This window comes from Coregonus clupeaformis, chromosome 17 (assembly GCF_020615455.1).
Source record: "Coregonus clupeaformis isolate EN_2021a chromosome 17, ASM2061545v1, whole genome shotgun sequence".
NCBI classification, from domain to species: domain Eukaryota; kingdom Metazoa; phylum Chordata; class Actinopteri; order Salmoniformes; family Salmonidae; genus Coregonus; species Coregonus clupeaformis.
In genome coordinates this window covers 32530493-32674671 of record NC_059208.1, presented here as the reverse complement: position 1 = coordinate 32674671, position 144179 = coordinate 32530493, and the positions used below count along the sequence as shown (strand labels likewise).

The following is a 144179-nucleotide window of genomic DNA, read 5'->3' as shown; positions in this document are numbered from 1 at the left end:
CCTTTAAGATGTTACTGTGCATTTTCCAGTAACTTAATGGCAGTTGGTCACTGGAAAGCTTGCTGCAAGTAGTTATTGTAAAATTCACAGTAACTTACTGTGGCTGATCTCTGTCATGCTCACTGACCTGATGGTGTGGCAGAAAGGTCAGTTTGCTGCCAACCAAGAGGTTGAGGCCAGGTGAGGCTGGGTCCCAAGTGTGCTCACTACAAAGAATGCTTAGTAGTTGTCAACTAATGTTATAAGCTTTCTTGTAATCAGAAAAGTTCAGTGAAGGTACAGTGAGCTTCTGGCAGCTATTTGCAAGTGCATTCTACAATAACTTACTGACATCTGGTTGCCAGTTAGGTTGTCAGTTGAGGTGGCAATTAACTGTAAGTTACTGGCAGTTAATTGCCAGTGAGTTACTAGCAGTTACTTAAGCAATAAGGCCTGAGAAAGGTGTGGTATTTGGCCACGGACAACTTTAGCATTTTAGCTAATTAGGAACTTTGAAACGATTTACTACTTTGCAACTACTTAGCATGTTAGCTAACCCTTCCCCTAACTCTAGCCACCTAGCTATCATTAGCCACAACAAATTGGAATTCGTAACATATCATACGTTTTGCAAATTCGTAACGTATTGTACAAATTACAATTCGTAACACATCATACGAATTATAATTTGTAACATATCATACGAAATGCATGATGGACATCCACAAATTAATACATACCATACGAAACATAACATATCATACTAATTGTAGTGTGCCAGATTTACATTTACTTTGTTACGCCAGAGTCCAGGTTGAGAAGCCTATTGCTGAGGCCAGATGCCAGGAATTCCTCTGCATTTCCTCAGATTGTGTATTACTTTGCGGCTATTTTTATTTGTTTAGATTGATTGAATCACAATGTCACCTAATTTATTATAAAATGTATTCACACCTTATTTATTGTGAGTTGCTGTAATTTGCTTTTCAAGAGCTTTGCATGTGAACAAGGTTTACAAATGCATACTTTTAGAGGTTCGCTAAACCAACATGAAATGGTCCCCCCCTTTAAGCCCTTTCTGTTAATAATTTGAAAGGCATGTACATCTTGACAGTGTACATACTGTAAGTAAACTGTAAGCGAAGGGGTCTTATCTTTGCTGAGCCAGGTAGTGACAGGAAATGCCCCAACCCCAAAGCATTGTCTTTGTGTGAGAGCGAGCCTCCCTGAGGCTCGGCAAATACCCGAATGTGCATAACTTTCACAATCGAAATTAATTGCGTCACTAAAGAGAAACCTCTGTCTGTCATGTGGGCAAAACAAATTGTGGTAAAAGACTACTCATTGCAAAGACACATTAAATGAAATGAAATGATGCTAAATGACTGTGTGATGATGGTCACAGGATGTCAGGTTTGATACTACTTGTTAGCAATATGCTAATGCAAAACAGCAATGGGTTTGCGCAAAAAAAAAAAAAAATGATTTAAACCATTTGAGGATGGTAATGTATATACAGTGAGGGAAAAAAGTATTTGATCCCCTGCTGATTTTGTATGTTTGCCCACTGACAAAGAAATGATCAGTCTATAATTTTAATTGTAGGTTTATTTGAACAGTGAGAGACAGAATAACAATGAAAAAATCCAGAATAAAGCATGTCAAAAATGTTATAAATTGATTTGCATTTTAATGAGGGAAATAAGTATTTGACCCCCTCTCAATCAGAAAGATTTCTGGCTCCCAGGTGTCTTTTATACAGGTAACGAGCTGAGATTAGGAGCACACTCTTAAAGGGAGTGCTCCTAATCTCAGTTTGTTACCTGTATAAAAGACACCTGTCCACAGAAGCAATCAATCAATCAATCAGATTCCAAACTCTCCATCATGGCCAAGACCAAAGAGTTCTCCAAGGATGTCAGGGACAAGATTGTAGACCTACACAAGGCTAGAATGGGCTACAAAACCATCACCAAGCAGCTTGGTGAGAAGGTGACAACAGTTGGTACGATTATTCGCAAATGGAAGAAACACAAATGAACTGTCAATCTCCCTCGGCCTGGGGCTCCATGCAAGATCTCACCTCGTGGAGTTGCAATGATCATGAGAACGGTGAGGAATCAGCCCAGAACTACACAGGAGGATCTTGTCAATGATCTCAAGGCAGCTGGGACCATAGTCACCAAGAAAACAATTGGTAACACACTACGCCGTGAAGGACTGAAATCCTGCAGCGCCCGCAAGGTCCCCCTGCTCAAGAAAGCACATATACAGGGCCGTCTGAAGTTTGCCAATGAACATCTGAATGATTCAGAGGAGAACTGGGTGAAAGTGTTGTGGTCAGATGAGACCAAAATCGAGCTCTTTGGCATCAACTCAACTCACCATGTTTGGAGGAGGAGGAATGCTGCCTATGACCCCAAGAACACCATCCCCACCGTCAAACATGGAGGTGGAAACATTATGCTTTGGGGGTGTTTTTCTGCTAAGGGGACAGGACAACTTCACCGCATCAAAGGGATGATGGACGGGGCCATGTACCGTCAAAGCTTGGGTGAGAACCTCCTTCCCTCAGCCAGGGAATTGAAAATGGGTCGTGGATGGGTATTCCAGCATGACAATGACCCAAAACACACGGCCAAGGCAACAAAGGAGTGGCTCAAGAAGAAGCACATTAAGGTCCTGGAGTGGCCTAGCCAGTCTCCAGACCTTAATGCCATAGAAAATCTGTGGAGGGAGCTGAAGGTTCGAGTTGCCAAACGTCAGTCTCAAAACCTTAATGACTTGGAGAAGATCAGCAAAGAGGAGTGGAACAAAATCCCTCCTGAGATGTGTGCAAACCTGGTGGCCAACTACAAGAAACGTCTGACCTCTGTGATTGCCAACAAGGGTTTTGGCACCAAGTACTAAGTCATGTTTTGCAGAGGGGTCAAATACTTATTTCCCTCATTAAAATGCAAATCAATTTAGGTGGTCCTCTGTAGCTCAGCTGGTAGAGCACGGCGCTTGTAACGCCAAGGTAGTGGGTTCGATCCCTGGGACCACCCATACACAAACAAAAAAAAATGTATGCACGCATGACTGTAAGTCGCTTTGGATAAAAGTGTCTGCTAAATGGCATATTATTATTATTATTAGAACATTTTTGACATGCCTTTTTCTGGATTTTTTTGTTGTCATTCTGTCTCTCACTGTTCAAATAAACCTATCATTAAAATTATAGACTGATCATGTCTTTGTCAGTGGGCAAACGTACAAAATCAGCAGGGGATCAAAAACTTTTTTCCCTCACTGTATATATACAGGTCCCCTGTAGCTCAGTTGGTAGAGCATGGCGCTTGCAACGCCAGGGTTGTGGGTTCGTTTCCCACAGGGGGCCAGTATGAAAATGTATGCATTCACTAACTGTAAGTCGCTCTGGATAAGAGCGTCTGCTAAATGACTAAAATTAAAAAAAATTAAAAGTAATTTAGTAGAAGACCAAACTTAACATTTCTTCACCTTAAATCATCAATGAAAATTGCAACAATGTTTATTGATGCTTAAAATAGCCTAAAATCAGAGATGGCACTGAGAATGATTTGGAAAACATTGTGTGGGAAAACTGGAACAATAATATTCCTTAAAAATTCACTGTCTTAACAAATCAAATGCAGGCCAATCAACATAAAGCAGACACTAGTCAGCAGAAACACCCCTGAGGTGATGAGTGTGTAGGTGGTGTATGTGGTTTGGATTAGGTCCTTGCCTTGGGGCTGTCAGGTGATGATACATTTACTGTACCTTTCATTGCTCATAGGCTCCCCAATAACTTTCCCAGTAACCTCAAGGTGCATGTTCACATGGTGCATCTGGCAAAATCTTTTGCAATAACGCAAAGCCAGCCCACTGGTTAGGCTTATCACTTAGCTGGAATGTTGGAATGAATGCTGGATGTTCTTTAGAAGTTGGGTGTGGACTAGGGATTTTTGGGGGAGGAGGTGATGGACCGCAAGAAACAAAAAGTGAAGGTTTCACTGGAAGAGCTTCCCACTTTCCAGTCACAGATGAACTCTAATGAAGATCACCGAGCTGAGAGATCACACCTTAGTGAGGCAGTCTCTCTGATCTGAGGTTAGGAACACTCAGAAAAGTCAAACAGACACGCTTTACACTGACACATCAGCTCCACTGGTGCACGGACATCGACGAGAATACCACAGATCTTAAAATATCTATGATTCAGCTCTGAGTCCGACGTAGCCACAAGTTGTGTTATTCTCTGACATCATAAACCTCAGCAGCTATTTGAAAGGGAAATTGTGTAATATTATAGAATGGAGGAAAAAGTTACCCCTGAAAATTATAGTGGTGTTTTATAGAAAGAAGCATGCGTAAAGCATGTTGTTGCACAACTATTAAAGACTCTTTAGATCCAAGTACAGTGAAAGATTATGGCTAACTTCCAAATGCTACAGTCTAACTCTAGCAACGATGTAGGAGAACGAGTTGAAACAGCTGTCATGGCACAAAGGGCACCATTCAATCCGTATCGCCTTACAGCGTGATTGAAATGTAAAGGCAATGTTTCTAGAGACTGCATTCATGGTAAACGCTGCATGTGTCGGCTCAGTCGGAAATGACCTTTACATTTATATTGCGCAATCTGTAACGCTTCTATAGCTAGGTTTCCATCCAATTGGTGACAGATTTTCATGTGAATATTCAAAAATCTGCATAAAGCAAATATGCCCATTTTCCCACCAGTTTTGTGTTTCCACCAAACTGACTTGTTGCAGATAAAAATCAGTGCGTGATGACTTTTTCGCTTAAGTTTTCATGTACCGAATAAAAATCTAAGAAAGAAGACCAGTAGGCGGCCAATACATTGCAATAAACTTTTGTGAACTATTAACAGTATACATTTACAAAAGAATGCATACAGTATAGTGATGGGAATTCTTCAGTGGACTATAGTTGGATCTTTTCAGACTCAGTAAACTATAGGGCTGTTATGGTTGTTTCTTCTTTTTCATCTGACCTGTCTTCGGGTCAAATTCCTCGCTCTTCCCTAATCCACGGCTGTCCTGCCTTATCAGTGACTGAAACCAGACTGTTGCCCTTTGCCTCCTCATAGTCCTGGAATGGAGCAAGGGTTGAACTGAGTTCAGACTAAACATGGTTGATCACAGCATGAGGGGTGTTTACACTGGGTGATACAGAGGGAGGAGGCTTGTATATGTTTGAGAGATTGATTATGGACCTGCCATGTTTTATGCCATGTTTAAGTATCGATTGATAGATTTGGGAATCAATTAGGGGGTCAGAACGGAGCCAGGAAAGGGCTCTGGTATTTTTGCATGACAGGGCTTGGTCCCACCACTATTGTTTCCAGACATGGAACTAGAAGGGAGGGAAGTCAGATACCGCCATTGAGGAAGTGGGCGGAGCGGTCAAGAGGTGAAAACTGGAGACAGTGGTGGAGGAACCAAAGAGGGAGGGATTAAGCTAATATGTATGTAAAATGACTATATAAACTGAGAGGTGGAAAGTTAGATGCTCTGCAGACCACCTCGGCTATATTGATTGTAATAAAGTCTATCTTAATTCTACAAAAACTCTGAAAATACTTTGTGTTTGACTGAGAACAAAGACAATTTTCTACAACATAATTGGCGACCACGAAGCGACTGGAAAAATAGACAATTGGGGTGCTGCGCCATCTGGAGGAGGCTGAACGAATCACACAAATAGTGGCCACTGTAAATAGAGGTAAGCAGCGTTCTTGCTTTTAGTATAGAAATTGTGTGGTTCGCTCGGCTGATTCTGGAATGTCAGGTACCGGGGGTCTCTCCAGTATTAAGGGCTACATTCAGGAAAAGTACAGAGTTTTTGTTGGAATGAGGAATAATGTTATTGATTGTTGTATATAAGCTATTCTGTGGCTACCGATTTAATACAGTATTGGTGGACTGAACGGGCAGAATAACTTCTGTGGCTACCGCTCTAATTACCGTACTGAAGGTCTGAACAGGCACAATATATAGGACCGTGGATACCGCTTTGGTGGAAGAACCAGAGGACTGAACGGACGGGGAATAATTAGGAAATATAATAGCCACAAGGGCTGCGCTACATAGAGAGATCGCTAGGTGGAGTAGTAGTTCTGCTCATCCTGTGTAGGTGATGCAATTATTAGAGAAGGCCGCTAGGTAGAGAAGCTCTGCTCATCCTGTGTAGGTGAACAGAAACTAAATAAAGAATCCTGCAGAAATAGCCGCAAGGGCTACAAATACATAGAAAGAGCATTAGGTAGAGTAGGGCTGCTCATCTGTGTGGGTGATCAGAAAATTTTAAAAAATCCTGCGAATAATAGCCTTTTCTGTGTTGAGGAGGTGAATCTGGAAAGGAACTAGATTTGAGGTCGCTTGAAGCTTATGTGTCTGGTGGGGAGAGGGCTTGCCCAATCTCGCATTAGGAGGAGAAGAATAAATGGTGCGTGAATGTTCATTGACGTACTGAGTGTGGGAAAATTCACGTTACCAGTAGGATTATGAGAAATCCTGTTAGAGGAACAGGTCGCTTGTACCGGTGTGTTTGTGTGAAGTCTAGACATTGTATTTTGGCCAGTCATTCAAGGTGGGGTCAGGCTATTATATCTTGGTGAGACCGATCCCTGCACGTTTCCCAAATTTGGAAACCTTAGAGGAGATTAAGGATTATGGTAAAATTGGTTTCCCAAATTTGGGAACCTTAGAGGAGATTAAGCATTATGGTAAAATTGGTTATAGTTAAATGTTAATGTGATAGATTTGACATTCCAAGTTTGGGCCCTTTTATAGAAGAAAATATTCCTGCAGGTTATACAAATGTTGATTAAGTACAGGTGAAGTCGGAAGTTTACATACACTTAGGTTGGAGTCATTAAAAGTCGTTTTTCAACCACTCCACAAATTTCTTGTTAACAAACTATAGTTTTGGCAAGTCGGTTAGGACATCTACTTTGTGCATGACACAAGTCATTTTTCCAACAATTGTTTACAGACAGATTATTTCACTTATAATTCACTGTATCACAATTCCAGTGGGTCAGAAGTTTACATCCACTACCTTGACTGTGCCTTTAAACAGCTTGGAAAATTTCATAAAATTATGTCATGGCTTTAGAAGCTTCTGATAGGCTAATTGGCATCATTTGAGTCAATTTGAGGTGTACCTGTGGATGTATTTCAAGGCCTACCTTCAAACTCAGTGCCTCTTTCCTTGACATCATGGGAAAATCAAAAGAAATCAGCCAAGACCTCAGAAAAAAAATTGTAGACCTCCACAAGTCTGGTTCATCCTTGGGAGCAATTTCCAAATGCCTGAAGGTACCACGTTCATCTGTACAAACAATAGTACGCAAGTATAAACACCATGGGACCACGCAGCCGTCATACAGCTCAGGAAGGAGACGCGTTCTGTCTCCTAGAGATGAATGTACTTTGGTGCGAAAAGTGCAAACTCAATCCCAGAACAACAGCAAAGGACCTTGTGAAGATGCTGGAGGAAACCGGTACAAAAGTGACTATATCCACAGTAAAACGAGTCCTATATCGACATAACCTGAAAGGCCGCTCAGCAAGGACAAGCAACACGACATTGCTTTCCAGAAAGTGAAAGACTTGGTCACGAGAGAACCAGGAGCAATCCTTGCCTTCTACGACCCCAACAAAGAGCTCAGACTCCAAGTGGATGCGTCGAAGTATGGACTAGGTGCAGTGCTACTGCAAGAAGGAAAACCCATCGGCTACGCTTCCAAATCTCTCACAGACAGTGACATCAACTACGCTCAAATCGAAAAGGAGCTGTACGCCACTCTGTTCGGATGTAAGCGTTTCCATCAGTACGTCTATTGATGACAAGTCATTGTGAAATCCGACCACAAGCCCCTCGAGTCAATCATGCCGAAGCCCCACCAAGGCTACAGAGAATGATCCTTCAACTACAAAAATACGACTTCACAATCACGCACCGTCCAGGCAAAGACATCCCTGTCGCAGACACACTCTCCAGGACAGCAGCCTCAGTGAAGGCATGGACATGCATGTGCACACTGTGTACAGCAACTTACCAGTTAGTGACACAAAACTGAAGGAGATCCGAGCAGAAACAGAAAAGGACACACAACTCACACAGCAGAGGAAAGTCATACAGGATGGATGGCCTGAGGAGAGGAGACAAATCCCAGACCGACCCTAACAGGTCGTGGCAACCGATTTGTTCACCTGGAACAACGAGGACTACATCATAACAGTGGACTACTACAGCAGATACTTCAAACTCGACAAGCTTCACAGCACCATATCTGCAGCTGTGATCCACAAGCTGAAAGCAGCCTTTGCCAGGCATGGCATCGTAGAGTCTTTAATATCTGACAATGGCCCTTGTTACAAATCAAAGGAGTTTGAATCCTTCACAAAAGCATGGGAGTTCACACGTCACCACAAGCCTACATTACCCTCAAAGTTAATGGCCTTGCTGAAAAATCTGTGCAGATTGCTAAATCACTCATGAACAAGCAAAATCAGACGAGAGACCCCCACGTCAGTCTCCTTGAGTACCGCAACACTTCAGTTGACAACTTCAAATCACCAGCCCAGCTTTTGATGAGCCGCAGACTTCGCACAATTCTTCCCAGCACCAACCAGCAGCTGCAACCTGAGGTTGTCAGCTACAAGGAAATGCATGCAAAACGTGCACAGAAACAACAACACAAAAAACGATACTATGACAGGTCAGCTAGACCACTGCCACCACTGAATGACGGAGAATCAGTTAGAATCCAGGAGCATGGCTACTGGAAGCCAGCAGTCTTCATACAGCCAGCTGACAGCGAACGTTCATATCATGGCCGCACCGCAGAAGGAGCGGTGTACCTCCACAATTGTCATCCCCTACTGAACACAAAAGAACAACAAACTGACGAGATGAACTGTTTCCCTGAAAGAGACCGTGATGGACTAAACACACACACAACACAACACAACACACACCATACTTACCTGCAACACCACAAGAGCTGTTGACTGACACAGAAGCATGCTCAGCTTCATACCACACAAAGTCAGGAAGCGAGGTCAAGCCTAGAGATGTCCTAGACTTGTGAAATGTCAAAGGGTGTAGGCGGATCGCTGCCCTAAAAGAGTTCCAGACTGTAAACTTCTTATTGAAAAGTTAACTTGAAATGCTTGGTATTGTATTTGTTTGAAATGTTGAGATGTCATTGCTACAGTGAAAAGCTGAGTTGCTAAGAAATCTTGGTTCTAAAAGTAACAGTACATTGATTAATTGCTTCAGAGTATGTTATGTTGATTCGGTATGCAGTTGGTGCAGTATGCATGGTTACTTACCTTGAGTTCCAACTAAAGAGCATGTATTCAAAAGAAACGCTTGAAAATATGTAGAACATTTTTCTTTTTTTAAAGAAGAGGGATTTAATATTCATGTGTCAACATACTGAATTGTAATTGGTTGCATTCTACCATCATATCATACTGCGCTATGATTGATTAAGACCATCCAGGTCGTGAGGTCATTTTCAGTTGATCATGGCCAGAGAAACATGAATGTGCCAGTTATACAGTGCCTTCGGAAAATATTCAGACCCCTTGACTTTTTCCACATTTTGTTACGTTATAGCCTTATTCTAAAAAGGATTTTTTTTTTAATAATCCTCAGCAATCTACACACAATACCCCATAATGACAAAGCGAAAACAGGTTTTTAGAAATGTTTGCAACTTTATTAAATATAAAAAACCGAAATACCTTATTTACATAAGTATTCAAACCCTTTGCCATGAGACTCGAAATTGAGCTCAGGTTCACCCTCTTTCCATTGATCATCCTTGAGATGTTTCTACAACTTGATTGGAGTCCACCTGTGGTAAATTACATTAATTGGACATGATTTGGAAAGGCACACACCTGTCTATATAAAGTCCCACAGTTGACAGTGCAGGTCAGAGCAAAAACAAAGCCATGAGGTCGAAGGAATTGACCGTAAAGCTCAGAGACAGGATTGTGTCGAGGCACAGATCTGGGGAAGAGTACCAAAACATTTATGCAGCATTGAAGGTCCCCAAGGACACAGTGACCTCCATCATTCTTAAATGGAAGAAGTTTGGAACCACCAAGACTCTTCCTAGATCTAGCCGCCCGGCCAAACTGAGCAATCGGGGGAGGAGGGCCTTGGTCAGGAAGGTGACCAAGAACACAATGGTCACTCTGACAGAGCTCTAGAGTTACTCTGTGGATATGGGAGAACCTTCCAGAAGGACAACTATCTCTGCAGCACTCCACCAATTACGCCTTTATGGTAGAGTGGCCAGACGGAAGCCACTCCTCAGTAAAAGGCACATGACAGCCTGCTTGGAGTTTGGCAAAAGGCTCCTAAAGACTCTCAGACCGTGAGAAACAAGATTCTCTGGTCTGATGAAATCAAGCTTGAACTCTTTGGCCTGAATGCCAAGCGTCACGTCTGGAGGAAACCTGGCACCATCCCTACGGTAAAGCATGGTGGTGTCAGCATCATGCTGTGGGGCTGTTTTTCAGCGGCATGGACTGGGAGACTAGTCAGGATCGAGGAAAAGATTAACGGAGCAAAGTACAGAGAGATCCTTGATGAAAACCTGCTCCAGAGCGCTCAGGACCTCAGACTGGGATGAAGGTTCACCTTCCAACAGGACAACAACCCTAAGCACACAGCCAAGACAACACAGGAGTGGCTTCGGGACAAATCTCAGAATGTCCTTGAGTGGCCTAGCCAAAGCCCGGACTTGAACCCAATCAAACATCGCTGGAGAAATCTGAAAATAGCTGTGCAGTGACGCTCCCCATTCAACCTGACAGAGCTTGAGAGGCTCTGCAGAGAAGAATGGGAGAAACTCCCCAAAGGACAACTATCTCTGCAGCACTCCACCAATCAGGTCTTTATGTTAGAGTGGCCAGAAGCCACTCCTCAGTAAAAAGCACATGACAGCCCGCTTGGAGTTTGCCAAAAGACATCTAAAGGACTCTCAGACCATGAGAAACAAGATTCTCTGGTCTGATGAAACCAAGATTGAACTATTTGGCCTGAATGACAAGCATAACGTCTGGAGGAAACCTGGCACGGTGATGCATGGTGGTGGTAGCATCATGCTGTGGAAATGTTTTTCAGCGGCAGGGACTGGGAGACTAGTCAGGATCGAGGGAAAGATGAACGGAGCAAAGTACAGAGAGATAATTGAAATATCACACTTACATAAGTATTCAGACCCTTTCCTCAGTACTTTGTTGAAGCACCTTTGGCAGCGATTACAAAGGACCTCAAACTGGGGCAAAGGTTCACCTTCCAACAGGACCACGACCCTAAGCACACAGCCAAGACAATGCAGGAGTGACATCGGGACAAGTCTCTGAATGTCTTTGAGTGGCCCAGCCAAAGCCCGGACTTGAACACGATCAAACATCTCTGGAGAGTCCTGAAAATAGCTGTGCAGCAACGCTCCCCATCCAACATGACAGAGCTTGAGAGGATCTGCAGAGAAGAATGTGAGAAACTGCCCAAATACAGGTGTGCCAAGATTGTAGCGTCATACCCAAGTAGACTCGAGGTTGTAATCGCTGCCAATGTTGCTTCAACAAAGTACTGAGGAAAGGGTCTAAATACTTATGTAAATGTTTATTTTCAGTTTTTTTATTGTAATACATTTGCTATAATTTCTAAAAACCAGTTTTTGCTTTATCATTATGGTGTATTGGGTGTAGATTGATGAGGAAAAGACAAGGGGTCTGAATACTTTCCAAATGCACTGTAGCTATGCACAATATTTGTCATCTGTCCTCTTGTTGCTGGCATCGGCTGTAGCTGAGCTTCTAACGTTAGCTAAATCCAACTCTTTGTTTTGAATCATTGCTATATTCCGGTTGAAACATGTTTGGTTGAATATCACCATGTACAGTGGGGAAAAAAAGTATTTAGTCAGCCACCAATTGTGCAAGTTCTCCCACTTAAAAATATGAGAGAGGCCTGTAATTTTCATCATAGGTACACGTCAACTATGACAGAGAAAATGAGGAAAAAAAATCCAGAAAATCACATTGTAGGATTTTTAATGAATTTATTTGCAAATTATGGTGGAAAATAAGTATTTGGTCAATAACAAAAGTTTCTTAATACTTTGTTATATACCCTTTGTTGGCAATGACACAGGTCAAACGTTTTCTGTAAGTCTTCACAAGGTTTTCACACACTGTTGCTGGTATTTTGGCCCATTCCTCCATGCAGATCTCCTCTAGAGCAGTGATGTTTTGGGGCTGTCGCTGGGCAATACGGACTTTCAACTCCCGCCAAAGATTTTCTATGGGGTTGAGATCTGGAGACTGGCTAGGCCACTCCAGGACCTTGAAATGCTTCTTACGAAGCCACTCCTTCGTTGCCCGGGCGGTGTGTTTGGGATCATTGTCATGCTGAAAGACCCAGCCACGTTTCATCTTCAATGCCCTTGCTGATGGAAGGAGGTTTTCACTCAAAATCTCACGATACATGGCCCCATTCATTCTTTCCTTTACACGGATCAGTCGTCCTGGTCCCTTTGTAGAAAAACAGCCCCAAAGCATGATGTTTCCACCCCCATGCTTCACAGTAGGTATGGTGTTCTTTGGATGCAACTCAGCATTCTTTGTCCTCCAAACACGACTGAGTTGAGTTTTTACCAAAAAGTTATATTTTGGTTTCATCTGACATTCTCCCAATCCTCTTCTGGATCATCCAAATGCACTCTAGCAAACTTCAGACAGGCCTGGACATGTACTGGCTTAAGCAGGGGACACGTCTGTACTGCAGGATTTGAGTCCCTGGCAGCGTAGTGTGTTACTGATGGTAGGCTTTGTTACTTTGGTCCCAGCTCTCTGCAGGTCATTCACTAGGTCCCCCGTGTGGTTCTGGGATTTTTGCTCACCGTTCTTGTGATCATTTTGACCCCACAGGGTGAGATCTTGCGTGGAGCCCCAGATCGAGGGAGATTATCAGTGGTCTTGTATGTCTTCCATTTCCTAATAATTGCTCCCACAGTTGATTTCTTCAAACCAAGCTGCTTACCTATTGCAGATTCAGTCTTCCCAGCCTGGTGCAGGTCTACAATTTTGTTTCTGGTGTCCTTTGACAGCTCTTTGGTCTTGGCCATAGTGGAGTTTGGAGTGTGACTGTTTGAGGTTGTGGACAGGTGTCTTTTATACTGATAACAAGTTCAAACAGGTGCCATTAATACAGGTAACGAGTGGAGGACAGAGGAGCCTCTTAAAGAAGAAGTTACAGGTCTGTGAGAGCCAGAAATCTTGCTTGTTTGTAGGTGACCAAATACTTATTTTCCACCATAATTTGGAAATAAATTCATTAAAAATCCTACAATGTGATTTTCTGGATTTTTTTTCCTCATTTTGTCTGTCATAGTTGACGTGTACCTATGATGAAAATTACAGGCCTCTCTCATCTTTTTAAGTGGGAGAACTTGCACAATTGGTGGCTGACTAAATACTTTTTTTCCCCACTGTAGCTAATAGATGCTCCATCGTGGAATTCATGTTGATGAGAGGAATCACTTGAAGCCATTGCGTCTTTCAGTTTTTCCCAAAGCATTTTTGTTAGTGTCTGCCTCCTTTTTAAAAAAGCCCGCCTTGGGGGAGGGACGGGGACCAGAGCACGAAGCACCGCCCAACAAAAGTTGTAGTCTTTCAGAGACTGAAAGAAATGTGTCTGCAATGAATCCGCCGATAGGAACATTGCTGAAAGATGTCCAATGGCTCTATGGAACAAGGACAACCATATCTACACCCACAAAAACATATAATGCGATCAGTATAACATAGAGCCTTCGCGAAATGCCACAAAGCAGGACCACATGTATTTTTAAAGCATAGAGGCCCTGAGGGATGACTGGTCTGAGATGATGTCGCAGCTGGACCCTTCTCAACTCGAGCACAGAATGTTTTCAGAGCCTCCCGAGCGGCCGCCTAGCACTTAACTTAGCAGCGCGCTGCGGATGGGCAGATTTCCTTATCATTCACTGACTCATAACTAAAGAAAAAATACAATTTAGCTACCTGTGTGTGATGTGACACAAACCCCTCATAGCAAACTTCTGTCAACTTGCTACTGAGACTGAAAGTGTTTTGTGTATAATCCGTTTTTTACTCAAGCCTCCGATCTATCCTGTTGCCAACTTAACATGAATAGCCATAACCTACAGATGATTGTCTTGTCCTCTATTTTAATAAAATAAAACCAATAAAAATGTTTGTCAGTGTTTGTGTATTCATTTGATAGTTCAATTCACTTGCTAGAAATACAGTAAGTAGAGCTTCAGAACTTCCCAGTTTATTCTCATTCAGCAGCCTGGGGCCACTATTCATGGGCCCATGTGGCACAGAACCCATCTTCTGATCTGAGGGGTGGAACCTTTGCTTACTTCACCACAGGCCCTGTGGTAAAGCAGGCAACGGCTCCACCTCTCAGTGATCACCTAGGGGTCTCAGTAATCCAGTCTCTGCGGCAAGGGGTCAAAGAGAAACCTACACCTTCAGAGAGTACCTCAGGATGAGACAAAACATTCCTACGAGATAAGTTTTAACTCCAAAGTTTTAATCTCCTTATACTGTTATACTGTTATAACAAAACAAAAATATATTCTGAAGTAATGGAAAGATAGAAGGGTGTATGGGTTAGTATCCACATCAATGACAACATAGAGCTCAAGTCAAGTTGTTCAGTTGTCTACTGTATACTTGTGAAGTTCAGGTATATTTCTGAGTGGCGCAGTGGTCTAAGGCACTGCATCGCAGTGCTAACTGTGCTACTAGAGATCCTGGTTCGAATCCAGGCTCTGTCGCAGCCGGCCGCGACCGGGAGACTCATGGGCGGCGCACAATTGGCCCAGCGTCGTCCAGGGTAGGGGAGGGAATGGCCGGCAGGGATGTAGCTCAGTTGATAGAGCATGGCGTTTGCAACGCCAGGGTTGTGGGTTCGTTTCCCATGGGGGGCCAGTATAAAAAAATAAATAAAAATGTATTCACTAACTGTAAGTCGCTCTGGATAAGAGCGTCTGCTAAATGACTAAAATGTAAAATGTAAATGTATATTTCCATAGATTAGTTGTTAAACAGGTTATGTATTCCCCAGGTTGTTAATATCAATGACAAAAATATACATTAATTTACCCTCTGTGCCAGCTCCACCCCAATTCGCTCTCTCAGACAAGGCACACACCTTGTGAAGGCCTCCCTTCACAGGGAGTAGGGAGGTGCAGGTTGTCAGGGTTAGTTTAGGTCCAGGGTGTAATTCATCCACCTCTGGCCTGCTGGACCCCCTACCTCTGCGGAAGCACAGTTCCCGCTCAGCCCAGTCAAAACTGTTCGCTGCTCTGGCACCCCAATGGTGGAACAAGCTCCCTCACGACGCCAGGACAGCGGAGTCACTCACCACCTTCCGGAGACACTTGAAACCCCACCTCTTTAAGGAATACCTGGGATAGGATAAAGTAATCCCCTTACCCCACCCCCCAAATAATATATATATATATATATTGTAAAGTGGTTATCCCACTGGCTATAAGGTGAATGCACCAATTTGTAAGTCGCTCTGGATAAGAGCGTCTGCTAAATGACGTAAATGTAAATGTAAATGTAATGCAGGTAGCTGGTTATTGCATGGGGTTGCTGCAGTGGAACATCACATTGTAATGTTTTCTTGTTTTGCAGGCAGACACCAATACCAGTATGGCGGAATTCATCAAGCAGATGGGGATGGACAATACCCCAGTGAAAGGAGATACAAAGGTTGAGGTCCATGTGATAAAAGAATAAACCAACATCACACAATTCCTAAAAAACCCACCTGGAGGACATAAACCATAGGCTTTCTGGTAGTTTCCGAAACACGCAATACACAAAAGAAACGAAAAGGTGAGCCTGAATGTGGTCAAATACAAGTTTGTTACAATTTTCTCAATTGGTTTGGCAAATTGTGGGAAATCACATGCACTCAAAACAGTTAACAAAACTACCAAAACATGGTCAGATGACTTTTCATAAAGTAAAGAAATCAAAGTATGTGAGAATAGGGTTTGCAGACAGAATAAGGGCTGCCTATATGTGGTGGTATTGTAGTTTAGCATCCTGATTGTGGCGGGGAAAGAGGAAGGCAGATCCAAAAGGAGGCAGTAACAGCCCTCAGCCATGGTCCTAAGGCCTCAGGCCCTCTGGCAGAAGAGACACAGAGAAAGAGAAAGGAGAAAGGAGGGGGTTAGTGGGAGCGTACCTATGACCACGCAGCACACCAGATAAAACAAACTAACCCTGTTGTGTTGTTTCCTGTGAAGTGTACTATTGAGCTATATTGGTTGCCATTTCTTTCTTTCCAGGGCTGGTAACTATTTCCTTTTCAAGTGTACAAGAGGGCATACTGAAACTGCCAAAAGTTGCAGAAGAGTGGGATGCAATGCCTATATCTCCTTCACTCTGCAGTCCAGGCCAGACTTCATGGTTGTTATAGAAAGGCTGTATGACATCCACAACAGTCATGATCCCTTAGATCCCCAAGACCAACACTGCAGCCACATCCATCCAACCTTGAGGGAGGAAATACACAACTGGCTGCGTATTGGGGTAACACTGTCAATGATTCTGGTACTTTCACAGAATTGGGCCAAGGCACAAGGGCAAAGTGAATAGAACAAGAGAGATTATTTTGTGACACCAGGGGACATACAAAACATCTGACAAACCATGATGCAGAGACAACAAATGGACAAAAATGATGCCATTAAAAAGCCCATATGCCACTGGTTGAGATAAATTCTCATTGTTTTTTGGGCAGAATTATGTGAGGCACTCGTCAATCTGCCGCCATATGCGGCTGCCTAATCCTGCCTAATGAGCAGGCTGGCCCTGAACCTAGCTACTGATACAGATTGAATATAAGTCCTGCTTTTCTATGACAAAGGACTAGGCAAATGCCCAGTTACTTGACTGACAAATCAACATCCCTAGAGGAAAAATGTTCACTGCTTGGAAAATTACCATAACTCATTTTACAGACGCTCTTATCCAGAGCGACTTACAGGAGCAATTAGGGTTAAGTGCCTTGCTCAAGGGCACATCGACAGATTTTTCACCTAGTTGGCTCGGGGACTAGAACCAGCGACCTTTCGGTTACTGGCACAATGCTCTTACCCACTAAGCTACCTGCCACCCCGTTAGGTACACACTAAGGTACAATACCAGCTCTTTAAGAATGCAAAACCTGATGCATGATACATGACACTCCTGGACCGTTGACTTAAACAATTCCAACACAAGCATATTGTTACCAAATGTGATCAGGCATGCTTTTATGCTGACAGATGACTGCTAACTGAACTTGATGCCCATGAAATTTGGACATCTAGTGGTGAATGGCACACATTGCAAATAGGTGAGTTCAATACAATAAATCGGATTATAGAATGTGGCTCTATACTGTACAGAAAGAGTAGTAAAACTGACATTACATAACAACCGCTGAACATTTACTAATCATTTGATATATCAAAGCAAAAATGTTTTGTTCTTATGACAACAGACAAATACATTTATTTAGGAATCTGTCAGCTGGCAGATGTGAGTTGCTATGTGGACAGTGTTGACTAATGCCACATTTATACCTGGTTCTAACATGCTTCCTTTGTCCTGCTCTTGTCCTAATTCTGATTGTGCCCACATTTTTAGACAGATGTAGACAATTAAAAGATGCACTGTGAACATATTTTTATCAGATCTTGTAAGTGTAAACAGACAAGATCAGGACAAGATCGGGACAAGATCAGGACGAAGGACGCATGTTAGCGGCAGGTATAAACAGGGCTTGAGTTGTGAAGACTTTTCCCTGTGCAAAGTCGTATTTTTCCAGTTTTGTGGAGCATCTGCAGGAAGTTGCTCTCTGTATTCCTACTGTGCTTTGCCAGATTCATGGTGCCCTGGATCTTCTCCCAGTAGTGTTTCCACCTTCCTTTACTGTCCTCACCATATTCTTTATTATATATATTTTTTTAACCTTTATTTAACCAGGTAAGCCAGTTGAGAACAAGTTCTCATTTACAACTGCGACCTGGCCAAGATAAAGCAAAGCAGTGCGATAAAAACAACAACACAGAGTTACATATGTGGTAAAACAAAACAAAGTCAAAAATACAACAGAAATAAATATATATACAGTGTGTGCAAATGTGGCAAGTTATGGAGGTAAGGCAATAAATAGGCTATAGTGCAAAATAATTACAATTAGTATTAACACTGGAATGATAGATGTGCAAGAGATGATGTGCAAATAGAGATACTGGGGTACAAATGAGCAAAATAAATAACAATATAGGGATGAGGTAGTTGGGCGGGCTAATTTCAGATGGGCTGTGTACAGGTGCAGTGATCGGTAAGGTGCTCTGACAACTGATGCTTAAAGTTAGTGAGGGAGATAAGTGTCTCCAGCTTCAGAGATTTTTGCAATTTGTTCCAGTCATTGGCAGCAGAGAACTGGAAGGAATGGCGGCCAAAGGAGGTGTTGGCTTTGGGGATGACCAGTGAGATATACCTGCTGGAGCGCATACTACGGGTGGGTGTTGCTATGGTGACCAATGAGCTAAGATAAGGCGGGGATTTGCCTAGCAGTGATTTATAGATGGCCTGGAGCCAGTGGGTTTGGCGACGAATATGTAGTGAGGACCAGCCAACAAGAGCGTACAGGTCACAGTGGTGGGTAGTGTAACACCCTGGCTCTGGGACTCTATATGTTGAGCCAGGGTGTGTTCTTTCATTGTGGTGTATTTCTATGTTGGGAGTTCTAGGTTGTTTATTTCTATGTTGGCCTGAGTGACTCCCAATCAGAGGCAACGAGTGTCAGCTGTGGCTGGTTGTCTCTGATTGGGAGCCATATTTAAACTGTCTGTTTTTCCCTTTGTGTTTGTGGGTTCTTGTTCCGTGTTGGTCTATGTTACCTAGGACGTTGCGAGTCGTTTGTTGTTTTTGTTTACTGTCCGTGTTTATCGCTAATGATAAATAAACATGTTCGTTCATCACGCTGCGCCTTGGTCCTCCTCTCTTAACGACGATCGTGACAGGTAGTATATGGGGCTTTGGAGACAAAACGGATGGCACTGTGATAGACTACATCCAATTTGCTGAGTAGAGTGTTGGAGGCTATTTTGTAAATGACATCGCCGAAGTCAAGGATCGGTAGGATAGTCAGTTTTACGAGGGCATGTTTGGCAGCATGAGTGAAGGAGGCTTTGTTGCGAAATAGGAAACCGATTCTAGATTTAACTTTGGATTGGAGATTCTTAATGTGAGTCTGGAAGGAGAGTTTACAGTCTAACCAGACACCTAGATATTTGTAGTTGTCCACATACTCTAGGTCAGACCCGTCGAGAGTAGTGATTCTAGTCGGGTGGGCGGGTGCAAGCAGCGTTCGGTTGAAGAGCATGCATTTGCAGGCAGCATATCCATAGACACTGACCTAAAGGATCAGAATAAAAAAACTAAACTCAAAAACATGACCACACATTAAATCCATCTATTGGTAATAACAGTTCTCCCATATGGTCTCAACAATAATCATATTCTTAAAAAGGTTGTCATCTTAGGTGTATTCAGTCACACACCTCATCACACACATGGACAGTGAACATGAGCACTAGCATGCCTGTGGAGGGGCACCTGGAGGTCTTGATCCTGTGTTTATTCACATACGTTAAGAAAACTGGATTGTAAAACAACACGTGAGGTATGAAGAAATACAATTATGTAAATCTGTCCATTTTTATAATGGTTAAACTATTCACTAGTATCATTACAACCTTTATTTACATAATGGCATGATACATATTACAATAGTTAATGTAAAACTGTAAAATGTACCTAATGATCCTGTTAAACTTAATCCTTGCAGGAACTTTTTTTGTAAATGCTTGATTAATTATTGGGTGAAACGGACCATAACCACCACCCAATGACCTAACAAGCCAGGCATTTTGTGGGTGCCATCATCCATGTTGAGCCTATGCTGTCAGAGAGATGAGGGGGGAGACATGTCAAACTTTCTGTCTTTACCAGATCAGTTCCAACTTCCACCTTACATTTTACGATTCTATCATCGGGTGTCTTTCACAGATATTTTTCTTATCTCTGACAACAAGTTATATCATGTTTCTGATTCTGAGCCATTTAGACATCCCTGAAATACTGTTTTTTCATAAGGAGATAATTCAGACATTTCAGCATCAGAGTTTTTTCAATCTAAGTACAAGCTAAACTGAGGATGGTTTTATATAATCACTAGTGGAATGTTTTAACAGCAGTTGCCAGTGATAAAGGTTGTGATTGATTGCCTGGCACAATGGAGAGAGAGTTCCATCCCACATTGGTGTGTGGGAGGGACAGGTGGAAACAGGTGTTCACTTGCGATGTGAGAACCTGTTCGTGACAACACTTATGAGCCACTCAATGTCTTTCATTTAGAAGGAAATTAGCACCAGGCTGGTGTCATTGCCTAGATGCATGGCACTCTCTGGGTACAGAAGTGGTGTGTTGTCCTGCTTTCTCATATCCATTCGTCTTGGCCTCATTCATTCTGACATAGACAGGGTTCACATCAAACATTTTAAAGTGTGAAACATACAGTGGGGAAAAAAAGTATTTAGTCAGCCACCAATTGTGCAAGTTCTCCCACTTAAAAAGATGAAAGAGGCCTGTAATTTTCATCATAGGTATACGTCAACTATGACAGACAAAATGAGGAAAAAATATCCAGAAATTCACATTGTATGATTTTTTATGAATTTATTTGCAAATTATGGTGGAAAATAAGTATTTGGTCAATAACAAAAGTTTCTCAATACTTTGTTATATACCCTTTGTTGGCAATGACACAGGTCAAACGTTTTCTGTAAGTCTTCACAAGGTTTTCACACACTGTTGCTGGTATTTTGGCCCATTCCTCCATGCAGATCTCCTCTAGAGCAGTGATGTTTTGGGGCTGTCGCTGGGCAACACAGACTTTCAACTCCCCTCCAAAGATTTTCTATGGCATTGAGATCTGGAGACTGGCTAAGCCACTCCAGGACCTTGAAATGCTTCTTACGAAGCCACTCCTTCGTTGCCCGGGCGGTGTGTTTGGGATCATTGTCATGCTGAAAGACCCAGCCATGTTTCATCTTCAATGCCCTTGCTGATGGAAGGAGGTTTTCACTCAAAATCTCACGATACATGGCCCCATTCATTCTTTCCTTTACACGGATCAGTCGTCCTGGTCCCTTTGCAGAAAACCAGCCCCAAAGCATGATGTTTCCACCCCCATGCTTCACAGTAGGTATGGTGTTCTTTGGATGCAACTAGGCATTCTTTGTCCTCCAAACACGACGAGTTGAGTTTTTACCAAAAAGTTATCTTTTGGTTTCATCTGACCATATGACATTCTCCCAATCCTCTTCTGGATCATCCAAATGCACTCTAGCAAACTTCAGACAGGGCCTGGACATGTACTGGCTTAAGCAGGGGGACACGTCTTGCACTGCAGGATTTGAGTCCCTGGCGGCGTAGTGTGTTACTGATGGTAGGCTTTGTTACTTTGGTCCCAGCTCTCTGCAGGTCATTCACTAGGTCCCCCCGTGTGGTTCTGGGATTTTTGCTCACTGTTCTTGTGATCATTTTGACCCCATGGGGTGAGATCTTGCGTGGAGCCCCAGATCGAGGGAGATTATCAGTGGTCTTGTATGTCTTCCATTTCCTAATAATTGCTCCCACAGTTGATTTCTTCAAACCAAGCTGCTTACCTATTGCAGATTCAGTCTTCCCAGCCTGGTGCAGGTCTACAATTTTGTTTCTGGTGTCCTTTGACAGCTCTTTGGTCTTGGCCATAGTGGAGTTTGGAGTGTGACTGTTTGAGGTTGTGGACAGGTGTCTTTTATACTGATAACAAGTTCAAACAGGTGCCATTAATACAGGTAACGAGTGGAGGACAGGGGAGCCTCTTAAAGAAGAAGTTACAGGTCTGTGAGAGCCAGAAATCTTGCTTGTTTGTAGGTGACCAAATACTTATTTTCCACCATAATTTGCAAATAAATTCATTAAAAATCCTACAATGTGATTGTCTGGAATTTTTTTTCTCAATTTGTCTGTCATAGTTGACGTGTACCTATGATGAAAATTACAGGCCTCTCTCATCTTTTTAAGTGGGAGAACTTGCACAATTGGTGGCTGACTAAATACTTTTTTTCCCCACTGTATGTGAAACACAGTTATACAATTCCATTAGGAGTTGAGTGATTGAGGTATACTTTATTCCAAAACATTACGTCAAACCTACCCTTTATCAATCCTATTGTCTGCAAAATATTTGAAATAGCTGAACCAACTGAACCAGCTTTGATTATACTGCTAATTATACCTTAGAGACTCTCTCTCACACCTCACTATGAAAAGTCACGTATGTGTGTCTTGTGTTTTTAGCTAAATGGTGTGTTATGCACTGTACATGTGAATCGAGCCATATATACACTGCTCAAAAAAATTAAGGGAACACTAAAATAACACATCCTAGATCTGAATGAATGAAATAATCTTATTAAATACTTATTTTTTTTACATAGTTGAATGTGCTGACAACAAAATCACACAAAAATTATCAATGGAAATCAAATGTATCAACCCATGGAGATCTGGATTTGGAGTCACCCTCAAAATTAAAGTGGAAAACTACACTACAGGCTGATCCAACTTTGATGTAATGTTCTTAAAACAAGTCAAAATGAGGCTCAGTAGTGTGTGTGGCCTCCACGTGCCTGTATGACCTCCCTACAACGCCTGGGCATGCTCCTGATGAGGTGGTGGATGGTCTCCTGAGGGATCTCCTCCCAGACCTGGACTAAAGCATCCGCCAACTCCTGGACAGTCTGTGGTGCAACGTGGCGTTGGTGGATGGAGCAAGACATGATGTCCCAGATGTGCTCAATTGGATTCAGGTCTGGGGAACGGGCGGGCCAGTCCATAGCATCAATGCCTTCCTCTTGCAGGAACTGCTGACACACTCCAGCCACATGAGGTCTAGCATTGTCTTGCATTAGGAGGAACCCAGGGCCAACCGCACCAGCATATGGTCTCACAAGGGGTCTGAGGATCTCATCTCGGTACCTAATGGCTGTCAGGCTACCTCTGGCGAGCACATGGAGGGCTGTGCGGCCCCCCAAAGAAATGCCACCCCACACCATGACTGACCCACCACCAAACCGGTCATGCTGGAGGATGTTGCAGGCAGCAGAACGTTCTCCACGGCGTCTCCAGACTCTGTCACGTCTGTCACGTGCTCAGTGTGAACCTGCTTTCATCTGTGAAGAGCACAGGGCGCCAGTGGCGAATTTGCCAATCTTGGTGTTCTCTGGCAAATGCCAAACGTCTTGCACGGTGTTGGGCTGTAAGCACAACCCCAACCTGTGGATGTCGGGCCCTCATACCACCCTCATGGAGTCTGTTTCTGACCGTTTGAGCAGACACATGCACATTCGTGGCCTGCTGGAGGTCATTTTGCAGGGCTCTGGCAGTGCTCCTCCTGCTCCTCCTTGCACAAAGGCGGAGGTAGCAGTCCTGCTGCTGGGTTGTTGCCCTCCTACGGCCTCCTCCACGTCTCCTGATGTACTGCCCTGTCTCCTGGTAGCGCCTCCATGCTCTGGACACTACGCTGACAGACACAGCAAACCTTCTTGCCACAGCTCGCATTGATGTGCCATCCTGGATGAGCTGCACTACCTGAGCCACTTGTGTGGGTTGTAGACTCCGTCTCATGCTACCACTACAGTGAAAGCACCGCCAGCATTCAAAAGTGACCAAAACATCAGCCAGGAAGCATAGGAACTGAGAAGTGGTCTGTGGTCACCACCTGCAAAACCAGTCCTTTATTGGGGGGTGTCTTGCTAATTGCCTATAATTTGCACCTGTTGTCTATTCCATTTGCACAACAGCATGTGAAATGTATTGTCAATCAGTGTTGCTTCCTAAATGGACAGTTTGATTTCACAGAAGTGTGATTGACTTGGAGTTACATTGTGTTGTTTAAGTGTTCCCTTAATTTTTTTGAGCAGTGTATTTTGAACACCTACTGTAGGCCTACTGTATTTCTCATTCCATTATGACTATGATGTCCATCATTTAGGTACATTCAATGTACATGTTGTAAGTGTAGTTTAGGTACACAATAACTATATAAGTATATATTAGTGTATAAGTGTATATTGATCAGGGGCGCAACTTTCACTGGGGACAGGGGGGGGACATGACCCCCCCCCCCCACACACACATTCTGAAATTGCATATTTGGTGGTCTCATCAGGGTCAAGCAGCCAGGGAACCAGTCTGTGACAGTGCAGAGGTGAACTTTTGCCGATATAACACTTTATTCTCTCAGTGCAGCAAGCACTGGGCAAGCAAGAAGCTTAAAAGATTGAAACTATTTTAAGGCAGTCTGACAAACCTCTAAAGTTCCAAACTGCATCAAGGGTTGATAGAGGCTTTTCCTGATGACACAAAACATGTAAAAACAAAAATATGAGGAAGACCTGGGAGACGCTACTGATGATGATGAATGGATACAGATATGTTAGAATGCCCAGTCATGTTCATATAATCTCAGACATAAAGCTACAGGGCCCCGTGTAGCTCAGTTGGTAGAGCATGGCGCTTGCAACGCCAGGGTTGTGGGTTCGTTTCCCACGGGGGGCCAGTATGAAAAATGTATGCACTCACTAACTGTAAGTCGCTCTGGATAAGAGCGTCTGCTAAATGACTAAAATGTAAATGTAAATAAATTACTGCAGTTTAAGACGATCCAGCCAGTGAAACTGAATATCATGCACTCAGAAATTTGGAAGAAATGTCATGTTATGTATCACTAGATTTGATTAATTACAAGATTAAGGGTATACTGTGCAACTTTCATAAGGTCTGGATGCCTTATATGGAATGCTGTATGACAAAAGGAGTCTGTATTGAAAACATGCCCACGTCAGGGGAGATGCCTATTTAGGCAATCCCTAGCTGCTGGGCTGCTCAAACCTGGCCCTGGGAGTCTGCTGTACTGTTGGTTGTCACTCTGGCCTTGGTCTAACACACCTGAAACCAATAATGAAAGTTTCACTAAGATCCTAAAGCTGAGTGGGGGTGTTGGGTTGAGGCGCTGCAAGGCCGTGGACCCCTAGGGGCAGGACGGGGTGACCCAGCTATGCAAGTAAAAAGAGCTCTATGGTACTATTAGGCCTATGATTTGAATTACAATTTTATTAATCACTTAAACATATTTAATAATGACCTCTTACCTAGCTTGATGACTGTGGGCATTTTTGCTTACTTTTTGTTGTTCTAAATAGAGACGGCTAGAAGGGCCATGGATCATATTCGATTGTGTAGAAATGCAGGAAATTAGCTTTAGATGCCCCCAAAAATGGGAGGACCCCCAGACCGCACTTCAAGTTATGTCCCCCCCACTTCTAAAACCAAAGTTGCGCCATTGATATTGATATTCCTGGTTAAATGTATATTTAATAGGCAACAGCCATTGACCTTCCACCACTTGAGGGTCTCAGCTGACAGGTAAACATTGCTCTCGGATAGCAACGGATGGATATAGTTGAAATATCAAACCATTCAGAGATGTTGGCTGGGTTATACAGTGTTTGCAGGCACAGTGTCTGGTAACAGATTCCCCTCTTGTAGTTCGACTGAGTATCTTCTCAACTCTGAGTCAATATGTTGCAAAAATCATACAGCAACAAACCAATAGGACAATGACCATGTCACGCCCTGGCTAGTTGGTTTGGTCAGGGTGGGAGTATCTATGTATGCGTATATCTATGTGTATGATCTAGTATGTGTAGATCGATGTTGGCCGGGTGTGGTTCCCAATCAGAGGCAGCTGTCGATCATTGTCTCTGATTGGGGATCATACTTAGGTAGCCATTTTGCCTACCTATGTTGTGGGATCTTGACTCTTGTTTGGCTTGTTTGTGTGTAGCCATTGTGAGCTTCACGTTACGTTGCTTTTGTTGTTTTGTCGTGTGTTAACTTCGTGAATAAACATGTATGCATTCCACGCTGCACCTTGGTCCAATCCTGTACTCAACGAACGTGACAGAAGATCCCACCACCAACGGACCAAGCAGCGTGCCCAGGAGGAGCAAACACCCTGGACACAAGTGGGGAAGATGTGGTCTTGGGAGGAGATATTTGCTTGGAAAGGACCCTGGGCGAAGGTAGAAGCCCAGGTAGGAGATGATCGACGGCGACCCCAAAAATGGGAAACGACGAAGGAGACCCGAGAGGCAACCCCAAGAAAAAATTTTGGGGGGCACACGGGGTGGTCGACGAAGCAGCAGGAGGCCAGGAAAGGGCTGACTGTGGAGGAGGAGGCCGCTATTGTAGAGGTCCTCCAAGACCTGCGGATCAGCAGTATGAGAGAGGAGGCCACCACATTACGAGGGCTGATAGCGAGGATAGAGCAGAAGAGCTCCCTTCAAAAGGAGGCGCTGCAGGAGGCCAAAAGGGAGAAGGAATTAGTGGATGCAGGGAGAGAGGAGCTGGCCAGGCAACAGAAGGAGCGTGTGTTCATTGAGGAACAAAGTTATGCGGAGATACGCACTGTGTTGCCAGTGCGCCTTCACGGTCCAGTATATCCTGTGCCAGTCCTACGCACTGTGTCGCCAGTGCGCGTTCACAGCCCAGTGCGTCCTGTGCCAGCGCCCCGCACGTGCCGTGCGAAAGTGGGCATCCAGCCAGGACAGGTTGTGCCAGCTTTACACTCCAGACCTCCAGTACGCCTCCACGGTCCAGTATATCCTGCTCCGGTTCTATGCACTGTGTCACCAGTGCGCCTCCCCAGCCTGGTACGTCCGTACCTGCTCCCCGCACCAAACCAGTGGTGCGTGTATCCAGTCCGGTATGGCCCGTACCTGCTCCCCGCACCAAACCAGTGGTGCGTGTCGCCAGCCCGGTACTCCCAGTACATGCTCCCCACACCAAACCAGTGGTGCGTGTATCCAGTCCAGTACGGCCCGTACCTGCTCCCGCACCAAACCAGTGGTGCGTGTATCCAGTCCGGTACGGCCCGTACCTACTCCCCGCACCAAGCCAGTGGTGCGTGTTGCTAGCCCGTTACGCCCCGTACCTGCTCCCCGCACCAAACCAGTGGTGCGTGTATCATGTCCGGTACGGCCCGTACCTGCTCCTCGCACCAAACCAGTGGTGCGTGTCTCCAGTCCGACACGGCCCGTGCCTGCTCCTCGCACCAGACCAGTGGTGCGTGTTCCCAGTCCGGCACAGCCCGTGCCTGCTCCTCGCACCAAACCAGTGGTGCGTGTTGCCAGCCCGGTACGCCCCGTACCTGCTCCCCGCACCAAACCAGTGGTGCGTGTCTCCAGTCCGGCACGGCCCGTGCCTGCACCTCGCACCAGACCAGTGGTGCGTGTTCCCAGTCCGGCACGGCCTGTACCTGCTCCTCCACCAAACCAGTGGTGCATGTCGCCAGCCCGGTACGCCCCGTACCTGCTCCCCGCACCAAACCAGTGGTGCGTGTCGCCAGCCCGGTACACCCCGTACCTACTCCCCGCACCAAACCAATGGTGCGTGTATCCAGTCCGGTCCGGCCCTTACCTGCTCCCGCACCAAGCCAGTGGTGCGTGTCGCTAGCCCGGTACGCCCCGTACCTGCTCCCCGCACCAAACCAGTGGTGTGTGTATCATGTCCGGTACGGCCCGTACCTGCTCCTCGCACTAAACCAGTGGTGCGTGTCGCCAGCCCAGTACGCCCCGTACCTGCTCCCCGCACCAAACCAGTGGTGCGTGTCTCCAGTCCGGCATGGCCCGTGCCTGCTCCTCGCACCAGACCAGTGGTGCGTGTTCCCAGTCCAGCACAGCCCGTGCCTGCTCCTCGCACCAAACCAGTGGTGTGTGTCTCCAGTCCGGCACGGCCCGTGCCTGCTCCTCTTACCAGACCAGTAGTGCGTGTTCCCAGTCCGGCACAGCCCGTGCATGCTCCTCGCACCAAACCAGTGGTGCGTGTCGCCATCCCGGTACGCCCCGTACCTGCTCCCCGCACCAAACCAGTGGTGCGTGTATCATGTCCGGTACGGCCCGTACCTGCTCCTCGCACCAAACCAGTGGTGCGTGTCGCCAGCCCAGTACGTCCCGTACCTGCTCCCCGCACCAAACCAGTGGTGCATGTCTCCAGTCCGGCACGGCCCGTGCCTGCTCCTCGCACCAGACCAGTGGTGCGTGTTCCCAGTCCGGCACAGCCCGTGCTTGCTCCTCGCACCAAACCAGTGGTGCGTGTCTCCAGTCCGGCACGGCCCGTGCCTGCTCCTCTTACCAGACCAGTGGTGCGTGTTCCCAGTCCGGCACAGCCCGTGCCTGCTCCTCGCACCAAACCAGTGGTGCGTGTCGCCAGCCCGGTACGCCCGTACCTGCTCCCCGCACCAAACCAGTGGTGCGTGTCTCCAGTCCGGCACGGCCCGTGCCTGCTCCTCGCACCAGACCAGTGGTGCGTATTCCCAGTCCGGTACGGCCCGCATCTGCTCCTCGCACCAGACCAGTGGTGCGTATTCCCAGTCCGGAACGGACCGTACCTGCTCCTCCACCAAACCAGTGGTGCGTGTCGCCAGCCCGGTACGCCCCGTACCTCCTCCCCGCACCAAACCAGTGGTGCATGTTCCCAGCCCGGTGCGGCCCATGCCTGCTCCTCGCACCAGACCAGTGGTGCGTGTTCCCAGTCCGGCACAGCCCGTGCTTGCTCCTCGCACCAAACCAGTGGTGCGTGTCTCCAGTCCGGCACGGCCCGTGCCTGCTCCTCTTACCAGACCAGTGGTGCGTGTTCCCAGTCCGGCACAGCCCGTGCCTGCTCCTCGCACCAAACCAGTGGTGCGTGTCGCCAGTCCGGCACGGCCCGTGCCTGCTCCTCTTACCAGACCAGTAGTGCGTGTTCCCAGTCCGGCACAGCCCGTGCCTGCTCCTCGCACCAAACCAGTGGTGCGTGTCGCCATCCCGGTACGCCCCGTACCTGCTCCCCGCACCAAACCAGTGGTGCGTGTATCATGTCCGGTACGGCCCGTACCTGCTCCTCGCACCAAACCAGTGGTGCGTGTCGCCAGCCCAGTACGCCCGTACCTGCTCCCGCACCAAACCAGTGGTGCATGTCTCCAGTCCGGCACGGCCCGTGCCTGCTCCTCGCACCAGACCAGTGGTGCGTGTTCCCAGTCCGGCACAGCCCGTGCTTGCTCCTCGCACCAAACCAGTGGTGCGTGTCTCCAGTCCGGCACGGCCCGTGCCTGCTCCTCTTACCAGACCAGTGGTGCGTGTTCCCAGTCCGGCACAGCCCGTGCCTGCTCCTCGCACCAAACCAGTGGTGCGTGTCGCCAGCCCGGTACGCCCGGTACCTGCTCCCCGCACCAAACCAGTGGTGCGTGTCTCCAGTCCGGCACGGCCCGTGCCTGCTCCTCGCACCAGACCAGTGGTGCGTATTCCCAGTCCGGCACGGCCCGCATCTGCTCCTCGCACCAGACCAGTGGTGCGTATTCCCAGTCCGGAACGGACCGTACCTGCTCCTCCACCAAACCAGTGGTGCGTGTCGCCAGCCCGGTACGCCCGTACCTGCTCCCCGCACCAAACCAGTGGTGCATGTTCCCAGCCCGGTGCGGCCCATGCCTGCTCCTCGCACCAGACCAGTGGTGCGTGTTCCCAGTCCGGCACAGCCCGTGCTTGCTCCTCGCACCAAACCAGTGGTGCGTGTCTCCAGTCCGGCACGGCCCGTGCCTGCTCCTCTTACCAGACCAGTGGTGCGTGTTCCCAGTCCGGCACAGCCCGTGCCTGCTCCTCGCACCAAACCAGTGGTGCGTGTCGCCAGCCCGGCACGCCCCGTACCTGCTCCCCGCACCAAACCAGTGGTGCGTGTCTCCAGTCCGGCACGGCCCGTGCCTGCTCCTCGCACCAGACCAGTGGTGCGTATTCCCAGTCCGGCACGGCCCGTATCTGCTCCTCGCACCAGACCAGTGGTGCGTATTCCCAGTCCGGCACGGACCGTACCTGCTCCTCCACCAAACCAGTGGTGCGTGTCGCCAGCCCGGTACGCCCCGTACCTGCTCCCCGCACCAAACCAGTGGTGCATGTTCCCAGCCCGGTGCGGCCCATGCCTGTTCCTCGCACCAGACCAGTGGTGCGTGTCCCCAACCCGGTACGGCTTGTGCCAGAGCAGTCCGCTCCACCGGTGCCAAATCCAGCTCCCGGCAGCGGCTCCACTCCAGAACCAGACGTCAACCCCTCTCCAGGGTCGGGGCCTCCCACACCAGGGTCCAGACAGGGCTTGGTGCATCGTGGGAGGACTGAGAGGGGAAGCATTGCGCCGAGGTCCAGACCAGACCAGGGGTGCAACGGGGAGGCAGAAAGGGAGAGGACGTCACGCCCGGAGCCGGAGCCACCACCGAGGCTGAATGCCCACCCGGACCCTCCCCTAATGAGTCAGGTTGGTGCGGCCAGAGTACACACCTTTGGGGGGTACTGTCACGCCCTGACATAGAGTTCGCTAGTTGGTTTGGTCAGGGTGTGCGTATCTATGTATGTGTATATCTATGTGTATGATCTAGTATGTGTAGATCTATGTTGGCCGGGTGTGGTTCCCAATCAGAGGCAGCTGTCGATCATTGTCTCTGATTGGGGATCATACTTAGGTAGCCATTTTGCCTACCTATGTTGTGGGATCTTGACTCTTGTTTGTGTGTAGCCATTGTGAGCTTCACGTTACGTTGCTTTTGTTGTTTTATCGTGTGTTAACTTCGTGAATAAACATGTATGCATTCCACACTGCACCTTGGACCAATCCTGTACTCAACGAACGTGACAGGCCAAAAGGTATTTCACTATAGCCCTTTTTCTCAATATGAGCTGCATTGCTAGACCTCAAGCAGTTAATGAGTGTTATGGGGGGAAAAACTTTGGGGAAATGTTGAGTCTTATGATTCTAGGGAACATGTACAACTAAATGAATAGTTGACATTTCAATGTAAAAAATAATAACTGTGATATGTATTTCCTGATGGACAGAGATGATACCTATAGCTCCCTATAAACAAGAAATTGTGAAAAGCAAATATTAGACATTTTGAATTTAGGTAGACAATTCCCTCATTACTTTTTATCCAGACTAATTCCATGTGTCTGGTGCATGATTCTCTATACAAAACAGTGTTGACACAGCATCTGCAAGAAGAGCTGTTGTAATTATAAGCATGATAACCATCTGAGCCAATATTTTCTGCTTTCAACTTTCAGTTAGCATACTACAGGAATGGACTGGGACCAGAAATTGGCCCATGCCTATTTTTTCCCAGAGGACACCATTATTAGCCAAATAATGATATCTACGCAAAAACAAATTTAGACAAGCCCACTGGGCTACAGCTGGACCATCAATGCAGAGTTTAAAAGAGTAACACAAGAGGAATAAAATAAAAATACACAAGAATGGAACTACAGTATATACAGGAAGTACCAGTACCATATCAATATGCATACTATAGGAATGGAGGTATTCGAGTTAGACATGTACATGAAGGCAGGGTAATGTGACCATGCATCAGGACAGATAATAACAAGAGTAAAATAAAGAACATAGTAGCAGCATAAATTATGTGTAAAAATATGTATGTATGTGTGTTTGTGTTGTCAGTATGCGTGTGTGTGTTATGTGTGTGTGTGTGTGTGCGTATGTATGTAGTATATGTGAATGTGTGTGGGTTTTGTGTGGGAGTGTCAATGTAGTGTGTGTGAGTGAGTGTGTATATGGTGTGCATTTACAGTCTAGTGCAGTGGTTCTCAACTGGTTTTGCTTGGGGACCAACATTTGACAATGACAATTGAGTCGCAACCCAGTATTATGGACTGTTGAGGATTACATTTTGTAATGTTGTATTGCAGCTGCCTTCTTGGGCAGGCTTCACTTGCAAAATAGACTCTGTCTCAATGGGCTACTATTATGGTATTAAAGAAAGTCATTACAAAGCCATATTAACTGAGAACATTTATTATCAATTCAAGAGAATAAGCCATTTACAGTGGGGAAAAAAAGTATTTAGTCAGCCACCAATTGTGCAAGTTCTCCCACTTAAAAAGATGAGAGGCCTGTAATTTTCATCATAGGTACACGTCAACTATGACAGACAAAATGAGAAAAAAAAATCCAGAAAATCACATTGTAGGATTTTTCATGAATTTATTTGCAAATTATGGTGGAAAATAAGTATTTGGTCAATAACAAAAGTTTCTCAATACTTTGTTATATACCCTTTGTTGGCAATGACACAGGTCAAACGTTTTCTGTAAGTCTTCACAAGGTTTTCACACACTGTTGCTGGTATTTTGGCCCATTCCTCCATGCAGATCTCCTCTAGAGCAGTGATGTTTTGGGGCTGTTGCTGGGCAACACAGACTTTCAACTCCCTCCAAAGATTTTCTATGGGGTTGAGATCTGGAGACTGGCTAGGCCACTCCAGGACCTTGAAATGCTTCTTACGAAGCCACTCCTTTGTTGCCCGGGCTGTGTGTTTGGGATCATTGTCATGCTGAAAGACCCAGCCATGTTTCATCTTCAATGCCCTTGCTGATGGAAGGAGGTTTTCACTCAAAATCTCACGATACATGGCCCCATTCATTCTTTCCTTTACACAGATCAGTCGTCCTGGTCCCTTTGCAGAAAAACAGCCCCAAAGCATGATGTTTCCACCCCCATGCTTCACAGTAGGTATGGTGTTCTTTGGACGCAACTCAGCATTCTTTGTCCTCCAAACACAAAAAGTTCTATTTTGGTTTCATCTGACCATATGACATTCTCCCAATCCTCTTCTGGATCATCCAAATGCACTCTAGCAAACTTCAGACGGGCCTGGACATGTACTGGCTTAAGCAGGGGGACACGTCTGGCACTGCAGGATTTGAGTCCCTGGCGGCGTAGTGTGTTACTGATGGTAGGCTTTGTTACTTTGGTCCCAGCTCTCTGCAGGTCATTCACTAGGTCCCCCCGTGTGGTTCTGGGATTTTTGCTCACCGTTCTTGTGATCATTTTGACCCCACGGGGTGAGATCTTGCGTGGAGCCCCAGATCGAGGGAGATTATCGGTGGTCTTGTATGTCTTCCATTTCCTAATAATTGCTCCCACAGTTGATTTCTTCAAACCAAGCTGCTTACCTATTGCAGATTCAGTCTTCCCAGCCTGGTGCAGGTCTACAATTTTGTTTCTGGTGTCCTTTGACAGCTCTTTGGTCTTAGCCATAGTGGAGTTTGGAGTGTGACTGTTTGAGGTTGTGGACAGGTGTCTTTTATACTGATAACAAGTTCAAACAGGTGCCATTAATACAGGTAACGATTTGAGGACAGAGGAGCCTCTTAAAGAAGAAGTTACAGGTCTGTGAGAGCCAGAAATCTTGCTTGTTTGTAGGTGACCAAATACTTATTTTCCACCATAATTTGCAAATAAATTCATGAAAAATCCTACAATGTGATTTTCTGAAAAAATAAATCTCAATTTGTCTGTCATAGTTGACGTGTACCTATGATGAAAATTACAGGCCTCTCTCATCTTTTTAAGTGGGAGAACTTGCACAATTGGTGGCTGACTAAATACTTTTTTCCCCCACTGTAATTAGGCGACCAGTTCAAGAGTGCGATGTAATAAATTATCAGACTCAGAACATGACATTAAAACCAGTCCAATAATGTTAATGAACAGTAACACATACCAGTGTTTAAAATAGAAAAAACAACAATCATTAGGAATTTTTTATCATCAATTACCATGTGAATAGTTTCACAACCTTGTTTTTTTCATTCATTTTTAACCAGTTCAATAAAATGTAATATGAATGTCAGAATTAATTAACAATAATAATTAACATAGTGAACAATAACTCATTAACCTGTTTATTTAGTGTGTGTGTGGGAAAGCTGGGGGTGTTTCTTCAGTTTGATAAGTTTATTGAATTCTGGGGTGATGGTTGACAGGTCAACTCGGAGGTCATGCTGGCTGTCCAGTTTGTTTCTGCTTTTAGTTTTCAGCACGGCCATAGCAGAGAAGCCACTTTCACACAGATAGGTAGCGCTGAACGGTAGCATGATTCTGATTGCATGACAGGCGAGCGCAGGATACTCTCCCACTACGCTGCACCAGAACTGTGGCAGTGCCATTTCCAGGTAGCGCATGCTCAGTCCGTGATCAAATGACAGCTCCACCAGCTGATCCTCTTCATTGCTTGGCAAAGTGACGCTTCCCATCTCCCCTCGAAAGGTGTTTTGTCTCCTGTTCTCATCCGGGAAGTAGTGGCAAAACTTTCCATGCAGCTTGACAAGATTCTGTTTAACGTTTTTTTTTCAGTGTGTCGCCGTGAGCTATGTTGATCAGATTCTGAATATCAAAATCAGCATTGGGAAACATGTCAATCCTCCTGTTAGAAACATGATTTGCCCAAACGGTAAGCTTCATCTTGAAAGCATCCACTTTGTCCCTCTGTTCAAATCGATTGTGCCCCCTCCCTTGCATTGACACATTGAGCGAATTTAGATTATCAAAAATATCCGCCAGGTAGGCAACCTGCGCAAGCCATTTCACACACTCGAAATGTTCGGCCAGAGGTAACTTGTTTTACCGTCCCTCCACCACACAACCCCTGAAACCGCTACAATACCTTCTGGAAACAAAGCTCGTATTATAAGGAGGATGGGATCCACCCAAATTATTTGGGTTCCTGGATCCTTTCACAGCATTATAAGGCTGCGTCGAGACAATGACTTATCAATGACCCAAGTGCAGCTAATTTAATCCCTACCATTGTGTCGCTGAGTTGTCATAATGCTTCAGCAAATGTACATTATCCTAGGGGCGTTGGAAGACACAATATAAATAACCTAATTTATGTCCCCCTTACTGCCTGAAATGCCTCTGCTGATCCTACAGCTATTGTATGCAGTAATCATATGCCTATGAACCAGAGTATCACGTTTCAGGAGAAGACCCAATGTCAAAGTAACAAAAGTTTATCACAAAAACAGGGGGCAGGCAAACGACAGGTCAAGGGCAGGCAGAGGTCAATAATCCAGATCAGAGTCCAAAAGGTACAGAACGGCAGGCAGTCTCAGGGTCAGGGAAGGCAGAGGTCAATAATCCAGGGTGGTGTGACAAGGTACAGAACGGCAGGCAGGCTCAGGGTCAGGGCAGGCAGAGTGGTCAAAACCAGGAAAACTAGAAAACATTAACTTGACAAAACAAAACGAACTGGCAACAGACAAACAGAGAACACAGGTATAAATACACTGGGGATAATGGGGAAGATGGGTGACACCTGGAGGGCGGTGGAGACAATCACAAAGACAGATGAAACAGATCAGGGTGTGACAGTACCCTCCCCCTCTAGGGGTGCAAATGACAGTCCCACTAAGACCAAACCAGATGCGATGGCGTATCACTGCAGAATGCTGTGGTAGCCATGCTGGTTAAGTGTGCCTTGAATTCTAAATACATCACAGACCGTGTCACCAGCAAAGCACCACACCATAACACTTCCTCCTCCATGCTTTATGGTGGGAACTACACATGCGGAGATCATCCGTTCACCCACACCGCGTCTCACAAACACACGGCGGTTAGAACCAAAAATCTCCAATTTAGACTCCAGATCTGATATGAAGAGTGTTTGATCCAATATTATAAAGATTGTAACTTGTATGAGAGAGCGAGGAAAGCCATGTGTTCGTAGTATCACAAGTGAGTACTAGAAGGTCAGTGTGCCAAGATAGATAGGGGGACCACTGGTGCTAGTCTTAGGAATGGTGCGTGATGAAATGTCATGACTAGTGTGCCACACGAAACCAAGGAAAGGAATGATATGGGCGTAGTTGAGTGACAACTCAATTATGGTTAGAAACTGGTTAAGACAAAAGTAGACTGGAAGAGCACTATATAGGCTGAGAGAGAGTCTATGTAATTCAGTCACATTATAAGAGGCAAAGCACGTTAATCTTATTATGTGATCCAGTACTGAATAAATGTAGAGTCAAACTTCCATCTGAGTGTCTGCTGCTTTCTCTTTCATCCTGCACTTCTTCATACCAGAAACTGTTACTTGAATTATTAATCAAACTATTCTGTGTCTCTGTGCGTTGCCCAAAAGGTTGTAAGTCATTTGGGATTTAAGTAACGGACAGAGTCCCAATCTGCATAGTCAGAGATCTTTATTTATTGAGAATTCTGCCATCACAATTTCAGAGTCCATCTTTTATACTCATACGTCATACAAAAAAATCCCTCCCCTCTGTAGGCGGGCTGTAGTTTTCCAATCTAAAACTGCTCTCCTGACCATCAGTTCACACACACACACACACATATACACACATACATACACACACTCATACATACACACTTTCTTATCATAGCCTACTCCCTGCATTCCTCAGTTATCGCCGTTCTCACAATATTCTGCACCATGTTTTCATACTCATTAAAAAGCCTAACAGTTTCTCTCCTCCCTAAATTCCTCAGTTATCAGTTGCCTGTAGACAGTTCTCCTTGACCTTTGTTGTCTGGCCTAACTCTTACTCACATTGCTAAATGTGGCTCAATGCCATAGTCTTTACTGGTCCTACACTCACACATTTCTAACACATTATACACAGTTTCAGGGTGTAATAATTAGTCACTACTAAGAAAGTACTAATCATACTTAAAACAAGAACATTTCACAACTATATTTAAGGGTGGAACATTTAGTCATTACTTTTAACCTGTATATAGAATTAATTTCTATATCAGAAACTTTCCAACGGTCTAATGTCCATTGCTCGTGTTTCTTGGCCCAAGCAGGTCTCTTCTTCTTATTGGTGTCCTTTAGTAGTGGTTTCTTTGCAGCAATTCGACCATGAAGGCCTGATTCACACAGTCCCCTCTGAACAGTTGATGTTGAGATGTGACTGTTACTTGAACTCTGTTAAGCATTTATTTGGGCTGCAATTTCTGTGGCTGGTAACTCTAATTAACTTATCCTCTGCAGCAGAGGTAACTCTGGGTCTTCCATTCCTGTGGCGGTCCTCATGAGAGCCATTTACATCATAGCGTTTGATGGTTTTTGCGACTGCACTTTCAAAGTTCTTGAAATGTTCTGGATTGACTGACCTTCATATCTTAAAGTAATGATGGATTGTCGTTTCTCTTTGCTCTTTGCTCAGTCTGCGCTCCAGAGGGTATATCTCACTGGTCATCCCCAAAGCCAACACCTCCTTTGGCCGCAATTCCTTCCAGTTCTCTGCTGCCAATGACTGGAACAAATTGCAAAAATCTCTGAAGCTGGAGACACTTATCTCCCTCACTAACTTTAAGCATCAGTTGTCAGAGCACCTTACCGATCACTGCACCTGTACACAGCCCATCTGAAATTAGCCCGCCCAACTACCTCATCCCTATATTGTTATTTATTTTGCTCATCTGTACCCCAGTATCTCTATTTGCACATCATCTCTTGCACATCATTCCAGTGTTAATACTAAATTGTAATTATTTTGCACTATAGCCTATTTTATTGCCTTACCTCCATAACTTGCTAAATTTGCACACTGTATATTAATTGTATTTCTGTTGTATTTTTTTTGATTTTTGTTTTGTTTTACCCCATATGTAACTCTGTGTTGTTGTTTTTATCGCACTGCTTTGCTTTATCTTGGCCAGGTCGCAGTTGTAAATGAGAACTTGTTCTCAACTGGTTTACCTGGTTAAATAAAGGTGAAATAAAAAAATAAAAAAAAATTGAGGTGTTCTTGCCATAATACGGACTTGGTTTTTTACCAAATATGGCTATCCTCTGTATACCACCCCTACCTTGTCACAACACAACTGATTGGCTCAAACACATTAAGAAGGAAATAAGAGCAAGAGTAACTGAGTTACTAGCATGTATAGTGTTTTGTGAGTACAATAAATTACTGGAGGTGAATGAACTGTGTAAAAGAAATTCATTCAAACCTTAAAGCTGCAATATAATCATTGTACCACCTAAACCGCTGTGGAATATATTTACTAGCTGAAGCTGGTGTACAAAACCAAAAGTAAAAGATGCAAAAACTAAACTTAAGCACTGGAAGCATAGAAATAGGGCACATAGAACAGATCTACCGCTTCTTAGACTTACTTTAAATGAGAATGACAGATCTACAACTCACATTTCTATGTGAATTTGGTCAGGGCGTCCAAAAAGTTACATGTTTAAGTTCAGTTTTTGATTATTTTACTTTCGGTTTTGGACACCAGCTTCAAATAGCTGAAAATACAATATTGTTGGTTATGGAAAGATATTTTACAGCGGTTTAGATGGTCCAATGGTTCTCTACACTATACTTGCTTGTTTTGTCACATAAACTGAAATTAGGTGAATTATTAGAATTTTAGCAACCAAGAAATGGTGGAGTGATTTATGCATAGTGCACCTTTAAAATATTTCCTATTACACCTTCTTCCATAAACCCCTTATTTATGTGTTGAATTCCACTGAATTAAATAAGGATTTGTTTGGAGTGTAATTATCTACATGCGAAGATATTTGCATTAGGAAAAAAAATTAATTACTCAAAAGACATTGCATGGACTTTTGTGTTGATGCCTCATAAGTTTATTTACATTCTGTAAGGTGTTACATTAAAATACAATGTCACCCTTTCAAAATGCCATTTTAAGCATGCCTGATAACCCAACTTTAAAGTACATCCTTCAAACCATTTTAAAAGGCTTCACAACCAAAAAAGACATTCTCAAATGGATACAACTATTTATATTGCATCTTTTCAACCAAGTTAAATGTCCCGCTTTAAATGACGTGCAGCTTGTAAAGGCTTCATAAAGCCTTCATAAACACTACATAAATGTGTTATCATCTACAAGCGTATATCATGCTTTATAAAGGGTTCATAAATGTGGCATAACCGTGTGACACAACCACCAATCTCAAATGTGACTTAACCCACTATGTCATATATGACAAACCTGTGCTTTATAAAGGGTGGCATAAGCACCGCTTAATAAAGGCCTTATAAATCAGGTTTCTCAAAGCATTTATAACCCTGTCATGCATGTTGGTAGAGCATTGCAATATAGAACAGTCAACAAATAATCTGGGTTAGTGGGTTCGATTCCCAAGACCACCCATACGGAAAAATATATTCACATATGACTGTAAGTCGCTGTTGATAAAAGCGTCTGCTAAATTTGATATATTATATTATTTTAAAACATTTCTAGGATGGCCCAACTTCTTTCCCTCTTGGGTGCATAGTCAATATTTGACCTGACCTCAACTTTCCCCAAAATACTATGACGCAGGTTGACACACACTCTAAAGTGCAGTCATGCACAGCAAAAAAACGTTTCAAAATCTGTTTGGATTTTTGGCCTACTGCTGTTTTCTTTTCCCAAATTACATTTTCACAGTTGAGTTTTTCCAGGTTTCAGATTTCCACAATTTGTTCAGTTTTTCTCCTTTTTCTTTTTTTTTACACATTTTTAATAGAAAACTACAACATTTGATTTTCTGTGTTCACAACCATGCTTAAACCGCATCAGGGGATGACTTTTGAGGTATGTGAAAAATCTAAGAAACTTATATTTTGAGTGTAGTTGCCCTTTAATTTAGTGCACATGCCCTGCACTGTTGTTTGGTTAGAGGGTTTTCTGTTGCGCAACAATTGCACATGATGATTATGTATTCCATATACAGTGATTCGCATTGTGACCGCCAATGGAATGGGTGGAGTAAAAGGCCAGCAACACTCCGTACCATTCAGAGCCCCATGAAATGACACCATATATACATTCTACAGACTCTACAGACTCTACTTTTTTAGTGTTGCTGACAAGATACTGATCATGTGATGAGTTCGCAAATCAAAATGCCCAATTGTGGTGCCACTGGACAGCGAAAAACAAGTTAACCTTTATTTATTGTAATTTAAATTAGTATTTAAGTGTTGAGTTAGATTACATACCGTTGCTACCGCAGTTGTTATTTCAAATAATTTTGGTGACTTCAAAACAATTGCTAGCTAGCCAAAGTTGTGCTAGCTAGCAGGCTCAGCTAAATAAAACTCCCCTTAAATACATCCACGTCTCATAGTCACGTCATCAGATTTGTAAATGAAAGAGGAATATTATAAAACAAATCAAATGGAGTTTCCCATCTCTCCATTTAGAGTTTCTGGCACAGCACAGAAGAACAGACCTGCTGTTACTTTTAAGGTTGGAACCAACATGCAGTACCTCCAGCAGGCAGAGCAGCAAGAACAATTCATTCGCTAGCTCAGGGACAAGCTACACTATTCACAGTCCTGTGTAATGTTCAATGTAATTGCATTGCTGGACTTTTTAGCTGTTAGTGATAATTCCTTAAGTGTTAATACATTTGTGTTTACATCATTAAGATTTATGTTTGTGTTATAAATCACCAAAGGGGTCTGACTTTAAATTAAGTACAGCATCATGTGATATAGTCTTTATGGATGTGGTATAAATGACAAAAGGTGTCTCACTTCAAACTAAGTATTACAGGACACGTGTCAATAAATAGGTTATTAATGTTCTACTGAATTATGAAGGTTCTCTCATGATCCAAAGGTTACTGTAGGGTGTGAGAGGTATTTAAATGAGTTGATGGACCTGCAAAGCTTGTGTGTGTGTGTCAGAGCCAAGATGATTTGGAGTAGTCCAACCCGAGACCACCAAACCAGGTATTCCTCTTCTGTTCCCATGCTGGAGACCAGGGCTTGAGAACAACCTGTTACAATGGTGGCAACATTTTGTGGCTGATCTTTCAGCGGGGGAGTGGGTGAATGTGTCAAAGACCTGATGGTCCCAAAACCACCATAGAATTCTATAGGAGTGACCTTACTGAGTAAAGTACTTGTCATTGTCACTACTTAACACAGTAAAAAAGTCATAATTATGGCTAAACCCTGCCACAATTGATCTTCTTAAAATTAACTAATGAAGTCCAAGTTTAATGTGTTGGTCCACCAGACCTTCCGCACATTTGGGAGGAAGTGTCTGGGAACGAGATTAGGTGTAATGTGACTAACATGACTTCACTTTAGAGCGTATTCCAATCCCTCTACCCAACATGTCTCCCTTTATAAAGCACATGTTTATCATATTCGACATAGAGGGTTATGTCACATTTGACATTGGTGATTATGTCACACAGTTATGCCACATTTATTAACCCTTTATAAAGCATGGCATACAGTTATAGATAATTTGCAACACATTTATGTAGTGCTTATGAAGGCTTTATGAAGCCTTTATAAGCTGAACGTCATTTAAAGTGGGACCAAACATGCAAAGCAAAAATAAAATATATATGATTTACAAAGGAAAGTACTTTTAAGGAAGAACAAAACAAACAATTGTGGTGGAAAATATGAACACTGGTTTAGGAGGCAATAAGTGACAAAGCTTAAAGATATTTTTCAAATATACATTGAGTGTACAAAACATTAGGAACACCTGCTCTTTCCATGATAGACTGACCAGGTGAATCCAGGTGAAAGCTATGACCCCTTATTGTTAAATCCACTTAAATTGAGACATGGATTTTGTGTGCCATTCAGTGGGTAAATGGGCAAGACAAAATATGTAAGTGCCTTTGAACGGGGTATGGTAGTAGGTGCCAGGCGCACTGGTTTGAGTGTATCAAGAACTGCAACGCTGCTGGGTTTTTCACGCTCAACAGTTTCCCGTGTGTATCAAGAATGGTCCACCACCCAAAAGACATCCAGCTGACTTGACACCACTTTGGGAAGCATTAGAGTGAACACGGGCCAGCATCCCTGTGGAACGCTTTCAACACCTTGTAGTCCTTGCCCCGACGAAATGAGGCTGTTCTGAGGGCAAAAGGGGGTGCAACTCAATATTAGGAAGGTTTTCCTAATGTTTTGTACATTCAGTGTATAATACATTGTATAGTACATAGCTTGTCAGTACATTTCAAATGTTACAATTATTTTTGTGATAAACATTTTTTTTATATTAGCCCTGTACAAATGCTCTTAGTTTTATACTATTTAAATAAAAGGGTGTTGATGTGGTATGAATACTGTATGATGCATAAATTGTGTCATGAACTTGGGAATTACCTGATAATAACTATATCATTTGAACTATGGAAAGTGTGTGTCCGTTTTTTCTCCAGTTGCGAATCACTCAATTTACAGTACAATTCACACCTTGTAATCTATGCAACCCTTTGATGCATTGAATATGGAGGCACTTACAAAAACATTTCAATACAGCAATTGTGATTCATGTGGCATTGGTTAAGACTGTTACTGTTTGAGATCAGGTGTAGGTGAGCTGGTGTTGGGTCAAAGGTAGAAGCAAGGTTGAAGACGGTCAAAGCAGTACAGTGATTAATTCTATTTTGCTTAGTAAACATCAACATCATCCTTTTCAGAGTTAATTTTTAATAAATGGCTGAAAAATAAAAAGTCTAAAACGAATTATGGAAATGTTTGTCGATGCAGTCTTGAGTGTGAACGTTGCCGGTGATCTCAAGGTAAGTTCTTCTTTTTGACTCGAGGGTCTCAGGAAATCGGAAGACATCAAAGCATCAGGACACAGAGGAGGAGTGGAGATGGCTAAGGGAGTAAAATACAGACAAAACTTAGGTTTCAACAAAATGAAGACAAAATTACTTGAAGATACAGCATTTATTTAAGATTCCTGTCTATCAAAAAATATAAAATCAAAGAAAAGATTTAGTCACTTACCTTTCAAAACTGTCCAGAGAAGCAATGGTTCTGCTGAAAAATTATTTCAGCTTGAGATGAGACCAGGGTGTTTCATGGTGATTTGGGGCATATTTCACTTCAAGTGAGTTTGTCCAGGTTTTTTTATGTTGGGATTGCCAACCTTGGAATGCTCTCTCCATAAGGGTGCTTGACTGTATAACAACTGCATAGTTCTAACTGATTGGTAGTCCATTGTATATCACAAGAAGGGGATAGGTAGAATCCAGTAATTAGAAGAGTATTAGCGGCACTGTAGCCGAGATGAGAAAAGATCTTGAAGCTTGGTTTTCTTGAAGCATTTCTTCCTGTGTTTTAATAATTCATTGTCATGTGACACCTTATTCTGCTCTGCAGATTGGATGCTTTCCTTTCTATATCTATTTATTTTAAATGACAGACATCAGTTTAACAGCTTTTACATCTAATTTGTTTTGCCACAAAAATGTATACTTTATAACTGTACTTTTTTTGATGGAATTTAACAGAAAAATATAATTAAAATCAAAATATTATTTTAACTCAAAAGTCTGAAAATGTAACTATAGAAGAATAATTAATTAAAATTAATAACAAGCTGGCTTAAAAATATACAAATATGTCAATATGTCTAACATTGAAAACTTTATTAGCAATATCATTGTAGTTGCTAAAAATGAAAAGATAATAGGTTGAATACTGCTCTTCTGTATGTAAGCATATAAATAATGGCAACATTGCGGTTAAATTCTACAAAAATTTGACTTCTCAGACTACACAAAACAAAAGAGAGCAACTGAAAATTTACTTTAAAAAAATAAAACTGAATAAACTATGGACAAAATTAACTTAAAGCCAGCAGAAATAATTATAATATACTGCTGAAAAGCCCCATTATAACAACATGCAGAGCAGAATAAAGGTAGTCTATTTTTCTAATAAGAATTAGGCAACTGGTGAGTAATTGGGTTGTATTGTGGTGAAAATTCTCTCTTTAGAACTGCAGTTCCTGCCCATTGCTAATGATGTCAGGGCCTGTGCTAGCTCATCCATGCTAAGTCCGCTGTGTGATCCTGCATCATATCTGCGCCCATAGCTCGTCGATGTGAAGGAGGAGGAGGAAAAGTTAGTGGAGAAACCAGAGCCTGTGGCATCAAAGCTCCCTCGTCTGGAGCCTGACCTGGAGCCAGTTCTTGAGTCGGGCCGGGAACCGGATGCTGACCCAGAACCGCTAACACTGTAGGGACTGTAAAGGCCTTTACTTGATTGAGAAGAGGCTTCCAACAGACGCAGACCAGAACCCTCCTCAATCATGCTTCTATCCATGGCATCCTTGTATGAGATCTTAAGCTTTGTCTTGGGGCAGGTGAGGTATTTGGAGTATCCACTGACATCTCGTAGCTTTTGTGCAGTACGTGCATCTAGGGTGCCCTTGTTGACAGCAACATCTAGTGGAACTCTGCCAGTGACCTCTGGTTCGATCAAACCACCAGTTAGATATTGTACTTCCAGGAATCTCTGACCAGCCTCATAGTACAACCACCCTTTTTTTAATGCTTGTGCAGCAGACATTTTTGTTTTGGTTCTGGGATCCTCAAATCCATTGAAGGCCTTCTGTGCCAGGTTGATTCGGTCAACCATGATCTTATCCACAAGTCCCATGTTCATTGCATCTGCAACTGAGAACTTCTCTCCAGTGTTTGGATCAATGATGCCACCAGCGCAAGCCTGAGCCTCCAGCAGTCTTTGACCTGTGATATTATCCACAAGATTTCTGTGCATGGCTTCTGTGACGGACACTTTCTCTAATGTGTCAGTATCCAGTATTCCAGCCACAGGGCCGGTTTCTTCTGTTGGGTCATTCCATATCGTTGCTGGGGGTTTGATAGAGGGGACGGGGCTACTGGAGTAAGATGACGTGGACCCAAAGGAGGATGACCTGGATCTGGTGCCACTTATGTTTCCGGACAGCATGTCTGCAAACTCTGTGATGGACAGAGTGCCAGCACGGTACTGATCCAGAGCAGACTGGTCAATGAGGCCCTTTATGATTGCATCATCAATGTCATACTGTCGGCCAGACCTTCTATCAATGATCATGGACTTCACAACACCATCAGATGAGGAGATAGTAATCTCCTCCCACTCACACTCTTGCTCTGCAAGCTCAATGTAGGTCTGGTGATCAATAAGTCCTTTGCGATATGCCTCATACACAGACATCTCTTTGCCTGTCTCTGGGTCAACAATGACTACTCTGCGTTTACGCACAGACGATTTAGAGGATGTCTTCCTCTCACGTTTCTTTTCTTTCAACAGCAAAAGTGCTAGTCCAGTTTCTGGGTCAATCATGCATCGCTCCATCAGCTGCAGGTAAGTGAGGTTCTCCTCAGTGTTAGGGTCAAAGAAGCCTTTAGTGTCATCAGATGGGTCTGTAAGAATGCCATTCATCTCCTCATCAAACAGGCCACGTGTGTAGGCCATCTCGACTGGCAAGCGGTGACTCTCTTCTGGATCAATGATCCCACCAGTGGCAATTTGGGCTTCCAATAGGCGAATGCCGTGGTCTTTCAGAATGAGACCCTTTTTCATGGCCTGGAATAGAGAGATGGTCTTGCCAGAGTATGGATCCCTGTAGCCTGTAACAGCACGCTCAGCAGAGATGAGCTTGTCTTTGAACTCTGGACCAACGACTCCCATTTTAACAGCTTCACCGACATTCAGCTTCAGGTTCTTTATTGGGTCAATTATATATCCTGTTGCAGCTTGAGCTTCAAGAAGTTCAAAGGCTGTCCCGGGTCTTATCATGTTCTTCTTCATTGCTTGGTAGATGGACAGACGGTCTTTGCTGGATTCTACATATACTCCGGCAATGCAGCTTGTGCCCTCAAGGTACTTCTTCACTTCTTTGCTGACCTCTTCTACTGAGATAAGGCCTTCAATGAGATCATTGTATGTCTTTTGGTCAATAATCTGCGAACGAAGCAGCTCATCTAAGGTGATTTGCTTTCTGAGACCCTTGAAAAGCAGCCTTCTGTCTGCCAGTGAAAGTAATCGCAGACCACTCTCTTTATCAACTTTGCATCTCTTCAGCAGGTGGGCATAGGTCTGTCTCTCCTCTGTGGTTGGATCAACATAACCTTGTACATCACTGTTTGGATCCGTGATCCTGTCATGTGTTTCCTTATTGATGTATCCGCGTTGCATGGCAACATCTGTGGGAAGGTGGAAGTAGTATTCTGGATCCATAAGGCCCCCAGTGGAAGCCTGGGCTTCAAGAAGCCTCAAGGCATAGTCCTCAGGAACAAGGTATTTTTTCATCGCTTGGAAGAGAGAGATTACTTTTCCACTGTAAGGATCCTTGTAGCCAGTGACTGCCCTCTCGGCAGAGAGAAGTTTGTCATGGATTTCAGGGCCGACTAGCCCTTTGCGCACAGCTTCGTCAACTGTTAACAATTCTTCTTTCACAGGGTCAATGATGAATCCTGTTGCCGCTTGGGCCTCCAGGAGACTAAGAGCAAAATCAGGCTTAATGAGACCTCTCTTCATGGCCTGGTAAATACTGACCTTAGAGGGGGAGTCTGAGAAGATTCCAGCAATACTACCAGTGCCAAACAAATACTGCTTTACAGACGGCATTTCCATTACCTCACGGATAGTCTTCTTCTCTTGCTTCAACATGTTGTATGTTTGAAGGTCGATAATGCGAGAACTGTAGAGCTCCTCAATAGTGACTCTTCGTCTGATCACATCACAGGACATGCTCTGCTCTCCTTTCAGTATCTCCCTTTGTTCAATGATTTCAATGACGATGATGATCATTCTCTCCTTTGTGATTTTCCCACAGCGATACTGTTCCAGGAGCCTTAGCTTTTCTTCCTCAGGGAGCAGGTTTGACCCCATGACATCCCATAGGGTCATTAGCTTCCCTGCATAGCTTTGATGAGGGATATCCACTTGAGTGTTAGTCAAGTCTATCTGTGCCTGTTCTTCTGTGTATATGTAAGACTTTTCCACTGGAATTTGAGCTTCAGCCTTTGATAGCGGCAGGAAGCACAGACCGGTCTCTGGATCTCTTATGCATTTCTCTTGCAGTTGTTTGTAGGTGGAACTTTCATTATTGTTGGGATCAACGAAAGCTTTGACATCCCCTGAGGGGTCAGTGAAGTTATTAGCCATCTGCTTATTGAAATAGCCACGTTGGAAAGCCACATCATTTGGAACACAGTGGCTGCTGACTGGATCAATAATCCCTCCTGTGGCCACCTGAGCTTCCAACAGGGGAATAGCATGTTCTCGTAGCACAAGCTCCTTCTTCATGGCTTGGAAGAGGGAAATCGTGTTGCCTGTGTATGGATCTCTGTAACCAGTCACTGCTTTCTCAGCTGACAGAAGTTTCTCATGAACCTCAGGACCAACAACTCCTGCTTTCACAGCATCATCCACAGTGTACCTCTGGTTTTTGACAGGATCGATAATGAAACCGGTTGCTGCTTGTGCCTTGAGCAACGCAAGACCTGTATTTTGTCTCAATATGTTCTTCTTCATTGCTTGATAAATGCTAACCTTTTCCTTTGAGTCACCCATATAGATGCCTGCAATCTGTCCATCTGTTCCTTGCAAGTACTTCCTGACTGAGTCGATGTCACTGATTTCTTTGGCTTTCTTTTTACCCTGTTGGAGTTGATCATATGTAGCTTTATCAATTATTTTGGATTCAAACAATGAGCTGGCAGTGACAGGTGACCTAAGCCCTTCAAAGCTGGCCTGTTCCTTTTCCTGTTTCTTGGTCTCCTTTTCATCAACCATTGTGACAATGATTGTAATCATTCTTTCAATAGTCACTGTTCCAGTTCTGTACTGTCGAATCAACTCAATTCTTTGTTCCTCTGTAATATATTCAGAGTTTATGATCTCCCAAATAGTGACTTTCCTTCCTTTGAAAGGTCCATACGGCAGCTCCATAGTTGCCTGGTTCAGGGCATCTTTGATCTGGACCTTAGTGTATTGATGTTCCTCTTTTGACTTTTGCTTCTCTTTTGACTTTTGAATTGCTTTCTCTGAGAGCGGAAGAAATGGAAAACCAGTCTCTTTGTCAGTGACACATTTTTTCATGAGTTGTACATAAGATGCATTCTCCCACATGTTAGGATCAAAGAAGACTTTAGTTTCATCAGTGTTGTTGCTCAAGGTCTTGTTTGTTTCATCGTCAAAATATCCACGTTTGCAGGCAACATCATGTGGGATGTGATAACTTTTGACTGGATCAATTATGCCTCCAGTTGCAAGCTGAGCCTCTAGCAGACGGATACCATGGTCATTCTTAATAAGGTCTTTCAACATTGCCTCAAATAGGGATATATTCTTTCCAGTGTAGGGATCTTTGTACCCATTAACAGCTCTCTCTGCAGACAGAAGTTTTTCATGCATCTCTGGGCCAACAAGACCTGATCTAACAGCTTCATCCACAGTGAGCTTCTGATTTTTGACAGGGTCAATTACAAATCCAGTCCCAGCTTGAGCCTCAAGAAGAGTCAATGCAGTCTCGGGAGAGAGCATCTGTTTCTTTACAGCTTGATAGAATGGTATTTTCTCCTTTGTTGACTCAATGATCACTCCAGCAATGCTATGTGTTCCTCTTAAGGCTTTCTTAACAGGCTCCATCTCAGAGATTTCTTTGACAGTTGTTTTGCCATTATGCAATTTGTTGAACAGGTCTTTATTGAGGATCTTAGATTCTAGAAGTTCAGCTGCAGTGACAGGAATCCTCAGACCGTCAAACACAATTTCATTCCTCTTCTCTTTGTCTTCCACGACACTAATTACAATTTTGATAATTTTTTCCACAGTAATTTTTCCGGTCTTGTACTGACGAATCAGATCCTTCCTCTGTGCCTCTGTGAAATACTCTGAGTTAATGATTTCCCAAATGGTCACAGTCTTTCCTTGGAATCTTCCAAATGGTACAGAGATATTTGCTTTAGTGAGTACATCTTTAGTTTCTTCCGTTGTATAGGTCTTGTCACTTTGTGTAGCTTTCTCTGTGATTGGTAACATAAGTAGGCCTGTCTCTGCATCTGGGGTGCATTTCTCCAATAGTTGCTGATAAGTGAGGCTCTCCTGGGTGCTTGGGTCAATGAATAACTTTGAGTCATCAGTAGGGTTTGATAGAGTTTTTTTCATCTCAGCATCCAATTGGCCCTGCTTATAGGCTGTATGGAGAGGTACACGGTGACTATTGACAGGGTCAATTATTCCACCAGTTGCAATCTGAGCATCCAGAAGTCTAACGGCCTGGTCTTGTTCAACCAGACCTTTTTTCATGGCCTCAAAGAGTGAGATTTTGTCTCCAGTATAAGGATCTTTGTAACCAGTAGCTGCTTTTTCTGCAGAAAGCATTTTGTTATGGAGTTCTGGACCTATTAATTCCTCCTTTACAGCTTCATCCACAGTGAGCATTCTGTTTTTCACTGGATCGATGATGTACCCAGATGCTGCCTGAGCTTCAAGAAGCATTGTGGCAGCACCAGGAGAAAGTTTATTCTCTTTCATGGCCTGATACACACTCATTTTTTGCTTGGCTGGAGTCAAGACTCCGCCAACACTATTCTTGCCTTTGAGACATGTTTTTACTTTCTCAGTCTTGCTCAGGTCTTTCACTGTGGTTTTGCCTTTTTTCAGCTTATCAAAGTCCTTCTTGTTCAGTATACCAATGTCATGGAGCCTGCTGGCAGGAACCTTCTCCCTAATCCCATCAAAAGCAAATAGTGATTCTTCGTTTTTCTTCTCACCATCTACTACTGCAGACCCATCAAATACTTTATTTGTAGTTCCCACCATTGTCATTGCAATTAGCTGATCTTCAGGGACCTCATCAGTTTGCATCTCCATTTCTTTAGTGTGGGATGTTGCAGATTTTCTTAGTGTAGAAAGTTGCTGCAGCTTCTCTCGAAGCTTTTCATTCTCCTCACCCAACAATTTCTCTTGTTCAAGCCTTTTCTTTTCAAGATCCTGCATCTCTTTCTGCTTGTTGCACATCTCCTCCTCAGCATCCTTCTGCTTTTTCACAGCGGCATCCATGGTAGCGTGGAGTTTCTTCTTCTCCTGTTCCATCTGCTTCCTTTGACGATCCTGCTCATCTTTGAGGTCTTTGGCCTTCTTAACCTCATCCTCAAACTGTTTCTCAAGCTTATTTTTCTCTTCCTCAATGAGCTTTTCTTTTTTCAACAACATTTGTTTTTCTGTCAGGAAAGTCTGCTCAAGAACAGTCTTTTCCTTTTTAATTTGTTCCTGTTGGGCATTGGCCATCTAATTAGGAAAGAAATTAAGAGAAAATTAATACAACTCCAAACAAACTTTTTGCACATGGTCTATTACATTGATTATAACTGCTAAATAATATAATACATATATTTATATATAAATGGTATCGTATATACAGCATATAATTGTATTCTGTATTCTATGAATGGAAATGTATTCGAAATCGGTTTCATTTTGAAATGCTAGAAAACATAATTGAATTTACGAAATGCAGCAACATTTGGTCATTCATGAGAAATTGCTGGACACTTAGTATTGTTGACAGTCTCTGCAATTCACATGAATAGTACATTTGGACCTCCTTTATGTGTTAGTGTTTTTGAGAAGGTTATGGATATTTGCAAAAGGGTTTTCACTTATTATTTCACAAGATTATTTCACATTCCACAATACCTCTTTAGACTTATTCTGTAAATCTGCAGCCTCTTTTTGTAATTTCTCCTTTTCTTTCTCAAGGTCAGCTATGGCTTTGCGTAGGTCATCAGACTCTTTGCTGCTCTGTAATCTCTGCACCTCCAGTTTCTCTATAAGGACTTTTTCTGAAGCGTGTTTCTCTTTCTCTTGGAGACGAACCCTGATCTCATCTGCTTGTTTCTTGAATTTCTTGGCCTCTTCCTCTGCTTTAGACTGAGCATCACTGAGCTGTGTCACCCTTAGCTTCAATTTCTCTGCCTCCGCCGTAGCTTCATGCTGCCTCTTGCGCTCAGCCTCTAGGGATTTTTGGAAGCCCTCTGTCTCCTCCTCAAAACGCTGCTGCATCTGCTGCTTGTCCTCCAGCAGTTTTTGGGCCTGCTCCTGAGCCTTGTCCTTTTGTTTCTGGAGATTCTCTGCCTCAGCTTTCAGTTTAGTTGCTTCTTGGATAGCTTGCATTTTCTCCTTCAGCATTTTGTCAGCAAGAGCCCTCTGTTCTGCAAGCTCGGACTCTGTAATCTGTCTCTCTCGGGCAGCCTCCTTAGCTTCTAAGCTTAGCCTGGCAGCATCCTCCGCCAACTTCTTCAAGTTCTCAGCTTCCTCTTCCAGGAATGTCTGAGTATTATCTTTATCTTTACTCATGAGACGCTGGTTCTCATTCTCAATTCTAAGCTTAAGTTTGACCAGCTCCTCCATCTGGACCTTGACCTTAAATAGCTCATCCTCCACTTGAGCTTTCTGCTTGACAGCATTGCTAACTTCATCCTTCTGGCGCTGAAGCTCTTCATCCAAAACAGATTTTTGCTTATCGGTCTCATCCAGTCGCAGTTTCACCTTTGTCAGCTCCTGCTCAACTTGTGTCTTCTGCTTCACTGTTTGTTCAGCTAGCTTTTTGTGCTTGGCCATCTCTGCGTCAGCCTGCTGTTTCTGTTTCAGAGCAGCAGCCTCAGCTTCTGCTCGCTTTGCAGCCTCCTGCTCTGCTTCCATCCTCAGTCTCTCAGCATCCCCCTGAGCCTTGGCCTGTTTGGCAGCCTCAGATTCAGCTGCTTTCTTCTGCTTCTCAGCATCCTCTGCTTTTTGACGGAGTAAAGCAGCCTCTTTCTCAGCTTTCTCCTTGGCCTTCTCAGCTTCTTGTACAAGTTTCTTAGCCTTGTCAAACTCCTCTTTGAGCTTGCCCTGGAAAAGATTGTCCTCTTTCTGCTTGACCAGAACAGCCTGTGCTCTCTTTTCTGCAGCACTACATTTCTGTGCAGCCTCTTTGGCTAGACTAATCTGTTTCTCTGTTTCTTTGTCAGCATCCTCCTTTTGCTTGTTAGCATCGGCAGCAATCTCTTTGAGGCGCTCAACTTCTTTCTGAGCTGCCTGGCATTGTCGCGCTGCCTCTTCCTCTGCAGCAGTGATCTTTTTAACTTTCTCTTCAGCTTGCTTCCTTTTGTTCTCCTCCTCTAAAGCAAGCTTTCTGAGTTTCTCTGCTTCTTCCTCAGCCTTGACTTTGTTCTTATGTGTCTCATCTGCAATGCCTTTAAGCTTGTTCAACTCCAACTCAAGATCCAACTTGCCTGTTGATGCCTCCTCAAAGTTTAGTTTTAGTATGCGAATCTCCTCTTCAACCACCCTCCTCTGCTTAAGAGTTTCCTCTACAATCTTCTTCTGCCTCTCCAATTCAGAATCAGAAGTATTCTTAAGCTGGGTGATCTTTTCATCAATGTCTTGCTTGTGCTGTTTTGCTTGGTCTTCTAGGACCTTTCTCTGATAAGCCTCATCTTCGGCTTTTCTCCTAAGTCGCTCATTTTCTGCCTCTTTATCCTTCAGGGCAATCTCAGCTTCAGTTTTCAGGCAGGTTGCTTCATTAATGGCTGCCAGTTTTTCCTTGAGTATCAACTCAGCCTCTCCTCTTTGCCGAGCCGCCTCATCCTCTGCTACCTGCCTCTGCTTCTTTGCGTCTTCAGCAATTGATCTCAGCTTAGTCGCCTCTTCAGCTAGTTGCCTCATTTTCGATGCCTCAGACTCAAGGAGATTTCTGCTTTTCTCTGTTGTAGACATGGTCTCTTTCTCAGCTTTGGACTTCATCTGAAGAAGAACTTCCATTTCACATCTCACTTTGGCCAGTTCATCTTCTAGCTGTTTCCTTTGTTTTACTGCAGCATTCACCTCATTTTTCAGGCGCTGGAGCTCTTCATCCAATAGAGACCTCTGTTGCTTACCATGGTCAAAGTCAGCCCTTAGGCGAATTAGCTCTTGCTCTGCAGAGAGTTTCTGCTGGGCTGTTCCCTCTGCCAATTTCCTCTGTTTCTCCAGCTCCTTCTCTGCCATTTCCTTTTGCTTAAGAGCAGCCTCTTCAGCCTTAGCCCTTTTCTTTGCCTCTCGCTCAGCTTTCTCTTTCTGTTTCTCTGCTTCCTCCTGAGCCTGGCTCTTCTTGTGGGCTTCTTCCTCAGCCTGGAGTCTCAAACGGAGTGCCTCGTTGGCTTTCTGCCTCCACTTCTCAAGCTCCTTCTCTGCTTCCTCCCTGGCTTTGTTGGCTTCCTCTTGTTGCTTCTTGAGGCGCTCTGCCTGTTCCTGCAACTGAATAACAGTGTCCTGTTCTTGTTTCAGTGATTCCTCAAGCTTTACTGCCTTCTCGTTAAATGACATGCGTTTGGTTTGCAGCTCGGTGGCGGCACTCTTCTGTGCCACCTCCTCTGCAACCATGACCTGCCGCTGCTTCTCCTCCTCTGCCTGTTTCATGCGCCTCTCTGCCTCTTCAGCTTGCATCTTGAACTTCTGCAACTCATCCAGGGCCTTCTGCTTTTGCTTGGCAGCCTCTTGTTCTGCCTCTGCTTTGTGTTTCAGCTCCTCCTCTGCGTTGCGCTTTTTCTGAGTCTCTTCATTCACCTGCTTGCGAAGCTTCTCTGCCTCCTCCTGAGCAACTTTCCTCAGTCTCTCAGCCTCGACAGCCATGTCCCTGAGCTGCTGAAGTTGGGCCTCAGCTGTGGCCTTCTGCTTTATGGTAGTCTCTAATTGGATTCTGATGATGTGGATCTCCTCTTCTATCTTGGTGCGACTATACAGTGCCTCCTCAACCTGCTGGCTCTTGGTTTGGATCTCTTGCTCTGACAGGTTCTTGAGTTCGTGCAGCTCCTGCTGTATGTTGTGCTTCTGTTTCTCAGAATCCACTTTCACAACTTCCCTCCTGCTGACCTCTTCTTTCATTTTCACCTTCAGCTCTTGGGCTTCTTGTTCCGCTTTAGCGATAGCTTTTGTGTGTGCCTCAGCTAACTGTCTTTGTTTGTCTAATTCAGCCTGCATCTCAGACAACTTTTTTCTCTCCTCCTTCTTTAGTATTTCAGTAGCTTTCTGTATTAGTGGAAGCAAACAGTAAAGGGAAAAACAATGTTAAGTATTACAGTGTTAGAATATAAATGTTTGAGTTGATTGAAGTACTCAAACAAAGTAAAACGTTTAAGTACATGTAGGTACACATACAGTAGGGTCTGAAATTATTGACACCCTTGATAAAGATGAGCAAAACTGACTTATAATAAATAATTCAAATACTGACCTATATTGTATGCTAAAAAAGTTCCAATGTTTTTGAACATACAATATAAATCAGTACTTGAATTACGTATTTTATACAGTCATTTCTGCTCATCTTTATCAAGGGTGTCAATAATTTCGGACCCCACTGTAGATGTAAATACATGAACAAAACGTTACTTCAAATGAATAAATATTTGTTATCTAGGGAGAGAAATGTTTGTTATTTGCTTTGGGAAAATAATCACGAATGTCTTGTCACATTTACTTAATGTATGGCACACATAATGAGACATTACTTCACAACACAACACTATGGGAACTTGAATGGTATCATGCCAACGAGGTATTTTTCCTTGGGTCTTTTGAAGTAACCATTTCATCTTTCATTACTAAGATCAAATAAGAATCAATCAAATAACACTTTTCAATGTACTGACTTGGTTACTACTCTTCAACTTTACCTTGGACTAAGATTGTATTACGTTTTACCTTTTACAAATTAAATCCATCATGTTTTAAAATTGGAAATAAACTTGAAAGGACAGAAGCAGAAAAATAATAATTTGCAAAGAGCATGCAAAATGTATTACCCATAGAGGGTATGCTTAGATTGAGTTGATCAGAACTTTTCTATTTTTAGGCAAAATTCTGAGCACCTACAGTATACAGCCATGTACAGAAGTTCGTAAAATGTCAAAGCTCTACTGTATGTAAGCAAGTCAATCCCAATTACTGTACCTTAGAGATAATAGCTTAGTGATGCAGCAAATAAAGCATGGGACTCACAAAACAAAAGGCACCACAAAATGACTATGTAATCAAGGCTATGAGACAAAATAATTGAAGTGCAGAATCTAATCCTTATTTTATGCAAGATAATGTGGAACTTTACACTTAGACAAGGTCCAAAAATGTGGTTGTATCTTTGAATGTTAATGTCATGTTGGTTCACTGGTGTGAATGAAACACAGATGCCTAATGATAACAGGGATAAATTGTAGAAGACTAATGATATAAGAGGAGTGATATGTGGAGAGGGGATTTATTCAAATACCTGGTGCTTTGTGGATTATTCACATCTTAAGCGCCCAAACATGATTAATATTCATCATGACAAAGCACTGGCAAGGTTAGAAAAGAAAGGGGGAAACAAAACTGGTCATTTGAAAGAATAATTCTGAGGTGGTATTAGTCAGACTGCAGCGACCTAATCACCAGATCAGAGAAAAAGGAGTGTGCAGAAATATTTTGTTTCAAGGGTGAAATAACAAATTAAATTGCAGAAGAAAAGGCTATTCTAAAAAAAGACTGGGGTTGAATTGAATGGGGAGCCTGATGTTTGTTTCAGACTTGAGGGGATACTGTAGCAAAACTAACTTGCAAGTGTAATTTAGAGACTGATTACACATCCATGCACCACAGTATAGGGGGAATGAGAGACAGATACTATTAGTGAATGGGATGTGCCGCAGCACCAGCATTTGAAATTACTCAACACTTTCCATACTGCGCTGACCTATACAAAAACTAATTAATTTCCTCATAGCCCCATCAGCTAAAAATATTTTGAACCCTTTCCAAAAAGTCCCAGACTCTTTTAAAAATGCCAACATTCTGAAACCATATATACTGACATAAGGACATACAGTACCAGTCAAAAGTTTGGACACACCTACTCATTCAAGTGTTTTTCTTTATTTTTACTATTTTCTACATTGTAGAATAATAGTGAAGACATCAAAACTATGAAATAACACATATGGAATCATATAGTAACCAAAAAAGTGTTAAACAAATCCAAATACATTTTAGATTCTTCAAAGTAGCCACCCTTTGCCTTGATGACAGATTTGCACACTCTTGGCATTCTCTCAACCAGCTTCATGAGGAATGCTTTTCCAACAGTCTTGAAGGAGTTCCCACATATGCTGAGCACTTGTTGGCTGCTTTTCCTTCACTCTGCGGTCCAACTCATCCCAAACCATCTCAATTGGGTTGAGGTCTGGTGATTGTGGAGGCCAGGTCATCTGATGCAGCACTCCATCACACTCCTTCTTGGTCAAATAGCCCTTACACAGCCTGGAGGTGTGTTGGGTCATTGTCCTGTTGAAAAACAAATGATAGTCCCACTAAGCACAAACCAGATGGGATGGCGTATCGCTGCAGAATGCTGTGGTAGCCATGCTGGTTAAGTGTGCCTTGAATTCTAAATAAATCACCAACAGTGTCACCAGCAAAGCACCCCCACACCATCACACCTCCTCCTCCATGCTTCACGGTGGGAACCACACATGCAGAGATAATCCATTCACCTACTCTGCGTCTCACAAAGACACAGCGGTTGGCACCTAAAATCTCACATTTGGACTCATCAGACCGAAGGACACCTTTCCACCGGTCTAATGTCCATTGCTCGTGTTTCTTGGCCCAAGCAAGTCTCTTCTTATTATTGGTGTCCTTTATTAGTGGTTTCTTTGCAGCAATTCAACCATGAAGGCCTGATTCACGCAGTCTCCTCTGAACAGTTGATGTTGAGATGTGTCTGTTACTTGAACTCTGTGAAGCATTTATTTGGGCTGCAATCTGAGGCTGGTAACTCTAATGAATTTATCCTCTGCAGCAGAGGTAACTCTGGGTCTTCCTTTCCTGTGGCGGTCCTCATGAGAGCCAGTTTCATCATAGCGCTTGATGGTTTTTGCGACTGCACTTGAAGAACATGTTCAATATTGACTGACCTTCATGTCTTAAAGTAATGATGGACTGTCATTTCTCTTTGCTTATTTGTGCTGTTCTTGCCATAATATGGACTTGGTATTTTACCAAATAGGGCTATCTTCCGTATACCACCCCTAACTTGTCACAACACAACTGATTGGCTCAAACACATTAAGGAAAGAAATTCTACAAATTAACTTTTAACAAGGCACACCTGTTCATTGAAATGCAATCCAGGTGACTAACTTATGAAGCTGGTTGAGAGAATGCCAAGAGTGTGCAAAGCTGTCATCAAGGCAAAGGGTGGCTACTTTGAAGAATCTAAAATCTCAAATATATTTTGATTTGTTTAACACTTTTTTGGTTACTACATGATTCCATATGTGTTATTTCATAGTGTTGATGTCTTCACTAGTATTCTACAATGTAGAAAATAGTAAAAAATTAAGAAAAACCCTGGAATGAGTAGTTGTGTCCAAACTTTTGACTGGTACTGTATATTATTTTCCATACATTAATCCCTAAAGAGAGAGTTTTATAGTAACTGTTGTTATAGCCTGGGTATACAAGTCTGTTTCTGCCATCATGCCACTCCTTGACATGCCAAACAAGATGTTTGGCATGGAAAAGAGTTGACATGTGCGCACAAAGAGATCTTGCACCAGGCTATTGTTATTATGGTTAGTGGGTTTAATTAAAGTTGTCGGGAGCAGGGAGCTGCTGCCTGTCTTCAATGTGTCCCTCAATTACCTCCTCGTCCTCAAGGCGGCTCTGTGTCTCCGTGATAAACTTGATGTATTGGCTGGTCAGAGTCATCAGCTCACTGTAGCGGGTTCTCAGAGTCACATACTGAAAGACAATTCCAGATGTTTAGTAATCCCATATAATTGTTAACAACTTTAAAGCTACTGTAGCTGTTCCTCATCTAAATTCCTCATCATGTCTAAATTCCTCATCATGTCTATATGACCTACCTCTTGGATTATATTGTCAGATGCACACTCCATTTTGGTTTTCTTAAGGGGCGAAGCCAGGGGCTCCACCAGAGCTTTGTACGTCACCACCTGAAGCTCATAGTCCTGGGGAAAACACATGGACATAATATGTCATAGACATAATACAATAATTTTACTAACGCAACAAATCTCCATATGCATCATCTTATTTAAGTGACATCTGATTTGCATACGCACCTTGACTGCATCAATATATGCCCTTGCATGTTTTTGACACTCCTCAACCTTATCTTTGTTCTTCTCGATCTCTTCTAGGAGTTTCTGCAATGATAAAAGATTGTAACACTGACTGTCTTGATAACGTGTAGCTCAGTTGGTAGAGCATGGCGCTTGCAACGCCAGGGTTGTGGGTTCGATTCCCACAGGGGGCCAGTATGAAAAAAAAAATATGAAAAATGTATGCACTCACTAACTGTAAGTCGCTCTGGATAAGAGCGTCTTCTAAATGATGTAAATAACGTAACATTATAGTCCATCATCGAGCTAAGAAGCTTCATCTCCCCTATTTGTAATGGAAGCCTCTTGCTACCTTGTCCTGGGTGCCTCACATTGGTGGTAGATGAGGTGAGTTTCCCCTTACTATGTAAAGCACTTTGAGCATCTAGGTAGAAAAGCGCTATATAAATCCAATCGATAATTATTATTATTAGTTGTACAGTACCTTCTCCTGTGCCAACTGTTGCTTAAGGGCCTTGCTGTCGCCGATGGGCACGGCCTGGATCTTTTCCTGCCTCTCCTTGGCATCACCAAGCCATCTGATGAGCCAGTCATAGCTCTCGTGGTAGGCGCGCATCTGCCTCCCCAGCAAATCCAGCTCCTGTTGGCGTAGGTCTATCTGGGCAAACATGGCCTGCCAGCGCTCCTCTAGCCCGGACACTAGTTGGCGATAGTGTTCCAGCTCGGTGTCGTGCTCGCTGTGGACCCGTGTAATCCGCTCATTCACGGCCACCACCTTCTTCAGTTCCTCCTGGAGATTGTCGAACGTCTTCTGGTCATCCTCTGCCTCACCACGCATTGTCTACCAGAGAGAAAGAGGGAGAGAAAGAGAGAGAGAAAAAGAGAGTGAGCGAGAAAGAGAACGAGAGATAGAGAAAGAGCAATAGAGACAGAAGGAGAGAGAGAGAGAGAGAACGAGAGAGATAGAGAGACAGCAAGAAAGAGAGGGAGAGAGGAAGATCACTACAAATGCATAGAAATCACTAAATTACTGTCTGATAACCAGTCCATATAAAAGCATTGTCTACACACCAACGGATACAATGCAGTTAATTCTAACAGAGATACTGTACCTTTAGCTGGGTGCGGTAGTTCTCCACCGCTTTTTCGTCTGTTGGCATCTTGTTGACGTCTCGTAAATGGGCTTCATACTTTTTGAGGGTGTCCTCTGCTCCCTTTGTGCTGCGGATCACTATGTCGATGGTCTTCAGTCTAAACAAGGAGTGGTGTATAGTGTTAGCTGTGTGTGTAACATGATTCAGATCTACTATTTAGATTGAAGATGTTACTTATTGGTCCTATGGTTTTGATATGCATGTCGTAACAATCAGAGTTAGCCAGGAACTCACTTGTCCAGGTACACGGAGGACAGGGTGTAGATGTGCTCCATCTTCTTCAGCGTAACATCCAGCTCAGAGCGCAGTACGGTGGCGGAGCTGGACTGCTGAGGCGATGCCAGCACCTCCTCTGTCTTCTCAGCCACATTGGTCAGGTCTTTCTTCAAGCCCTCCAACTCTGACTGGACATTCTATGGGCAGAAAAGGGAATAATGAACCATAACTGGCTATTCCACCTGTGCATCCAAGCAGTCTTTTTTTCATGGAGTTGCTAACAAGCCAGCCAGCAACATACTGTAAAGTGAAATAGGGATACAAAGGTCTTCTGAAACTTCTCACGATGAGAAACGAGCAGATGGAGCATACTAAACAGCATGTCTGATCTAAAAATTTTAGTTTGTCCCTTCTACTGTATAACTTAATTTACTTGACTCAAGGGAACTTTAAATCGTTTCCTAAACAATAACCCCATGTTGAATTTGGCCTGGCTCTGTTTCAAATAGGCATGTTATCTAATTTGGGCTCACAATTCATTACAGATCTACCATTAACTCTGTTTACTTTGGGATTGGATGTGTGATTTACGGTAACCATTTACCAGTGGCCTGGCCACCGCTGAGTCTAAATTACATACATACTGATTTTTTCTGTCTTGGTTGAGAAACAGCTAAAACAGCAAATATCTCTTCCTCTATTGCCGTTAGACCCATAGTGAAGTGCCCTAAAACTCCCAAGGTGCCCCTATAATTTAATGTAGTATTGTCTTTGTGTTGTTCTTGTCTGTAACGTATGTACTTTGTCATGTATTTTGTATTTTGTGTGGACCCCAGGAAGACTAGCTGCAGCATGTGCAACAGCTAATGGGGATCCTAATAAACTAAACTAAACAATGTCACTGAGGGGTGATGTCACTGCAGTACCTTCTGCTCAGCGGTCCTCTGGGCACAAGCCTTGAGCGGCTCCTTGTCCATGGGCTGTCGCAGACGTGCGACGGTGCGAGTCTCACAGCCCTCCAGCTTCAGACACAGGTCCTTGATCTTGGTCAGGTAGCTCCGGCACTCAGATTCGTCTTGCTCACCTGAACAGAATGGAGCAACCATTATAGGGCTGTGGTCAAAAGTAGTGCACTATGTAGGAAGCAGGGTGCCATTTGGGATGCAACCACAGTAATGGTAGAATAGCAAAGTCAAAATCAAATCAAATCACATTTTATTGGTCGCATACACATGTTTAGCAGATGTTATTGCTGGTGTAGCGAAATGCTTGTGTTCCAACTCCAACAGTGCAGTAATATTTAATGATCCACAACAATACACAAATCTAAAAGTAAAAGAATGGAATTAAGAAATATAGAACTATTTGGACGAGCAATGTCAGAGTCCAGAGTATAAATATATATATATATATATATATATATATATATATATATATACAGTGGGGAAAAAAAGTATTTAGTCAGCCACCAATTGTGCAAGTTCTCCCACTTAAAAAGATGAGAGAGTCCTGTAATTTTCATCATAGGTACACGGCAACTATGACAGACAAAATGAGAATTTTTTTTCCAGAAAATCACATTGTAGGATTTTAATGAATTTATTTGCAAATTATGGTGGAAAATAAGTATTTGGTCAATAACAAAAGTTTCTCAATACTTTGTTATATACGCTTTGTTGGCAATGACACAGGTCAAACGTTTTCTGTAAGTCTTCACAAGGTTTTCACACACTGTTGCTGGTATTTTGGCTCATTCCTCCATGCAGATCTCCTCTAGAGCAGTGATGTTTTGGGGCTGTCGCTGGGCAACACGGACTTTCAACTCCCTCCAAAGATTTTCTATGGTGTTGAGATCTGGAGACTGGCTAGGCCACTCCAGGACCTTGAAATGCTTCTTACGAAGCCACTCCTTCGTTGCCCGGGCAGTGTGTTTGGGATCATTGTCATGCTGAAAGACCCAGCCACGTTTCATCTTCAATGCCCTTGCTGATGGAAGGAGGTTTTCACTCAAAATCTCACGATACATGGCCCCATTCATTCTTTCCTTTACATGGATCAGTCGTCCTGGTCCCTTTGCAGAAAAACAGCCCCAAAGCGTGATGTTTCCACCCCCATGCTTCACAGTAGGTATGGTGATCTTTGGATGCAACTGAGCATTCTTTGTCCTCCAAACACGACGAGTTGAGCTTTTACCAAAAAGTTATATTTTGGTTTCATCTGACCATATGACATTCTCCCAATCCTCTTCTGGATCATCCAAATGCACTCTAGCAAACTTCAGACGGGCCTGGACATCTACTGGCTTAAGCAGGGGGACACGTCTTGCACTGCAGGATTTGAGTCCCTGGCGGCGTAGTGTGTTACTGATGGTAGGCTTTGTTACTTTGGTCCCAGCTCTCTGCAGGTCATTCACTAGGTCCACCCGTGTGGTTCTGGGATTTTTGCTCACCGTTTTTGTGATCATTTTGACCCCACGGGGTGAGATCTTGCGTGGAGCCCCAGATCGAGGGAGATTATCAGTGGTCTTGTATGTCTTCCATTTCCTAATAATTGCTCCCACAGTTGATTTCTTCAAACCAAGCTGCTTACCTATTGCAGATTCAGTCTTCCCAGCCTGGTGCAGGTCTACAATTTTGTTTCTGGTGTCCTTTGACAGCTCTTTGGTCTTGGCCATAGTGGAGTTTGGAGTGTGACTGTTTGAGGTTGTGGACAGGTGTCTTTTATACTGATAACAAGTTCAAACAGGTGCCATTAATACAGGTAACGAGTGGAGGACAGAGGAGCCTCTTAAAGAAGAAGTTACAGGTCTGTGAGAGCCAGAAATCTTGCTTGTTTGTAGGTGACCAAATACTTATTTTCCACCATAATTTGCAAATAAATTCATTAAAAATCCTACAATGTGATTTTCTGGATTTTTTTCCGTAATTTGTCTGTCATAGTTGACGTGTACCTATGATGAAAATTACAGGCCTCTCTCATCTTTTTAAGTGGGAGAACTTGCACAATTGGTGGCTGACTAAATACTTTTTTTCCCCACTGTATATATATATATATATATATATATATATATATATATACTATATAGCTGAAGAATATGTGGATAGAATAGTATAGGTACAGCAATAGTTGAATAGGATGGACTTGACTAGAATACAGTAAATACATATGAAATGGGTAAAACAGTATGTAAACATTATTAAAGTGACCAGTGTTCCATTATTAAAGTGACCAGTGTTACATGTCTATGTACATAGGGCAGCAGCCTCTAAGGTGCAGGATGAGTAACCGGGTGGTAGCCGGCTAGTGCCAGTGACTAAGTACAGGGCACGGTAATGGGTGGAAGCCGGCTAGTGATGGCTATTTAACAGTCTGATGGCCTTGAGATCTATTTAGTTCTTGGTAACTTCGATCATGAATTCATTATTTATGCCCACACAATTAATGTAATTTTCTGGAACTATATGTCTCATGAAATCCATAAAATCACTCAAGCTTTTGCTTAACAACGCATAGTTTCAAAATCAAACTCAATCCACTACCAGCTTCATGCAGGATAGAAATTCAGAATTATTACACATGATTAAGCAACACAATGCATCAACACACGCAAACTCATGCGATTGGACAAGGTGGCTAATGCAATGAACAACGAAGTTAGAGAAAATCTTGGATGGTGATCAATGGTTGAGTGAAGTTGATGGAGTGAAATGAATCATAACTATCAGTGCAGAAATAAAGCTTGGTCAGTAAAACATTTGCTAAATCTGACACTGCAACCAGGATACCTTACCTCCAGTGTAATGTGAATTCAACAGTTAACCACTATTTCTAGACGGATGGGCCTGTGATGAATTTCAACATTTCCAACAACGAATATTGAAATCATGATGTTCATGAACGGAAAATGCAACGACAACTCATAAGGTGTGCAGTGCAACGAAGTTTGCAAAACAAGTGTGCATAACAAAGTGCAACACTGATAAAAAATAACATGGTTGGATGCTACTTCTTGTACTATACAGACCCTCTATCTGCCCAGATGTCCAACACTCACCTTTCTCCACAGAGTGCAGCAGTCCTTCGTAGTGCTGGCTGGCCTTGTTGTAGCCACTCTGCACCTGCATGCGGTCGTCTGCACCAAACAGCTGGGAGTCCTGGCTGTCTCTTAAGAAGTCTTGGTAGTGGAGTTCCAGGTTCCTCAAAGCTAGCCTGTACTCCTCCACCCTCAGGGTCTTAAACTGTAGTGAAAGAAGAACGATCGGGAGGGTGAGCGTGGTTAGGAAGAGTGTTATACTCTCTTTGCCTGAATTCCATTCGAACCCCCCATTCCAGTACCTTTGGAATTGTATAGCTAAGAATAAATCATTCTGTGGGCGTAATTCAATTCTACAACCAAGAGACACCATTTACATTACATTTTAGTCATTTAGCAGACACTCTTATCCAGAGCGACTTACATGAGCAATTAGGGTTAAGTGCCTTGCTTATGGGCACATCAACAGATTTTTCACCTAGTCGGCTCAGGGATTAGAACCAGCAACCTTTCGGTTACTGGCACAACGCTCTTACCCACTAAGCTACCTGCCGCCCCACCCATCTAATAACTAAAACATGTCCTTTATTCTCTGATCTACTGTCTCCAAAAAGTCTATGGGTACATCCCAAATGACACCCTATTCCCTATGTAGTGCACTACCTTTGACCAAGGTGCACTACATAGGGAATAAGGTTCCATTTGAGACACAGCCTGTGTGAAACTATGAGCTCACCATGGTGATGTTCCATGAGGTGATGAGGTGGATGTCTCTCATCAGGTACTGCCAGGACATGAGGCTCTTCATGTCCACGTACAGCATCTGCCACAGGACCAGCAGGTTCTGGTGACTAGCGTCCAGACTGTGGGGGTAGGTTAAAGGTTAGTGAACCATACAGGTGCTGGGGTCAAACGTCTTTACGAGGCATCAAAGGTCTGTCAAAGGTTAAATCAAAGGGCTAAATCAAAGGTTTTAGCCATGCTATTTTAGTCTGGTAGCCAGTCTGTTTCTGCTCTCTTGCCAACTCCTTATGGAATTGTCATGCCAAACATGTTTGGAATGATAATGACAATGGAGTGGGCAAGAGCACAAAAAGATCTGGTACCAGGCTAATGTTGTTAATGGTAAGGCTAAATCAAAGGTTTTTGCCATGTTGTTTTATGGCAAGGAGATGATTGGTCGCCTCACCCTGAGACGCCGCTCACTGCGTCCTTATTGGTGGGAGGAACCAGGAAACAGATGGAGGGCACGGTGGCCTTGCTGCCTTTGGGGTTCTGCACTTTCCACTTGTACGGCTGAGAGTTGTCCAGCAATGCACACTCCTCCCCTCTGTGGACTGTGAGCTGGAAAGAGGTACAAAATGGACGTCCACGTTGTACTGTATCTGACCAGTTCTAATGACAAGCCTTCAAGCTTGACTAATAGATAAATAGATAAATAAAATCAACAGATACTACTGATTTTCTACTTCTAAGTGTCACTCATCTACACTGAGTGTACAAAACATTAGGAACACCCTTTTGCCCTCAGAACAGCCTCAATTTGTCGGGGCATGGACTCTACAAGGTGTCGAACCGGTGCGCCTGGCACCAATTACCACACCCTGTTCAAAGCCACTTAAATATTCTGTCTTGCCCATTCACCCTCTGAATGGCACACATACACAATCCATGTCTCAATGCAAAAAAATTATTCTTTAACCTGTCTCCTCCCCTTCATCTACACTGATTGAAGTGCATTTAACAGGTAACATCAAAAAGAGATCATCGCTTTCACCAGTCACCTGGTCAGTCTGTGTCATGGAAAGAGCAGGTGTTCATAATGTTTTGTACACTCAGTGTATGCTTTGAATAAACACTACATTTCCACTGATTCTGATAGAATGCGCTTATACACTATAAAAACGGATAAGTCCTGGCTGCTCAAAAATTGAGGAAACCGATTACCTCAAAAAAATTAAGTCAAGAAACTTAAATAGCTGAAGTGAGCAGTATTACCTTCATATGAGTAATACAAATGCAGTTTTTTGAATAAGGTATACTTAAATTTAACACCCCCACTAAGCCACGCCTCCAATCATTTCCCGTGTGCCTTGGCTCTTCAATTGAATTGTAGAGTTACCACCCATGACTGTAATTGTTAGTGACAGAGACATGGTTGTTGAATTCGTTCATTTTCAGTCCTGTGGCCTTCACCAAGTGAGTTCCTAGACAAATATTATCATTATAATAAAACCATTACAAATACATAAGGCCTTATACAGTGGCCTGAAACTCATAGTTTACCGGTCACATCAGGCCTGCAAGTAGGGTTGCAAAATTCCACAAACTTTCCCAAAACTTCTAGTAATATTCCAACCAGGATTTCTGGAAAACCTCAGAATTTTACCAGAATTTTACAACCCTAATTGTAAATTACATTATGCTGGCTTGCAAAGTGATGTGTAACTCCAATTGGAATCTAGCCAGAGTTAGGCTACCCAACAGTTGAAATCTGTATTCACCCGCAACCTGTATTCATAATGACTGCTAGGGTTAAGAACAGTGGGAGGAGACGACCTAAGCCATTTAAACTGGAACAACCATTTCAGTAACAGGTACAAAAATGCAATGATTGGATTAGTTTAGTTAAATGTTATTTATCTTTGTGTAGCATAACATTTAATCAATCAATCACTCAATATACATGCAAAAACACAGATCTTTATAAATAATTTTTTTTATCAACCTGCATTAGAGCATGCTGGGAAAAAGTTCATTTGTTATCATATCTTTAAAAAACAGAGTTAGTGTGACTTCTCATTTAGTTTTGAGTCAGTACAACAAACATTTTAAGTAATAATTACTTTTCATTGACTTTGAGTACAACTTACTAGAAGTATTTGAGTTAAAACTGCCTTGGGGTTTACAGTGTACTAAGTAGTAGCCTAAGAGTGTTTGCTCCTCCACTGGAAAGCTGGTCACATGAACATTAATATCTCCTCACCTCCATCTGTTTGAAGTCGCAGACGGCCTGGACAGGCACTTTGCCCTTGACTGGTGTAGCAGGGTTACGTGGCTTCAGCTGGACAATGGTCTTGGCCCTCCGATTCATCCCATCCAAGTGGGTCTTAAACTCTTTCAGTTGCTCCTTCTCATCCTATATAGAAAACACCACATTGTATTGAATAAAACAGACAATGACAGGTGCTGTTGCTTTAGTAATGTCACTGAAGTAGAGTTGCTGAATTTCCTCTTCACTTCTTCAAGTAGAGTAAGTCAACCTACAACTGCGTCCTGTAACAAGTCCTCGAGTCGTGTTACAGTAATGTTACGGTCGCACGTGTATTTCTTCTTCATTGTCTTCTGCATCTTTTTCATCTTCTCCTCTGCCTCTTTCACGTCAGAGAAAAACTACAACGGGTAGAAAAGGAGGAGCACAAACCGTTTTAAAGATAGGATGATGTATTTTAAGAAGTGTTTTTATGCTCATTGGACTATCTGAGGGGGATATATGAGTTGGCATACTTGGAAGTAGGCAGTGTTCTCTTTCAGGTGGGACTCGATGCAACAGCAAAGCTGCAGGATCCAGCTCCACTGGGTCTGCAGGGCTGCAGTGAAGGCCTTTAGTGGAGAGAGAGAGATGGGTGTGAGACAACAATTGGCCTCTTAAAAAAAGAGCTTTAACAAACCACCTATTCTCATGTCCTCTGCTCTAAGACATAAAAGACAAAGTGTTAAATACATACTGTAATACAGGGGTAGGCCACTAGATTTAGCCGCGGGATGATTTTTGTCTGAGCGGATGGTCAAGGGGCCGGAACATAATTATAATAATTTAACCACCGTAAATTGAACACAAGTAATCCCAAAAAGAGATTGTTTTTGAAGATAACATGATAATTTCATACCTTGATTACATTGAGACACAATCACAAATCTTTATTTTTATTCATTGATGAAATACTTGGGAACATATTTCCTCAATTTAAATCATTTTTAGCTGAATTCCTGGTGATATTAAGTATTTTTTCTCACCTCTACAGTCGTCTTGGCAGGGTGTCCCTCCTTCAGCAGTTTATCTCCTTGGACCTGGACACTGTTGACCCTCTTCTCCCTGTGCTCCAGCTCTTTCATCAACCCCTGAAATAAACCAAAGAAAACACTCAGAGTTATGGCAAGAGGGGGGATATTACTAGATATGCAAGTGCATCCCTAATCATAATAAATTAATTACTTTAATGATTTTTTCATTGGCAAGATTAGCCAATTTAGGCATGACATGCCAGCAACAAATGCTGACACTACACATCCAAGTATAACTGATCAAATTATGAAAGACAAGTATTGTAATTTTTAATTCCGTAATTGAGTGTGAAAGAGGTGAAAAACGTATTGTTGTCTATCAACAATGACAAGCCACCGGCGTCTGACAACTTGGATAGAAAATGATTGAGGATAATAGCGGACGATATTGCTACTCCTATTTGCCATATCTTCAATCTAAGCCTACTAGAAAGTGTGTGCCCTCAGGCCTGGAGGGAAGGAAAAGTCATTCTGCTACCCAAGAACAGCAAAGCCCCCTTTACTGGCTCAAATAGCTGACCAATCCGCCTGTTACCAACCCTTAATAAACTTTTGGAAAAAATTGTGTTTGACCATTTACAATGCTATTTTACAGTAAATAAATTGACAACAGACTTTCAGCATGCTTATATGGATGGACATTCAACAATCACGGCACTTACATAAATGACTGATGATTGGCTGAGAGAAATTGATGATCAAAATATTGTGGGAGCTGTTTTGTAAGACTTCAGCGTGGCTTTTGACATTATTGATCATAGCTCTTGCTAGAAAACATATGTGTATGGCTTTACACCCCCTGCTATATTGTAGATAAAGAGTTATCTGTCTTACAGAACACAGAGGGTGTTCTTTAATGGAAGCCTCTCCAAAATAATCCAGGTAGAATCAGGAATTCCCCAGGGCAACTGTCTAGGCCCCTTACTTTTTTCCATTTTTACTAATGACATGCCATTGGCTTTGAGTGAAGCCAGTGTGTCTATGTATGCGGATGACTCAACACTATACACGTCCGCTACTACAGTGAGTGAAATCACTGTAACACTTAACAAAGATCTGCAGTTAGTTTCAGAATGGGTGTCAAGGAATAAGTTAGTCCTAAATATTTCATAAACTAAAAGCATTGTATTTGGGACAAATCATTCACCTCAACTAAATCTTGTAATAAATAATGTGGAAATTCAATAAGTTGAGGGGACTAAACTGCTTGGAGTAACCCTGGATTGTAAACTGTCATAGTCAAAACATGTTGATACAACAGTAGCTAAGCTGGGGAGAAGCCTGTCCATAATAAAGTGCTGCTTTACCTTCTTAACAACACTATCAACAAGGCAGGTCCTACAGGCCCTAGTTTTGTTGCACCTGGACTACTGTTCAATCGTGTGGTCAGGTGCCACAAAGAGGCCCTTAAATGTACACAGAGAGCTAACGTGGCTCAAAGTGGAGGAGAGATTGACTTCATCACTACTTGTTTTTGTAAGAAGTGTTGACATGCTGAATGCACTAAGGTGTCTGTTTAAACTACTAGCACACAGCTCGGACACCCATGCATACCCCACAAGACATGCCTCCAGAGGTCTCTTCACAATCCCCAAGTCAAGAACAGACTATGGGAGGCGCACAGTACTATATAGAGCCATGACTACATGGAATTCTATTCCACATCAGGTAACTGATGCAAGCAGTATAATTAGATTTAAAAAACTGATAAAAATACACCTTATTGAACAGCGGGGACTGTGAAGAGATACACACAAACAGGAACAGACACACGCATATGCACACACACGCTAGCGCACGCATTCTACACACACTTACATTGTAATATTGTTGTATGGTGGTATTATAAATGTTTGTATTGTAGATATGTAGTGTAATAATGTTATATGATGTACTGTTTTATCTTTTGTTTTATGTGTGATGTAATTGCCTTAATGTGTTTGGACCCCAGGAAGAGTAGCTGCTGCCTTGGATGCAGCTAATGGGGATACTTAATAAATACAAATACAAAAAATTATAATTAAACAGAATCTGATCACAAGCTAATTAAAGATGGCAGTACTACTGTTCTGTACAGTGCAATAACTTTTTACTTTACCCTACAAGATACCGTCCTATGCCTAACTCTCTTCGTATTTAACTGAGGTTGAACTTTCCAGCTATGGTGAGGATGAGAACAGCCATACCGAGTAGTTGTCTTTCTTGGTGGTCATGTTGGTGTTCCGTTCACTCCAGTCATAGTTAACTTCCTCCTCTTCCTTTTCATTCAGCCACATCAACTCCTTGGTGGCTGCAGTGACAAAGGCATGAAGCCCGTCCAGGCTGCGCAGACGAGCCTTGGAAGAACTCTGAGGAGAAAATAATATAAATGAGATTGGAGAAGACCCATTTGATAAATGGCAGATAGTTGAAAAGTTGTTGTTGTACGTTAATATCTTGAGTCTAGAACATACCAGAAGCTTGCCATAATGCAACTCCAGCTTGGATAAGTTGTCTCTGTAGGCACCTTTGCTGACAGGGGAGAGCTGACTCTGAAGGGGAATAGAAAAAGAGACTAAAGATTAGAGAAGAAGCAGGGTTAAATAAAGAAGCAGTCAGACTACATTTTGGCATTAACCAAAGAGGATCAATGATGGTATGACTGAATCAGTCCAATTCCAATCCCATCCCAGGTAGGTTTTCCCAATGTACCTCGTCTGCTTTTGCCCTGCCGATCTTAGCATGGAACTCCTCCACTGACTGGTGCAGGCCACGGTGGCTGCCCAGCTGGGACTCCACGGAGGGCAGGTCCGAGCCCCATTCCCCCCGGTCCACCCGCCTCTGGTTCTCCTCCACCCAGGCCAGCAGGTCCTGGATGTAGCGCAGGGTCACCTCGTCCAGCTCGGGACGCACCCTCATGGGGGCCTGCTGGAGGGTCTGCATCTGGGACATGGGTATCTGGGTGGTGGTTACCCCGGACTTCAGGCGCAGATTGTACTCACTGCGCAGGTTCACCAGCCGCTCGTGGAGACGGTACACTCTAGAGGTAAAACAGCAGGAACAATGATGACTCGTTCAATAACAACAAAACAGGTATTTCAATCAATTGGATTGAACAAGTTGTCATAAATATGTAAAGACATAGTAATAATATAATAGTTACAATACAGTAAGGGCTAAGGTGTCATCCCGTGTCGCAAAAGGCCTCACAATAATACAGTAATGCTCTGAGTGAATGACAGTAATGCAGTGGTTGTTCTGACCTGCGGTACATCTGTTCAGCTTGTAGGTGGCGTCCATCCTTCAGCAACTGCACGTCATTGAAGAGGTACCGGATCATGCCCTCGGCCTTGTCCAGGTCTGTCTCTACCTCTGCTGTGTGCATAGCAGGCTTTCCTGAGCTCAGCAAACGGACATCCTAGAAGATAGATACAGTCTAAACACCATGACACCATGTGTTCCATCTTGAATACAGCATCAGTAGACATCAGTCCATCAGACATCAGGCCTGAGAATGCTTTTGAACATCAGAACACATCCAGTCTCGCATAACTGAGGGGTATTAATTCACTGTATCATTGACTAGACTCAGTCTAGCATGGGTTTGTAGTGACAAATCTGTTGGGCCACAGACTGTACATTATACAGTCTATATTGGCTAGTGACTGTCTGCCCCGACAGGGTGTGAGACTCACCGTCTGTAGCAGGCCCTCAACCTGGTTGAGCTGCTCCTCACACACCCCAGACTCCATCTGGACCTTACTGACAATCCTCTGCAGCCGCTCCAGCCTGAGGGTCAAAGGTCAACACATCAGTTGAGACATGTTCCACAGTCTATCATAACTCAGCTCTTAGGCTGAGGTATCGTCTAATGAGGTAACGAGATAACTCAATGATGGTACTGTAAATCATGACTGGCAATACTCTCCTCAAAGACAACACTGGCCCCTTGGCCAGATCCCTTGTGAAATAAGTATTTTGACATCAATGGGACAACCTTGTTGAATAAAGATACAATAATACATTTTTCAAACCCGGCCAAAGAGTAACCCTCGCTTAATGGCGCATGTATGTCTCCATCTCAGAAACGTTATGCAGGCACGGTAAAACACTCACTCCTTCTCGATCTTCTTGCGAAGTAAATACTCTAAACCATAGCTCTGACTGGCAAAGGCAATGATGGATTCACAGACAGCTTGTCCTCCCCAGTAGCTATGATGACTGTCCACAGGATGTTGTAATGTGATAAGGTCTTGAGTGGTTAGCTGTGCCGTGACTCACAGCCCACAGTAGCTTCCCCGGCCGCTGCCCTGACTGCTTACGTTAAGACTGGAAGTCTTGTGATGAGAGACCAACTCTTACCAGAAACGACATACACCCTGCTTGTGATTTGGAAAGGATTGTCCGATAATAACTTGCAAGGAGACAACTAATCACATTATTGAAAGGTTTTGAACTCTTTGCCATGGAAACGGCAGTGTCTGGATCTTTCAATGATTCATTGTGGGGTTGTCCAGCTATCTTTATCTCACAATGTCTTCTCACATCCACCAAACTGGTTATAATCCACATAGTTACAGCTGTCACGTCTCCTCCCGTTGCTCCCCTCCGGTGCTCTGATTCGCCGGTCTACTGAGCCACCGGTCTGAGCGCACCACCTCGGCAATACCGGAATGGAAACCCAGCGCACCCTAATCACCTCCAGCGCACCTGCACCTCATCATCTCATCACCACCCCTATATAGCCCTGGACTGTTCAGTGTTGTGTTGTCGTCGTGTACTCGCTCTTTGTTGTTCTCTTGCTCAGTGTTAAGTAAACCTTTACATACAGTGGGGGAAAAAAGTATTTAGTCAGCCACCAATTGTGCAAGTTCTCCCACTTAAAAAGATGAGAGAGGCCTGTAATTTTCATCATAGGTACACGTCAACTATGGCAGACAAATTGAGGAAAAAAAATCCAGAAAATCACATTGTAGGATTTTTAATGAATTTATTTGCAAATTATGGTGGAAAATAAGTATTTGGTCACCTACAAACAAGCAAGATTTCTGGCTCTCACAGACCTGTAACTTCTTCTTTAAGAGGCTCCCCTGTCCTCCACTCGTTACCTGTATTAATGGCACCTGTTTGAACTTGTTATCAGTATAAAAGACACCTGTCCACAACCTCAAACAGTCACACTCCAAACTCCACTATGGCCAAGACCAAAGAGCTGTCAAAGGACACCAGAAACAAAATTTTAGACCTGCACCAGGCTGGGAAGACTGAATCTGCAATAGGTAAGCAGCTTAGTTTGAAGAAATCAACTGTGGGAGCAATTATTAGGAAATGGAAGACATACAAGACCACTGATAATCTCCCTCGATCTGGGGCTCCACGCAAGAGCTCACCCCGTGGGGTCAAAATTATCACAAGAACGGTGAGCAAAAATCCCAGAACCACACGGGGGGACCTAGTGAATGACCTGCAGAGAGCTGGGACCAAAGTAACAAAGCCTACCATCAGTAACACACTACGCCGCCAGGGACTCAAATCCTGTAGTGCCAGACGTGTCCCCCTGCTTAAGCCAGTACATGTCCTGGCCCGTCTGAAGTTTGCTAGAGTGCATTTGGATGATCCAGAAGAGGATTGGGAGAATGTCATATGGTCAGATGAAACCACAATAGAACTTTTTGGTAAAAACTCAACTCGTCGTGTTTGGAGGACAAAGAATGCTGAGTTGCATCCAAAGAACACCATACCTACTGTGAAGCATGGAGGTGGAAACATCATGCTTTGGGACTGTTTTTCTGCAAAGGGACCAGGACGACTGATCCGTGTAAAGGAAAGAATGAATGGGGCCATGTATCGTGAGATTTTGAGTGAAAATTACCTTTAATCAGCAAGGGCATTGAAGATGAAATGTGGCTGGGTCTTTCAGCATGACAATGATCCCAAACACACCGCCCGGGCAACGAAGGAGTGGCTTCGTAAGAAGCATTTCAAGGTCCTGGAGTGGCCTAGCCAGTCTCCAGATCTCAACCCCATAGAAAATCTTTGGAGGGAGTTGAAAGTCCGTGTTGCCCAGCGACAGCCCCAAAACATCACTGCTCTAGAGGAGATCTGCATTGAGGAATGGGCCAAAATACCAGCAACAGTGTGTGAAAACCTTGTGAAGACTTACAGAAAACGTTTGACCTGTGTCATTGCCAACAAAGGGTATATAACAAAGTATTGAGAAACTTCTGTTATTGACCAAATACTTATTTTCCACCATAATTTGCAAATAAATTCATAAAAAATCCTACAATGTGATTTTCTGGATTTTTTCCCCTCATTTTGTCTTTCATAGTTGACGTGTACCTATGATAAAAATTACAGGCCTCTCTCATCTTTTTAAGTGGGAGAACTTGCACAATTGGTGGCTGACTAAATACTTTTTTTCCCCACTGTAGTTGATTCCTGCGTCTGTGTCCTGCCTCTTCGTATCCTCAGTACTCGTCACAGAATCACACACCAATCACGAAGATGGATGCAGCAGGTAATCCTCCTGAAGTTTCCCAGCGCCTCTACCAGCACCAGCAGCAGATTGCCCAGCTGAACGCCGCCATTCAGGAGGTGCTCCAAACGCTGCATAAACTGACCATCGCTCCGGTTCTACCTCAGGGAGCGGCGAGTGCACCCAGTCCACCTCCTCCCCTGCTATCACCGACGTCTGAAGGACCCATCGCCCTGCCGGAGTGCTATGACGGGAAAACAACGAAATGTAGAGGCTTCCTGCTACAGGTTTCACTGTATCTGGCGAGTCAGGATAGCGCTGGTGATTTCGCTACTGAAGGGAAAGGCGCTGGATTGGGCCACGGCAGTCTGGGAAGGAGGTGAGGCCACGGCGCTTCCCTACTCCACCTTTTTCACTCGGTTCAGGGTGGTGTTCAATCATCCCACGGAGAGAAAGGACGGGGGTGAGCGTCTCCTCTGGCTACAACAGGGAGAGGGGGCCGCGTTTGAGTAAGCCCTAAGCTTTCGCACGGTGGCGGCATCTTCCGGCTGGAATGAGCGTGCTCTGCGCATGGCCTTCAGGAGAGGCTTACGGGAGGACATCACGATGGAACTCGCATGTTGGGACGATGAGATGGACCTTGATACCCTCATCGCCACGTCCACTTGTCTTGACGACATGTTGAGAGACCGACAGCATTCCCAACACCTCCTGGAGCCTCGACGCTACCCCATCGGAGCTATGGAAGCCACCCTGCTTCCGAGTCCTCACCCATGGAGGTGGGCAGCACCCCCTACACCACCACGGACCACAGATCTCCTGGTGGTTCGCTATCTAGGCGGTATGACTCCCGTCGCCGCTCCGTGAGTGTTCTGTCATCAACTGTCACCAAACCATTGTTTTTAGTTCCCCTAACTGTGAATGGTTCTTCCTTCTCTTCGCTTTCCACGGCAATTATAGTTTCCGGATCAGCAGGGAACCTTATAGATGGGGATCTGGTCTCTGAATGGGGGTTGTCCATCATGCCACTGCCTTCTCCGCTACACATCACCTCGCTGGCCAATAAACCACTTGGATCAGGCACCATTACGCACGTCACTCTCCCCAACACATCACCATTCCCACACTACCGGAGCACCACGAGGAGCTGTCCTTCCACATCGTCACGTCACCCCTTCACCGGATTGTCTTGGGATTGCCCTGGCTCAGACTACACAACCCCACCATCAATTGGATCACCAAGAGGATCACAGCCTGGTCCCCCTAATGCCGGAGGACCTGCCTGCCGGTGGTTTGTTGTTCCACGTCAGTGGAGAGTCCGGAGTCCGCCCTCCAGCCCAACATTCTATGTGAGTACGCAGATCTCTCCGATGTCTTCTCTGCCTCCAAGGCTAAGTGTCTCCCTCCTCACAGGCCCTGGGACTGCGCCATTGACCTGCTGGAGGGACAACACCCCCTGAAGAGTCGCGTTTACTCCCTCTCCAAAGCGGAGACTGAGGCCATGGAGAAGTATGTGGTGGAGACCCTGAAACAGGGGTTCATCAGACGCTCTACCTCTCCTGCCTCCGCCAGCTTCTTCTTCGTGGCCAAAAAAGATGGAGGACTGAGGCCGTGCATTGACTACTGGGGGCTGAACGCAGTCACCACCAAGTACAGCTACCCCTCCCTCTGGTTCCGTCTGCCATCTAGCAGCTGCGAGGGGCCCGGTACTTTACCATGTTAGACCTGAGGAGTGCCTACAACCTGATCCGAATCCAGGAAGGAGACGAGTGGAAGACTGCATTCAGCACTACCTCAGGCCACTATGAATACTGCGTCATGCCCTACGGCCTCGCCAACGCACCTTCTGTGTTCCAGTCCTTCGTCTATGACGTGTTTCGAAACATGCTGAGTAGACAGGTGGTGGTGTACATTGACGATATCCTGATCTACTCGGCTACGTTCGAGGAGCACGTCAGAGCGGTTCTACTCCGCCTTCGGGAACACATCCTGTTGGTGAAGAGGGAGAAATGTGAATTCCACCAACAGGCCATCTCCTTCCTGGGATACAGGATCAGTCCTCAGGGGGTGTTCATGGAAAAAGCGAAGACAGACACCGTCAGGTCAGGGCCAGTCCCCATCACCATCAAGGGCCTACAGAGCTTCCTGGGCTTCGCACATTTCTACCAGCGTTTCATCAGGTCATTCAGCTCCATAGCCGCCCTGCTCACCTCTCTCTTTAAGGGTGGGCCTCAGAAGCCAGCCTGGAACCCTGAGGCTGACGCTGCCTTCAAGAGGCTGAAGGAGAGGTTCACCACAGTGCCCCTCCTAAAACACCCAGATCCAGCTCATCCTTCATCCTGGAGGTGGACGCATCTGAGGAGGGCGTGGGTGGGGCCCTCTCCCAGTGGCAAGGTATGCCAGAGAAAATGTATCCCTGTGCCTTTTTCTCAAAAAAGCTTAACCCCGCAGAGAGGAACTATGGAGTTGGAGACAGGGAGCTGTTGGCGGTGGTCCTCGCTCTGGAGGAATGGAGACACTGGCTGGATGGGTCCATTCCGGATTCTCACTGACCACCGGAATTTGGAGCACATACATGCAGCGAAACTGATGAACTCTTGTCACGTCAATTGGGCCCAATTTTCTTACTCGATTTCAGTTTATTCTGTCCTACCGCCCAGGATCCGGATGAATGTGAAAGCCGATGCACTCTCCAGGATGCACCATTCCGGAGAAAGGAAGGATCTGGGGGGTCCTATACTGCCTCCGTCTCTCATCGTGGCACCTGTCGTTTGGGATATGGACGAAGACATCCGCCTGTCGGCTCAGGAGGACCCAGCACCTGCCAACGCCCCTCCGGTGCGCGTGAATGTACCCACCAGGGTCCGTGACCGCCTGCTGATCTGGGCGCACACCACCCTTTCGGCAGGGCACTCCGGTATGACGCGCACCCTACATTCTCTCTCACAACAATACTGGTGGCCCACCTTGGCTGCTGATGTCTCCCGCTATGTCAACTCCTGTTCCGAATGTGCCCAAACGAAGACACCTCGGAATGCCCCGGCAGGCAAACTAGTTCCTCTCCCAGTGCCTCAGCGACCTTGGTCACACCTGTCCATAGACTTTGTCACCGACCTCCCATGTTCTGACGGCTTCACCACAGTCCTGGTGGTCGTAGACAGGTTCTCCAAATCATGCTGTTTTTTGCCACTAACTGGTCTTCCTTCTGCTCTCCAGGTCGCTGAGGTCCTGTTCCAACAGGTCTACCGGCATTATGGACTTCCGGAGGACATTGTCTTGGACCATGGCCCCCAATTCACCTCCCGAGTGTGGAAGGCTTTTCTGGAGAAGATTGGGGCCACGGCCAGCCTCACTTCTGGGTATAGGCATCAGTCGAATGGGCAGGTGGAGCGCATAAACCAGGAGCTGAAGAGGTTTCTTCGTTGCCACTGTCAGGACTGGCAGGGTGAGTGGGCGAGGTTTCTTCCCTGGGCAGAATATGCCCAGAACTCCCTCGTTCACTCCTCCACAGGGCTCACTCCCTTCCAGTGCGTCCTGGGGTACCAGCCGGCCCTGGCCCCTTGGACACCCAGCCAGACCGATGCCCCCGCTGTCGACGAGTGGTTCCGCAGGGCTGGATAGGTCTGGGACGCCGCCTATGTCCATCTCCAGAGGGCCATTCGTCGGCAGAAGGACCAAGCCGACCGCCACCGCAGTGAGGCCCCTGTATTCCAGCCTGGTGATCGTGTCTGGCTGTCTACTAAAAACCTCCCTCTCCGCCTGCACTGCAAGAAACTGAGCCCCCGGTTTGTGGGGCCGTTTAAGGTCCTCCGGCGGCTAAATGAGGTATCGTACCGGCTGCTCCTTCCCCCTCACTACCGTATCTCATCCACTTTTCATGTGTCTCTCCTCAGGCCAGTGGTTCCTGAGGATATGCGGTGAGGGACCTGCTGGACTCCAGGTTCCGTGGAGGACGGCTCCGTTACCTGGTGGACTGGGAGGGGTATGGTCCTGAGGAGAGGAGCTGGGTTCCGGCTGGGGACGTTCTGGACCCCAACCTAATTCGGGACTTCCACCGTCGCGGCCCTGACCGGCCCGCTCCTCGGGGTCATCCTCCTGGCTGGTGACGTCCTGCTGCGGTAGCCTCGTGACCGGGGGGTACTGTCACGTCTCCTCCCGTTGCTCCCCTCCGGCGCTCTGATTCACCGGTCCACTGAGCCACCGGTCTGAGCGCACCTCCTCGGCAACAACGGAATGGAAACCCAACGCACCCTAATCACCTCCAGCACACCTGCACATCATCATCTCATCATCTCATCATCTCATCACCACCCCTATACAGCCCTGGACTGTTCAGTGTTGTGTTGTGTGTGATTGTTAGTGTCTTGTCGTGTACTCGCTCTTTGTTGTTCTCTTGCTCAGTGTTAAGTAAACCTTTACATTGTTGATTCCTGTGTCTGAATCATGCCTCTTCGTAGCCTCAGTACTCGTCACAACAGCAGTCACATAGTTACAGAAGCCTTTGGGGTTTAAATGCAATTTTTTAACAATGTTTTATGTCTTGTTTCATTTATTACTTCTAATAAAAACTGAGGTTGCTTTAACAACTGAAACACAACAGAAACACCATGTGACAGAGTCCCTAAATCGAGAATTTCTCCTCAAAACTCCATCTAACAAAAACACTTGTAACAGATTTCAGCATCATCTCACAGATGAAGGTATAATCTCAAACACCACAGTTTTGTACGTCTGTATAATGGCTGACCCACCTCTCAAATTCTGTCCTTAGAAGACGCTCTCTCTCCAGTATGGCTACATGCAGATGACCCCACTCCTTCTCCACATCGATAGGGTGGATCCCTGGGGGCACCTTGACATGACCGACCTGAACTGCACCCTGCAAGGACAGACACATACAGGCAAGTCAGGAAGACTTTCAAAAAAAGGGCCAGCATTTATTTGATACAGTTAGTTGATGTAACTATTCTTTAGTTAAAAAAAATTCACTCTGGGTGTTTCGGCTTGCACCTTCTTCTCTTTTTAGAGGTTTATTTACTAACCTCAAATGACTTGTAGATGTGTTTGGATCGATTCTTGTCAGCTTCCTTTGCAGGCAGCTCTGTCTCCTTGAACTTCAGAAACTGGCGCCAAAGAACCTGTGGATTTAAAATGTTGCTGAATTAATTCAACATGACAACTGAACATAGATTTTGTTTCATCACATCCCTCAGACAATTCTCAGAAATCAGAGACAAACAGTTAGAGTATTTCCTTATCAAGCAAGACATAAGGCCTATAACTGTAACTTCTATAACTGCTACCCCACAGTGGCCCCAATATGAAAGAAACAAATCAAATCAAATGTTATTGGCCACATGCGCCGAATACAACAGGTGCAGACATTACAGTGAAATGCTTACTTACAGCCCTTAACCAACAGTGCATTTATTTTTAATAAAAAAGTAAAATAAAACAACAACAAAAAAGTGTTGAGAAAAGAAAGAGCAGAAGTAAAATAAAATAACAGTAGGGAGGCTATATATACAGGGGGGTACCGGTGCAGAGTCAATGTGCGGGGGCACCGGCTAGTTGAGGTAGTTGAAGTAATATGTACATGTGGGTAGAGTTAAAGTGAATATGCATAAATAATTAACAGAGTAGCAGCAGCGTAAAAGATGGGGTGGGGGGCAGTGCAAATAGTCCGGGTAGCCATGATTAGCTGTTCAGGAGTCTTATGGCTTGGGGGTAGAAGCTGTTGAGAAGTCTTTTGGACCTAGACTTGGCACTCCGGTACCGCTTGCCGTGCGGTAGCAGAGAGAACAGTCTATGACTAGGGTGGCTGGAGTCTTTGACAATTTTGAGGGCCTTCCTCTGACACCGCCTGGTATAGAGGTCCTGGATGGCAAAAAGCTTGGCCCCAGTGATGTACTGGGCCGTACGCACTACCCTCTGTAGTGCCTTGCGGTCGGAGGCCAAGCAGTTGCCATACCAGGCAGTGATGCAACCAGTCAGGATGCTCTCGATGGTGCAGCTGTATAATTTTTTGAGGATCTGAGGACCCATGCCGTATCTTTTCAGTCTCCTGAGGGGGAATAGGCTTTGTTGTGCCCTCTTCACGACTGTCTTGGTGTGTTTGGACCATGATAGTTTGTTGGTGATGTGGACACCAAGGAACTTGAAGCTCTCAACCTGTTCCACTACAGCCCCGTCGATGAGAATGGGGGCGTGCTCAGTCCTCTTTTTTTTCCTGTAGTCCACAATCATCTCCTTTGTCTTGGTCACGTTGAGGGAGAGGTTGTTATCCTGGCACCACACGGCCAGGTCTCTGACCTCCTCCCTATAGGCTGTATCATCGTTGTCTGTGATCAGGCCTACCACTGTTGTGTTGTCGGCAAACTTAATGATGGTGTTGGAGTCGTGCCTGGCCATGCAGTCATGGGTGAACAGGGAGTACAGGAGAGGACTGAGCACGCACCCCTGAGGGGCCCCCGTGTTGAGGATCAGTGTGGCAGATGTGTTGTTACCTACCCTTACCACCTGGGGGTGGCCCGTCAGGAAGTCCAGGATCCAGTTGCAGAGGGAGGTGTTTAGTCCCAGGATCCTTAGCTTAGTGATGAGCTTTGAGGGCACTATGGTGTTGAATGCTGAGCTGTAGTAAATGAATAGCATTCTCACGTAGGTGTTCCTCTTGTCCAGTTGGGAAAGGGCAGTGTGGAGTGCAATAGAGATTGCATCATCTGTGGATCTGTTGGGGCGGTATGCAAATTGGAGTGGGTCTAGGGTTTCTGGGATAATGGTGTTGATGTGAGCCATGACCAGCCTTTCAAAGCACTTCATGGCTACAAACGTCAGTGCTACGGGTCGGTAGTCATTTAGGCAGGTTATCTTAGTGTCCTTGGGCTAGGGACTATGGTGGTCTGCTTGAAACATGTTGGTATTACAGACTCAGTCAGGGACATGTTGAAAATGTCAGTGAAGACACTTGCCAGTTGGTCAGCACATGCTCGGAGTACACGTCCTGGTAATCCGTCTGGCCCTGCGGCCTTGTGAATGTTGACCTGCTTAAAAGTCTTACTCACATCGGCTACGGAGAGTGTGACCACATAGTCATCCGGAACAGCTGGTGCTCTCATGCATGCTTCAGTGTTGCTTGCCTCGAAGCGAGCATAGAAGTGGTTTAGCTCGTCTGGTAGGCTTGTGTCACTGGGAAGCTCGCGGCTGTGCTTCCCTTTGTAGTCTGTAATAGTTTTCAAGCCCTGCCACATCCGACGAGCATCAGAGCCGGTGTAGTACGATTCAATCTTAGTCCTGTATTGACTCTTTGCCTGTTTGATGGTTCTTCGGAGGGCATAGCGGGATTTCTTATAAGCGTCCGGGTTAGAGTCCCACTCCCTTGAAGCAAGCGCAGCTCTACCCTTTAGCTCAGTGCGGATGTTTCCTGTAATCAATGGCTTCTGGTTGGGGTATGTACGTACGGTCACTGTGGGGACGACATCATCGATGCACTTATTGATGAAGCCAGTGACTGATGTGGTGTACTCCTCAATGCTATCTGAAGAATCCCGGAACATGTTCCAGTCTGTGCTAGCAAAACAGTCCTGTAGCTTAGCATCTGCGTCATCTGACCACTTTTTTATTAACCGAGTCACTGGTGCTTCCTGCTTTAGTTTTTGCTTATAAGCAGGAATCAGGAGGATAGAGTTATGGTCAGATTTGCCAAATGGAGGTCGAGGGAGAGCTTTGTATGCGTCTCTGGGTATGGAGTAAAGGTGGTCTAGAGTTTTTTTTTTTTCCTCTGGTTGCACATTTAACATGCTGGTAGAAATTAGGTAGAACGGATTTAAGTTTCCCTGCATTAAAGTCCCCGGCCACTAGGAGCGCTGCCTCTGGATGACCGTTTTCCTGTTGACTTATGGCCTTATACAGCTCATTCAGTGCAATCTTAATGCTAGCATTGGTTTGTGGTGTTAAATAGACGGCTATGAAAAATATAGATGAAAACTCTCTTGTTAAATAGTGTGGTCTACAGCTTATCATAAGATAATCTACCTCAGGCGAGCAAAACCTCGAGACTTCCTTAGTATTTGATTTTGTGCACCAGCTGTTGTTTACAAATATACACAGACCGCCACCCCTTGTCTTACCGGAGTCAGCCGTTCTATCCTGCCGATGTAGCGTATAGCCCGCTAGCTGTATGTTATCCATGTCGTCGTTCAGCCACGACTTGGTGAAACATAAGATATTACAGTTTTTAATGTCCCGTTGGTAGGATAACCGTAATCTTAGGTCATCCAATTTATTTTCCAATGATTGAAGATTGGTTAATAGGATTGATGGAAGAGGCAGTTTACTCGCTCGCCGTCGGATCCTTACAAGGCACCCCGACCTACGTCCACGATATCTCCGTCTCTTCCTCATGCGAATGACAGGGATTTGGGCCTTGTCGGGTGTCTGTAGGATATCCTTCGCGGCCGCCTCGTTGAAGAAAAATTATTCGTCCAATACGAGGTGAGTAATCGCTGTCCTGATATCCAGAAGCTCTTTTTGGTTATTAGAGACGATGGCAGAAACATTATGTACAAAATAAATTACAAATAACGCGGAAAAACACACATAATAGTACAATTGGTTAGAGGGCTGTAAAACGGCAGCCATCTTCTCCGGCGCCATTCTAGATTCTCCCTAACACTAATTCACTGTTAAAACTGAACACAGCTTTTGTCATATACAGTATCAAGTCTCTAAGACAATTATTATAAATCAGAAACAGACAATTAAAATATTCACTTACATGTATCAAGCAAAATATTTCCCCAATAGGTGAGGAGACTTACCTCAATCTCCTCATAGCTGGTAGGGAACTTTCTCTCCTCAAACACGATGATGTGGTGTCTGATCCACTGCAGCAGCAGGGTCACTAGCTCATAGTACTCCTGCCAGCGCAGCTCCAGCTCCTGGTGGACACACAGGAGACAGGAGAAGGTTCATTAGAGAAAAGTTTAATGAAAATATATTGAACAAAAATATAAACGCAACATGTAAAGTGTTGGTCCCATTTTTCATGAGCTGAAATAAAAGATCCCAGAAGTTTTCCATATGCACAAAAAGCTTATTTCTCTCAAATGTTGTGCACAAATTTGTTTACATCCCTGTTACTGAGCATTTCTCCTTTGCCAAGATAATCCATCCACCTGACAGGTGTGGCATATCAAGAAGCTGATTAAACAGCATGATCATTACACAGGTACACCTTGTGCTGGGACAATAAAAGGCCACTCTAAAATGTGCAGTTTTGTCATACAGCACAATGCCAGAGATGTCTCAAGTTTTGAGGGAGCGTGCAATTGGCATGCTGACTGCAGGAATGTCCAACAGAGCTGTTGCCAGTGAATTGAATGTTCATTTCTCAACCATAAGCAGCCTCCACCCATGGTTGCGCCCCTCCCCAGTCATGTGAAATCCAAAGATTAGGGCTTAATTAATTTCCTTCTATGAACTGTAACTCAGTAAAATCGTTGAAATTGTTACATGTTGCGTTTATATTTTTGTTCAGTATAAATCAATTACGGTAGTCTCCATATGACTGCATTAAACATCACACCACTGGTCAAACATGGTGTAGGGTGAAGTTCCCTCTAGATGCTAATCTTGGGACAGTTTTGCATTTCCCACACTATTGGTTAATGTTAGGATTGGGGGAGGGGAAGCTGATCCTATACCTGTCCCCAAGGAAAAATTCACTCCGGAGCATCAAAGACATCTTAAAGTTTGGGAAGATGTGACCTCATAGGTGAGACCAGGAGGAAGCCCCTTAGTGGTGATGACCTATACGGTTCCAAGAAGACGACACTCACATTGGCTTTCACCCCATCCTGGACGTCAGGTACCCGGGGCATGACGTCATACAGGGAGGACACGTATGTGATTATGGACTTCTCGTCTGGGTGTGGCACATCCACATCTTAATAGAGGGGAGACAATGAACATAAGTTAAAAACAGATTTTTTAAAAAGCTAAATGCAGGTATTCATACAAATACACTCACAGATATCCGCTAATAGTATTGACAGTAATTGAGAATACAATACAAGCAAGTTCCCTTACCTTCTGGGTCGAGCAGCCGAGTGACTCCCAGGTCTCTCTCTGCCACACTGAAGGCCTGCTCCAGGTTCTCTACATGGGTCTGTCGGTACACCTTACTCATGTCAATCAGAGTAGGCCTGGGGACAGAACATAGAGAAGGCTGTTAAAACTATGAAATTGCATCTCAGAATCTGTATTTTCTTATAGAATATAGTGCAAATGGATGTATTATATTAATCTTTGCAACCGCAAAACATTCAGGTAAAACATTAAATAGAGTTTATTTTCGAAAAACCTTTTTCTTTTTGCAGATGGTCGGGGGACCGGAACATAATTACAAATAATTTGTAGATTGCAAATTGACCGCAAGAAGCCCAAACAGATATAATATTTGACTAAAACATAATCATTTCAAACGTTGCTTACATTTGTCTCTCTATTATGCGTGGGAATACTTGGGAACAGATTTCCAAAATTTAAATCACTTGATTTCCTGGTGTTTTTACAGTCTTTTATGTCCAACAATGAAGAAGAAAAAAAACAAGTTGGGGAACCCTGCTGCAGGCAGTTTAATCATGATGGACTGCCTACATTAGATCCTGATCGACATGCCTCTCTCAGAGGAATGTGAATACAGACAGGAGCAGGGCAGGAAAAAACAAGAGCTCCTACCAACCAGTAAGTTAGAAATTCCATGTACAAATAAAACATGCAAGTAATTCCATGTACACTGCCAATAAAGGTAATTGCAGTCAAATAACATGCAGATACAAGCTTTGACTGCTTGGAATGAGCACAGGGCATCTCATATTTGCCCAGGGATTTAGCCTGGCATGGTTAAACAAAATACAGGGGTTTTGTAAACAAATTACAAAAAGGTGAAATATGCATAAATTGTTATATTCCCTATTAGAAAATAACTAATGTCTAGAAGTAGCAACAAAAAGGAAACGGCTATCAAAGTTAATTCCAACCACCATCTTAATGAAAAAATCTCAAACCCTCCGTACACTTGCACAACTCTCTGCACATAGTAGTCTCCATGGCCACTGGGCTGATGCTCCATATCAGAGTAGAGGGCCTGTCTGTAGGAGTGTCTGTCCCTGCTCAGGTGCACTATGAGTGGTTCTGACCCTGACCCTGACCCAGACCCTGCCTCCTGCTCCCCGTTCTGGGAGCCTCGGCTGGAAGAGGACTTCCCCGGGCTCTGGGACCCCTGACCGGAGTCAAAGGAGCTGCTCTCAGCTGGGATGTCCTCACACAGCATGACTACCCGGTCCTCCAGGTCACTGACGGAGCCCTGGGTGCTGCTGGAGGTGCTGTTCAACCGTCTCTTGGAGGAGCGGAACTTCTTCTTCAGACTGTGCATCATGGTGAGGGTGTGTGTGGGTGTCCTCAACTGCAACAGTGTCCAAACAGTGTTCAAACTCTCGTCTTGCAGTTTTTTCCTTTCAGTCTTCCAAATCCATCCCCGTATGAGACTGTGACTGATGTTTTTCAGATTTTACAAGGTTCATGTTGCATTCTCACACTCCAGATACGAGAAAATAGACGTTCATACTGTAGCGGCAGTCACTCCCCCAAAACACAACTATCGTTCAAGCTTTCCAGTCCATTTTCAGTTCAGTGTCTCATATATCCGCATTGCCTTTGATTTAGTATCCCCTTTCCACAGCTAGATAATGTGCAAGCCTTGAGCGTTGACCGTCATAGAATTGAGAGATGACTTTCTCATGCATTTCCCTCATTCAATAAGTTGTGTGTGAGCCCAGACTGCTTTGTTGATTTGTCGTTCTGCAGTCTGTTTCTGTCTTGCTCTTGGTCTGTGTGGAGTTTGTATAGCAGACACACCTGAGACACCTGGGCATACCTGAGCTGTGCAGCTACTTGCTGAGACTTAAAAGCACAACCCCTGTGGGCATCTTATTTTCAAATTCATGGGACACAACCCCTCAGTCACAATCCTCTCTCTTTTCATGCAACTAAATACTACCTCAAAGCTGGCTCGCCTCGCCACCTCCTGTGCCTTTCTCCTGAGTCGTGTGTGTGTAGTGTGTGAGCCTACAGGGTGTGTGTTTATACAGTATGTGCAAACATGAAAAGTCCATGCTGACCCATTATGTTGTTGTTGGTCGTTGTTATGCCTATTCTTTTTACACAGGCATTTAGCCAACGTTTAGCCAGCGTTGACTGAATGTTACTGATATGTGACCTGTTGGACTTGCACCTGCCTCTGTGGATGACTGTGGACGATCCTTCACCCAGAACTGTCAACAGGCTCACTGAAATGTTTGGTTTTGTTGTTTTAAGAGAGTCTATGAGATTCTTGCCGTAATGAAAAGCGCTATACAAATTCAATCTATTATTATTATTATTATAATAAACACTGAGTGTACAAAACATTAAGAACACGTTCCTAATATTGAGTTGCACCCCTTTTGCCCTCAGAACAGCCTCAATTAATCAGGGCATGGACTCTACAAGGTGTTTAAAGCATTTCACAGGGATGCTGGCCCATGTTGACTCTAATGCTTCCCACAGTTGTGTCAAGTTGGCTGGATGTCCTTTGGGTGGTGGACCATTCTTGAGTCACACGGCAAACTGTTGAGCGTGAAAAACCCAACAGCATTGCAGTTCTTGACACAAACTGGTGCGCCTGGCACCTACTACCATAACCCGTTCAAAGGCACTTAAATATTCTGTCTTGCCCATTCACCCTCTGAATGGCACACATAAACAATCCATGTCTCAATTGTCTCAAGGCTCAAAAATCTTTCTTTAACCTGTCTCCTCTCCTTCATCTACACTGATTGAAATGGATTTAACAAGTGACATCAATAAGGGATCATAGCTTTCACCTGGATTCACCTGGTCAGTCTATGTCATGGAAAGAGCAGGTGTTCATAACGTTTTGTACACTCAGTGAATTATTGCTATGTGCTTGAATGCATACCTAGACATGCGTGATTGCTACATCAAATAAAATGTTTTCATCAATGAAACCGCTTCCAAATGAAATAATCAGAAGTACTTGTAATGTTTGACTGAATTTGATTGACGACTGATTGCATAACTATCTGAAGAGGTCAGCCTTTCTGCAGTGTGACAGTAATAAATGTAAAATGTAACGTAGGTGGAGCCTTGCAAGGAGCACAGGGGTTCACTATGTCCCAAGGACGTACAGTTGAAGTCAGAAGTTTACATACACCTTAGCCAAATACATTTAAACTCAGTTTTTCACAATTCCTGACATTTAATCCTAGTAGAAATTCCCTGTCTTAGGTCAGTTAGGATCACCACTTTATTTTAAGAATGTGAAATGTCAGAATAATAGTAGAGAGAATTATTTATTTCAACTTTTATTTCTTTCATCACATTCCCAGTGGGTCAGAAGTTTACATACACTCAATTAGTATTTGGTAGCATTGCCTTTAAATTGTTTAACTTGGGTCAAACGTTTCGGGTAGCCTTCCACAAGCTTCCCACAATAAGTTGGGTGAATTTTGTCCCATTCCTCCTGACAGAACTGGTGTAACTGAGTCAGGTTTGTAGGCCTCCTTGCTCACACACGCTTTTTCAGTTCTGCCCACACATTTTCTATAGGATTGAGGTCAGGGCTTTGTGATGGCCACTCCAATACCTTGACTTTGTTGTCCTTAAGCCATTTTGCCACAACTTTGGAAGTATGCTTGGGGTCATTGTCCATTTGGAAGACCCATTTGTGACCAAGCTTTAACTTCCTGACTGATGTTTTGAGATGTTGCTTGAATATATCCACATAATTTTCCTTCCTCATGATGGCATCTATTTTGTGAAGTGCACCAGTCCCTCCTGCAGCAAAGCACCCCCACAGCATGATGCTGCCACCCCAGTGCTTCACGGTTGGAATGGTGTTCTTCGGCTTGCAAGTAGCCCCCTTTTTCCTCCAAACATAACGATGGTCATTATGGCCAAACAGTTATAGTTTTGTTTCATCAGACCAGAGGACATTTCTCCAAAAAGTACGATCTTTGTCCCCATGTGCAGTTGCAAACCGTAGTATGGCTTTTTATGGCGGTTTTGGAACAGTGGCTTCTTCCTTGCTGAGCGGCCTTTCAGGTTATGTCGATATAGGACTTGTTTTACTGTGGATATAGATACTTTTGTACCTGTTTCCTCCAGCATCTTCACAAGGTCCTTTGCTGTTGTTCTGGGATTGATTTGCACTTTTCGCACCAAAGTATGTTCATCTCTAGGAGACAGAACGCGTCTCCTTCCTGAGCGATATGATGGCTGCGTGGTCCCATGGTGTTTATACTTGCGTACTATTGTTTGTACAGATGAACGTGGTACCTTCAGGCGTTTGGAAATTGCTCCCAAGGATGAACCAGACTTGTGGAGGTCTACAATGTTTTTTCTGAGTTCTTGGCTGATTTCTTTTCATTTTCCCATGATGTCAAGCAAAGAGGCACTGAGTTTAAAGGTAGGCCTTGAAATACATCCACAGGTACACCTCCAATTGACTCAAATGATGTCAATTAGCCTATCAGAAGCTTCTAAAGCCATGACATCATTTTCTGGAATTTTCCAAGCTGTTTTTTAGACAGTCAACTTAGTGTATGTAAACGTCTGACCCACTGGAATTGTGATTCATTGAATTATAAGTGAAATAATCTGTCTGTAAACAATTGTTGGAAAAATTACTTGCAAAGTAGATGTTCTAACCGACTTGCCAAAACTATAGTTTGTTAACAAGAAATTTGTGGAGTGGTTGAAAAACAAGTTTTAATGACTCCAACCTAAGTGTATGTAAACTTCCGACTTCAACTGTATATTATAGCAGGTCCAAGCAATCGCATGTAATCACAAAGTGGTTAGGCATAGCTTAAAAAATGTGTTCTTGCATGTCCATTTATCCCTCTGGCACAACTTTCACCCGTGACACCCACAATTTCCTCAAGCCCCAGTCAGATCACCTCAATACTACTCCTTCAAGGATGCATCTCACCTGTGTTTGTGTATGACAGCATTGAAGAGCTTGCCGTCCCTCCAGCTGGTGGTGAAGTTGTCGCAGCGCATCCCGTGGTATCCCTCCACCATGCGCTGGGACCACAGAAGCAGCTTCTCCTTGGCCGTCATGTCGTCTGACTGGCCATTCACCTGGATGTCAGAGATCTGGGGGAGGGGGGTATTGGTAAGCATTTGTATTGGTAAGGCAGGCTATAAAGTATACTTTAATCATGGTCCTGAGGATCCATAGGGTATACAGGCTTTTGTTCAATTCTAGTAGTACTAACAAATCTGATTCAACTAGTTTGATGATTAGTTATTTATTTGAATCAGGTGTGTTAGAACTGGGCTTGAACAAAAGCTAACACACCTTGTAGGTCCCCAGGACTGAATAACACTGTTATAGATGGTTCAAGGTGTGGTGGGTTGGGTTGGCAAAAAGGCTGGCAAAAAGGGTTATGGGCTGTGGATAAAGGGCACATAATGGAAGAGAACTGTGCGTGCTTTGGTATAATCACTATGCATTGATTTCAAGTTCAAAGGCAGGGAAACCTTTTTCCAATAAGTAAATTGACTTGATCCAGGCTTAAGATGACTCACATGTTCAACCTCAATAACCAACAGTCAGATGTAAAATGCACATGAAATCCATTGCAGTTTGCTGCTGTGAAAACACTCCAAACAGCTTTTGTTCCCGGTTGCAGAATCCAACTTGTGAGAGTAAAAACATCCATGGGGCACATAATTTAATAAGGTGCAGTGAATTCCTGCAGCGAATTCCTGCTTAAACAAAGCTGGAAGATAAAGCTATGAGTCATAGGTACAGCCTCGAGAATCTCTCAGCAGTCTATTTCCCTCTGGTGAGAGAGATGATAACTATTGCATCTACAGGAAGCTTCAACAATACTGAGGTAACTTAAGGTAAATGGTGGAGCTGTGTTTACTTTAGTGTTTCATTGCTGTTGCTCAATGCTCAATACTACGTCTGCATTGCATACTGTGTTCAATGCATTGTTAAATAATGAATGTTTGCCTTGCTAGAAATACAATGCATAACCCAAACCCCTCTCAACCACCAAAAATAAAACAATAATCAAAGAAAAAACGGATGATCCATGGAGTAATGGTTTATTTTAGTCATAACAATACATTTTATAGAGGCTTATTGGAACAAGAAAGTTTGCTTTATGACCAATGTGACATTTTCAATGTTTAGCCGGTGGTGGCACACTGTCAGTGGTTCTAATACCACTTTCAGGCTTTTTTGAAGGAAAGGGTGGAGAGAGGAAACATTTTACCATCCCTCAAAGCCTTACCATCCCTCTCTCTTCTTCTCTGTAGTGGGGGAACCCCACTTCTATGTAGGTACTCATTATGTGTGTGCAAAGCTGTCATCAAGGCAAAGGGTGGCTATTTGAAGAATCTCAAATATAAAATATATTTTGATTTGTTTAAAACATTTTTGGTTACTACATGATTCCATATGTGTTATTTCATAGTTTTGATGTCTTCACTATTATTCTACAATGTAGAAAATAGTACAAATTAAGAAAAACCCTTGAATGAGTAGGTGTTCTAAAACTTTGGACCGGTAGTGTACACCACACGGAAACATCAATTTGCCTTTATGAGAATCTAGAGAGATTCCCACTTCCTTCTACTTCATCAAGGAATCAAACCGTAAACAAAAGGATAATCATGTTGTCCCTATGGGCCTAAGTAGTGCATTACATAGGGAATAGGGTGCCATTTGGGATGAATTCAGATTCCTCTCATCAAAAAATAAGTATAGCCAACGGTGGGACTCGTTGAAATGTTTAGACCTGCTACCTACCCATCTCTCTTTTCTGCCTCCCCACAGGAAACACTGAGTCACCCTGGAGTGGACGGAATCCCACATGCTGGTATAACCCAGTACACCAGTATCCCAGTATAACCAGTATATCCATTATAGAAACAAAGAATCTCCTTGTGCCCTAATTTTTCCATTTTTCAATATACTCTCAACTGCTAAACAAATAACCAAATACTCCCGGCATCTCCCATTTGAGGAGAAATAATTTCCATCCTTTATTGAGTTATATTGAGGATGAAAACCTCACATGGTATTCAAATGAGTGTTTCAATATGTTTAAAAAAAATGTTTAGTCTGAAATCCCTCAGACATATAGGAATCATGAGTAGTAGAGTTGTGTATAGACAGCGGGTGCCAAACGCTAAAAGAGGCCGATTTGTAATAATTGAATTGGACTCATATCTGCTCTGTCAACAGAAGCGGTGGGCTTGGAGTTGATTAGTTGGCCCAGAGAAGTCATAGCGTACTACTGTAGCTTTCCCTACTACTGCAGGCAAGGATCAGAAATTATCCTTCCAGGTGAAACATACACTACATGGCCAAAAGTATGTGGACACCCATTCAAATTAGTGGATTCAGCTATTTAAGCCACACCCGTTGCTGACAGGTGTATAAAATCCAGCACACCGCCATGCAATCTCCATAGACAAACATTGGCAGTAGAATGGCCCATACTGAAGAGCTCAGTGACTTTCAATGTGACACTGTAATAGGATGCCACCTTTCCAACAAGTCAGTTTGTAAAATGTATGCCCTGCTAGAGCTGCCCCGGTCAACTGTAAGTGCTGTTATTGTGAAGTGGAAACGTCTAGGCGCAACAAAGGCTCAGCTGCAAAGTGGTAGGCCACACAAGCTCACAGAACGGGACTGCCGAGTGCTAAAGCGCGTAACGTGCAAACATCGTCTGTCATCGGTTGCAACACTCACTACCGAGTTCCAAACTGCCTCGGGAAGCAAAGTCAGCAAAATAACTGTTCGTCGGGAGCTTCATGAAATAGGTTTCCATGGCCGAGCAGCCGCACACAAGCCTAAGATCACCATGCACAATGCCAAATGTTGGCTAGAGTGGTGTAAAGCTTGCCGCCATTGGAGCAGTGGAAACGCGTTCTCTGGAGTGATGAATCACGCTTCACCATCTGGCAGTCCGACGGACCAATCTGGGTTTGGCGGATGCCAGGAGAACGCTACCTGCCCGATTGCATAGTGCCAAATGTAAAGTTTGGTGGAGGAGGAATAATGGTCTGGGGCTGTTTTTCATGGTTCGGGCTAGGCCTCTTAGTTCCATTGAAGGGAAACACTACAGTTGACAGTGCATTCGGAAAGTATTCAGACCCCTTGACTTTTTCCACATTTTGTTACGTTACAGCCTTATTCTAAAATTGATTAAATTGTTTATTTACCCTCATCAATCTACACCCAATACCCCATAATGACAAAGCAAAAACAGGTTTTTATACATTTTTGCAAATTTATTAAAAATACAAAGCAGAAATACCTTATTTACATAAGTATTCAGAGGACTCTGAATACTTTCCGAATGCACAGTACAATGACATTCTAGACGATTCTGTGCTTCCAACTTTGTGGCAATAGTTTGGGGAAGTCCCTTTCCTGTTTCAGCATGACAATGCACAAAGCAAGGTTCATACAGAAATGGTTTGCCGAGATTGGTGTGGAAGAACTTGACTGGCCTGCACAGAGCCCTGAACTCAGCTCCAGCCAGGCCTAATCGCCCAACATCAGTACCCGACCTCACTAATACTCTTGTGGCTGAATGGAAGCCACAGCAACAATCCAACATCTAGTGGAAAGCCTTCCCAGAAGAGTGGAGGCTGTTACAGCAGCAAAAGGGGGGCCGACTCCATATTAATGCCCATGATTTTGGAATGAGATGTTCGACAAGCAGGTGTCCACATATTTTGGCAATGTAGTGTAACAAACAGGTTATAGGATGTTTTACCTGGATCCCATCACCCTGGCCTAGGCCTATCATTTGAATAATAATAAACATATTGGTTCGTGTTATGTTATGAGTGAAGCATGACATACCTGGAAGTGAAGGATGATGGTCCATATCAGGCCCAGGGTCAGCTTGGGGTTTCCATCAGCGATGTCATCATTCCTGATGTTGACAAGTTTAACCTGTCACAAATGGGACACAAGTATGTACAACCATCTTATAGAAAATTGGCCCTCTAGATTAATTTATATCTAAATGGTTAGCTAATGGATTATAAGGTATTGGGACTATTAGCTTATATTATAAGAATCAGTTCAATTGAGAAATGACATTTTACTTAAAAAACATAGATATATTGATGTATTTAATCATCACACTGTACCTGTCTGTGTTTGAGGAAGTCCAGTGCGATCTGTACATTCTGCAGTTTGTGGAAGCGCATGCGCCCCTTCTCCCTGGGCTGTAAGATGTGAGAAGAGATTGAACTTTAGAGAGAGAGGAGAACACACATACAGTACCAGTAGGACAGGGAAGAGCAGGCCCCATGACTGGAGACAAGGTATTTCTGACCGAGAACACATTTTATATGGATTTCAATCAGCAGTCTTGGTCCTATATAATCAACCACATTGAATGGACATTGAATTTGAGATTTGACTCCAAATTTGGTTGAGTTGTGGTCAGAGCTAAACATAGTATCTCATGACTGTCCAGTCACCCCTTAATTATACATCAGGCTTTACATGGCCCTATTGAAAAGCATTGGAACGAGATCCAGAGGCATGAACATTCTAAGGAGAATGGGTGAAGATGAGAATGTTAAACCTGGACCTCTAGCTACTGGATTCCTCCAATCATCAATCACTTCCATTGCTTGCTCCAAGAGACTAACTTCATCCATGTTCAATGAGTTGGACCCTGAGACAAACTAGCATTTTTTTTGCAGATAAATTATACCTAAATGACATTATCACACTTTGATCTACAACACAATCCATTCTTACCAAGCAGATACCTGGAGCCAAGCAGCAGTGATTAGAGTCTTTATGCTTCTCAATCTCTAGATAATAGTCAAGTGTGCAGGAGACCTGCATATCCGGCCACCATTACATGCATAGGTGCAGCAAGTCACAAGCTCTCAGCCAATCACAAGCTCATCTACCGTACAGGTCAATCTCTTATTGGCTTGCAGTGATGTCACGCTGGCCTCGGTTTACAGTAAGTTGGGTCAAATGACCGGATGCCTGTATCTCTTTCTGAGACCTCGTACTAATATGCTAAGACTTGGATGGAACTAGCAGACACAGATGGAACTAGCAGACTGAACATGAAATGATCTAGTGCTGAAACTAAAGGAAATATCCCAGTGTTTCTAATAAGTAACTAAAGATGGCTAAATACCTTCCAAGGCACCTACTCCACTCACATAGCTTATCAAAGCACAACGACTAGGCACTACCAGTAATTTACCACACAATATCCCCAAATCCATTGGGAAAACACAAAAAAATATAATCTTACATCTGCATTCCCTACTCAATGACCCTGAGTGCAAGCTTATTTTGTCTTGGAGAGCATCACAAATGGCACCCTATTCCCTATATAGTGTTCTATGTTTGACCAGGGCCCATAGGGTTCTGGTTAAAAATTGTGCATTATGTAGGGAATAGGGTGCAATTTGGTACAAAGCCCTAGTCTCTGCAAGCTCTTCGACAGATGGAAGAGGACAATGACGTTGCGGACACAGAGACAAGGAAGTGACATCAACATGCACAACCCGGCAGCCACCTGGGGGAGTGACAGATGCCACGCCCGAGGAGGCGCTACACAGTCCAGACCCACTCACCAACCGCGAGTTCCTGACAACGTCACGCTCCCTCAGCTACCACAGCAAGAGCATGGCAAGAGAAGAGGCAGAGGCAAAGGGGGCAAAGGTCAGGGCAAGACAGGAATTAGAAAAGGAAAAACAGGGGTCAAACAAGTGCAAAAAGGTTAGAGAAGCAAATTATGAAATTAGTGTTAAATTAATGCTACGAGATATTACTTAAAATGTGCATTATTACCAAAAACAACTTCAAATCAGTGCTATGGATAGGTTAAGTCAAATTGTGAGGCATTCTTAAGCATGTACTGTATCGTTTGTGGACCACATACTGTATCTCCGCAAGTTTCAACACATGCAAGAAGGTGGTGAAAACAAAACCTACCAGCCCAGGTTGTGTATTACATGTGACGTCAAGTATAGGAAAGATGTAATGACTAATTAAAAGATTATAGTATAATGGACTGAAAAGCAACTGATGTGAGTAGGATGGGGAAAAGGGACAGAAGGAAATGAGAGGTTGGGAAGGAAGGTTGGATAGGTTGTAGCAGAGACAGAGGTCCTTCTCCTTCCAGTTAGAGGGCAAAGGTCACAGGGACTCACCAGTGTCTCTCCAGAGAGCACCTCCAGCAGAGAGATTAGGTTGTGTCCATCTCGAAGGTCCTCGTACAGGTCAGTGATATGTCGCTGGGCCTGGGGAGGGGAGAGGTCAAGAGAAACAGTTAGAGACGAGTCACAGAGAGACACAATGGATTCATTATGGTTCAATGCACTTGAAGTTAAAGGGTTTCTCTGTTATCTATAAGCTGATCAGCTGTGAGGAATGAATGCTGCTTACGTACTGTAAATACTCATGATCTAACAAGACCGGTGCTCAGAAAAGCTCTGTTCGTGAAGGAACAACACTGTTCTTGACAATATAATCTGGGATTAGGGATCAAACATAGAGCCCTGTAATTTTCCATAATAACTAATAACCAAGACTTTTGCTATTTCAGTCATTCAGGCTAAAACACTCTTGCAATCACTACTTTGGCAGACTGGAGTCACCATTGTATTTGAAACTAAAGAAACCTCCAGTAATGCAACAGTATCCCTGTCGGTATCAGTCAGTAACAGTCAGTATCTCTTGATTGTATTCATACTATACTACTCACACACAGCAAAATCATCACACCAAAAAATCTAACATCAACAAGTGTTTGTCTGAGAAGCTGAAGATGCATTGCTTAGATCAGTGGTTCCCAACTTTTTTAGGTTACTGTACCACCAACTGAATTTTGCTCTGCCTGTAGTACCCTCTCATGTGCATTTTACATGTTCTATGTTCTCATGAGGCTTCTCAAGTACCCCCTGTGGATAGGCCAAGTACCCCTAGGGGTCCTACTACCCCTGGTTGGGAACCACTGGCTTAGATGAGTGACCTGAATAGTTTCCATTAAACATTTTGATTTACAGATTGATAAAACTACTTGTTGATCTTCTTATCCTAATTTGATTTAGCTAATAGCGATGCAATTTATAGAAAGGGTCACACAACCTCCTGCTGTAGCAATTACAGTGACTTTGTCCAAAGTCAAACATTTCAATGCCTCTTGAGAGTTAATTTGATAATAGGGTATCTTTCATATGCCACCTAATAAAATAGCACTTAGTCCTAAGCAATTGCCAGATTGGTTTGATGGGACATGCTTTGGTCGGCCACTTTGTTCTGCAGGCAGGCTGAAGCAGCGATTACATTAGGAAGATAAGAGAGGAGGGAAAGAGACACAGATAGGACAGAGGTTAGAGATTTAGGTGCCCGGCTAGAACGCCTGAGGAGAGGAGCCGCAAAAGAACCCATGCAGAAAATAATGCGTGTCCACTCAGCACTCTGAACAGGCCTGCTCACAGACAATCTGCACCTACCTCTGCTCTCCAGTGCTGATGGAAGGATGGAAAGACAGGATGAGAAATGGAGGAGAGGAAAGAAGAATGAGCAAAAAGGTGGACGTTCATTTGACTGACAGAGAGAGATGTTAAAAACAGTGTGAGATTGTTTGGGTAAAATATACAGTACTGTCTTGCGTTGCTCAATGCCTTTGTTTTCGTATTATGCCAATCATATGTAAAATGTATGCACTGAACTTAAATCTATATTTCACCATAGTGAAAAAGACCATAGGAAGAGTGAGATGTCCCACTTGATTTTGCCTGAACAACAGCCCTCAGGAATGAGAGGTGTCTGACTGGCAAGGATCCACAACTAGACCTGTGTACCTCCCTCCCTGTTAATCCCATGGTCCTATTCTGAACAAGGCCCAAACAGCCCTGGGGTAGCCAAAGCCCTGACCCACACAGGTCCACTAGATCCACATGAGAGGGATTTCCTTTACAATGGAGAACCAACTCAGGACAAAACCTGCTGGCTCTGAGTCACCAACCGTCCCCGTGCCAGAGGATATCTACGCCCCTCTCGCATGAATCACACAGACATTTCACACAGAGTTTGACACACTTGAGTTCACCGGTGAAAAACAAAAAGAAGAGGGAAATAGAGACTCCTCACTTTGACTTCTCTGATTCAGCAATGAGATATAGTACAGCAGACTGCTAGGGCGCTTTAGTTAGTTGGTTGATTCCACATTGTTTCAAATAAGTGAAATCCCTCATTTTCTGTTCACTGACACTTACACAGTCCATATATACAGTATATTCCACCCTCTTCTGAGGAGGGTGGGATAGCAGGAGCAACTGTACATCCATACTGTAAGAGGCCCCTAGACACCCTTGCTAGGGGCCTCAGCATATACTGAGAGTAACAGAAACATCTCTTCAAGAGAAACTAATTGAAAACTCTGTAATGTGTCCCACTAGCCAGAAACCCTCACGGGTCCATCACCTCCACCCTGGTGCTCTCTCTCTCAGTCTGCCCACTCCAGGGCTATGTCCCAAATGGCACCCTATTCTCTATTTTGTGCACTACTTTTGACCTGTGCCCTATGGGGAACAGGGTGCCATTTGGGATGCACATTAGAGCCCCAGAGGCCAGACTGTCTGTGGGCCAGATGTGTGTGGAACATGACCCATGCCCAAAACTCCAGCCCACCTCGCTCTCCTTCATAGAGCTAAAGCGAGACCAGATGCTTGTGACTCACTCTCACACATAGCACAGAAATAGCATGTGTATACGTACTGCCATTGTGCTGAGAACAAAATCAAAACTGGTATGAAAATATGTTTTCAGCACAAGTAGGGTGTTTATTTTCCAAGTAGCTCCAAATCTTATTAGGAAAACTATGTGAATCATAATGGAACTGTATGGTACAAATCCATGTTTTCCAGTAAAAGTACAGTGGTTTTCCAAGTCTTTTTATGCAAACCAAGCTTCCGTTTGAGGAATGTCGGATGATTCATTCTATTAATGCAGCACCAGATGCCTGTGTTTTCCTCTTCTTACCATAGACACTTGGACTTCAACAACAGGCAACCAAAAATATGTTTTTGTGACTGTCACTGTAGAAATATGACAGTGGCCTGTATGGGAACCATTGTACAGGCTCTCTAAGACATCTCAGGCCCTTTCACTTATCTACCATTATCGTTAAGCAGACCCTGAATAGTCTGCACTTAACAAACTGCTCAAGCAGTGATAATTGTAGTAACTTGTATGTTTTATGACCAGCTGGCTGGATAAACTACCAGAGAAATGGATGCAGTAATTTGGCCATTGGCATCGTTATACAGTATAATTATGTACCGTCTACGTCAAAAGTACATTCAGAGACGGACGGTTGGACAGAACATCAAATATTTGACCAAATTTGCTTCTAATCAACCTAATGGTCAACATTTGTTTTTTCCTATCTTGCAGTTTTCAAAGTCGCTATCATGTGAACAGCTGTGGATTGAGTGAACCAAGATGAGTCAAGAAATATGCTGTAATTGCAGCAATTAAATAATAAAAAACGATTTACTGCTCATATGATCAATTGAAGCCTTTTTAAAAGCTTTTGGTCAACAGTTTGCCAAGAGGCAGAGAGCATGAAGCTTTGCACCGTGTGCTCTTCAGTCAGTCAGAGTATAGTGACTCATAACAGAAACATTCATCTGCTGCCACTGACAGAAAACAAGACCCTCTGGCTACGTCCCAAATGGCACCCTATTCCCTATATAGTGCACTACTTTTGACCAGGGCCCTATTCCAATGTGCATTCGGAAAGCGTTCAGACCCCTTGATGTTTTCAACATTTTGTTACGTTACAGCCTTATTCTAAAATCGATTAAATTATGTATTTTTCTCATCAATCTACACACAATACCCCATAATGACAAAGTGATAACAGGTTTTTAGATATTTTTGCAAATGTATAAAAAAACCAAAAAACAGAAATTTAGACCCTTTGCTATGAGACTCGAAATTGAGCTCAGGTGTATCCTGTTTCCATTGATCATCCTTGAGATGTTTCTACAACTTGATTGGAGTACACCTGTGGTAAATTCAATTGATTGGACATGATTTGGAAAGGCACACACCTGGTTATATAAGGTCACACAGTTAACAGCGCATGTCAGAGCAAAAACCAAGCCATTAGGTCGAAAGAATTGTCCGTAGAGCTCCGAGACAGGATTGTGTCGGGGCACAGATCTGAGGAAGGGTACCAAAAAATGTGTGCAGCATTGAAGGTCCCCAAGAACACAGTGGTCTCCATCATTCTTAAATGGAAGAAGTTTGAAACCCTCAAGACTCCTCCTAGAGCTGGCAGCCCGGCCAAACTGAGCAATCGGGGGAGAAGGCCTTGGTCAGGGATGTGACCAAGAACCCGATGGTCACTCTGACAGAGCTTCAGAGTTCCTCTGTGGAGATGGGAGAACCTTCCAGAAGGACAACCATCTCTGCAGCACTCCATCAATCAGGCCTTTATGGTAGAGTGGCCAGACGGAAGCCACTCCTCAGTAAAAGGCACATGACAGCCCACTTGGAGTTTGCCAAAAGGCACCTAAAGGACAGACCATGATAAACAAATTTCTCTGGACTGATGAAACCAAGATTGAAATCTGGCACCATCCCTATGGTGAAGCATGGTGGTGGCAGCATCATGCTGTGGTGATGTTTTTCAGCGGCAGAGACTGGGAGACTAGTCAGGATTGAGGGAAAGATAAACTGAGAAAAGTACAGAGAGATCCTTGATGACAACCTGCTCCAAAGCGCTCAGGACCTCAGACTTGGGCGAAGGTTCACCTTCCAACAGGACAACATCCCTAAGCACACAGCCAATATAACGCAGGAGTAGCTTCGGGATAAGTCTCTGATATGTCCTTGAGTGACCCAGCCAGAGCCCGGACTTGAACCCGATCTAACATTTCTGGAGAGACCTGAAAATAGCTGTGCAGCGACGTTCCCCATCCAACCTGACAGAGCTTGAGAGGAGCTGCAGAGAAGAATGGAAGAAACTCCCCAAATACAGGTACAGTGGGGGGAAAAAGTATTTAGTCAGCCACCAATTGTGCATGTTCTCCCACTTAAAAAGATGAGAGAGGCCTGTAATTTTCATCATAGGTACACGTCAACTATGACAGACAAATTGAGAATTTTTTTTCCAGAAAATCACATTGTAGGAGGTTTAATGGATTTATTTGCAAATTATGGTGGAAAATAAGTATTTGGTCACCTACAAACAAGCAAGTTTTCTGGCTCTCACAGACCTGTAACTTCTTCTTTAAGAGGCTCCTCTGTCCTCCACTTGTTACCTGTATTAATGGCACCTGTTTGAACGTGTTATCAGTATAAAAAACACCTGTCCACAACCTCAAACAGTCACACTCCAAACTCCACTATGGCCAAGACCAAAGAGCTGTCAAAGGACACCAGAAACAAAATTGTAGACCTGCACCAGGCTGGGAAGACTGAATCTGCAATAGGTAAGCAGCTTGGTTTGAAGAAATCAACTGTGGGAGCAATTATTAGGAAATGGAAGACATACAAGACCACTGATAATCTCCCTCAATCTGGGGCTCCACGCAACATCTCACCCCGTGGGGTCAAAATGATCACAAGAACGGTGAGCAAAAATCCCAGAACCACACGGGGGGACCTAGTGAATGACCTGCAGAGAGCTGGGACCAAAGTAACAAAGCCTACCATCAGTAACACACTACGCCGCCAGGGACTCAAATTCTGCAGTGCCAGACGTGTCCCCCTGCTTAAGCCAGTACATGTCCAGGCCCATCTGAAGTTTGCTAGAGTGCATTTGGATGATCCAGAAGAGGATTGGGAGAATGTCATATGGTCAGATGAAACCATAATATAACTTTTTGGTAAAAACTCAACTCGTCGTGTTTGGAGGACAAAGAATGCTGAGTTGCATCCAAAGAACACCATACCTACTGTGAAGCATGGGGGTGGAAACATCATGCTTTGGGGCTGTTTTTCTGCAAAGGGACCAGGACGACTGATCCGTGTAAAGGAAAGAATGAATGGGGCCATGTATCGTGAGATTTTGAGTGAAAACCTCCTTCCATCAGCAAGGGCATTGAAGATGAAACGTGGCTGGGTCTTTCAGCATGACAATGATTCCAAACACAATGCCCGGGCAACGAAGGAGTGGCTTCGTAAGAAGCATTTCAAGGTCCTGGAGTGGCCTAGCCAGTCTCAAGATCTCAACCCCATAGAAAATCTTTGGAGGGAGTTGAAAGTCCGTGTTGCCCAGCGACAGTCCCAAAACATCACTGCTCTAGAGGAGATCTGCATGGAGGAATGGGCCAAAATACCAGCAACAGTGTGTGAAAACCTTGTGAAGACTTACAGAAAACATTTGACCTGTGTCATTGCCAACAAAGGGTATATAACAAAGTATTGAGAAACTTTTGTTATTGACCAAATACTTTTTTTCCACCATCATTTGCAAATAAATTCATAAAAAATCCTACAATGTGATTTTCTGGACTCATTTTGTCTGTCATAGCTGACGTGTACCTATGATGAAAATTACAGGCCTCTCTCATCTTTTTAAGTGGGAGAACTTGCACAATTGGTGGCTGACTAAATACTTTTTTCCCCCACTGTATGCCAAGCTTGTAGCGTCATACCCAAGAAGACATGAGGCTGCAATCGCTCCCAAAGGTGTTTCAACAAAGTACTGAGTAAAGGGTCTGAATACTTATGTAAATGTAATATCCATTTTTTCTTTTTATTAGTAGCAAAAAAATTATACAAATCTGCTTTTGCTTTGTCAATATGGGGTATTGTGTGTAGATTGATGAGGGGAAAAAACTATTCAATACATTTTAGAATAAGGCTGTAACGTAACAAAATGTGGAAAAAGTCAAGGGGTCTGAATACTTTCTGAATGCACTGTATAGGGAATAGGGTGCCATTTGGGATGCACACACTATCTTTACCATGCAATGAGTAAACCTTCTTTAATATTTTAGCAGTATATCCCATTCCAGTTGAGAATGTAATGTATCTATCCAAATCAGAGCCACAGAGCACAGATAATGGCTTAGTTACAAGTGATTTCTTCAATGAGACTCTAAGCTGGTATGTTGTCCTGTGTATCACATAGATATGTACAGTTGAAGTCGGAAGTTTACATACACTTAGGTTGGAGTAATTAAAACTCGTTTTTCAACCATTCCACAAATTTCTTGTTAACAAACTATAGTTTTGGCAAGTCGGTTAGGACCTCTACTGTGTGCATGACACAAGTAATTTTTCCAACAATTGTTTACAGACAGATTATTTCACTTATAATTCACTGTATCACAATTCCAGTGGGTCAGAAGTTGACTGTGCTTTTAAACAGCTTGGAAAATTCCAGAAAATGATGTCATGGCTTTAGAAGCTTCTGATAGGCTAATTGACATGATTTGAGTCAATTGGAGGTGTACCTGTGGATGTATTTCAAGGCCTAGCTTGACATCATGGGAAAATGAAAAGAAATCAGCCAAGACCTCAGAAAAAAAATGGTAGACCTCCACAAGTCTGGTTCATCCTTGGGAGCAATTTCCAAACGCCTGAAGGTATCACGTTCATCTGTACAAACAATAGTATGCAAGTATAAACACCATGGGACCACGCAGCCGTCATACCGCTCAGGAAGGAGACACGTTCTGTCTCCTAGAGATGAACGTACTTTGGTGCGAAAAGTGCAAATCAATCCCAGAACAAATCAAATCAAATCTTCTTGGCCACATGCGCCGAATACAACAGGTGCAGACATTACAGTGAAATGCTTACTTACAGCCCTTAACCAACAGTGCATTTATTTTAAACAAAAAAGTAAAAATAAAACAACAACAAAAAACAGCAAAGGACCTTGTGAAGATGCTGGAGGAAACAGGTACAAAAGTATCTATATCCACAGTAAAAACGAGTTCTATATCGACATAACCTGAAAGGCCGCTCAGCAAGGAAGAAGCCACTGCTCCAAAACCGCCATAAAAAAGCCAGACTACGGTTTGCAACTGCACATGGGGGACAAAGATCGTACTTTTTGGAGAAATGTCCTCTGGTCTGATGAAACAAAAATAGAACTGTTTGGCCATAATGACCACCGTTATGTTTGGAGGAAAAAGGGGGATCTTGCAAGCCGAAGAACACCATCCCAACCATGAAGCACGGGGGTGGCAGCATCATGCTGTGGGGGTGCTTTGCTGCAGGAGGGACTGGTGCACTTCACAAAATAGATGGCATCATGAGGAAGGAAAATTATATGGATATATTGAAGCAACATCTCAAGACATCAGTCAGGAAGTTCAAGCTTGGTCGCAAATGGGTCTTCCAAATGGACAATGACCCCAAGCATACTTCCAAAGTTGTGGCAAAATGGCTTAAGGACAACAAAGTCAAGGTATTGGAGTGGCCATCACAAAGCCCTAACCTCAATCCTATGGAACATTTGTGGGCAGAAATGAAAAAGCGTGTGCGAGCAAGGAGGCCTTCAAACCTGACTCAGTTACACCAGCTCTGTCAGGAGGAATGGGCCAAAATTCACCCAACTTATTGTGGGAAGCTTGTGGAAGGATACCCAAAACGTTTGACCAAAGTTAAACAATTTAAAGGCAATACTACCAAACACTAATGGAGTGTATGTAAACTTCTGACCCACTGGGAATGTGATGAAATAAATCATTCTCTCTACTATTATTTTGACATTTCACATTCTTAAAATAAAGTTGTGATCCTAACTGACCTAAGACAGGGAATTTTTACTAGGATTAAATGTCAGGAATTGTGAAAAACTGAGTTTAAATGTATTTGGCTAAGGTGTATGTAAACTTCCGACTTCAACTGTATGTGCACTGCAATGTTTTAACTCCCTTGCAGCTGCTTTCCTCTAAAATTGCTGAATGAATTATGGACCCCTATAAAATACATGGATGAGATGATCACATTGAATTGCAATGAGCTGAATCTAGTTGTGCATGTTTTTTGGGAACACCCCATTACAGCTTTGGTTATTGTAAAGTTTAGAGTAGATGAGGGATGAGCTCAAGAGTGAGGTGTTATATGTCCTCATCTTACCTTCATCAAGTGCTTGTTGACCCATTTCGTGAAGGTCTTTTTCTGTACCCGGTCCCGTTCATCTATAGGAGAGAGAGAAAGTGATGGTCAATATCAACAGCATGCAGACACTCAACTTCAACTAAGAGACCAAGAGTTATACAGATATAGAATTCTGTAGTCTTTGAGGTAATGTCTATGGGGATCACAAAAAGTGTGGATAGTTCATACAGTTAAGTGGGGTGGTATGCTCACATCCATAACACATTTGTCCCAAGTACTGGATCAGAGAGGACAATAATGTAGAACAAACAAATACAAAATATATACTCTCAAAGTTTCATTGGACAGTCCTTACAATGCCTTGGCAACATATGAGGGGTGAGATGGAGTACCTTACAGTGTTACTATTTGTTGCTCAACTGGGGAAGAGCATCCTCCCTAAGTAAACATGTTCCACCTTGTAATACTGTTCTCAGGTCTGTTTTTGATTCCACCGTGTGATTATTAACTCTAGGGGACTGTCAACACATGTCTGATTATGGGGAAGAGTGAAAACTGTCCTGCTATCCCACCACATCTACCAGCAGCAGGCGTGAGTAGTACAATGTTTTCCACACAGCCTAACAAGGCACCTGATCCAAGCCTGGCAAGTCCAATGCCAAGGCAACCTAACTCTCACTTCCCTATTCAGTCTCATTCTGTACAGTAGTTTAACACAGCATTAACGTAATACAGTAGCCGGCTATATGTTCTTATCTATGCTTGAAATATAGAGACGGCTTGAGAAAGTAAACATTGACTACAACTCAATTGTATCAAAGCACAGCCTAGCATGGGAATTTAAGCTATTATTCCTTCATAAGCCATCTGTGACTTGAGAAACAGAGTTTGACTTCATCCTCAGGATAAGCTCTTAGATCAAAGCAGATCTCATGTGACAATGAGAAAGAATAGAACAATGTCAGCGCCTGGGGAGTCATAGGGCAGGGCAAAAGAGGAGAGGATGTGCCCCACCAATGCCAAATCCCTTTACTGGTACTGCCTGTGAATCACACATGCATGGTGGCTTGGAAAAACTACACCAACACAGAAGTGGCAACTTGAGGCGCCACACAAAACATTTCCTGTCGTGCCAACGCAGCATCCCCATGGCAGCCAAGTCAAATCCCCCTCAGATATGTTTTTAACAGTAAGGCTACATCCAAATGGCACTCTATTTCCTATATAGTGCACTACTTTTGACCAGGACCCATAGGACTCTGGTCAAAAGTAGTGCACTATACAGGGAATAGGGTGTCATTTGCGATACATCCTAAGAGTCCCCCTGCCGTGACACTGACTATGATCTACAGAAGCAAAGGTCAAGGTGTAACTGAAAAAAAAAAACACTTAACATTCCAAGCCCAAAGACGTTGCAGTTCAAAACATCATAATGGGAATTGAAATCCATTTATCCTGATTGTGTGTTTTTGGTTGTAAAGCTCATTTACAGTCTGGAACACTTTCCTCCGAGCCATGGCTATAGCCTTTCATAGTCTGAGATACTGAAACAAGGGTTAGAGTTAAGGGTTAGCCTTTCATAGTCTGAGATACTGAGACAGAGGTTAGAGATTAATTGGGAAGGTATCCGATCTCCTACAAAAACCTTCAGTCTACTGCCATAGTAATATATAGTGCTCTCAAAAACAGCAAGACTATTTTTATTGGTCTATTCTCTCAGCAAACATGTATTTAGTTATGGTCCACAACCGTATGTTTTAATTGGCTGTCCTAAAGTAATCTGCTAAAGTAAACTTGAGTGATACTTTAATAAAACAATAAGGCTGGACAAAACCAGTGACACATGAAGGGGTGTGGCCCTTTGATAGCCATAACATGGCAGTGCTGTGACAGTAATGGACAATGTCTCCGTTTGTACATTTTACTTACATGAAACATAAACTAACTTGGCCTAGTGGTTCATAATTACATAGACATAAACTGTCATATCCACCGACAGTTGGGTAATCGCAGGTAATCGTTTGCAATACAAACTAACAAGCGAAAGCTAAATATTTCAACACAGATACATGAGTCACATGATTTTAGAGGAAATCATAACTAGGGAAAAAAACATCAGTTACTCAATCAAATAAAAGCTCAATAAAAGTGAAGTATTTCTACCAGATTAAACCAAGCAAAGATCTGTCTTTCTTTTTGAGAACAATTAAAACTCCAACTAGACTAGCCAAAACCATAAGACACTATGATAATTCTACCTTTCCTTCCATCGGTGGCCTTGAGCATCCCCTGGTAGTAGTATCCCTCCTCAGTGAAGACCCTGTCACTTCCCACACTATCAGTGGAGTAGGTTCTGTAAACCGGCTGCATTGACATCCCGCTGTCAGTTAGGCGCGGTTAACTCAGAGTAATAACAGTAACAAATACAGTTTGTAAGGTTACTCTGCCTAGTCTCTGAAACTTCTGCTTCTCTTTATTGCTCAAAACGCTGCTTCATGAAGAGCGCAGAGAGAGCATGTAGTCAAGTGGGTGTGTTGTAGCTCAAGCCTGTGATTCCGTCCCTGCTCTCCCCTATTTCCCTCTCGCTTTCCCTTTTTTTCTCTTGCCTTTGCAAAATGCCTGCCTGCAGGCTACAATGTCAGGGCCCGTCATTCCCTGCTCTGTGTTGTGTGCACTGAAAGGGAACATCCCATATCCTTCCAGCCCAGCCCACCCAAGCCCACCCTGGCCAAACCTCAGCCTAGCCCAGCACCTCCCTGAGGGGGAGAGATGGTGGAACACATAAGGAGGCTGATAGCTAGACAGGTTTACTAGGGAAAAATACAGAACCACCATATGATTTGTATGGATACGAAACCTTCACAATTATTTCTATGGGCATTTTTTACAAAAACATTTATTCCAAAGAAATATAAATGTTTTTGTTAAAAGCGCCCATAGAAATAATTGTGAAGGTTTCGTATCCATACAAATTTTTCATGAAAATACTGATGCGCTTCACCTGCAAGACAGTGTATTCTGCTTAATCCTATTCCAACGACTTGACAAACTTTCATAGGACAGCCAAAAGGGCATTTGATTTTCTAAGTTTGCAAACAGGAGCAGAAAAACAGCAAACAGTCAACGGAAGAAAAACAATCCTAGATGAGTGGACATCCCCTAATCTTACTCATGTAGGAACGGTTTAGCCATACAACCATATAGTAACGGTCCACTAGAATCTGCTGTAGCCACTTAGGGCTCCACGTGTTCTGGCCAGTGGTAAGTGTGTGGTGAGAGAGGAAGACTGTACATGCAACTAAAACCACCACAGCCCACACTGAATGAAAGGTCTGTATTATAGCAGACCAGACCAGACCAGGGGGTATAGTACAAGGCAATGGAAATGAGTCATCATCCATTCCATCAAATGGCACAATCACAAGGCAACCCTTCATTATGAACCGTCTGTTTCCATCAGTACAGAATAAGAGGGAAACCTCCATCAAGAAGTGTTTTCATCAAGGAGCCAGTACACCGTGGAGGGTTGACTTGGAGCAGACTCCAAGGCTGTGTCCCAAATAGCACCCTATTCCCTATATAGTGCTTTTGACCAGAGCTTAGGGAATATGGAGCCATTTGGGATGCAGCCCAAGACAGGAGAGAATGAATCAGTTGTAGACAGAAACAAAGTGCTGATCAGTTTCCATGTTTGACTAGAAGGGTTAATGTTATTAAGCATTTGGTTTTGATATGTTTTTTTTCTCCAAACTGATTGTAAATCTAGTACATTAGAAGAGCTTTGTTCGGTATTGCAGAGCCTGGTCTACGAAAGTAGGAAGAAAATAAATAAATAATTTAGAAGTTGGCTCCCACCCAGGCTTGCCAAACTAACCACACTGTTCATGACAAGGAAGCCAGTGTCTGGATTTAATGGGGGACATCAAAACAAGACTGACTTAGTGCTGTGAGTGTGCCTATCTTGATAAAAACATTCCATATGTCCATAACTAATGCAACAAAAAATAAATGTATCTGGTGAAAGTTTAAACTGGACATGCACTTCACTCAGAAGACAGTTATGAACTGTGTGATTTGTAAGGGTCAAGGTCATAGCACAAGTCCAGACAGACATACTAGCGGGCGGCAGCAAGCCCCCTTCTCCCTTCACAGGTCTCCACAGGTGTGTTCCATAGCACCCAAATACCTCTTACACCTTTAACCCTCGAGATCATACATCTTTCTCTTTCAAAGGGGACATTCATGATCATGAAGAAGAGCAGAGAGAATACTTTGGATGCCTGCTTAAGGCGCTGGCTTGTTTGGGCTTGAGCAGTGGGAGGTGTTGACACTGCTCTTCCGTCAGGCCCTGTATCTCTGCAAGGCAGATAAACTTAGAAAGCATGAAAAGGCCATATATTGTATATATATGAGAATTCAAAGATGAAATGTAACCTTATGCAGAACAGACAGAGAAACCTATGCCTGGAGGCGCCAAGTCAATGAACAACCACTGTCAATCATTAACAAATATGATTAAAATTGTGAAGCACCCATCCCTCATGCAGATACAATGCCAAGACATGAGAGATGTGATAGAAGTTTTATTATGACAGCTTTGGCAGGAGGAGATGCCTATCACTCTATAGTACATTCCTGCATTCCTGCTCAGGGTGTAGGTGTGCGGTACCCACCCTCCCTACAGACGGGGAACCTCTTTCCCATGATAACACACCAATGGCTACACCTCAACTCCACCGACCCACCAAATCTCTTTGCGTGTGAGAGCATGTGATGGCCATCCATAAACAAGATAGGAATTTTAACAAAACACAAGAGATAATATGGCTCACACACGTACACAGCAGGTTCTGATTTATGATGTAGATGTAGGAATGCTATGAATCTTGGGGAGCTCCCTAAAGCAAGGCCAAGGTATTGAAGCCTGTGGGCATCGGAGGACAGATTCAAACTGACAAAGAACAGGCCATGATGAAAATACTAGCTAGTAAAATTCACTATTGTCATCGTTATTGCTGCAGCACAGTCTCTTGGCTTGGCAATATTTGAGTTGGAATTGATTCTTCGACCATATATGTGCCCCTGGTTTTTAATGAGAAAGAAAAAAAAACTCCAGGCCCAAACTATATTCTCATCTCATATATTATACATGTGTTATTGCATCCAAATCTACCACACAATCCTGTGACTCAAAAAAGCCACATGTGACATTGACCAGCCCAGAAACAAAAAAACATTGTTAAAAAAAAACATGCTTGTAAGTCATTGATGATGCATGCTGTGGTAAAACAATTTCCAAAGTTGGGATTGATAAAGTAATACTCTCTCTCTCTCTACTCTCGCATACACTACCGGTCAAAGGTTTTAGAACACCTACTCATTCAAGGGTTTTTCTTTATTTTTACTATTTTCTACATTGTAGAATAATAGGGAAGACATCAAAACTATGAAATAACACATATGGAATCATATAGTAACCAAAAAAGTGTTAAACAAATCAAAATATATTTTATATAGCCACCCTTGACAGCTTTGCACACTCTTGGCATTCTCTCAACCAGCTTCACCTGGAATGCTTTTCCAACAGTCTTGAAGGAGTTCCCACATATGCTGAACACTTGTTGGCTGCTTTTCCTTCACTCTGCGGTCCGACTCATCCCAAACCATCTCAATTTGGTTGAGGTCAGGGGATTGTGGAGGCCATGTCATCTGATGCAGCACTCATCACTCTCCTTCTTAGTAAAATAGCCCTTACACAGCCTGGAGGTGTGTTGGGTCATTGTCTTGTTGAAAAACAAATGATAGTCCCACTAAGCCCAAACCAGATGGGATGGCATATCACTGCAGAATGCTGTGGTAGCCATGCTGGTTAAGTGTGCCTTGAATTCTAAATAAATCACAGACAGTGTCACCAGCAAAGCACTCCCAAACCATAGCACCTCCTCCTCCATGCTTTAGGGTGGGAAATACAAAATGCTGAGATCATCTGTTCAACCACACCGCGTCTCACAAAGACATGGCGGTTGGAACCAAAAATATCAAATTTGGACTCCAGCCTCCTCTGAACAGTTGAACTCTGTGAAGCATTTATTTGGGCTGCAATTTCTGAGGCTGGTAACTCTAATGAACTTATCCTCTGCAGCAGAGGTAACTCTGGGTCTTCCATTCCTGCGGAGGTCCTAATGAGAGCCAGTTTCATCATAGCGCTTGATGGTTTTTGCGACTGCACTTGAAGAAACGTTCAAAGTTCTTGAAAGGTTTCGTATTGACTGACCTTCATGTCTTAAAGTAATGATGGACTGTCGTTTCTCTTTGCTTATTTGAGCTGTTCTTGCCATACTATGGACTTGGTGTCACGATCGTCGGGAACAGAGGACCAATGCGCAGCGTTGAATGCAAACATATTATTTAATCTGAAAGATAACACGAACAAAACAACAAAACGATAACGTGACGTCCTTAGCTCAAACACAACCTACTAGGAACACGGAACAAGATCCCACAAACACTGAGGGAAAACAGACTGTTTAAATATGGTTCCCAATCAGAGACAACCAGCAACAGCTGACACTCGTTGCCTCTGATTGGGAACCACTCTGGCCAACATAGAAATACAAGACCTAGAATGGAAAACAAAGAGCACAAAACATAGACTCTACACACCCTGGCTCAACATAAAAGAGTCCCTAGAGCCAGGGCGTGACACTTGGTCTTTTACCAAATAGGGCTATCTTCTGTATATCCCCCTACCTTGTCACAACAACTGATTGCCTCAAACACATTAAGAAGGAAATAAATTCCACAAATTAACTTTTAAGGAACTCTGTTAATTTAAATGCATTCCAGGTGACTACCTCATGAAGCTGGTTGAGAGAATGCCAAGAGTGTGCAAAGCTGTCATCAAGGCAAAGGGTGGCTATTTGAAGAATCTCAAATATAAAATATATTTTGATTTGTTTAACACTTTTTTGGTTACTACATGATTACATATGTGTAATTTCATAGTTTTGATGTCTTCACTCTTATTCTACAATGTAGAAAATAGTAAAAATAAAGAAAAACCCTTGAATGAGTAGGTCTTCTAAAACTTTTGACCGGATACTAGCAGTGGATAGTAGCAGTATCCCTACGAGATTTGACGAGATTTGACGTGACTTCCGTCTCGCTTCCGCATTGTCTCCGTACTGCTGTGCTGTTTGTTGCTACTTGGCTACCTGCCAAACTATTCACGTTTTACTTTTAATAAACGTTTAATCAATCTTTGTGTTCAACAAATTTACCAACTTTTTAGTTTTGTCCTCACTCATCTTTTTTCGTTAAACTTTTTCACACCGGACGTTTATCCCGAGACAGAAGAGTCATTTTCCTGTGCGTTTTAGCTGCCAACTTTACGTTATTTTCCTTTTTTCCATCGCAACTTTTTTCCCTTATTCAACTTTTTCACTCCGGACGCTTTATCTGGACATGGTTCATCAACATCTTCAACAGCCGAAGCTAAGTAGTAACATTAACATGATGTCTTCTAATTGCAGTCGCTGTACTCATAATATACAGGAGAACGATCGCCTTACGGCGAAAATAGCTGTGCTACAAGCCCAGCTTCAGACGCAATCGTTAGGCAAGGGTAATCTCAGTGTAGGAAAGGAAGAAACAGCGTCTGTGCCACCAGTAAGTACAGACAGTAACGTTAGTATAAATCCCCCCGCACAGTCCCCGCAGCCGGACAACTTTCTCATGGCTTCTGGAGGGAAATACTGTTGGAATGCTCAACCGGTGTCGCTCATTCAGCCGACAGAAACCTTCAACCGGTTTTCCCCATTATGTAGCGAGTCGGAGTCTGAGTCTGAGTCTTCTCTAGTCTCTACTCCTCCCGTTACGGGGTCTGAGACGCCGAAGGCTCCCACCATTAGCTCTGACAAATTGAAAACCCTAGTCATTGGCGACTCCATTACCCGCAGTATTAGACTTAAAACTAATCACCCAGCGATCATACACTGTTTACCAGGGGGCAGGGCTACCGACGTTAAGGCTAATCTAAAGATGGTGCTGGCTAAAGCTAAAACTGGCGAGTGTAGAGAGTATAGAGATATTGTTATCCACGTCGGCACCAACGATGTTAGGATGAAACAGTCAGAGGTCACCAAGTGCAACATAGCTTCAGCTTGTAAATCAGCTAGAAAGATGTGTCGGCATCGAGTAATTGTCTCTGGCCCCCTCCCAGTTAGGGGAAGTGACGAGCTCTACAGCAGAGTCTCAGCACTTAATCGCTGGTTGAAAACTGTTTTCTGCCCCTCCCAAAAGATAACATTTGTGGATAATTGGCCCTCTTTCTGGGACTCACCCACAAACAGGACCAAGCCTGACCTGCTGAGGAGTGACGGACTCCATCCTAGCTGGAGGGGTGCTCTCCTCTTATCTACCAACATAGATAGGGCTCTAACTCCTCTAGCCCCACAGTGAAATAGGGTGCAGGCCAGGCAGCAGGCTGTTAGCCAACCTGCCAGCTTAGTGGAGTCTGCCAATAGCACAGTCAGTGTAGTCAGCTCAGCCATACCCATTGAGACTGTGTCTGTGCCTCGACCTAGGTTGGGCAAAACTAAACATGGCGGTGTTCACCCTAGCAATCTTATTAGGATAAAGACCTCCTCCATTCCTGCCATTATTGAAAGAGATCGTGATACCTCACATCTCAAAATAGGGTTACTTAATGTTAGATCCCTCACTTCAAAGGCAGTCATAGTCAATGAACTAATCACTGATCATAATCTCGATGTGATTGGCCTGACTGAAACATGGCTTAAGCCTGATGAATTTGCTGTGTTAAATGAGGCCTCACCTCCTGGTTACACTAGTGACCATATTCCCCGTGCATCCCGCAAAGGCGGAGGTGTTGCTAACATTTACGATAGCAAATTTCAATTTACAAAAAAAAAATGGCGTTTTCATCTTTTGAGCTTCTAGTCATGAAATCTATGCAGCCTACTCAATCACTTTTTATAGCTACTGTTTACAGGCCTCCTGGGCCATATACAGCGTTCCTCTCTGAGTTTCCTGAATTCCTATCAGACCTTGTAGTCATAGCAGATCATATTCTAATTTTTGGTGATTTTAATATTCACATGGAGAAGTCCACAGACCCACTCCAAAAGTCTTTCGGAGCCATTATCGACTCAGTGGGTTTTGTCCAACATGTCTCTGGACCTACTCACTGCCACAGTCATACTCTGGACCTAGTTTTGTCCCATGGAATAAATGTTGTAGATCTTAATGTTTTTCCACAAAATCCTGGACTATCGGACCACCATTTTATTACATTTGCAATCGCAACAAATAATCTGCTCAGACCCCAACCAAGGAGCATCAAAAGTCGTGCTATAAATTCTCAAACAACACAAAAATTCATTGATGCCCTTCCAGACTCCTTCTGCCTACCCAAGGACGTCAGAGGACAAAAATCAGTTAACCACTTAACTGAGGAACTCAATTTAACCTTGCGCAATACCCTAGATGCAGTTGCACCCCTAAAAACGAAAAACATTTGTCATAAGAAACTAGCTCCCTGGTATACAGAAAATACCCGAGCTTTGAAGCAAGCTTCCAGGAAATTGGAACGGAAATGGCGCCACACCAAACTGGAAGTCTTCCGACTAGCTTGGAAAGACAGTACCGTGCAGTACCGAAGAGCCCTCACTGCTGCTCGATCATCCTACTTTTCCAACTTAATTGAGGAAAATAAGAACAATCCAAAATTTCTTTTTGATACTGTTGCAAAGCTAACTAAAAAGCAGCATTCCCCAAGAGAGGATGGCTTTCACTTCAGCAGTGATAAATTCATGAACTTCTTTGAGGAAAAGATCATGACCATTAGAAAGCAAATTACGGACTCCTCTTTGAATCTGCGTATTCCTCCAGGGCTTAGCTGTCCTGGATCTGCACGATTCTGCGAGGGCCTGGGATCGGGAGAGACACTTAAGTGTTTTAGTACTATATCTCTTGACACAATGATGAAAATAATCATGGCCTCTAAACCTTCAAGCTGCATACTGGATCCTATTCCTACTAAACTGCTGAAGGAGCTGCTTCCTGTGCTTGGCCCTCCTATGTTGAACATAATAAACAGCTCTCTATCCACCGGATGTGTACCAAACTCACTAAAAGTGGCAGTGATAAAGCCTCTCTTGAAAAAGCCAAACCTTGACCCGGAAAATATAAAAAACTATCGGCCTATATCGAATCTTCCATTCCTCTCAAAAATTTTAGAAAAAGCTGTTGCGCAGCAACTCACTGCCTTTCTGAAGACAAACAATGTATACGAAATGCTTCAGTCTGGTTTTAGACCCCATCATAGCACTGAGACTGCACTTGTGAAGGTGGTAAATGACCTTTTAATGGCGTCAGACCGAGGCTCTGCATCTGTCCTCGTGCTACTAGACCTTAGTGCTGCCTTTGACACCATCGATCACCACATTCTTTTGGAGAGACTGGAAACCCAAATTGGTCTACACGGACAAGTTCTGGCCTGGTTTAGATCCTACCTGTCGGAAAGATATCAGTTTGTCTCTGTGAATGGTCTGTCCTCCGACAAATCAACTGTACATTTCGGTGTTCCTCAAGGTTCCGTTTTAGGACCACTATTGTTTTCACTATATATTTTACCTCTTGGGGATGTTATTCGAAAACATAATGTTAACTTTCACTGCTATGCGGATGACACACAGCTGTACATTTCAATGAAACATGGTGAAGCCCCAAAATTGCCCTCGCTAGAAGCCTGTGTTTCAGACATAAGGAAGTGGATGGCTGAAAACTTTTTACTTTTAAACTCGGACAAAACAGAGATGCTTGTTCTAGGTCCCAAGAAACAAAGAGATCTTCTGTTAAATCTGACAATTCATCTAGATGGTTGTAAAGTCGTCTCAAATAAAACTGTGAAGGACCTCGGTGTTACTCTTGACCCTGATCTCTCTTTTGACGAACATATCAAGACTGTTTCAAGGACAGCTTTTTTCCATCTACGTAACATTGCAAAAATCAGAAATTTTCTGTCCAAAAATGATGCAGAAAAATTAATCCATGCATTTGTTACTTCTAGGTTAGACTACTGCAATGCTCTATTTTCCGGCTACCGGATAAAGCACTAAATAAACTTCAGTTAGTGCTAAATACGGCTGCTAGAATCCTGACTAGAACCAAGAAATTTGATCATATTACTCCAGTGCTAGCTTCCCTACACTGGCTTCCTGTTAAGGCAAGGGCTGATTTCAAGGTTTTACTGTTAACCTATAAAGCGTTACATGGGCTTGCTCCTACCTATCTTTCCGAGTTGGTCCTGCCGTACATACCAATACGTACGCTACGGTCACAAGACGCAGGCCTCCTAATTGTCCCTAGAATTTCTAAGCAAACAGCGGGAGGCAGGGCTTTCTCCTATAGATCTCCATTTTTATGGAACAGTCTGCCTACCCATGTGAGAGACGCAGACTCGGTCTCAACCTTTAAGTCTTTACTGAAGACTTATCTCTTCAGTAGGTCATATGATTGAGTGTAGTCTGGCCCAGGAGTGTGAAGGTGAACGGAAAGGCTGGAGCAACGAACAGCCCTTGCTGTCTCTGCCGGGCCGGTTCCCCTCTCCACTGGGGTTCTCTGCCTCTAACCCTGTTGCAGGGGCTGAGTCACTGGCTTGCTGGTGCTCTTTCATGCCGTCCCTGGGAGGGGTGCGTCACTTGAGTGGGTTGAGTTACTGACGTGATCTTCCTGTCTGGGTTGGCGCCCCCCTTGGTTTGTGCTGTGGTGGAGACCTCTGTGGGCTATACTCGGCCTTGTCTCAGGATTGTAAGTTGGTGGTTGGGGATATCCCTCTAGTGGTGCGGGGGCTGTGCTTTGGCGGAGTGGGTGGGGTTATATCCTTCCTGTTTGGCCCTGTCCGGGGGTTTCTTCGGATGGGGCCACAGTGTCTCCGGACCGCTCCTGTCTCAGCCTCCAGTATTTATGCTGCAGTAGTTTATGTGTCGGGGGCTGGGGTTAGTTGGTTATACCTGGAGTACTTCTCCTGTCTTATCCAGTGTCCTGTGTGAATTTAAGTATGCTCTCTCTAATTCTCTCGTTCTCTCTTTCTCTCTGAGAACCTGAGCCCTAGGACCATACGTCAGGACTACCGGGCATGATGACACCTTGCTGTCCCCAGTCCGCCTGGCCTTGCTGCTATTCCAGTTTCAACTGTTCTGCCTGCGGCTACGAAACCCCTACCTGTCCCAGACCTGCTGTTTTCAACTCTTTAATGATCGGCTATGAAAAGCCAACTGAGAGACCTGAGCCCCTAGGACCATACGTCGGGACTACCGGCCGTGGTGACTCCTTGCTGTCCCCAGTCCGCCTGGCCTTGCTGCTATTCCAGTTTCAACTGTTCTGCCTGCGGTTATGGAACCCCTACCTGTCCCAGACCTGCTGTTTTCAACTCTTAATGATCGGCTATGAAAAGCCAACTGAGATTTATTCCTGATTATTATTTGACCATGCTTGTCACTTATGAACATTTTTGAACATCTTGGCATGGTTCTGTTATAATCTCCACCCGGCACAGCCAGAAGAGGACTGGCCACCCCTCATAGCCTGGTTCCTCTCTAGGTTTCTTCCTAGGCTTTCGCCTTTCTAGGGAGTTTTTCCTAGCCACCGTGCTTCTACACCTGCATTACTAGCTGTTTGGGGTTTTAGGCTGGGTTTCTGTACAGCACTTCGAGATATTAGCTGATGTAAGAAGGGCTATATAAAATAAAATTGATTGATTGATTGATAGTGTATTTCAAGAATGAAAATGAGGCCAAATTGTATCCCAGGCATAAGTGAGTATAATTTGTTGTCTCCATCTTCTGTTGAAAACAAGGCACTACAGAAACATACCACTGTTGTTCAGAAATTTTCATTGACACCCTGAAGAATTTCTTAACAAATCATCAAGTTAATCAGGGTTAATTCAACTTTAACTAAGGTCCCCCTCTTTACTTTATTTCAATACTTTTGATTGAGTCGTCAAAAGACAGTTTATCCTTACACCATAAAGAAACCTTTGCTGTCTCGCTTATCACTGTAACCTTTTCTTCTGCATGTCTAGTCTACCTCCTAATCAGCATTTTGACTACTAACATCCTAGGTCAACATTTAGTAGAGTTCTGGAACATGTTATTCGACAGTCATGCAAGACTGTGGAAAAATGAAATGTGAGAGCCGTTTCCAGGACAACAGACCAAAACACACAGGAGCCGGGAGCCCATTAACTAGTATTTATAGATGTGTGGTTTTGTCCAGAAACATTTACATTTACATTTACATCATTTAGCAGACGCTCTTATCCAGAGCGACTTACAAATTGGTGCATTCACCTGGAGCACCAGAAAGCCTGAGTCTGTTAGAGCCTGAGTCAGTGTGGAAAGGGGGGGAATGTAGTTCTGTCAGCTAGAGCTGCCCAGTATTCCCACAGTATCCACTACATCAATCATGCTGTGCTTGGCTACAATTACAGTACTGTTCAGCCTGGTCTCATAGCCTAGACGTAACAGAGTAAATGTAAATCCAGGAAAACAAATTTGGAATGGTTACATAAGACAGAATGTTACTTAAGGCAAAAACGAAAGTAGGGTGGTTGATCGGGGTGAATGGGTGGGTGTATAGCGGGAACGTCTAGCAACCCAAAGGTTGCGTGTTCAAATCTCATTACGGACATTTTTAGCAGCTTTGCAACTACTTACTACTTTGCAACTACTTAGCAAGTTAGCTAACCCTTCCCCTTCCCCTTTAACCTAACTCCTAACCTTAACCCCTAGCCTAGCTAATGTTAGCCACAAAAAATTGTAATTAATAACATCTAATTTATTTTGCTAATATTTTATGAATTGCAATTCGTAACATATTGTACGAATTACAATTCGTAACATATCATATGAAATGGATGATGGACATCCACAAATTATTACACACCACACAAAATGTAACATATCATCATACCTGGGATAGGATAAAGCAATCCTTCTACCCCCCCACCCAAAAAAAAAAATATATATAAAAAAAACATTGTAAAGTGGTTATCCCACTGGCTATAAGGTGAATGCACCAATTTGTAAATCGCTCTGGATAAGAGCGTCTGCTAAATGACGTAAATGTAAATGTAAATCATACTAATTGGAGTGTCTCCGAAGTAGAAGTACATGCACTATGTTACGTCTACCCCTGAGTCCAGGTTGTACTGTTATGCATTGGTCTACTTACAAATAAATCATATAATCAACATACTATGTCAGACACACTAGTGAAAGTCACATACAATAAACAACACACACTGTAGGTCTTGATAATTAAGAGGTTGAATGGTTTTTCACCAAAAGAATACATAACTTTTTTTATTTTATAGTAACACCGCAATTATAACGATACACTCTATATAACTTGTATTTTAATATTACTGCAGAGATTACTTACAAGTTACTTATAAGGTTACTCTGAGATGTCTCATTTTACAGTTTTGCTACCCTGAGCCAACAGTCCTTTAAAGTGTTGTTTACGAATGATGGCATGGAATAGGTTAACGTTATCTGCCACACCAACGCCTCCCTGCCAGATATCCTCCTCTCCAGTCCAGCAGTGCTAAATGGACGGAGTGTTGGACACTGCTTACCTGCGCAACACATTCTGCTGTACAAATGGGACCCCACTTCTCCACAGCTCATTTCATTGATGTAATTTGCACGTCCATAAATAATTTCCTGTTCGAAACCGCCATACCGAGAAGACATAGCAGCGGCGGCGCGAGGATCTTTAGCGTCCGCCATACCAAAACGGTTGTGTCGCTCGCGCACTCTGCTTTATCGAAAAAAGTGCCTCTGAAACCCCACGGCGTTCGAAACAAAAGTTGTCTTTCTTCTCTATCTCTACAACATACAATGAAAAAACAAGGGGCTGTCGTATTAAGTTACAATGAGTCAAATATTCACTTTCTCAAGCCCAGCCCACATTATTTTGTTTAGGAAATTACCCAGTGAGCGCAGTCTCCGGTAGCTTCATTCTACACTCACCCGCCGCCGCGGGACAATGCGTTCTTAATTGGTGCTATTGAAATGCGATTCTAAAGGACATCCCCAATATCACAATCTGTCTGGACTGTTTCAGTTTAAACGGTTTCAACCCGACACGCGATGTCTCTTTCACTAGCTAGAGGGTGTGTTTCTTTCCAACTTTTACATAATGCTCCCTGCAGGAATGGTGTCAATAGCACTAGTCACCAATGCGCATATTATGGTTTCACATTTTCATTGGTCATTTCAGATATTAAACTGCCCTTTGGCACTATTTATCTTCCCAACCTTTTCGGTTACTGTACCACCAACTGAATTTTGCTCAGCATGAGTATCCTTGTGCATTTTACCAGTAGGCCTATGGTCTCACAAGTATCCTCAGCCAAGGTAGTGGGTTCGATCCCCGGGACCACCCATACACAAAAATGTATGCACGCATGACTGTAAGTCGCTTTGGATAAAAGCGTCTGCTAAATGGCATATTATTATTTATTATTAAGTACCCTCTGTGGATAGGCTAAGTAGCCCTGGTTGGGAACCACTGTGCTAAATGACTAAAATGTACTATATCCATTTTTCACTTATATAGACTAACACTAAGTTTCTATTCAGAGGAGTTCTGAGGAGTTGTTGGGAGTTCTGGATGATATGCTCTACCCCTGTGTATAGGCTATTACATCTGTTAGTCATAAATCATTTGAACAGAACCAACTGCTTTTCATTGCCATGCTGTGGAATCCTTAAGCGCTCCACAGTTACCACACAAAACATTGTTTTCTCTTTCACATTCTTCAAATGATGAGAATCAATTCAGTGTTCATTACTGTTCACATATAATATTGTACAGTACCTGTAAAAGAGGTTAGTTCCACTGGCAGGGCTGTCTTTCATGTACAATATTACTCTCCACCAGGTTTTCATCTCATCTTGACAAGGGCATTGTTTGACAGTTAATAGAAGGTGTGATGATGTGTTCATTTCCTCCTCGCTTGGTTGGTTAAGGAAAACTGTCATGCATCATTTATTTTCCAAAGTGTCTTTTAATGTTGTTTAAAAAAAGACAAACAAAGGGGTACATTTCCTGTGAGAAGAAGCCATTCCCAAACACCTGTCAATCATTCTAAATCATTTTAAATGGAAAAAAGCCATTAGGAGTCAGTTAATTTTTTAAACTTTATTATGCTTATTTTCTAAACTTCCTCAATGCATTCAATGTAATATTGCTGCAACAGACTGAAGCATTAGGTGTACATGCATTGTGAGTTGTTGGTTGGTTTTAGACTCAGCAGCTAAATCAGCCAGGATTAGATCATGGTCGCTAGACTGAGCATTGCACAAAATGTTCAATACATTGGCTCTTTTTCCCTTTTATATTTTCATCACCCATGTAATTAAACTATTTTATAGCATTTATAACTAATCAATTAACTAACAGAGACTATGAAAAATAAAGAAAAGGATGATAACAAAATGCATATTTAGGGTTCAGGTATTTTTGGAGCCATAAAGAATGTTTGGCTGCATTCAATTATGAAAACATTTGACTGAACTGCTTTTGCATAGAAAGAGAAGGTCACCTCCCTTGCCTTTCCTTATCTGATTGTCCTATGAATGGACAGTCTGATAGGATCAAGAGATAGTGTGCTATAAAATAGTATTCCAACTTTAATAGAAAACTACAAACTATGTTTAAGGTGATAAGATTATAAGTTTCACATTTCAAAACATTCCTAATGACTAGTCACATAATGTAGGCATTTATTGTCAATGCTGACTATAAATCTATTAATCAATCTATTTGGCATACTCCCTTTTCATCTTTCTAAACTCTAAGTGCTGTGTTGTTGGAAGTCATGAGTCGAGCATTTCGCAGAGGTAGTTGATGGCATTTCCCTGAAAAGAGCGAGACAGTTTTGTTCTGAAAGGGTTGTGGCAGGCGTGGCCAGATCTTCATCCTATGAAACATAATTAGACAGTGCTCAGATAGGCGGTGCCACCTGAACATGGAACAGTGCCATCCCATTGGCAAGGACATGCAGCAAATGAGAGAGGTTGAGGACATGCCAAGATGCTGGAGAAGGACAAAGATGTAGGCACATCTTTGCGCTCACGTGCATATGAAACTCTCGAATTGGAGTACTGTGTATTGGTGGAGTAGTTAGTATTGGTGGAATCTTGAATATTGGTGGAGTACATTGTATTGGTGGAATTGTGTGTATTTTTCGAGACCCAGTGTCCTCTAAATGCATTAGATATGACCAGGGTGTGTCATTAATTACATTAGATCAGGGGGGTCGAATTGATTTTACCCGAGGTGCCAAGAAACTGTATGAATGTAGGTCCATTGACTGTGCACAGTGATTATTAGAGAGCTGGACAGTCAACAAACTTTATGAATATAGGTCCATTATCATTTCTACACTGTTTCAATTTGGTTCTAGTAATTTTAAAGTATATTGAGTTCGTATTTTTCTTTTACTCAAACCACCCGCGTATGTTTGACACACCTAGATTAGATAAAGATACAATCAAGAACTGCATGATAAAAAGTACAATACCAAAGTAATCAAGGATAAAGGTGCAGTAAAATAATAACATCAGAGAAAATAACACAACAGGAAGTGTTTCTCATCACATCTCAATGAAACTCGTAAAGAAAGACAGTCTACGAAACCGCTTTGGCTGCATGAACGGATTGCTTTATTACCCAGTATTACTATTAGGAGAAGCCATTGCCAAGATCAACTCAAATCCGACACCAAAGCTCTTCAATGTGGCCAAAGATTGATACAAACAAACTGTTTTCTTGGTATGGGCAACGTACAGTAAAAGTTGTACAAATACACACATTCACTCAGCAGTGACACTAAGACCTTGCACTGTGGCTGTGCTAATGGTTCTTTGATTATTAAAGCACATACACTGGCTACTTCTAAATGGCACCCTATTCCCTAAATGGCTGTGCACTACATAGGGCTAGGTTGCCATTTGGTACACAGCCACTGAATAGCACAGATGCCTTCAGATCCGCAGAGCCAGTCTGGAACCCTGAGGAGGTCAAGGGGAACTTCCAGTCTGTTATGGTGGTATCCAGGATACACACACAACACACTCCATGTGCACAGGGTTGAGTAAGGCATCATCACCTAACCTCTGCTGTGTGTGAGACGGCCAGTTCTTTATTTAAACAGGTTGGGGGGTAAATCCCCTTCGCCCGCTGCACTCTCACCTCCCCTATAACTGAACAATGTCAAAGGCACCCTTGTCAATCAAAGTACTGCCTTATACAAGTCCTCTCTGCCAGAGCGGCCTTGGTTGTCCCTCCCCCGTCATCCAACATGTGACCAATATAAGTATGTATTTTGAATGTGTAATATGTTCATCAAACACAAAAGCCATCCAATAATCTGCTAAAAGAAGTCCAATATGGTATGACAACAGTGAAAACAGTGCACCTAAGGTAGCATTAGCAATGAAACCACAAATGTGATAGACTTCTGCCCTTCCCTATCCATTGTCTGCAGTGCAACAGGTGCAGTGCTGAAAGTTGACCAGGTCAAATGCAAAGCAACTAAATATTAACATGCAGAGGTAGAGATAACCCACAGCCTAGTTTTGCAAAGAAATATTTGCCTGCCATTTCACAGTCAAACCAACATATTATCAGTTAGCATGTCTAGTTGTGGATTCAATAGAATAAAGTGTGAACTTAATACAATTTGGTTCATACGGTAACGATATTACTTTTAAAAAACAAGTAGGGCTCACTTAAAAAAGGGATGTCAATGTCAATGTGACTTCCCTGGTTAAATAAAGGATAAATAAAGTAGAACGCTGTAGAAATCCCTTATCTAAATAGGTGGGTCCTCTAGTGACTTCCTGTGAGATTGACTCGTCAGTCTGGACAGAGTCGCTAAGAGCCAAGAATCATTACCAGCCAAGGTACAGTACCTGGCCAAGGTTCAGGAAAACAACAAATTAGACCCGAAATTTAAAGAAGCATGTGCATCAGATAAAGAGCTACTCAGACTGGTGACAATTTTAGCATCCTATTATAGCTAGCTGGCTGCATTACAACTTTACTTTATTGTGCTTTATCAATGTCCTGTCCATCAGACTCATCGATTTAGAGTAGGGGGGGTATATGGGTGAGTGAGCAAGGCATTTCTCATTTCACAAGTGCAGGTAATCATCCCCTTTCTCGCTCAACATCTGCTGCCTTAAACTCAGGCATCCTGTAATTTGCCTAGGGTGTGGTTGTCCCACTGTCTATATAGGAGAGCCTGACAGGCTCACTGTGACAAGCCGTGTCAACAATAAATGACATTTGAAAGAGGTGTGTCTGAGTGCCACAGCTATAGAGACATAGCAAGCAAAAACTATTTGAGGTTAACTGAGCCAAATCGTGTGTGATATTTCTTCAGAGACCAGAAGGCCTGAGAATAGCCCATGTGAACATTGTGAACATTCCATATAGGACCAATGTGACAGCATGTTGAACAGGCTCATAAACAAAAGGAGACTTGTTCAAAGAAGAAAGTTGAAGGGGAAATAAACAAAGGATGATTTTCCACAATTCAGGGCTTTTGCGTTCGCCTTGCATGCAAGTCTATACTACCCAAGATCATTCAGATTTACCATGTGATAGATGCAACGTTATTATATTATCAAGTTCTCTATTCCATTTCACACCACAACACATAACTCTTCTACTCTCACAAATAGAACAAATTATCTTCAAGTGAAACAAAATGATAATATCTGTCTTGAGGTTATTTTCCAATGATAGGGAATAATTTATTTATCCTTAGTGCATGTAAATTCATAACAACTTCAGATAAGTCAGACATGACTGAGGCGGAACTACAAGTCATGAGTCCAACTGTGAAGCAACGTCAGTCAAAAAAATACTACAGCTCCTACATCATCATATTACAGCCAGCATTTACAGGGTTAATACCACCAACTCTACAAGTCAGGAAATCGAGATGAGGGAGAAAAAGAGGGGGAGCAGTGTGCACCACAAAAGCACAGAGAGTAGAGCGGGAAGAGAGAGCAGACCATTCAAGACAAATGGTGAAGACTAGAGACCTCACCAGACCCATTCACGCAGCAAGCTTCTGATCTCTATTCATGTGCCCCAAGGACATATGACTTACAGTAGCATTACCTTTCCTGAAGTACAGTAAGCCTCGTAATAAGTTTGTTTCCCAGCTGGACTTACCTTCTCTTAAATGCCTCCTACGTTGCCTCCACTGCCAAACAACGATCAAAGTGACAATATGTCCTACAACCACCAGGGTTGGGAACACGTTTCCAGGGGGCATTGGCGGCATCAGGCCTGGGACCGAGTTTGGACTCGCAGGATCCAGAGACAGGTGGGAGGGCCCGGGTGAAAGGTGAGGGTGAGTGGAGGAAGGGGGGGCCAGCCAGGGGTGTGGTGCCGCTGTCCTGGACTTCAAACCAAAGAGGCAGCCAACATCCTTGCGACTTACGAGAGAGCAGAGCGAAAGAGCACCGCTCCCACCTTTTTTTCTCCGTCTGACTCAGACTGCTAGCAAAAGTGGCTGAGCTCCCACCCACTCTCTCTCGCTCGTTCCCTCTCTCCCTTCCTTCCTTTCACAATCTCTCTGCTTCTCGTTCGTCCACTCAGACTTGCATTATTTTCTTCTTCACTTAGCCAGGTACATTTAAGTCTATTGATTGTAGCCTTCAGGTAACAAAGAAAAGAGTCCATAGGGTGGATTTACATTAGTAAAATATGTCTAGTGAGATCTATCTCTCTTCAACATTTGCAACTTTTCTGTTTACACTAGCCTTAGTTGGATGTGGTGTGGCCAAAGCCACATTCCTGCTTCATATGTGAGTCCAGCTATTAGCATACCGTAAATACCATACTATATAGACAAACAAAATAATGATAGCAATTCAAACTATACAGGAACTTCTTATCTAAACCATACTGCACATTAATGCAATGATTCACAAATGTGTGGATATTTTAAAAGCAGGGACATGTGGTGTGGGAGAGCTGTGTCTTTACACTAGCGATGTGATGTTTGGCTCTTTTGACTTGCTTTGATCTTTTCAACTCGTTCAAAGACCCCTACCAGCGAACAATGAACTGAAAACTTGAAAGAATCATGATTCTACAAGCCTCTCATTCACCAAAGTAATCAAGGAGCTGTCATTTGTGCTTCAAACAGTGGTGATTGCGAGACATACAAATAAGATTATTTCTTGATAACTTTGAAAAAGAGTTCTAGTTACAGCCGCAACCGATCTAGATTGTGAATGACACATGGTAGAAGGTAATTACTTGAGTGTCGCGAGGGAGAAAAATGTATCATGGCTCTCGGGTCTGTAAAAAGAGTAGTTCAAAAAGAACAAATCACTCGCAAACTGCATATCACTACTTTACACTGTACCACTCAGAGAGAGGGGGTATGGGGTATAGATGTCTCCAATATATTTAAGCACTTTATTCACCTACCGAGTCATGGATATTACCTCTGTAATTTCAAAACTGTATTTTATATAATGTCCTAAACACAAGAACGGAGTCTGGTAAGAGTGCTTTTAGCTTTCCTGCCCCATCATCTTGGAACACTTTGCAGAAGGACCTGAAACTAGATCATTGTATTCCGATTTATAATTTTTAAATCATAGATTAGAGGGCTGCTGACCATGAATTGCACGTTTTTAAACCTGCAGTTTTAGCTTTCTTATGCACTATGCACCATTTTAACTTCCATTCATTGCTATGTTTTATGTTGTGTTTACTATGTATGGTGCTTTCTTTGCCAGGGCTCACTTGTAAAAGAGATGTAAATCTCAATGTGACCTCTGATTAAATAAAGGATGAATAAAAAAATAAAACACTACCTCCGAAGGTAGTGTGGGAGACATCTCTTAAAGAGAGATGTGAATCTAGATCTGTCTCTTTACTTACACAAGCATCTCTCCTGGACCTAGTTTGTGACGTCAAAGTAGTGTAGTGTAAAGTGGCCCATAGTTATAGAGTAGTTTCCTCATCTTCTGTTTGCTGTTGCTACTCCAACTGGTTTTCTCCATGGGAAGGCTTGGTTTCCAGTCAAGGGCTGTCTCACTCTCATCACAGCCTATCTGGCAGCAATTAGTAATACATTAGACCTTTTTTTGTAATGCACACACTGCCAGCCTTGATAAGGAAAGTAAGGTCAGTAACCATGTCACACTCATATATTCACTCACTATAGGTTTTTCTCACAAACCTCTAGCAGTAAGCTACTAATTATTTTCCACCCTCCCCATGAGTCATAAAAACCAAGGATCTCATTTTTTTCTCCAAATATTTATGTTCCTATTTACAAAGCTTCCCATTTCATGTTCCTAGAAGCTATGTCTCAACTCCATGCTCATGCCCATAGGGTTTCCAGAAGCCTGTAGAACTGGGTCTTGTTTCTTGACCACTAACCAATAAAAACCCTCCAACCTAAAAATACTCACTGTTTAAGCCTTCTGCCTGTAAATCCAAACACCCACCCCATTATTTCTGGACAAAGAATGCAATTAAAGACATTGTATAGTCACTTGAAGGTGAAACATCTTAGAGAAAAGCCAAACCCGGAGTGGAAATGTTCCTTAAAATACGGATCCAGTTTTCATGGCTGTCTCTTTGTGATGGTGCTCTCTTTGCAGAGCCACACAATGCATAAATCCTTGACATTGGAACGTATCCCCAATCACAAAACAAACTATGACTCGTCACCCTCCCAAAGCCACAAAACACACAAATAAACCTACAGAAACACTTCACATGACACGCCCCAAAATACAACACATCAAAAGCCTCATCCTGTGGGCAAAATAGGTGAGAGAATTCCTTCCAGTGCTTTCTTTAAGCAAAACGCAGTGTGGTGAACTCAAATGCCGCATGGCAACCCAACCGCACGACCAGTGTCACTGCTCCCACAGAGGAAGAAGGGCCGTGCCACACGCACCGCCCATAAAGAAAATACCAAAATAGACATCACCAGACCCCATGTCACCTATGGCACAGTCAATTACAATTTATAAATGGTAGAGAATCTACAGTGTTCGTGCCGTGGGATGATTTTTTTTTTCCGTTGGCAGAGAGCAATGGCTAGCTAGTATGCTAACTATTCTAGCTAACTAACTGGCTGAAGGTCTAACCCAGAACTTTACACAACGTTAGACACGGACACGAATGATCTGCTTGGCGTGTTGACACACTGGTGGTTTGTTGTGGCCGAGTATTGGTGCTAAACGTGTTGTTGGAGGCTAGCATACTAATTGGCTGTGGTGTCATAGGATTCGGTGCCCTGGACGGTTTTCACTGAAGCATACTGTACCAAGTTAGTTAGCTGAATAAACTAAGTTAGTATATTCCTAGAAAACATTGAACCGCTGTAGTTTACAACAATTATAGTTTCTGAGGTGGAAGTTGGGAGAGTTATATTTGGGTGTTTCAGTGAAACGTAAGTGAGGGAGGCCCCGCTCTCTCGCTTTCCCAGTTTAGTTCATTTCATTCCGATCTCCTTTGCATTATTGTAGCAATTTTCTGTAGCCTGTCAACTATGTGTCTGTCTATCCCTGTTCTCTCCTCTCCGCACAGGCTATACAAACGCCTCACACTGCGTGGCTGCTGCCACTCTAACCTGGTGGTCCCTGCACGCATGACCCACGTGGAGTTCCAGGTCTCCGGCAGCCTCTGGAACTGCCGTTCTGCGGCCAACAAGGCAGAGTTCATCTCAGCCTATGCTACCCTCCAGTCCCTCGACTCCTTGGCGCTGACGGAAACATGGATTACCACAGAAAACACTGCTACTCCTACTGCTCTCTCCTCGTCTGACCATGTGTTCTCGCATACCCCGAGAGCATCTGGTCAGCGGGGTGGTGGCAAAGGAATCCTCATCTCTCCCAAGTGGACATTCACTCTTTCTCCCCTGACCCATCTGTTTATCTCCTCATTTGAATTCCATGCTGTCACATTCACTAGCCCATTCAAGCTTAACATCCTTATCATTTATCGCCCTCCAGGTTCCCTTGGAGAGTTCATCAATGAGCTTGACAAGTTCCTTTCCTGAGGATGGCTCACCCCTCACAGTTCTGGGTGACTTTAACCTCCCTACGTCTACCTTTGACTAATTTCTCTCTGGCTCCTTCTTTCCACTCCTCTCCTCTTTTGACCTCACCCTCTCACCATCCCCCCCTACTCACAAGGCAGGCAATATGCTTGACCTCATCTTTACTAGATGCTGTTCTTCTACTAATCTCACTGCAACTCCCCTCCAAGTCTCCGACCACTACTTTGTATCCTTTTCTCTCTCGCTCTCCTCCAACACTACTCACTCTGCCCCTACTCAGATGGTAATGCGCCGTCGCAACCTTCGCTCTCTCTCTCCCGCTACTCTCTCCTCTTCCATCCTATCATCTCTTCCCTCTGCTCCATCCTTCTCCCTCCAATCTCCTGATTCTGCCTCCTCAACCCTCCTCTCCTCCCTTTCTGCATCCTTTGACTCTCTATGTCCCCTATCCTCCCAGCCGGCTCGGTCCTCCCCTCCTGCTCCGTGGCTTCCGAGCGGAAATGGAGGAAAACTAGACTCCCTGCGGACCTGGCATCTTTTCACTCCCTCCTCTCTACATTTTATTCCTCTGTTTCTGCTGCTAAAGCCACTTTCTACCACTCTAAATTCCAAGCATCTGCCTCTAACCCAAGGACGCTCTTTGCCACCTTCCCTTCCCTGCTGAATCCCCCCAGACCAGTATCCCTTCTTTCTTTTCTCTCCAAAACTCTTGAGCATGCCGTCTTTAGCCATGTCTCTTGCTATCTCTCTCAGAATGACCTTCTTGATCCAAACCAGTCAGGTTTCAAGACTGGTCATTCAACTGAGACTGCTCTTCTCTGTGTCACGGATGCTCTCCGCACTGCTAAAGCTAACTCTCTCTCCTCTGCTCTCGTCCTTCTAGACCTATCTGCTGCCTTTGATACTGTGAACCATCAGATCCTCCTCTCCACCCTCTCCGAGTTGGGCATCTCCGGCGCGGCTCACTCTTGGATTGCGTCCTACCTGACAGGTCGCTCCTACCAGGTGGCATGGCGAGAATCTGTCTCTGCACCACGTGCTCACACCACTGGTGTCCCCCAGGGCTCAGTTCTAGGCCCTCTCCTATTCTCGCTATACACCAAGTTACTTGGCTCTGTCATATCCTCACATGGCCTCTCCTATCATTGGTACGCAGATGACACACAATTAATCTTCTCCTTTTCCCCTTCTGATAACCAGGTGGCGAATCGCATCTCTGCATGTCTGGCAGACATATCAGTGTGGATGACGGATCACCACCTCAAGCTGAACCTCGGCAAGACGGAGCTGCTCTTCCTCCCGGGGAAAGACTGCCCGTTCCATGATCTCGCCATCACGGTTGACAACTCCGTTGTGTCCTCCTCCCAGAGTGCAAAGAGCCTTGGCGTGACCCTGGACAACACCCTGTTGTTCTCTGCTAACATCAAGGCGGTGACCCGATCCTGTAGGATCATGCTCTACAACATTCGCAGAGTACGACCCTGCCTTACACAGGAAGCGGCACAGGTCCTAATCCAGGCACTTGTCATCTCCCGTCTGGATTACTGCAACTCGCTGTTGGCTGGGCTCCCTGCCTGTGCCATTAAATCCCTACAACTCATCCAGAACGCCGCAGCCCGTCTGGTGTTCAACCTTCCCAAGTTCTCTCACGTCACCCCGCTCCTCCGCACACACCACTGGCTTCCAGTTGAAGCTCGCATCTGCTACAAGACCACGGTGCTTGCCTACGGAGCTGTGAGGGGAACGGCACCTCCGTACCTTCAGGCTCTGATCAGTCCCTACACCCAAATGAGGGCATTGCGTTCATCCACCTCTAGCCTGCTGGCTCCCCTACCTCTGCGGAAGCACAGTTCCTGCTCAGCCCAGTCAAAACTGTTCGCTGCTCTGGCACCCCAATGGTGGAACAAGCTCCCTCACGACGCCAGGACAGTGGAGTCACTCACCACCTTCCGGAGACACTTGAAACCCCACCTCTTTAAGGAATACCTGGGATAGGATAAAGTAATCCTTCTACCCCCCTTACGCCACCCCAATTAAAAAAACAAATTAAAATAACTATTGTAAAGTGGTTGTCCCACTGGCTATCATAAGGTGAATGCACCAATTTGTAAGTCGCTCTGGATAAGAGCGTCTGCTAAATGACGAAAATGAAAATGTAAATGTAATGTAGGCTACAAACTGAAATACATACAGTATGCTCTTGCCGAATTAGTAAGCCTTCCGGTCAGTTACTCCTCTGCCAAAGGCGTGAAGCCTGGAGCAAGCAACACACAGACACACTTTTATCAACCTACCAGGTATGATCTTCATCTATAGAAGATATCGTAAAAGGGATATTTAGCCTAAGAGGAGATATTCAGGATGTCAAAGACAGACCTGGTCTGAAGAGACAGAGAGGTGGTTTCTCTCTTATCTCTGTCTGATAGCTCTATTATGAGGGGTGTCCCTTTCACACTATTTTGAGGGTTGCCTATTTTACCCCTGCTGGTAAATGTCAACCAAAACCCTAGTGACCAAAACAATTGTCAAGGGGATATGGACTAGGCCTACGCATTTAAGTTAAAAGTGGACACTGAATGGACAATATGGTCATGATGACAAGCTAAGAACCTAACAGAAGAAAATATTATTCTAGCCTTGTGATGTCACACCACCATTCCCATGAAATGGGTGGAGTCTGCCCCCATGTTTACTACATTTAAACCACGTTGACCAGAGTGACTGATAAGAAATACATCTCAACAACAGGCCTCAACTACAGTGTCGTGAAAAAGTATTTGCCCCCTTTCTGATTAAACATTTTTTGGGGGGGTAGAGCAACTTTAATATTGCAGACAGATTGTGGCTTCCATCAATAAAATTGTCTGCATTATTTACAATCCCATGTATTGTTTTTGTTCATTCGGAAAGTGCATTCGGAAAGTATTCAGACCCCTTGACTTTTTACACATACTGTTACGTTACAGCCTTACTCTAAAACTGATTAATTTGTTTTTTTCCCCCTCACCAATCTACACACAATACTCCATAATGACAAAGCAAAAACAGGTTCGTAGAAATTTTTGCAAATGTATAAAAATAAAAAAACTGAAATATCACATTTACATAATAATTCAGAGACCCTTTACTCTGTACTTTGTTGAAGCACCTTTGGCAGCGATTACAGCCTTGAGTCTTCTTGGGTATGACACCTGTATTTGGGGAATTTCTCCCATTCTTCTCTGCAGATCATCTCAAGCTCTGTCAGGTTGGATGGGGAGCATCGCTGAACAGCTATTTTCAGATCTCTAGAGACGTTCGATCGGGTTCAAGTCCGGGCTCTGGTTGGGCCACTCAAGGACATTCAGAGACTTGTCCCGAAGCCACTTCTGCATTGTCTTGGCTGTGTGCTTAGGGTCGTTGTCTTGTTGGAAGGTGAACCTTTGCCCCAGTCTGAGGTCCTGAGTGCTTTGGGGCAGGTTTTCACCAAGGATCTCTCTGTACTTTGCTCCATTCATCTTTCCCTCAGTCCTGACTAGTCTCCCAGTCCCTGCTGCTGAAAAACAACCCCACAGCATGCTGCTGACACCACCATGCTTCAGCGTAGGGATGGTGCCAGGTTTCCTCCAGATGTGACGCTTGGCATTCAGATCTTGTTTCTCATGGCCTGAGAGTCCTTTAGGTGCCTTTTGGCAAACTCCAAGTGGGCTGTCATGTGCCTTTTACTGAGGAGTGGTTTCCGTCTGCCCACTCTACCATAAAGGCCTGATTGTTGGAGTGCTGGAGAGATGGTTGTCCTTCTGTAAGGTTCTCCCATCTCCACAGAGGAACTCTGGAGCTCTCTCAGAGTGACGATCGGGTTCTTGGTCACCTCCCTGACCAAGGCCCTTCTCCCCCAACTTCTCAGTTTGGCCGGGCGGCCAGCTCTAGGAAGAGTCTCAGTGGTTCCTTCAATGCTGCAGAAAAGTTTTGGTACCCTCCCCAGATCTTTGCCTCGACACAATCCTGTCTCGGAGCTTTACGGACAATTCCTTCGACCTCATGGCTTGGTTTTTGCTCTGACATGCACTGTCAACTGTGGGACCTTTTATAGACAGGTGTGTGCCTTTCCAAATCATGTCCAATCAATTGAATTTACCACAGGTGGACTCCAATCAAGTTGTAGAACATCTCAAGGATGATCAATGGAAACAGGATGCACCTGAGCTCAATTTCAAGTCTCATAGCAAAGGGTCTGAATACTTATGTAAATAAGGTATTTCTGTTTTTTATTTTTAATACATCTGCAAAAACTTCAAAAAAACATTTCACTTTGTCATTATGGGGTATTGTGTGTAGATGGATGAGGATTTGTATTTATTTAATCCATTTTAGAATAAGGCTGTAAAGTAACAAAATCTGCAAAAAGTCAAGGGGTCTGAATACTTTCCGAATGCACGTATATATACTGAACCAAAATATAAACGCAACATGTAAAGTGTTGGTCCCATGTTTCATGAAATGAAATAAAAGATCCCAGAAATGTTCCTTATGCATAAAAAGCTTATTTCTCTCAAATGTTGTGCACAGGCCATCCGTCTGTGAGCTGAAGCTGAAGCGCAGCTGGGTCATGCAGCAAGACAATGATCCAAAACACACAATCAAGTCTCCATGAAAATGACTAAAAAGCAACACATTTGAAGTTTTGGAATGGCCTAGTCAAAGTCGAGACCTAATCCCAATTTAGATGTTGTGGCAGGACTTGAAACGGGCAGTTCATGCTTGAAAACCCACAAATGTTGCTGTGTTAAAGCAGTTCTACATGGAACAGTGGGCCAAAATTCCTCCACAGCGACTTGAGAGACTGATCAATAACTACAGGAAGTGTTTGGTTGGAGTCATTGCAGCTAAAGGTGGCACAACCAGTTATTGAGTGTAAGGGGGCAACTACTTTTTCACACAGGGGCATTGGATGTTCCATAACTTTGTTAATGAAATAAGTATGTAATTGTTGTGTTATTTGTTCACTCAGGTTCCCTTTATCTAATATTAGGTTTTGGTTGAAGATCTGATAACATTCCGTATCAATAATATGCAAAAGTAGAGAAAATGAGAAAGGCAAATACTTTTTAACAGCACTGTATTGCCACTTATACTTTGTATTTATAATACAAATAGAACACATTAGTCATGTTAAAGTTACAAAAAGTATGTACACATTGGCTACTCACTCAGATGCCAGTCACTTCCCAGACTATTGTCATGCGTCTGGGTGTAGTGGTAGGATGGAATCAGGCGCAGGACACAGAACTATAATAACGTTCTTTACTGGAACAAAAATAGCAGAGCAAATCCTCCACGCAGGGAAGAGCAAATACCATCTCACCAAAAGACAGGAAAACAACGAACAATCACACACAACACCATGAGGGAACCAGAGGGTAAAATAGGGAAACAAATTAACATAATGGGTAACAGGTGTGATCAATACAGACAAGACAAGTGTAACACAGAAAACATTGATCGGTGGCAGCTAGTACTCCGGTGATGACGAACACCGAAGCCTGCCCGAGAAAGGAGGAGGGGCAGCCTCGGCTGAATTCGTGACAACTATTCAGGCCAGGAGCCTATATACCTTATTAAACTTGACATCCTTCCAAAACATACAATTGCTAAACCAACTAAACATTCTATGTAAATATAAACAACAGTATAGGTCCATCACTATTCACTGTGGCCTGTCTTTTAGACAAAATACTGACACCCACTGCCATATTTTTTTTATTTTTATTTTATTTTTTTATTTAACCAGGTAAGCCAGTTGAGAACAAGTTCTCATTTACAACTGCGACCTGGCCAAGATAAAGCAAAGCAGTGCGATAAAAACAACACAGAGTTACATATGGGGTAAAAAACATAAAGTCAAAAATACAACAGAAAATATATATACAGTGTGTGCAAATGTAGCAAGTTATGGAGGTAAGGCAATAAATAGGCTATAGTGCAAAATAATTACAATAGTATTAACACTGGAATGCTAGATGTGCAAGAGATTATGTGCTAATAGAGATACTGGGGTGCAAAAGAGCAAAATAAATAACAATATAGGGATGAGGTAGTTGGGTGGGCTAATTTCAGATGGGCTGTGTACAGGTGCAGTGATCGGTAAGGTGCTCTGACAACTGATGCTTAAAGTTAGTGAGGGAGATAAGAGTCTCCAGCTTCAGAGATTTTTGCAATTCGTTCCAGTCATTGGCAGCAGAGAACTGGAAGGAATGGCGGCCAAAGGAGGTGTTGGCTTTGGGAATGACCAGTGAGATATACCTGCTGGAGCGCAGACTACGGGTGGGTGCTGCTATGGTGACCAATGAGCTAAGATAAGGCGGGGATTTGCCTAGCAGTGATTTATAGATGGCCTGGAGCCAGTGGGTTTGACGACGAACATGTAGTGAGGACCAGCCAACAAGAGCGTACAGGTCACAGTGGTGGGTAGCGTATGGGGCTTTGGAGACAAAACGGATGGCACTGTGATAGACTACATCCAATTTGCTGAGTAGAGTGTTGGAGGCTATTTTGTAAATGACATCGCCGAAGTCAAGGATCGGTAGGATAGTCAGTTTTACGAGGGCATGTTTGGCAGCATGAGTGAAGGAGGCTTTGTTGCGAAATAGGAAGCCGATTCTAGATTTAACTTTGGATTGGAGATTCTTTATGTGAGTCTGGAAGGAGAGCACTTTATAACCCCAAGACATTGTAGGCTGATCCAAATCAGAGGGGTGTGCTGCAAGGGTCCATAAAAAGTAACAGAATGCTCAAAAAAAAAAAGAAAACGAGTGAGCAACAACTTAGATTTCATTTCAATGGCTTTCCGCAGTGGAGACACACAGCATCCCGTTTGACCAAAAGTAGTGCACTATAATATAGTGCACTAACATCCGCTAGCTAGCTAACAGTACGCTTTAACTTGCAATAAAAACAACTTTCTGACAAAATTAGAAATGTATAATATCTGAAAATGTAGCTAGACTCTTACCAGTATACATGGATGAACACTTCACGGCAGTGTGTCCTTTCCGTTCGGTTTGTAGCTAGCTACAGCTTGTTTGGCCCGTTGTTGTGTCAAGTCACTCCGGTTCACACTGACCTTGAGCAGAAAAGTAGTCCATCACAACTTTTTCCCACTGATCTTTGTCGATAGCGCCTGCTAAATTCTGGGCAGCAATGTTGTTGAGAGCAGTACCAACACTTGCAGATCTCCATGGCTAACATTATATCTTTCAAAAAAGCTGCGGTAGCAAGGATTATCTACACATACTGAGCAACAGTATGCCTTCTGGAACATGTGAACTTTAATGTGCCTTAATAACAAAGTTGTATGCCATCTGTAAATACGAATAAAATGGTTAAATTACGAGCCTAGTTGGTTTAGCCACGGAAAAAGAAAGGAACCGTCCCGCTAGCCATGATTGGCTGAGATACAATTGCTACAGGAAAAAAAAGAGGACTGAGCACGCCCCCATTCTCATCGACGGGGCTTTAGTGGAACAGGTTGAGAGCTTCAAGTTCCTTGGTGTCCACATCACCAACGAACTATCATGGTCCAAACACACCAAGACAGTCGTGAAGAGGGCACGACAAAGCCTATTCCCCCTCAGGAGACTGAAAAGATTTGGCATGGGTCCTCAGATCCTCAAAAAATTATACAGCTGCACCATCGAGAGCATCCTGACTGGTTGCATCACCGCCTGGTATGGCAACTGCTTGGCCTCCGACCGCAAGGCACTACAGAGGGTAGTGCGTACGGCCCAGTACATCACTGGGGCCAAGCTTCCTGCCATCCAGGACCTCTATACCAGGCGGTGTCAGAGGAAGGCCCTCAAAATTGTCAAAGACTCCAGCCACCCTAGTCATAGACTGTTCTCTCTGCTACCGCACGGCAAGCGGTACCGGAGTGCCAAGTCTAGGTCCAAAAGACTTCTCAACAGCTTCTACCCCCAAGCCATAAGACTCCTGAACAGCTAATCATTGCTACCCGGACTATTTGCACTGCCCCCCCCACCCCATCCTTTTTACGCTGCTGCTACTCTGTTAATTATTTATGCATAGTCACTTTAACTCTACCCACATGTACATATTACCTCAACTACCTCAACTAGCCGGTGCCCCCGCACATTGACTTTGCAACGGTACCCCCCTGTATATATAGCCTCCCTACTGTCACTTTATTTTACTTCTGCTCTTTTTTTTCCTCAACACTTTTTTTGTTGTTGTTTTATTTTTACTTTTTTTGTTAAAAATAAATGCACTGTTGGTTAAGGGCTGTAAGTAAGCATTTCACTGTAATGTCTGCACCTGTTGTATTCGGCGCATGTGACCAATAAAATTTGATTTGATATGATTTAATGGATGGGCTGGACATGCCGAGAGATGAGTTCAGGTTGGTCTGCCATGTAGCACCTTCTGTCTATAGCATGAGCTGGTCAGTATGTGTAAGTAATCCTTTCTAACGCTGCTTATTTGCAAGGTATCACGTAGAACTGCAAAAGTATTGCTCTCCACTTTCTGGAGGACAGAGTTTTGAAATCAGTGGAATGCCCGGTGGAAGCAAAGTATGATAGCTAAGGAGATGGAGAAAATGCTGGCGTTTGATTGCAAATATGCAGAGGGAGTCAGTCGAAAAGAGAACACACAGAAGGCTGTTGTATAAAACACCTGTCTCCGGATTACATCTTCAAACTAAAGGGAGAAGCGTTCATCCATGTATACGGATAAGAGAGTCTAGCTAGCTACATTTTCAGATATTATATGTATAAAATTTTGTCGGAAAGTCGTTTCATTGCAAGTTAAAGAGTATTGTTAGCTAACTAGCTAACGTTAGCTGGCTGGCTCGTTAGCTAAAATTACGTATATGATCTGTGTAGTAATATTATTCGTATCTCAGAGCCATTTGCATTGCTAGCTATAGCCTAATGTTAGCTAAGCTAGCTAACATTGAACCTGGTTGGTTAGCTACCTGCAGATTCATGCAAGGTAGTAATGTTATGAGTTGGGATTATGGTAAATTGTTGTCTAAACAAAACACTCCACTATGCAAGTAACAATTTCACTGTACAGTTTACACCTTCTGTATCCTGTGCATGTGACAAATAAACTGTGATTTTATTTTATATCCTATGTGTTTACCAGAGACGGTAATGTGAAGAACAACATGACCTGCACCAAAGTCAAATTAGGATATAACGTTAGGCCAACAAGACAGTATCCAAGTTCTAAAATTATCCGGTAGAATGCCCTGCTTTTATTTAGTCAAACTCACATACGTAAGCTATTTTCTGTAATTGGCTTGCCATTAACTTGTAAATAATAATGTTGTTGGGAGTTTATTTTCCTGTAACAATGAATACGAATGTGCTAAAGTGAAGACGTTGTCATCTATATGATATGGTCATTAATTGAACTGGCTAGCCAGCTAACTTAACGTTAGCTAGCTAGCTAACAAGCTAGAAATGAACCAAAACATTGTTTAGAAAGTTGCTTTTAGTTGCCTGGTTTGCTAGATTGACATATACTAAATAAATGTTTAAACGGGTGGGTTTATTGGTGTTAAAATACACCAGTTATGCTATTTTGGACCACCAGGCTGCTGATGTCATGCAGCCTGTAGTTTTTGTGTTTATACTTTTTCATAACGACAACGACAAGTTTGATGTCGGACGACAATAGAATGTTCATGATGTCACTGCGACAACTGTCAATAGACATAGTATAAACCAGCCTTTAGTCTTGAGAACTTTGGTTGTTTAGTACATGTGAATCCTTAAAGAGATGGGTGGGGCTAAGGCTTAAGAGGGTGTGAACAATGCTGAATGGGTGTAGACAAAGGAGAGCTCTCCAGTAGGTGTACCAAAACATTAAAGGGCCATTTTCTCAAAAGTGGGTTTACAAGTTTATCAACTTTCAAAGCAGAATTACTTTCCCATTGTTCCTCAACTGTAGTGTATGATATACTATTTTCTAGCTCTGAGTCTTTACTTCAATCCAATGTAAAAAAAACAATTTCAAATTTTGCTATATAAGGTCGAATCGAGCTGGTCGGTCACATATAGGGAATAGAGCGCAATTTGGGATGCAGTCACTGGCTCCTTTACTGTGACGGCTAGCAATTACCCATACTGTCCCTGCATAGGGTTGCTACAGGCTGCATCCTAAATGGCACTCTATTCCCTATATAGTGTATTACTTTTGACCAGAGCCCTATGGGAACCCTAAGGGCCCTGGTCAAAAGTAGTGCAGTAAATAGAGAAGGCTGTGGCTGCGGATCTGACTTTTCACAGGCCTTATTCTTAAAAGTATCTCAGGCACTAAATTACCCAAAGGTTCTGCGCATATACGATCACGTTCTGCGCATGTCTTTCTTTACCTCTACCTTACGCACACATTTTTGTGGTCTCCTTCTCTTCTCAATCAGTTTAATGGGGATATGCATTTGGGCAAATCCACGGTAACAGAATGACGCTGAGACTTTAAAAGTATGCCAAACAAAAACTATTGACTGCAAGTTAAACAAACCATACAACTCTATGTACATGTACTACCTTTAACAATTTCATTTTTTTAAATAAAAACACATGTACTCAAAGAACAATGCAGATGTTAAGTTTGGTAACAGAATGGCGGTAAAATCTCCCTCTGCTTTTTTATGTGACCACATTTTAAATGTCTACTCCAAATTAATTCAGCTGACACCTTGAGTTTGAAAAATATATATTTTTGTTATTGAACTACAGCAAGTGAATTGGATTAACACCCAGTAACAGAATGATTGTAACAGAATGACATCATCCCTGATCTGTACTATGAATAATTATGAATGTCATTCTCTTCATGGTGATGTATCCTGAATAGGTACACAAAAGGCTTGACAGATCATCATACTATCAACAAACTATCTGTTGATAAGCAACTGCTTGCTAAGGTTACGGTTAGGGTTAGGTTTAGAATAAGGGTTAGGGTTAGGGTTAGGGTTAGAAGATAGTTAGTTGAAGTGTTACTGTTTGCATGTTTGGGTATTATTCTACACACTGGCTATTATTCTAATGGCATCCGGCCCCAAACCACATTTGGTTATTCCGGACCACATTTTACGTTGACATTTTAGTCATTTAGCAGACGCTCTTATGAGGGAGAGATATGTGGGTTTTTGGTAACAGAATAACAAGACACGAGGCAATATTTTTTAAACTTACAGAACTCAAATCATTTCCGCAAAACTAATATAAATGTTGATATTAGTTGGCAGGGGTCTTTACTTCAACATTATAGATTTTTGTATGTTTTTCTAATACCTTTTAAGACTTTTTCTGCTAGATGTTTTTTTAAGACCCATTTTCCATCTGTTTGGTGGAAAATCAAAGCCTTTTGCTTATTAAACATTGTTTGGATGGAAAATGGTTGAAATTGTATATACATTATAGCCTTAATTTCTAAAAAATATAGACTTAGCTTTCATTTGACACCAAATTTGATGTGCTCCTGTGAACTTCACGTTAGAGCTCATGGGTCTTTTTACATGGAAATAACCATTTAGATCTTCTTGAGTTATACAGTGTTGTTTTGAATTATGTAAATTGAGTGAATTTGAGAGCAGATCGTGTGATCGTGTTAACAAACTGTAGCATAAGCCTACCCGTGTATTTTGCCTAGTGGTGCTCGCTGTTGAGTTTTGGACACAAGAGAAAAATACGGTGGTGTTTTTGTCTTACAGTAACGTTATAGTATGCTATTATATTTGGTTCTGTTATGTAGAATAGCCTACTATCATTACGTGATCTTGCAGACATTGATTCAGCTTTGATCTAACTTTATTAAACAAGCACCATTTGCCAGAGTAGCCTGTTCTTTAAGAGTAGAGCAGACTGTGTGTAAAGTAGAGAATAAACACAGAATGTGATCTGCACATGTGCTGAAGCTTCGGGACCTTTAGCACCAGAGATACTTTTGAGAAAAAGGTCAGGGAAAAGTCGGATCTGCAACCACTCTGAATAGAGAAAAGGGTGCCATTTGGGACGCAACCACTGCCTCTCATTGGAAGAAACAGGAGCAGCCAGTCAGACGAGTTCATCCGGCTCACACCCCCTGGATTTAGCCAGCTCTGCGGAACCTGATCCCTGGCAGAACCAGACTGTGTGAGTGGGAGGGAGCCTGCCCTACAGCTCTTGGTCTTACCATAAAGTTTGAGCTACAACTCTGCTTCACAGTTAATACTTATTGTCAAGATAAATCAGCAAATCCAAATAGATGGAATGTAGGCTACGTATCGTTGGCTAGCAATTTATTGACCACAAATCTCAACTTTCATTAGTGACCACTAGTTTACCACATAATCGTATGATAATCAAATGGAATCTAGCTAAATACACTACATGACTAAAGGTATGTGGACACCTGCTCGGCGAACATCTCATTCTAAAATCATGGGCATTAATATGGAGTTGGTCCCCCCCTTGCTGCTATAACAGCCTCCACTCTTCTGGGAAGGCTTTCCACTAGATGTTGGAACATTGCTGTGGGGACTTGCTTCCATTCAGCCACAAGAGCATTACTGACGTTGGGCACTGATGTTGGGCGATTAGGCCTGGCTCGCAGTCGGCGTTCGATGGGGTTGAGGTCAGGGCTCTGTGCAGGCAAGTCAAGTTCTTCCACACTGATCTCGACAAACCATTTCTGTATGAACCTCGCTTTGTGCATGGGGGCATTGTCATGCTGAAACAGGAAAGGGGCTTCACCAAACTGTTGCCACAAAGTTGGAAGCACAGAATAGTCTAGAATGTAATTGTATACCGTAGAGTTAAGATTTCCCTTCACTGGAACTAAGGGGCCTAGCCCGAACCATGAAAAACAGCTCCAGACCATTACTCCTACTCCACCAAACTTTACAGTTGGCACTATGCATTGGGGCAGGTAGCGTTCTCCTGGCATCCGCCAAACCAAGATTCGTCCGTCGGACTGCCAGATGGTGAAGCGTGATTCATCACTCCAGAGAACGCATTTCCAATGCTCCAGAGTCCAATGGCAGCGAGCTTTACACCACTCCAGCCGAAGCTTGGCATTGCGCATGGTGATCTTAGGCTTGTGTGCGGCTGCTCAGCCATGGAAACCCATTTCATGAAGCTCTCGACGAACAGTTATTGTGCTGAAGTTGCTTCCAGAGGCAGTTTGGAACTCGGTAGTGAGTGTTGCAACCAAGGACAGAGGATTTTTACGTGCTACACGCTTCAGCATGGCTGTGTGCTCGATTTTATACACCTGTCAGCAACGGGTGTGGCTGAAATAGCCAAATCCACTAATTTGAAGGGGTGTCCACATACTTTGTATTATAGTGTAGCTTAAATGTGAACCATATGCTACAGCAGGGTTCTTCAATTCCGGTCCTGGAGGGCCGAAACACTTCTGTTTTTTATTTCTACCTGGTAGTTAATTGCACTCACCTGGTGTCCCAGGTCTGAATTAGCCCCTGATTAGAAGGAGAGGATGAAAAACAGAGGTGTTTCGGCCCTCCAGGACCAGAATTGAAGAACCCTGTGCTACAGGTTTATCACAAAGAGATGGAATGCCACTACTGTTATGTGATACACTGGGAGCATTAGATCCCAGCTTTAGCAATGCAAACCTAATGCTGACACCTCTTGGTAAGAATACTGTACTGTACCAGTAGTTAAAGTGTCCTACCTTGGCCCTGCTGAATCAGATCTTCCATGAAGGATCTACCATAATCAATCTCCATAATAGTTAATAAAAAATAAAAAAAATCACAATACTACACAATAGTCCACAGGCCAGGACTGAAAGAAACAGTCACCCAATACCTTACTTTTCCCACTTAATAAACACAACTATTTGAGTATCCATAAACATAAATGTTTTCACTTGAACATTTTGTCTATTTATCAATGCAATAGCCATGTATTTCAATGTCTATGACAACCATGTGGGTATTATTACAACTTTATCCATACTGTACACAGATGAGGAGTAGAGCTGTTACCCAGCAGATGGCAGCAGCAAGTCCAGCGAGTTTTACAGCACGTGGATGCTGGGTGTGAGTGTGGGAATGTGGGCGTTTCGTGTGTGGATATTGATGCAGTTGCCCCTTGCAATTGTCTTTTTTGAGGCATCTATCTTAGTAGCTAAATTTTAACAACAATGCATTAATTGTCCTATAAATGCTTATAACATATAATTGTCGCTACTTGCAGGATTCACACGCACACACAGGATCATCGGGTTCAGGTGAGTGCCCCGTTTATTGTCTGCAAACAATGTAGGTGGTCAAGTTAGGCTCAGTTGATAAGAACTGACATTTCTCCAGCTCTGTCTTCACCTTAATCATAAAGGAAAAAGGCGTTCAATTGCACAATGGGATCGTATAGTTTTGCATAGAATAATTTAAATAAACACACATCACGAGAACCCATTTTCTCTTTTGCAGTAAGATGACCAAGGCAACAAAAAAAAAGTACAACAACAAGCTAGCTTGAAATATCAGAACTAGCATGATAAAAATGTATTTCCAACATAGTGAATAATATAAAACATACTTGGTCATAATGCAAACAACTTAGGTGATCAAGTTAAGCTCAGTCGATAAGAATTTACATTTCTCCAGCTCCTGTACATGAAAATAGAATATAGTCACAACTTTGTCTAAACCACTCGTCGTAGCCATTTCATGTCTCATTAACTAGCAAAGTAAAATAGCTTTCGTTCATCTAGCACCAAGTAGCTAGCATCAAGATAAAATATACATAAAAATACTGATCACACAATGTGAAGCATATATATTCATAGGGAACTTTATACAGTTAGACTTGCATGAGGATTATGATATATTATATCACAAAAGGAACGGAGCTCAACTTTCTAAGTACCATCTTCGCCATAATCATAAAGGAAACTATAATATGGCAGCAACGGTGAACTTGACACCAAACCAATACCAGCTTCTACCAGGAGAGGGCATAAGAGCAATGCATAAGAGCCTTGAATAGAGACAACATTTTGGAACTTATTCCCTTTAGAATTAAAATATTATATTTTGACGAATTTCATACAAATACATGCAGGTGAAAACTGATCCTGCTACACAAACAATGCTAACTCTGCACAGATTTACTGTTTATAAAACTTCTGAAAAAGTTGGTGTTACATAAGCTAACTTTTTGCAGTGGTATGCCTAGGCCCAACTCTCTCCAGATGTTCACTCCCTAAGGGGGTGTTAGTGAGAAATACTGTAGCTATGGGCTTTTCAGCCGAGTGAGTAGGCAGCAGTATAGGCACCATTTTATAATAATAATAATAATATAATAATATGCCATTTTGCAGACACTTTTATCCAAAGCGACTTACAGTCATTTGTGTGCATATATTTTTACGTATGGGTGGTCCCGGGGATCGAACCCACTACCCTGGCGTTACAAGCACCATGCTCTACCAATTGAGCTACAGAGGACCACCATTTTCTAATTCAACCTACAGTTAGTCCTAATTTCAAACACAATAGATAGCTTTAATTTTTTTATTTTTGGGGTGGGTTCTATAATAAGCGGCTAACTTTAAACAAAATATGTTCTGTGTAGAGTGAAGACATCAAAATACAAAATAAACAAACTGGTATACATTGTCTTAGTCAGTACGCATGAAATACATCTAGTGTTCATGCAGTACTGAACAGGTACATGCACAAGCAGTGACAACAACTCTTTGTCAATCTAAATCAGACCATATTGATCTGAAAGAGATTAGCTTTGTGTTAACTAGTCTTGCGTTGCCATACCTCCAAAATCTTGTCATTGTCACGCCTCCCTTGAAGGTCTGGAGATTTTTGTATTGAAAAACGGTTTGAATGGTTTGCTGGGAGATATTTTGATTGG

The 144179-nt window shown here is 43.5% G+C and overlaps 1 protein-coding gene across 2 annotated transcripts; it reads right to left on the bottom strand.

The window, feature by feature from the left end:
* Window positions 1–42209: 42209 nt before the first annotated feature.
* LOC121586262 (plectin) lies at window positions 42210–106594 on the bottom strand. 2 transcript variants are annotated; one of them, XM_041902820.2, is made up of 34 exons: window positions 106400–106594; window positions 104160–104221; window positions 96560–96574; window positions 95255–95344; window positions 93212–93289; window positions 92919–93011; window positions 89013–89179; window positions 84047–84162; window positions 83797–83903; window positions 82777–82896; window positions 79003–79098; window positions 78712–78839; window positions 71178–71271; window positions 70746–70900; window positions 70195–70522; window positions 69957–70034; window positions 69690–69851; window positions 67456–67560; window positions 66946–67041; window positions 66706–66831; window positions 66425–66577; window positions 64628–64782; window positions 64175–64301; window positions 63460–63643; window positions 60332–60489; window positions 59424–59602; window positions 59148–59286; window positions 58520–58876; window positions 58036–58119; window positions 57817–57921; window positions 57593–57691; window positions 50591–53941; window positions 42878–50182; window positions 42210–42745 (listed from the first exon to the last, which is right to left on the bottom strand). In XM_041902820.2, the coding sequence occupies exons 1-33, from the start codon at window positions 106515–106517 to the stop codon at window positions 43820–43822; spliced, it is 13788 nt and encodes a 4595-aa protein (XP_041758754.1). In that variant the 5' UTR covers window positions 106518–106594; the 3' UTR covers window positions 42210–42745; window positions 42878–43819. The 2 variants fall into 2 exon arrangements, with proteins under 2 accessions (XP_041758754.1, XP_041758755.1); XM_041902821.2 differs by lacking the exon at window positions 96560–96574.
* Window positions 106595–144179: the final 37585 nt, after the last annotated feature.

Excerpts from the sequence above, each read along its gene's own strand:
- LOC121586262 (XM_041902820.2), bottom strand. The coding sequence starts at position 106,517 with ATGTCAATGCAGCCGGTTTACAGAACCTACTCCACTGATAGTGTGGGA. Across the intron at positions 83,904-84,046 it reads TCGGCTGCTCGACCCAGAAG|ATGTGGATGTGCCACACCCA; the intron begins GTAAGGGAACTT and ends CCCTCTATTAAG. Across the intron at positions 69,852-69,956 it reads TGCATTATGGCAAGCTTCTG|AGTTCTTCCAAGGCTCGTCT; the intron begins GTATGTTCTAGA and ends TTTTCTCCTCAG.